General features: G+C 33.7%; 5 protein-coding genes across 7 annotated transcripts; 2 read left to right on the forward strand and 3 right to left on the reverse strand.

Annotated features, from left to right (window-relative positions):
• Positions 1–13,968: 13,968 nt before the first annotated feature.
• Positions 13,969–15,153, reverse strand: LOC141482066 (uncharacterized). Its single transcript, XM_074174619.1, has 2 exons — positions 14,511–15,153; positions 13,969–14,412 (listed from the first exon to the last, which is right to left on the reverse strand). The coding sequence occupies exons 1-2, from the start codon at positions 15,024–15,026 to the stop codon at positions 14,326–14,328; spliced, it is 603 nt and encodes a 200-aa protein (XP_074030720.1). The 5' UTR covers positions 15,027–15,153; the 3' UTR covers positions 13,969–14,325.
• A 918-nt stretch (positions 15,154–16,071) lies between these two features.
• Positions 16,072–18,987, reverse strand: LOC141482098 (uncharacterized). The gene is made up of 4 exons (XM_074174695.1): positions 18,610–18,987; positions 18,474–18,556; positions 17,855–18,404; positions 16,072–17,824 (listed from the first exon to the last, which is right to left on the reverse strand). Exons 3-4 carry the CDS (start codon positions 18,231–18,233, stop codon positions 16,323–16,325), a joined length of 1,881 nt encoding a protein of 626 aa, XP_074030796.1. The 5' UTR covers positions 18,234–18,404; positions 18,474–18,556; positions 18,610–18,987; the 3' UTR covers positions 16,072–16,322.
• A 319-nt stretch (positions 18,988–19,306) lies between these two features.
• Positions 19,307–32,969, forward strand: LOC111511932 (uncharacterized). Of its 2 annotated transcripts, XM_023168008.2 has the most exons (5): positions 19,377–19,512; positions 21,822–22,025; positions 29,065–29,894; positions 32,215–32,451; positions 32,737–32,969. In XM_023168008.2, exons 2-5 carry the CDS (start codon positions 21,897–21,899, stop codon positions 32,945–32,947), a joined length of 1,407 nt encoding a protein of 468 aa, XP_023023776.1. In that variant the 5' UTR covers positions 19,377–19,512; positions 21,822–21,896; the 3' UTR covers positions 32,948–32,969. The 2 variants fall into 2 exon arrangements, with proteins under 2 accessions (XP_023023777.1, XP_023023776.1); XM_023168009.2 differs by lacking the exon at positions 21,822–22,025 and having other exon boundaries at positions 19,307–19,512.
• On the forward strand, positions 19,773–20,970 carry LOC111511933 (mitochondrial import inner membrane translocase subunit TIM50-C). The gene has a single exon (XM_023168010.2). It carries the CDS (start codon positions 19,872–19,874, stop codon positions 20,904–20,906), a length of 1,035 nt encoding a protein of 344 aa, XP_023023778.1. The 5' UTR covers positions 19,773–19,871; the 3' UTR covers positions 20,907–20,970.
• mus301 (mutagen-sensitive 301) lies at positions 32,903–82,633 on the reverse strand. 2 transcript variants are annotated; one of them, XM_074174617.1, is made up of 17 exons: positions 82,281–82,633; positions 77,221–78,228; positions 76,937–77,115; positions 76,609–76,882; positions 76,342–76,547; positions 59,223–59,368; positions 59,050–59,174; positions 51,803–52,009; positions 45,397–45,520; positions 45,082–45,316; positions 44,904–45,030; positions 44,697–44,854; positions 44,534–44,629; positions 44,384–44,482; positions 34,780–34,968; positions 34,592–34,726; positions 32,903–33,095 (listed from the first exon to the last, which is right to left on the reverse strand). In XM_074174617.1, exons 1-17 carry the CDS (start codon positions 82,393–82,395, stop codon positions 32,991–32,993), a joined length of 3,528 nt encoding a protein of 1,175 aa, XP_074030718.1. In that variant the 5' UTR covers positions 82,396–82,633; the 3' UTR covers positions 32,903–32,990. The 2 variants fall into 2 exon arrangements, with proteins under 2 accessions (XP_074030718.1, XP_074030719.1); XM_074174618.1 differs by having other exon boundaries at positions 51,806–52,009; positions 82,281–82,627.
• Between the last annotated feature and the right edge of the window lie 45,618 nt (positions 82,634–128,251).

Here is a 128,251-nt window from a genome sequence, read left to right on the forward strand (position 1 = left end):
TTCTATCTCGATTTTTGGTCAAAAAACCAGAATTACAATCGAATTTAGTATTTTTTTGGTTATTCAATCGAAAATTTCAATTTTGTCTCAGAAATAGATTTTTGTCGTTTTTATCTCGTTTTTCCTCGTCAAAAAACCCAGAATTACAATCGAATTAGTATTTTTGGTTATCAATCGAAAATTCAATTTTGTCACTAGAAATGGATTTTTGTCGTTTCTATCTCGTTTTTTGGTCAAAAACCCAGAATCACAATCGATTTAGTATTTTTTCGATTCAATCAAAAAAATTTCAATTTTGTCTTTAGAAAAAGACTTTTGTCGTTTTTAACTCGATTTTATCGACAATAAACCCAGAATTACATTCTAGCAATCGAATTTAGTATTATTTCGGTTTTGAATCAAAATTTCAATTTTGTCACTAGAAACAGAGTTTTGTCGTTTCTAACTCGATTTCTCCGGTAAAAAACCCAGAATTACAATCTAGCAATCGAGATTAGTATATTTCGGTTATGAATTAAAAATTTTAATTTTGTCCGCTAGAAATAGATTTTTGTCGTTTCTATCTCGTTTTTTCGTCAAAAAACCCAGATTTCAATCGAATTTAGTATTTTTGTGGTTATCAATCGAAAATTTCAATTTTGTCTTTAGAAATATATTTTTGTCGTTTCTATCTCGTTTTATCGTCAAAAAATCCAGAATTACAATCGAATTTAGTATTTTTTCGATTATCAATCAAAAATTTCGAATTTTGTCACTAGAAATGGATTTTTGTCGTTTCTATCTCTTTTTTGGTCAAAACCCAGAACCATCGAATTTAGTATTTTTTCGATTATCAATCAAAAATTTCAATTTTGTCACTAGAAATGGATTTTTGTCGTTTCTATCTCGTTTTTTGGTCAAAAAACCCAGAATCGCAATCGAATTTAGTATTTTTTTCGATTATCAATCAAAAATTTCATTTTGTCTTCAGAAATAGACTTTTGTCGTTTCTAACTCGATTTTTCGACAATAAACCCCAGAATTATTCTATTCTAGCAATTGATTTCAGTATTTTTTTATATCTCGTTTTTTTCGTCAAAAAACCCAATTACAATCGAATTTAGTATTTTTTTGGTTATCAATCGAAATTTCAATTTTGTCTTTAGAATAGATTTTTTGTTTCTATCTTATTTTTTCGTCAAAAAACTCAGAATTACAATCGAATTCAGTATTATTTCGGTTATCAATCGAAAATTTAAATTTTGTCAATAGAAATAGATTTTTTGTCGTTTCTATCTCGTTTTTTTCGTCATAAACCCAGAATTACATTTAGGAATCTAATTCAGTATTATTTCGGTTTTGAATCAAAAATTTGAATTCTGTCACTAGAAATAGATTTTTTTTGTTTATATCTCGTTTTTTCGTCAAAAAACCCAGAATTACAATCGAATTTAGTATTTTTTCGATTATCAATCAAAATTTCAATTTTGTCACTGGAAATGGATTTTTGTCGTTTCTATCTCGTTTTTTGGTCAAAAAACCCAGAATTACAATCGAATTCAGTATTTTTCGATTATCAATCAATAATTTCAATTTTGTCACTGAAATGGATTTTTGTCGTTTCTACCTTCGTTTTTGGTCAAAAAACCCAGATTTACATTCGAATTTAGTATTTTTTGTTTTCATGAAACTTTCAATTTTGTCTTTGGAAATAGACTTTTGTCGTTTCTATCTCGTTTTTTCGTCAAAAACCCAGAATTTCATTGTCACTAGAAATGGATTTTTGTCTTTTTCTATCTAGTTTTTTGGTCAAAAACCCAGAATTACGATCGAATTTAGTATTTTTTCGATTATCCAATCAAAATTTCAATTTTGTCTTTAGAAAGACTTTTGTCGTTTTTAACTCGATTTTATCGACAATAAACCCAGAATTACATTCTAGCAATCGAATTTAGTATTATTTAGTTTTTGAATCAAAATTTCAATTTTGTCACTAGAAACAGAGTTTTGTCGTTTCTAACTCGATTTTTCCGGTAAAAAACCAGAATTACACTCTAGCAATCGAGTTTAGTATATTTTCGGTTATGAATTAGAAATTTCAATTTTGCCGCTAGAAATAATTTTTGTCGTTTCTATCTCGTTTTTCGTCAAAAAACCCAGAATTTCAATCGAATTCAGTATTTTTGTGGTTATCAATCGAAAATTTCAATTTTGTCTTTAGAAATATATTTTTGTCGTTTCTATCTCGTTTTTCGTCAAAAAATCCAGAATTACAATCGAATCTAGTATTTTTTCGATTATCAATCAAAAATTTCAATTTGTCACTAGAATGGATTTTTGTCGTTTCTATCTCGTTTTTCGGTCAAAAAACCAGAATTACAATCGAATTTAGTATATTTTTGGTTATCAATCGAATTTCAATTTTGTCACTGGAAATGAATTTTTGTCGTTTCTACTTGTTTTTTGTCACAAAACCCAGAATTACAATCAAATTTGGTGTTTTTTTGGTATCAATCAAAAATTTCAATTTTGTCTTTGGAAATAGATTTTTGTCGTTTCTATCTCGTTTTTTGGTCAAAAAACCCAGAATTACAATCGAATTTAGTATTTTTTTCGATTATCAATCAAAAATTTCAATTTGTCACTAGAAATGGATTTTTGTCGTTTCTATCTCGTTTTTTGGTCAAAAAACCCAGAATCACAATCGAATTTAGTATTTTCTCGATTATCAATCAAAAATTTCAATTTTGTCACTAGAAATGGATTTTTGTCGTTTCCATCTCGTTTTTTGGTCAAAAAACCCAGAATCACAATCGAATTTAGTATTTTTTCGATTATCAATCAAAAATTTCAATTTTGTCTTCAGAAATAGACTTTTGTCGTTTCTAACTCGTTTTTTCGTCAATAAACCCAGATTACATTAGCAATCGAATTTAGTATAATTTCGGTTTGAATCATAAAAAAAATTTTGTCACTAGAAATAGATTTTTTTTGTTTCTATCTCGTTTTTTCGTCAAAAACCCAGAATTACAATCGAATTTAGTATTTTTTCGGTTATCAATCAAAAATTTAAATTTTGTCACTAGAAACAGAGTTTTTGTCGTTTCTATCTCGATTTTTTCGTAAAAAACCCAGATTACACTCTAGCAATCGAATTTAGTATATTTTCGATCATGAATCGAAATTTCAATTTTTGCCACTAGAAATAGATGTTTGTCGTTTCTATCTCGTTTTTTCGTCAAGAAAACCAGAATTTCAATCGAATTTAGTATTTTTTTGCTTATCAATCGAACATTTCAATTTTGTCTTAGAAATAGATTTTTGTCGTTTCTCTATTTCGTATTTTCGTCAAAAAACCCAGAATTACAATCGAATTCAGTATTTTTTCGATTATCAATCAAATTTCAATTTTGTCACTAGAATGGATTTTTTCGTTTCTATCTCGTTTTTTCGGTCAAAAAACCCAGAATTACAATCGAATTCAGTATTTTTTGGTCATCAATCGAAATTTCAATTTTGTCTTTAGAAATATTTTTTGTCGTTTCTATCTCGTTTTTTTCGTCAAAAAACCCAGAATTTCAATCGAATTTATATTTTTTTGGTTATCAATCGAAAATTTCAATTTGGTCTTTGGAAATAGATTTTTGTCGTTTCTATCTCGATTTTTGGTCAAAAACCCAGAATTACAATCGAATTTAGTATTTTTTTGGTTATCATCGAAATTTCAATTTTGTCTTCAGAAATAGATTTTTGTCGTTTTATCTCGTTTTCTCGTCAAAAACCCAGAATTACAATCGAATTAGTATTTTTTGGTTATCAATCGAAAATTTCAATTTTGTCACTAGAAATGGATTTTTGTCGTTTCTATCTCGTTTTTTGGTCAAAAACCCAGAATCACAATCGAATTTAGTATTTTTTCGATTATCAATCAAAAATTTCAATTTTGTCTTTAGAAAAAGACTTTTGTCGTTTTTTAACTCGATTTATCGACAATAAACCCAGAATTACATTCTAGCAATCGATTTAGTATTATTTCGGTTTTGAATCAAAATTTCAATTTTGTCACTAGAAACAGAGTTTTGTCGTTTCTAACTCGATTTTTCGGTAAAAAACCCAGAATTACACTCTAGCAATCGAGATTAGTATATTTTCGGTTATGATTAAAAAATTTTAATTTTGCCGCTAGAAATTAGATTTTTGTCGTTTCTATCTCGTTTTTTCGTCAAAAAAACCCAGAATTTCAATGAATTCAGTATTTTTGTGGTTATCAATCGAAAATTTCAATTTTGTCTTTAGAAATATATTTTTGTCGTTTCTATCTCGTTTTTTCGTCAAAAAATCCAGAATTACAATCGAATCCAGTATTTTTTCGGTTATCAATCAAAAATTTCGATTTTGTCACTAGAAATGGATTTTTGTCGTTTCTATCTCGTTTTTTGGTCAAAACCCAAAATAACCATCGAATTTAGTATTTTTTCGATTATCAATCAAAAATTTCAATTTTGTCACTAGAAATGGATTTTTGTCGTTTATCTCGTTTTTTTTTGGTCAAAAACCAGAATCGCAATCGAATTTAGTATTTTTTCGATTATCAATCAAAATTTCATTTTGTCTTCAGAAATAGACTTTTGTCGTTTCTAACTCGATTTTTTCGACAATAAACCCAGAATTACATTCTAGCAATTGATTTCAGTATTTTTTTTATATCTCGTTTTTTCGTCAAAAAACCCAGAATTACAATCGAATTTAGTATTTTTTTGGTTATCAATCGAAAATTTCAATTTTGTCTTAGAAATAGATTTTTTTTGTTTCTATCTTATTTTTTCGTCAAAAAACTCAGAATTACAATCGAATTCAGTATTATTTTCGGTTATCAATCGAAAATTTAAATTTTGTCAATAGAAATAGTTTTTTGTCGTTTCTATCTCGTTTTTTTCGTCAAAACCCAGAATTACATTCTAGGAATCTAATTCAGTATTATTTCGGTTTTGAATCAAAATTTGAATTCTGTCACTAGAAATAGATTTTTTTTGTTTATATCTCGTTTTTTTCGTCAAAAAACCAGAATTACAATCGAATTTAGTATTTTTTCGATTATCAATCAATAATTTCAATTTTGTCACTGAAATGGATTTTTGTCGTTTTCTATCTCGTTTTTTGGTCAAAAAACCCAGAATTACAATCGAATTCAGTATTTTTTCGATTATCAATCAATAATTTCAATTTTGTCACTGGAAATGGATTTTTGTCGTTTCTACTCGTTTTTTGGTCAAAAAACCCAGATTTACATTCGAATTAGTATTTTTTGGTTTCAATGAAAACTTTCAATTTTGTCTTTGGAATAGACTTTTGTCGTTTCTATCTCGTTTTTTTCGTCAAAAAACCCAGAATTTCAATTTGTCACTAGAAATGGATTTTTGTCGTTTCTATCTCTAGTTTTTGGTCAAAAAACCCAGAATTACGATCGAATTTAGTATTTTTTCGATTACAATCAAAATTTCAATTTTGTCTTAGAAAAAGACTTTTGTCGTTTTTAACTCGATTTTATCGACAATAAACCCAGAATTACATTCAAATCGAATTTAGTATTATTTAGGTTTTGAATCAAAATTTCAATTTTGTCACTAGAAACAGAGTTTTGTCGTTTCTAACTCGATTTCTCCGGTAAAAAACCCAGAATTACTCTAGCAATCGAGTTTAGTATATTTTCGGTTATGAATTAGAAATTTCAATTTTGCCGCTAGAAATAGATTTTTGTCGTTTCTATCTCGTTTTTTCGTCAAAAACCCAGAATTTCAATCGAATTCAGTATTTTTGTGGTTATCAATCGAAAATTTCAATTTGTCTTTAGAAATATATTTTTGTCGTTTCTATCTCGTTTTTCGTCAAAAATCCAGAATTACAATCGAATCTAGTATTTTTTTCGATTATCAATCAAAAATTTCAATTCTGTCACTAGAAATGGATTTTTGTCGTTTCTATCTCGTTTTTCGTCAAAAAATCCAGAATTACAATCGAATTTAGTATTTTTTGGTTATCAATCGAAAATTTCAATTTTGTCACTGGAATGAATTTTTGTCGTTTCTACTTGGTTTTTTGGTCACAAAACCCAGAATTACAATCAAATTTGTGTTTTTTGGTTATCAATCAAAAATTTCAATTTTGTCTTTGGAAATAGATTTTTGTCGTTTCCATCTCGTTTTTTGGTCAAAAACCAGAATCACAATCGAATTTAGTATTTTTTCGATTATCAATCAAAAATTTCAATTTTGTCACTAGAAATGGATTTTTGTCGTTTCTATCTTGTTTTTGGTCAAAAAACCCAGAATCACAATCGAATTTAGTATTTTCTCGATTATCAATCAAAAATTCAATTTTGTCCTAGAAATGGATTTTTGTCGTTTCCATCTCGTTTTTTGGTCAAAAAACCCAGAATCACAATCGAATTTAGTATTTTTTCGATTATCAATCAAAAATTTCAATTTTGTCTTCAGAAATAGACTTTTGTCGTTTCTAACTCGATTTTTTCGGCAATAAACCCAGATTACATTCTAGCAATCGAATTTAGTATAATTTCGGTTTTGAATCATAAAATAAATTTTGTCACTAGAAATAGATTTTTTTTGTTTCTATCTCGTTTTTTCGTCAAAAAACCCAGAATACACTCTAGCAATCGAAATTGGTATATTTTCGAATATAAATTAGAAATTTCAATTTTGCTACTATTAATAGATTTTTGTCGTTTCTATCTCGTTTTTTCGTCAAAAAACCCAGAATTTCAATCGAATTTAGTATTTTTTTGGTTATCAATCGAAAATTTCATTTTTGTCTTTAGAAATAGATTTTTTCGTTTCTATCTCGTATTTTCGTCAAAAAATCCAGAATTACAATCGAATTCAGTATTTTTTCGATTATCAATCAAAAATTCCAATTTCGTCTTCAGAAATAGACTTTTGTCGTTTCTAATTCGATTTTTTCCGACAATAAAACCCAGAATTCATTCTAATCAATCGAATTTAGTATTATTTCGGTTATGAATCAAAAATTTCAATTATGTCACAGATTTGCCACAGATTTTTTTTAAACAGATATAGATTTTTATCGTTTCTATCTCGTTTTTCGTCAAAAAAAACCAGAATTTCAATCGATTTTAGTATTTTTTTGGGTATAATCGAAATTTCAATTTTGTCTTTAGAAATAGATTTTTGTCGTTTCTATCTCGTATTTTCGTCAAAAACCCAGAATTACAATCGAATTTAGTATTTTTTCGATTATCGATCAAAAATTTCATTTTGTCACTAGAATGGATTTTTGCGTTTCTTTCTCGTTTTTCGGTCAAAAAACCAGAATTACAATCGAATTTAGTATTTTTTTGGTTATCAATCGAAAATTTCAATTTTGTCTTTAGAAATAGATTTTTGTGGTTTCTATCTCGTTTTTTTTTCAAAAAACCCAGAAATACAATCGAAATTAGTATTTTTTCGATTATCAATCAAAAATTTCAATTTGTCACTGGAAATGAATTTTTGTCGTTTCTACTTGGTTTTTTAGTCACAAAACCCAGAATTACAATCGAATTTAGTATTTTTTTGGTTATCAATCGAAAATTTCAATTTTGTCTTCAGAATTGATTTTTGTCGTTTCTATCTCGTTTTTTCGTCAAAAAACCCAGATTACAATCGATTTTAGTATTTTTTCGGTTATCAATAAATTTTAAATTTGTCACTTGAAACAGAGTTTTGTCGTTTCTATCTCGATTTTTTCGGTAAAAAACCCAGAATTACACTCTAGCAATCGAATTTAGTATATTTTCGGTTATGAATTAGAAATTTCAATTTTGCCACTAGAAATAGATTTTTGTCGTTTCTATCTCGTTTTATTGTCAAAATCCCAGAATTACGATCGAATTTAGTATTTTTTTTGGTTATCAATCGAAAATTTCAATTTTGTCTCTAGAAAAGGATTTTTGTCGTTTCTATCTCGTTTTTTTGGTCAAAAACCCAGAATTACAATCGAATTAATATTTTTTCGGTTGTCAATCAAAATTTCAATTTTGTTTTCAGAAATAGATTTTTGTCGTTTCTATCTCGTTTTATGGCCAAAAAACCCAGAATTTCAATCGAATTTAGTGATTTTTTGGTTATCAATCCAAAATTTCAATTTTGTCACTGGAAATGGATTTTTGTCGTTTCTATCTCGTTTTTTTGGTCAAAAAACCCAGAATTACAATCGAATTCAGTATTTTTTCGATTATCAATCAAAAATTTAATTTTGTCTTTAGAATTACACTTTTGTCGTTTTCAACTCGATTTTATCGGCAATAAACCCAGAATTACATTCTAGCAATCGAATTTAGTATCATTTCGGTTTTGAATCAAAAATTTCAATTATGTCACTAGAAATGGATTTTTGTGTTTCTATCTCGTTTTTTCGGTCGAAAAACCCAGAAATACAATCGAATTTAGTATTTTTTCGGTTATCAATAAAATTTAAATTTTGTCACTAGAAACAGAGTTTTGTCGTTTCTATCTCGATTTTTTCGATAAAAAACCCAGAATTACACTCTAGCAATCGAATTTAGTATATTTTCGGTTATGAATTAGGAATTTCAATTTTGCCACTAGAAATAAATTTTTGTCGTTTCTATCTCGTTTTTTCGTCAAAAAACCCAGAATTTCAATCGAATTTAGTATATTTTTGGTTATCAATCAAAATTTAATTTTGTCTTCAGAAATAGATTTTTGTCATTTCTATCTCGTTTTTGGTCAAAAATCCAGAATTACGATCGAATTTAGTATTTTTTTGGTTATCAATCGAAAATTTCAATTTTGTCACTGGAAATGGATTTTTGTCGTTTCTATCTCGTTTTTTGGTCAAAAAACCCAGAATTACAATCGAATTTAATATTTTTTTCGGTTGTCAATCAAAAATTTCAATTTTGTTTTCAGAAATAGATTTTTGTCGTTTTTATCTCGTTTTATGGTCAAAAAACCCAGAATTACAATCGAATTCAGTATTTTTTCGATTATCAATCAAAAATTTAAATTTTGTCTTTAGAATTACACTTTTGTCGTTTTCAACTCGATTTATCGGCAATAAACCCAGAATTACATTCTAGCAATCGAATTTAGTATCATTTCGGTTTTGAATCAAAAATTTCAATTATGTCACTAGGTATAGATTTTTATCGTTTCTATCTCGTTTTTTCGTCAAAAACACAGAATTACAATCGAATTTAGTATTTTTTCGTTTATCAATCAAAAATTTCAATTTTGTCAATAGAAATAGAGTTTTGTCGTTTCTAACTCGATTTTCTCGGTAAAAAACCCAGAATTACATTCTAGCAATCTAATTTATATTGATTCGGTTTTTAATCAAAATTTTAAATTTTGTCACTAGAAATAGATTTTTTTTGTTTCTATCTCGTTTTTTCGTCAAAAATCCCAGAATTTCAATCGAATCCAGTATTTTTTTGGTTATCAATCGAAAATTTCAATTTTGTCTTTAGAAATAGATTTTTGTCGTTTCTATCTCGTTTTTTCGTCAAAAAACCCAGAATTTCAATCGAATTCAGTATTTATTTGGTTATCAATCGAAAATTTGAATTTTGTCTTTAGAAATGGATTTTTGTCGTTTCTATCTCATTTTTTGGTCAAAAAACCAGAATTACAATCGAATTTAGTATTTTTTCGATTATCAATCAAAAATTTCAATTTTGTCTTCAGAAATAGACTTTAGTCGTTTTCAACTCGATTTTATCGGCAATAAACCCAGAATTACATTCTAGCAATCTGATTTAATATTATATCGGTTTTGAATCAAAAATTCAAATTTTGTCACTAGAAATAGATTTTTTTTTTGTTTCTATCTCGTTTTTTCGTCAAAAAACCCAGAATTACAATCGAATTTAGTATTTTTTCGGTAATCAATCAAAAATTTCAATTTTGTCTTCAGAAATAGACTTTTGTCGTTTTTAACTCGATTTCATCGGAAAAAACCCAGAATTACATTCTAGCAATTGAATTTAGTATTTTTTCGGTTTTGAATCAAAAATTTGAATTCTGTCACTAGAAATAGATTTTTTTGTTTATATCTCGTTTTTTCGTCAAAAAACCCAGAATTACAATCGAATTTAGTATTTTTTTGGTTATCAATCGAAAATTTCAATTTTGTCTTTAGAAATAGATTTTTTTTGTTTCTATCTTATTTTTTCGTCAAAAAACTCAGAATTACAATCGAATTCAGTATTATTTCGGTTATCAATCGAAAATTTAAATTTTGTCAATAGAAATAGAGTTTTGTCGTTTCTATCTCGTTTTTTTCGTCATAAAACCAGAATTACATTCTAGGAATCTAATTCAGTATTATTTCGGTTTTGAATCAAAAATTTGAATTCTGTCACTAGAAATAGATTTTTTTTGTTTTATATCTCGTTTTTTCGTCAAAAAAACCAGAATTACAATCGAATTTAGTATTTTTTCGGTTATCAATCAAAAATTTAATTTTATCACTGAAAACAGAGTTTTGTCGTTTCTAACTCGATTTTTTCGGTAAAAAACCCAGAATTACACACTAGCGTTCGAATTTAGTATATTTTCGGTTATGAATTAGAGATTTCAATTTTGTCACTAGAAATAAATTTTTGTCGTTTCTATCTCGTTTTTTCGTCAAAAACCCCAGAATTACAATCGAATTAAGTATTTTTTCGTTTATCAATCAAACATTTCAATTTTGTCACTAGAAATGGATTTTTGTCGTTTCTATCTCGTTTTTTGGTCAAAAAACCCAGAATTACAATCGAATTTAGTATTTTTTCGTTTATCAATCAAAAATTTCAATTTCGTCTTCAGAATAGACTTTGTCGATTCTAACTCGATTTTTCAGACAATAAACCCAGAATTACATTCTAGCAATCGAATTTAGTATTATTTCGGTTATGATCAAAAATTTCAATTATGTCACTAGATATAGATTTTTATCGTTTCTATCTCGTTTTTTCGTCAAAAGACACAGAATTACAATCGAATTAATATTTTTTCGTTTATCAATCAAAAATTTCAATTTTGTCAAAAGAATAGAGTTTTGTCGTTTCTAACTCGATTTTTTCGGTAAAAAACCCAGAATTACATTCTAGCAATCTAATTTAGTATTGATTCGGTTTTTAATCAAAAATTTAAATTTTGTTACCAGAAATATATTTTTTTTTTGTTTCTATCTCGTTTTTTCGTCAAAAAACCCAGAATTACAATCGAATATAGTATTTTTTCGGTTATGAATTAGAAATTTCAATTTTGCCACTAGAAATAGATTTTTGTCGTTTCTATCTCGTTTTTTCGTCAAAAAACCCAGAATTTCAATCGAATTTAGTATTTTTTTTTGGTTATCAATCGATAATTTCAATTTTTTCACTAGAAATGGATTTTTGTCGTTTTTCTCTCGTTTTTCGGTCAAAAAACCCAAAATTACACTTAGCAATCGAATTTAGTATATTTTCGATTATGAATTAGAAATTTCAATTTTGCCACTAGAAATAGATTTTTGTCGTTTTTATCTCGTTTTTTCGTCAAAAAACCCAGAATTTCAATCGAATTTAGTAGTTTTTTGGTTATCAATCGAAAGTTTCAATTTTGTCTTTAAAAATAGATTTTGTCGTTTCTATCTCGTATTTTTGTCAAAAAACCCAGAATTACAATCGAATTCAGTATTTTTTCGATAATCAATCAAAAATTTCAATTTTGTCACTAGAAATGGATTTTTTTCGTTTCTATCTCGTTTTTTGGTCACAAAACTCAGAATTACAATCGAATCTAGTATTTTTTTGGTTATCAATCAAAAATTCCAATTTTATCACAAGAAATAGATTTTTCTATTTCTATCTCGTTTTTTCGTCAAAAAACTCAGATTACAATCGAATTTAGTATTTTTTCGGGTATCAATCAAAAATTTCAATTTTGTCTTTAGAAATATACTTTTGTCGTTTCTAACTCGATTTTTTCGACAATAAACCCAGAATTACATTCTAGCAATCGAATTTAGTATAATTTCGGTTATGAATCAAAAATTTCAATTTTGTCACTAGAAATAGATTTTTGTCATTTTCATCTCGTTTTCTGGTCAAAAATCCCAGAATTGAAATCGAATTTAGTATTTTTTCGTTTATCAATCAAAAATTTCAATTTTGTCACTAGAAACAGAGTTTTGTCGTTTCTAACTCGATTTTTTTGGTAAAAAACACAGAATCACACTCTAGCAATCGAATTTAGTATTTTTTTCGGTTATCAATCAAAAATTTCTATTTTGTCACTAGAAATGGATTTTTGTCGTTTCTATCTCGTTTTTTGGTCAAAAAACCCAGAATTACAATCGAATTTAGTATTTTTTCGGTTATCAATCAAAATTTCAATTTTGTCACTATAAATGGATTTTTGTCGTTTCTATCTCGTTTTTGGTCAAAAAACCCAGAATTACAATCGAATTCAGTATTTTTTCGATTATCAATCGAAAATTTCAATTTTGTCTTTAGAAATAGATTTTTGTCGTTTCTATCTCGTGTTTTCGTCAAAAAACCCTGAATTTCAATCGAATTTAGTATTTTTTGGTTATCAATCGAAAATTTCAATTTTGTCACTAGACATTTATAGTGATTTTTTTCGTTTTTATCTCGTTTTTTGGTCAAAAAACCCAGAATTACAATCGAATTTAGTATTTTTTTCGTTTATAAATCAAAAATTTCAATTCGTCTTCAGAAATAGACTTTTGTCGTTTCTAACTCGATTTTTCCGACAATAAACCCAGAATTACATTCTAGCAATCCAATTTAGTATTATTTCGGTTTTGAATCAATAATTTCAATTTTGTCACTAGATATAGATTTTTATCGTTTCTATCTCGTTTTTTCGTCAAAAAACCCAGAATTACTATCGAATTTAGTAATTTCCTGGTTATCAATCGAAAATTTCAATTTTGTCTTTAGAAATAGATTTTTGTCGTTTCTATCTCGTTTTTTTGTCAAAAACCCAGAATTACAATCGAATTTAGTATTTTTTCGATTATCAATCAAAAATTTCAATTTTGTCTTTAGAAATAGACTTTTGTCGTTTTAAACTCGATTTTATCGTCAATAAACCCAGAATTACATCCTAGCAATCTAATTTAATATTATATCGGTTTTGAATCAAAAATTAAAATTTTGTCACTAGAAATAGATTTTTTTTTGTTTCTATCTCGTTTTTTCGTCAAAAACCCAGAATTACAATGGAATTTAGTATTTTCTCGGTTATCAATCAAAAATTTCAGTTTTGTCTTCAGAAATAGACTTTTGTCGTTTTTAACTCGATTTCATCGGAAATAAACCCAGAATTACATTCTAGCAATCGAATTTAGTATTATTTCAGTTTTGAATCAAAAATTTGAATTGTCACTAGAAATAGATTTTTTTTGTTTATATCTCGTTTTTTCGTCAAAAAACCCAGAATTACAATCGAATTTAGTGTTTTTTTTGGTTATCAATCGAAAATTTCAATTTTGTTTTTAGAAATAGATTTTTTTTGTTTCTATCTCATTTTTTCGTCAAAAAACTCAGAATTACAATCGAATTTAGTATTATTTCGGTTATCAATCAAAAATTTAAATTTTGTCAATTTTATAATTGAGTATGAAAAATATGTTTATAAGACAGTGTAAGTACATTCAGAAGAAAAAAATGTGTAACCTGCAGAAAAAAAAACTTAAACTAAACCAAAAAAAAAAGAGTGTACCTACATACATATCTTTACACAAGCATACAGGTGTCCCATAACTTCAGGCTCAAACTTAATCATTTAGTTGTGGTGTAAGGTGTAAATGCAGTGGTTAATCTTGAACCTATAATTTTTTCACACCACAAAAAAACAATCCTAACAAAAAACATAAATTTTAAATTGTAATAATTTTTGAAAAAAAATCTTATTTATCATCATGTGTAAGCAATGATTTTTTGTAACTAATTTCAAACTGCAAAAGTTCCAGTTTTAATTGCTTTTTTTTTTGTATCTAATCTTAAATTTTCTTCTTGCAATTTTAACATCCTTAATTTATACTGCTGCTCTTCCTTTGCATAATTCTGTGATTCTACAATTTGTTCTAATTGCTTTTCAACTAATGCTAGCCTCTTATCTAGTAAGATATTGTACTTTTCAGCTATATCTGAAGATGTCAGAGCTCTTATACCTCGTATTGGTCGCCTTCGATTGAATGGTTTTGCCTTTGGGGTGCTGCTATTCTTAGTCGATACTGAGGTTGATAAGGATGTCTGAACTTTTTCAGTTTCTTTTGACTGGCAAGAGGGAGATACCATCAATTTTTGGTTCACTGGTTTTTGTAATATACCAGGCGGGCTTTTCTATATGTCTTTGCTGCCCTGTTTTCCTCTTCTTTATTCAATTCTTCTAGACCCTAAAAATCCAAATAAAGATAAGATCCTGTTTAGTAGTAATAAAGGCTCGAATAAAGGACATAAGCAAGTACTATGATAAAAAAATCTAGAAACTCACATTATTCTCAGAATCAGTTTCTTCAATTAAAGAACCAGTAGCAGGATCAAACTCGTAGATTTGGGTATCACATTCTGTTTTTCGCTTTTTTTCTGAAGGTTCCAATATTCCTGAATTGTCAGAGTCAAATTCTGAATAAAATCCTGATACAGTATGTTCATTAAGCATGCTGATTAAAATAGTGTCTGCTGCATCCAACTTCGGATCAGGTGGTGGTGGTCCACCTCCTGTTATATATGTACTTTTCTTAAATTCAGCAAACTTCTTACGTAATTCTTTTTTTTTAATCGCATACAACCGTTTAAGTTGTTCACTACTTCTGTAGCATATGATGGAAGCCTGGCTATTAAATTCATTTTCAATTTTTGTCCATATCTTATTTTTATCATCAATTGATGTTCTGTTTGTTTGTTTGTCTTCAAGTACTTTTTGGTACTTTTTACAAATATTCATTAAGCATACCTTTTCGCCAGTAGAAAAATTAGGAATACGATTCCTTTCATTTCCTCTTTCCATATTTACAATACAAATGACAGTATTTTTAATAAATTGATGGATGTAGCCGTACTACGTGGTAGGAGATCATAATGAAAAGAGAAATGAAAATTTCTATGTTTTTTACCACTTTTATTTGTAACTAACGTTACTGCAGTTTCGTCCTATATGGACATTCTCAAACTTATACAATAAACTCTTTTATTGTATTAGTTTGAGAATGTCCATATAGGACGAAACTGCAGTAACGTTAGTTACAAATAAAAGTGGTAAAAAACAAAAATTTTCATTTCTCTTTTCATTACGACAGTATTTTTAATAACTATGTTGTTGAACAATACAAAAAACGAGGTTATAATTTCACTTTACTTCCTTTTGACACTAGCTTTCAGTGTTACCAATGTCAAATATAAAAATTATCCCACTAGTATCATGAAATTATCCGCAATTCTCCCCTTAGTAGAATGACATTATCCGCAAATATCCCCTTCAACTTTTCCCAAATAAAACGCGCCAATTTCGAAAATTGTGCCTATCTATAGGTTCTTTTGATTGCTTCAAGGTGTAGTGTGGTAACCTGAGGTGTTCTGTGGTGAGGTGTAGTGTAATTCACACCAGATTTTGAATCAACTGCAGATTAGTGCAGATACAACAAAGGATGGCTCATGGTATATTGGACAAATTTAGCGATCATTTGACGTCACCACTGTAACCTGTCACCAGGCCTGTCTATACTTTTTGACAGCGGTTTTTCTTCCTGTTGGTGAAATTTTTTGTCGTGCCTGTATTTGGTGAATAATTTGACTTTCCGTTCAATGCTTTTCTAGTGCCATCATAGAAAAATGGACCATCCTTTCTAGTGCATAATCGTTGAATCCAATCAGCATACGAATACCACAATCGAGTGTAATTTACACCACGTGTAGGAAAGTGCTACACTTAGTACACTTCGATGCAATCGAAAGAACCGTATATTCATGTAAATAAAAGTGTACGAAATACGTAAATAAAAACTTCTTTATAAGTTTCAACTTGAAATAAATCTTTTAATATCATTTTGGTTTTAGCAAACAAAAACATAATTCTTAACTAAGAAATAAAAACAAAAATTCAGCCAGTCTTAAACTCAAAATAGATACATTTTAACGCAGATAGTAACAAATTTACTTACAACAGGACAAAACAAAAACTTTTTTGTCAATCTTCAACTTAAAATATGTAATAGTTAATATTATAAACTTTACGGACAAAATGTAACATAAAAATAAGAGAAATATAAAATAGGTATTGCAGTTAATATAATCACAAAAAATGTTTTCATTTTTTCCGCCATATTTTGGCATTAAGCATATCCTTATCAGGTACAAAATTAACACAGCCTCCGCTAGTTTCGATGCCTTCCTTTGATGCAAGAATAGCTTTCAAATTAGACGTATTCAAAAGATTTCTCTTGTCAGTTTTAATATTGAATAAATCACTAAAAATTCTTTCAACCGATCCATTGGAAAATGGCAGTATGAGTAACATGGACATAACTTTTTTTAAATTCGGAAAGATCGGCATATCAGCACTGTTTTTTAAATTGAAAATTGTTTTCCAATACTGATCAGCACTACTAACAGACAAATTTAATGCTTGATAATCTAAAAGAGCATGCTGTCTCCATTCATTATCAAGAGTTTGAATATCTACATATTCATTTAAAAAAAGAAATCTATCTAACACATGCTTTAAAGATTTGGTACTGAACGATTGGGCATTCAAAGGCTTCACTACTGTAAGAATATCATAAATTAGATCATCAAAACGAAAGCGCTCCTTTATGTTAGAAACCAGTTCAATGTAAAATTCTAATTTAGTTGTCAAACATTTTTCTAAATCTTTCTCCTTCACATCAGGGTTCTGTTTCATGGTTTCTAAACTTTGACTTGCTTGAATTCCTAAATAAATACTATTTAAAGGTACAAAATTTCTTGAATTTCTATGATTCATAGTGAAAATATTTTGTTTTTTGAAGGAAGATATTTCCATATAATTACTACACAAAGTTTTCAATAATTTTTCTGTTTCTGGTTTCACTTTGTGAAGAAGGGGCTTCTCAGATTGGAATAATAAATTAAAACTAGTCAACAGATCCAAACTGTAGGACATGAATTCTAAGTAAAGCTTGGTAAATTCATTGTCCATCGTAGTCAACATGTTTTCAGTAGTGATAGAAGGGTCTTCAAAGACTGTTTCTCTTAGATAGGCTTTCAAAGGTTCATACTGTTCGAGAACACGATCGACGCATGCCTTCAACGATAACCAACGTGTCACCGCTGGAGAAAGAATCTTATGAATTTCTGTTCGAAAAAATATTTGAAATTCTTTGAATTTTTGCTGCCTTGTTGAACTCCTATTGAAATGACTGCCCAAGTTGCGAAGAAGATCTTCTACAGATCGCGGTAATTTCAAGCAAGGTTTTGAAGCAGCCAGGTGCACCATATGACAGGAACATTTCACACACACAATATTAGGATTCACATCTTTTATCAATGAGAAAACTGAGTGGTATTGTCCTACCATTACATTAGGAGTATCAGATGCAAAACCCACTAAATTTGAAAATGGAATATTTTTTGATTGAAGTGTTAGTATTAAAGAAGTGAATATATCATCTGCCGTACTTCCTTCCATTTCAGTGATATCAAAAAATCTATTTACTATTCTATATTTTTCTTCATCAAAATATATAACAGAATATGCACACTGCTTTTTGGCAGATATATCAGTTGTTTTATCTAATATTAGTGAAAAAAAACAGCCAGGTTCCTGTAGCTTCTTGTATAAGTTATTTTAAAAAATATTACCACATTCGTAAACTACAGCTGTTGCCTTTGTTCTTTTAATGGACAAATGTCTAGCAATTTGTGAATCTGGAAATATATTGGTAAGTAGAGGAGACAATATGTCCATTAAAAGAAAAGGCAAATTGTTTGTAGTTAAAAGCCCACACAGCTTTATTTCTGCATTTCTAATATTTGTTTCCAAGGAATTATTTTTGAAAATGTCAGTGAGCTTTGTGTTGTTACTCACTTGTTTCAAGTTCATTTTATGTTTTTCACTGAATGCATGTTTTTTCAAAATACTCTTATGTGCCAAAATGTCACATTTACACACTTTGCAAAAAGCCATTTCATGTCCATTTGGATCTGCACTTGATTTAGATTTAGACAGCCAAGTTTTCATTTCGGGTAATTCCAGCCAGTTGGTACAAAACTTATATTTTCACAATTTCGAAGATGTAAATGTATCCTTTCGGGTTCGCTTCAACACCTTTCGTGTCGGTCGTTGGGTTGAACTTTGTTCTGAATCGGAGTCGTAAGATGATGATGCAGATGATGTGTTCTTGTTCTTAGTCTAAAACATTTCATACGTTTAAAACTTTTTATAGCCTTTACCTTCTTACATTCATCTCTTGTCTATTACCATCACCATCAGGATCTTCTTGAGAAGTGATTGTTTGTATTTGGTCTAGATCATTATATTTCTTCGAATCAGACTGAAATATGCTAAAACAAAAAGGCTGGATATTTTTAAAATTAATTTGCAAAGTAAAATCTACCTTATGCAGCCACCTATCCATTATATTTTGACTTCAATCAAACACAGTTTCAGTGATATTCACCTATAACGAGCTCCTTTGAAACAATTCAATCTATAAGGAACTAGGAGTTCGATTTTATTAATATCACAAAATTCACAATAAATTAACTTACTTCAATTTATTTAAAAGCAGACAACATATTTTCCCGCCATTCCGGTATTTATTTTACAGATCGACAGTTGACAGTTGAACTAGTTGGAGTGAGATGAGTTAGGTTAGATCACAAAACAGTCAAAACACAGAACATTTAGTAATTTTCACGGTGCTCCTCGGCGCGCTAGACAAATTTTAAAGAGCGCATGCGCGCATGTGAAGTTGCTCTGAATGCGTACAGGATTAGTTCCGCGACTGCGAAAATGTCCGAAAATTATCCGCAAAATTTCAGGATCCCCAAGTACTCGAAATTATCCGCAAATCGGACAATTATCCCCTCATTGGCAACACTGCTAGCTTTGCTATAATATGCAATGTTGCCAAAATGTTAATCCGGATTACCTAAACCATCCGCGGTGCATTAGTATTTAATCTAAAAGACGTAATTTAGATTAACTAATCGCGATTAAATTTAAATACGGTGCATACGAGCATAAGCGTGTTAGTGAACGGTGCATATAGGCGCATTTAACTAAGTAATGTGGCTCTCAAGCACCGAAAAAACAACAGAAGAAGAAATAAAATGTAATTTTGTAAGGTTATGTTATGTTATTTTCTTAATAACATATTAAAGTTATAAGTGTGTATTGCAATTATCAAACTCTGCAATTATCAAAATCAAAAGTCCCAAACAAAATGTCGTTCAAAGGAGCAGAATGGGACTCCGACGCATTAGGAAATGTATGCAATGAATTATTTGAAAAAAAGGTAAATACAAGTTTTTTAATTCACCGTTGAGCCAACCGATTATTCCGATGGATTCATCTGTTGGTCCAATCGAAAGGTTAGCGCGTTTGTACAGCTTGAAGCATTTCATTGTACATTTTCTGTAAATTTAACTCTAACTCTCCTCAGTTTTCTATGAATATAGTAGTTTTTAAGAAGTGATTCAAATACTTTTAATTTTTATGGAACAAAAGACAGTGTAGACATATAACTGACAAGCAGAATCGAATAACTACAATATCAGTCAATTGAAAAGTCACTGATCATATCATCCATTTGATATTTTTCAGTATTTTCCCATAAATTCATGTTAAATATTTTTATCCTATATGTAGATCGACATGTTGACGACACGGATTTTAATTAATAGAAATTTGAAGAGATCATTCTTTGAAAGTGGAATAATTCGTTTTACCCCAGTTACAAATGTTTTCGTTCCCAGATTGTTTTCGAATTCTGTGAAAAAAAACCAAAGTATTGATGATGTGGAGAAGAATTTTTTCTCCAAATACTTGATTATAGAAAATGAAACTATCTTTTCAAGAAAATCTTCAAAAGTTGTAAAGTACTCATTCACATTCCTGGGATTTTCGTTAATTTTACTGGGGACTTATGTGATATTTGAAGTATGCAAACCTGAAGTAATTGAATCAGAAATTCCATTATGGCAACAATATTTACTGGGAGTTTGGAAACAGGTGCAAAGCTTCACACTCTTTATTCAGGAACCATCTAGAGAAAAGCTGTTACCAGATCCTGTTCCCTATCCTTACTATCAACCACCTTATACATTGGTTTTGGAGTTCACTGATGTTTTAGCACACCCAGATTGGACTTACAGTACAGGGTGGAGATTTCAAAAGCGCCCAGGATTAGATTATATGCTGGAAAACCTTGTTGGACTATACGAAATTGTCGTATTCACTGCTGAACCTGGCATTACCATTTTTCCTGTCATTGAAGCCATAGATCCTAAAAATTTAATTTCTTACAAACTGGTTAGAGATTCAACTCATTTTGTAGATGGTCATCACGTAAAAAATCTGGACAAGCTTAACAGGGACTTGAAAAAAGTCATTGTAGTTGATTGGAATTCTCAATCTTTGAAGTTTCACCCTGATAATCATTTGAATATACCAAGGTGGAAGGGAGAAAATGAAGATTTAGCTTTATTAGATCTTACTGCTTTTCTGAAAACAATAGCGACTACAGAAATAGAAGATGTTCGAGATGTTTTGAAATATTATAAAAATTTTGAGAATCCTCTTAGAGAATTCAGGAATAAACAGAAGGAGTATTTAGAGCAGAAAAATAAATTGGATCAAGTGCCCTCAGAAGGACCATCGATCAAAAGAGTTTTTAGTTATATAATGTAGGTGAAATTATATAGTCATGCAATATATGTATCATTACAATAAAAAAACTTCATATTTCAAGAAATATTACTGGGATTTGAATTACAAAGTTTACTCTATCAGTACACAATAAACGTTTTAATGAATATTTCTTGTTTGGGGTCACTTCTATGTCCAATAAAATTCTAGTTTGTTTCATTTAAAAATTTGTATTTTAAAATATCTTGGATATACTTTATGTCGAAATTCAACGTCATATTTACTCATTGTTTTTGTCTCTTGTCTTATAGTAAATTTAAACTTTTTGTATAAGGAATAAGATAAGTTCTTAGACTTTAGGTTGAGTTCTTAGACTTTATATATATTCAACCTAGAAAAAGTAAGCATGAGCAGTATTTACCAAGAGGATGATCAAGTTAATTCAGTGAAATAATATTTCTATATGCTATTTGGATTAATTTGAACCATTTCTTTGCTAAATGAGTACTGAAAACTTAATTATTGGAAATATTAACACAATGACAAGAAGAAAAATGAGTTGTGAGAAATGAAACTATATGTTTGTTTTTACCACTTTTATTTGTAACTAATGTTACGGCAGTTTCGTCCTATAAGGATATTTTCAAACAATTACAGTAAACCATTGTAATTGGACGAAACTATATTAACAAATAAAAGTGGTAAAAAACAGAAAGTTTTATTTCTCATTTTGTGTGTAGAAATGATTGATTCATTGATTTGACAATTTTTTCTCAGAAAACCTACGATTTTCTTCAACAATTTGTTGTCAATATTGGTTGTTGAAATGTTTTGTTTCGAGAAAAACAAGAAATATTGCAAGAAAATTGTGGAATATGAATGAAAAAAGTATGTATGGAAGTCGTGTGTAGAGGAAGATAAAATGTACAATCCTCATCTCTGGTATCTTTCTCATAGAAAATCCCAACAAGCTGAATACAATTAGGCTGGTCCTTGATGCTGCAGGAAAATCAAGAAGTATGAGCTTGAATAATGCTCTACTGTCTGGTTCAGATTTGTTGCAGTCATTGGTTGCAATTTTATGGGAATTTTTACAAAGGCGATTCGGTTTCTGTAGAAATTTACGAGAGATGTTCCATTGAGAAGGAATACAAGAGTGAGGTAGATATACTCAACTTTTTATTTGGCGAAATTTGAAAAGTGACACACCTCCTAATATTTATCCTAATATACAGGTAAAATCTGTATATACCGAATAGGTTTCATAGTGTTTTTTTAGTTACTCACGAATAACTCTACTCTGATGCATATATATTAAACTTTTAACAACGAATTGTCATCAAAAGTAACCAAATACCTTAGCATAAGGCTGGTTTCAAATTTTAGATTGCTCGTGTTAGAAATTGAGTAAGCTATATTTTGTAATCACCTTGACACATAATTGCCATAGAAGCTATCTGATCAACATCTATTATACTCTAATACACAGTAGGATCAGTTGTATCATTTTTGGAAGAGCCACCGAATCACAACATGTTTTCATTATGCAAAAAAGATTATGCTGTTGAAATACTTTTAAAGAAAATGAAATCATGACTTGTGTAGCCATACCTATACTTCCATTTTAATGAACACAATCATAATACTAGAAAAAAGAACATTATTTAAAATTATATGACTAAAGCCCATCACAATAAATTACCATTTAATTCTGGAAACTACCTCTATATTATGCTACCAGAGCAACTGAAAAAAAATGCACTGTCCAGATATTCAAACATTCATTAAAATTATACTTAACTTTACGGCAGGCGTGGTCATAAACTCAACAAAACCGGGTGCGTTGTATCAAAATGATCACGCGCTTGTTGGACTCTTAATACTTTCTAAATAACTATAATACATTTTAATTTTAGGTATATTATTTACGTATATATATATATATTTCGTAAGTGCATTCTACCTTCACAAAATATTTAAAACAACATTTTTCTAACTTGAAACAAAATTAAAATATTTTAAATAAACCAACTATATATAACACTTTACTGTAATATAAAAAATAAAAAACTTCTAAATCATTACACCATCTTCTTATCTATGATATCTTGTGGTATTTCTGTCAATGTTCGACTGCAAACATTGCAAACGCTTTCTATGTGCATGAGATAAATGGGGTTTTTGCATTTATATTTTTTTAATCGCCTTCGTCCTATGCAAATATGACATCTTTTGCGTTTTCCTACATTTTCATTTTCTTTTTTTTGTTGTTCCTGCTCTACTGGCGTAATACTTTTCAGGCGTTGTTGCAGGCTGGTATGAATCCCTGATGTCTGTAAACTTCGTTGAGCCATATGAGGTGAATCTAATGCGTGTGATAAAGCTTTCAAAAATTTTCTTCTTCGGATAAATTCTTGACCATACATCTTGTAAGTGAGAAATATAATACGTGAATGATGAAATGTAAACAATAGTAGTTTAAATCGATAACACTTACCAAAATATTTCTTATTAGTCAATGGGCTATGCTTGAAGACTGGCAGTAAACAAATCTAAAGCAATTGGAACTTCCGATTTTCAATTGTGGAATATCATTGACTTTAGGTCGATGATGGTCACTATCTTGCACTGATGAGTGGCTAATAAGCCCGAAACCGGTCTGCAAGTTTGCCCGTTCCATAATTGAAGGTCGACTCTTTCAGTTGTATTGCCAATTGCATATGCAGGACATTTTCTGTGAAGATTCCTGCACTGACGCCTGTCTGATATAATCCAACGCCCTTCGTGGTATTAGCCAGGGGAGTAGTTGTTTTCTGATAGGCGTCAGTCCATTAAACTTACTGTGTAGGTATATAGAGACTGGCTTGAACGTTTGAAATTCCAATTGCTTTAGATTTACTTACCAAAATAATTGACAAAGTAACAAATTTGCAAAATTTATTTTGTAACGGGTATAGGCGTGGTGTATCAATCTGAATAATATTCATATATTTTCCTCGTACCAAAGATTATTTAGAACTAACTGGTCTCATTGCGTAGTTGGGTGGGAGGTAGGAAGCTACAAGTGACGGTAACTGCCGACTGTTTACGAGTCGAAAGTACCAGCACAAAACATTGGCGTTGTATCAATCTGATTGGCCGGCCCGACGGAAGGTTAACTGAAAGTTGCTTTTGTTCACTGAGCAAATATTTAAACTTGAATACTGGTTCTTCATTAAAATTTTGGTTGTTTTTTTCAATAGTTCATAAATTATGACTACAAAAAAGATTGATCAAATTATATTTATATGTGCAATACACAGAAAAATATCCATTTCATCAGATAATACTTTTGTGGCTTGGGTGTAATGATATTCTAGATTATCCAGAAAAAAAAATTATTGTCTTATTCCAATAACACTTTTAATGTATGTATTACATTTTACAGATTATTACATTGCATAATTTCAACTCAAAGCTTTGTTTGTCTTCAGCAGCAAAAATAATCAACAGTTGTTTTCAACATGTTTGTGGAGAGTGAAACCTGTACGATGAGTTTTTTTTATTTCTGGAGTATGGAAAAAAAATTCTGATTACAGTTGACTTGCGATAGTCCGACACTACGGGACCGCAGGGGTGTCAGATTACCAAACATTGGCTCTATTTGAATATTACTGGAGTTTTTTCCTAACATCAAACCGTTATTTTCAACTCCTCGACACGTGTTTCAATCACCAAGTGATCATCTTCGTAAGATCAAACTAATCATACTTACAAAGCTATCCTTATTTATACCATAGATACCTGTTCTAGGTACCTGCCTCTTAAATTAATTTCACAATATTGCCTTATCTACTAGTCTTCAATTAATTTTACAATGTGTTCTTATGTAATAGTTAGGTGAATGTAATAATTAAAATATTAAAGGATATATAAAATTAATTTTACTATTTCATAAGGACACATTGTAAAATTAATTTAAGACTAGTAGATACGTCAATATTGTGAAATTAATTTTATATAGCTTATAATATTTCAATTATTAGATTTACCTGACTATTACATATGGACACATTGTTAAATTAATTTAAGACAGTGAAGAGACAGGTACCTAGAACAGGTATCTACGGTATAAATAAGGATAGCTTTGTAAGCTATCCATTGAGAAGGAATACAAGAGTGAGGTAGATATACTCAACTTTTTATTTGGCGAAATTTGAAAAGTGACACACCTCCTAATATTTATCCTAATATACAGGTAAAATCTGTATATACCGAATAGGTTTCATAGTGTTTTTTTAGTTACTCACGAATAACTCTACTCTGATGCATATATATTAAACTTTTAACAACGAATTGTCATCAAAAGTAACCAAATACCTTAGCATAAGGCTGGTTTCAAATTTTAGATTGCTCGTGTTAGAAATTGAGTAAGCTATATTTTGTAATCACCTTGACACATAATTGCCATAGAAGCTATCTGATCAACATCTATTATACTCTAATACACAGTAGGATCAGTTGTATCATTTTTGGAAGAGCCACCGAATCACAACATGTTTTCATTATGCAAAAAAGATTATGCTGTTGAAATACTTTTAAAGAAAATGAAATCATGACTTGTGTAGCCATACCTATACTTCCATTTTAATGAACACAATCATAATACTAGAAAAAAGAACATTATTTAAAATTATATGACTAAAGCCCATCACAATAAATTACCATTTAATTCTGGAAACTACCTCTATATTATGCTACCAGAGCAACTGAAAAAAAATGCACTGTCCAGATATTCAAATATTCATTAAAATTATACTTAACTTTACGGCAGGCGTGGTCATAAACTCAACAAAACCGGGTGCGTTGTATCAAAATGATCACGCGCTTGTTGGACTCTTAATACTTTCTAAATAACTATAATACATTTTAATTTTAGGTATATTATTTACGTATATATATATATATATTTCGTAAGTGCATTCTACCTTCACAAAATATTTAAAACAACATTTTTCTAACTTGAAACAAAATTAAAATATTTTAAATAAACCAACTATATATAACACTTTACTGTAATATAAAAAATAAAAAACTTCTAAATCATTACACCATCTTCTTATCTATGATATCTTGTGGTATTTCTGTCAATGTTCGACTGCAAACATTGCAAACGCTTTCTATGTGCATGAGATAAATGGGGTTTTTGCATTTATATTTTTTTAATCGCCTTCGTCCTATGCAAATATGACATCTTTTGCGTTTTCCTACATTTTCATTTTCTTTTTTTTGTTGTTCCTGCTCTACTGGCGTAATACTTTTCAGGCGTTGTTGCAGGCTGGTATGAATCCCTGATGTCTGTAAACTTCGTTGAGCCATATGAGGTGAATCTAATGCGTGTGATAAAGCTTTCAAAAATTTTCTTCTTCGGATAAATTCTTGACCATACATCTTGTAAGTGAGAAATATAATACGTGAATGATGAAATGTAAACAATAGTAGTTTAAATCGATAACACTTACCAAAATATTTCTTATTAGTCAATGGGCTATGCTTGAAGACTGGCAGTAAACAAATCTAAAGCAATTGGAACTTCCGATTTTCAATTGTGGAATATCATTGACTTTAGGTCGATGATGGTCACTATCTTGCACTGATGAGTGGCTAATAAGCCCGAAACCGGTCTGCAAGTTTGCCCGTTCCATAATTGAAGGTCGACTTTTTCAGTTGTATTGCCAATTGCATATGCAGGACATTTTCTGTGAAGATTCCTGCACTGACGCCTGTCTGATATAATCCAACGCCCTTCGTGGTATTAGCCAGGGGAGTAGTTGTTTTCTGATAGGCGTCAGTCCATTAAACCTACTGTGTAGGTATATAGAGAGTGGCTTGAACGTTTGAAGTTCCAATTGCTTTAGATTTGTTTACTGCCAGTCTTCAAGCATAGCCCATTGACTAATAAGAAAGTTTTTATTCCTTATTTAGAGAAATCGGGCAAATTACGGATGTGCAGTTGGTTAGTACCTCGTCCACTAGATGGAGTGACATTTTTGATGTTCGCTCCAACTTCGGAAGAGGAATGAAATACTATGAAAGAATTCCGATTTTCAATTGTGGAATATCATTGACTTTAGGTCGATGATGGTCACTATCTTGCACTGATGAGTGGCTAATAAGCCCGAAACCGGTCTGCAAGTTTGCCCGTTCCATAATTGAAGGTCGACTCTTTCAGTTGTATTGCCAATTGCATATGCAGGACATTTTCTGTGAAGATTCCTGCACTGACGCCTGTCTGATATAATCCAACGCCCTTCGTGGTATTAGCCAGGGGAGTAGTTGTTTTCTGATAGGCGTCAGTCCATTAAACTTACTGTGTAGGTATATAGAGACTGGCTTGAACGTTTGAAATTCCAATTGCTTTAGATTTACTTACCAAAATAATTGACAAAGTAACAAATTTGCAAAATTTATTTTGTAACGGGTATAGGCGTGGTGTATCAATCTGAATAATATTCATATATTTTCCTCGTACCAAAGATTATTTAGAACTAACTGGTCTCATTGCGTAGTTGGGTGGGAGGTAGGAAGCTACAAGTGACGGTAACTGCCGACTGTTTACGAGTCGAAAGTACCAGCACAAAACATTGGCGTTGTATCAATCTGATTGGCCGGCCCGACGGAAGGTTAACTGAAAGTTGCTTTTGTTCACTGAGCAAATATTTAAACTTGAATACTGGTTCTTCATTAAAATTTTGGTTGTTTTTTTCAATAGTTCATAAATTATGACTACAAAAAAGATTGATCAAATTATATTTATATGTGCAATACACAGAAAAATATCCATTTCATCAGATAATACTTTTGTGGCTTGGGTGTAATGATATTCTAGATTATCCAGAAAAAAAAATTATTGTCTTATTCCAATAACACTTTTAATGTATGTATTACATTTTACAGATTATTACATTGCATAATTTCAACTCAAAGCTTTGTTTGTCTTCAGCAGCAAAAATAATCAACAGTTGTTTTCAACATGTTTGTGGAGAGTGAAACCTGTACGATGAGTTTTTTTTATTTCTGGAGTATGGAAAAAAAATTCTGATTACAGTTGACTTGCGATAGTCCGACACTACGGGACCGCAGGGGTGTCAGATTACCAAACATTGGCTCTATTTGAATATTACTGGAGTTTTTTCCTAACATCAAACCGTTATTTTCAACTCCTCGACACGTGTTTCAATCACCAAGTGATCATCTTCGTAAGATCAAACTAATCATACTTACAAAGCTATCCTTATTTATACCATAGATACCTGTTCTAGGTACCTGCCTCTTAAATTAATTTCACAATATTGCCTTATCTACTAGTCTTCAATTAATTTTACAATGTGTTCTTATGTAATAGTTAGGTGAATGTAATAATTAAAATATTAAAGGATATATAAAATTAATTTTACTATTTCATAAGGACACATTGTAAAATTAATTTAAGACTAGTAGATACGGCAATATTGTGAAATTAATTTTATATAGCTTATAATATTTCAATTATTAGATTTACCTGACTATTACATATGGACACATTGTTAAATTAATTTAAGACAGTGAAGAGACAGGTACCTAGAACAGGTATCTACGGTATAAATAAGGATAGCTTTGTAAGTATGATTAGTTTGATCTTTCTCTTGAAGATGATCACTTGGTGATCGAAACACATATCTAGGTGTTAAAAATAACGGTTGGGTGTAGGAAAAAAACTCCAATAATATTCATTACTACACCAAAGGTTTCAAACAGTGCATCACAAGTACATTGGCTCTATTTAATTGAATTTGCAGTGTAGTTAACGATGAATTTTTATGTAATATTTGACTAGAAAAGATTCAAAATATGTAATGAAGTCAGGCTTTAGTTTTTACAAAAGAAGAGAAATTTATTTAATATTAAAATCACAACACAACATGAATCGGTTTTACAGGTTAAGGTAAGACAAACTAGACTAGACCGATGACCCATTCGGCGCAGCGTCGGACTACAGAGCGTGTCGGACTGTTAAAATGTCGGACTATCGCGAGTCAACTGTACTATTACTGATAATGTTAATAAATGCTATCAGTGAATATGTTCAACATGTTATCCTCTGATTTTTATATATAAAGAAAAATATCATAGTTTATTGATTCATTCACAATCGTTGAGGGTTGGTTTTTTGTTTTTTAAGGATCTAATCAAGAATCTTAAAAGCAGCATAAAGGAGCAAAACGAACTCAAAAGATCCATTTCACGATTGAGTAAAAAACATAGAAATTCTTTGGAAAAAAACTCAAAATCAAATAATACTAAACCAAATGAAAAATCAAAAATGTTGGAAATCACCAAAAGTAAGAAGAAACGTTTAAAGATAATAAGAAAGAAACAAGAGCGCCAAAGTATAAATATAGTTAAAACTAAAGATTGTGAAGGTGAAAAAAATAATAGGAATGAAGTTCAAGTGGAAATATCAGGCGATAAAGGAGAAAAGAAGAAACATAATAATAAAACAATCTTGAATTCCGGACCTATGAAAAATGAACATTCAAAGGCAAAGAAAAAATATAGGAATTTGAAAAAAAGGTTAGAAACTACAATGCAACATGGAACTTTTATAAATCAAGTAAACATAACTGATGAAGAAGTATTGATAAAAAATGATAGTAACAAAAAACCAATAGTGGCACTCAGCAAATCTTCAAAAAAAATTTTGAATTTTGATCATCAAACCAAGGCAGTAAATAAAAAAAAAAAGTTTTTTGAAAAACTCAAACAGACACTCGCAAAACCAATGGACAAAAAACCTCAGCTCACATTGAGGCAGAAGATGTTAGATAAATTGAAAGCTGCAAGGTTTCGTTTTCTTAATGAACAAATATATACTACGAATAGCAAAGAAGCTCAAAAGATATTTCAAAGTGATCCAGATGCTTTCCAGGCTTATCATGAGGGGTATAGAAAACAGGTTAAAAGGTGGCCCATGAATCCACTTGATGTAATCATCAAAAGTATTAAAACAATGTAAGTACGTATTAGAGAAAAAATGTAAGATATAGATAGATAGATATATTTCCAGTATATAAAACCATCTTTATGAAACTTATCGGACTACTCGACATATGAATGAAAAATATAAACAACATAAAAATAAAAGCATATCATCAATATTCAGGTACTACTCAATTTATAAAAAGGAACTATACACAATTTTAGAAAACAATATTATGAAAAATCTCAAAATCTCATTCATCTATTGAATGAAATGAATTTTTAAATAAAAAATCAAACAATATTGATTTGAATAATTTCAACGTCTCAATTCCACCTATTAACGAACTGTGTGATTATATCATATTATATCTTGATACATATATAAATTCTGTTAAGTCCTAAATAAAAAAATGGCATCGGATACTATTAGCATTGCGTGTGCATTAATCGTGTATCATAAAACCTCTCTCTCAAGAGTTATCAAATATATATTCAAACATGATAGAGTTAGAATTCCTAACCAAACAAATATTTTTCTACATTTCTCCCTCTCTTACGAGGTTTGGCATACATCTCAAAATTGTTTTCTGTAACAAGAATACTTTTTGTGTGAGCAGAATTACCCCAAAAAATGAGACCAAAGCTCAGTGTTGAATAAACAAGACCATAATAAGCCAGCTTAAAAAATTGTAGCGACACTTTACTTGTAATTGTCTCTTGACAAAGTAAACACTGCTCAGTTTGGATACAATATGATCTGTATAACATTCCATGTCAACTTCTGGTCAATATATATTCCAAGAAATTTGATTCACTTTGTTGATTGTGACTATTCTGGTTATTTCTTTCGGTCTTGACAAGTTCTTCATAGTTTAACTTAATACGAGGAGGAATTGGCGATGACACCAAGCCACCATCTATGAGATAGACAGATGTCCAACAATGCATTTGTGATTCAACCTGGACCACTGATGGGTCGAAATAGCGCTGTCAGGTGTTGGATCACGAATGCCTTGTTTTTGGGCTCTGGTTTCAACTAGTTGCCTTACAGTGAAAGACAGAGGAGGAATATTGTTTAGCGGTCGATGTGGAAACTTGACTGCTACGTACCACTTTAGGGAACCTTGTTTATCTTTGATATTTGTGGATTTAGCCTTGTCAAGCTTATCCTTTAAGGACAGTCGAGTCTAACAATGCATTCGAAGTTGAGATCTATGGTGGGTTGAAATAGCGCTGCCGGGTATTGGATCACGAATGATTCATTTTTTGGTTTCGTGTTTGGTATTCACCTTTGTGTATATGTGGGACCAGATAATGCTATTATCTTTACTACTACTATTATTATCATTATCATCACTGGTGACACCTTCCTTATATGCAGGCGCGGTGTAGACACTAAAAAATTTACATTTTCTTCTAATGAAATAATTTTTTTGAGTATAAGGGAATGCACTTAAAAGTACAAAATTATTGTAAGATATATAAATAACAAAAAGGGTTATTTTTCAAATGAAAATAAATTAATTATAAATTTCCTATGTTTTACAGGTGTACACTTTTTTATTATTATCCTAGTTGTGGAGAAAATTATAGATAATTTACACTGATAAATTGTTTTTTCATGTGTGGTCATTGATAAAATATGTTGTATATGTTCTACGTATATAGTCAATTTGAATCAATTACAGTTTCCCCGATGGAATAATACTCATCGTTTATAATTTATCTAAGGCTTGACGCAGAAATGAATGTCTGATCTGCTTCTTATTGCTTTGATATACTTCATTGTGTTTGTCAGTGTTTATTTTCAATTGTATATTTTTACAATTTCCAAGCATTTCAGACAATTATCTAAGATTTCCCTTCACTTAAGAAAATTAGATACAAGTTTTTATCTAACCATGTGAAATTTTCATAGCTTTCAATATTCATAAACCATAAATAATCTCAATATACAAAAGTTGAGATATGATTATTCAAGGCTATTCAAATTCAAGATTTTGCAAGGGGAATCTCTTTAAAAGAGAAAGTCAGTTGAATGGTGGCAAAGTTGCCTATTTTTGTGTACTCTTGAATGATAGCCCTTCTGGTTTCCGACGTATATGAAAAAAAAAAAAAAGAAAATTTTATTTAGTTGTTTAGGTATCTACAAATAACATACACGGCTGTTTTTTGTAGCAAATTGATATTCATTACCATTTTACTATTAATACAAATGGTCTTATGAAAAATATCTATAACTATTCATTATAACATTATCATACAGACACTGCTACACTTTTTTCCTCTCAGAGGAATTGAGTATCTTCAGAAGTATATATTTTATCTTATATTTTTTTTCAATTTGCAGGCCAAAATCTTATGTCATAGCCGATTTTGGTTGTGGAGATGCAAAATTGTCCAAGACAGTAAAGCAAAAAGTATTCTCCTTTGATCTGGTGGCAACAGACGAAACTGTAGTTGCTTGTGATATCTCCAGAGTTCCATTAGAAAACAGTTCTGTAGATATAGTTGTGTTCTGTTTGTCACTCATGGGAACAAATCTGAATGAATATATATTAGAAGCCAACAGGGTCTTGAAAACTGGGTGAGTGGTAAACTATACTGTAGTTCATGTTACCAAGATGATTTTTGCATCAGGTATTTTTAATTGGTGATTGACTTAAAACTAACAGACATTTGTAAAGTGGCTTTGTTTCTAAGTACAATGATAATTATTAAGAGAAACGTATAGTTAGGCATCACGAGTTGTACCAGAAACATACCCACTTTAAAAATTGTTGTCAGCTTTACATCAACCGCTGATGATACCAAATGTCAATCCATTAACGTCTATTATCTATGTATTTTGAAAAAAATTACTCTTTTTCAGAGGAACGTTGAAAATAGCTGAAGTTGAGAGCAGATTTGAGAACATTGAAGAGTTCATCAAGTGGGTACAACACTATGGTTTCAAAAATACTTGGAAGGATTTATCACATGATTTGTTTTATTTTATGGATTTTAGAAAGGATAACAATGTAAAGAATAGAAAGAAGTTACCTACTTTAAGTTTACTTCCTTGTTTATACAAAAAACGGTAATTAAACATTTTTACAAAGTAAATTTCACTTGATTACATACTAATTATCTCATGACTGTTTGATTGAAAAATTGGTTAGGGTTTTCAACTCCATCTAAAACGTCTTCAGCTTCTTCTCGCAAGTTCTCCACTCTTTCAAGCAACAGCATCTGAAATAAAGTGTTTCTTTAGTGACCACCTCAGCTAATACAATTCTTCATTAATTTTGTATTTCAAAGGGACCATTACAACAAGATGGTCGAGCCAAACTCAAGGAAATCAAAAAAAAAGTAAAAATTACAATTTGAATTGAAATTTCTCCGAAATATTGTTTGCCATTTTAACAGAAATTCCCTCGAAATGTCTCAATGTTGGTTTATGTCAAACCGGTAAACATTGTATTTGCAAACTTTCGATCATATGTTGATTTTCGTAAGACGTCTGCAGATTGACCCAAAAAGTTCCAAACAATCATGTTCGTACTGAAATGATCATAGTGATAATCTGAATTTTTAATACATTGGGTGTTATCCCTATTGAAAATTGGGATGGCTTGGGCTGATGAAAATGCATATCTTTTTAATCAATTAATTGTTACAAACAGGAAAAGATTTGAAGATAAAAGTCCATTCATCCAAAATGATGCTATTTTGAGGCCACATTATACAAATAAAAACAATTATTTTGATTAATTATAAAAAAGCTTATATATTATGTGCTTACGACTGTCATACAAAAGCCGTTCGTTTTGAGATGTTATATATACGTCAATTTTCATGTGTCAAATATTAAATTATACCTATTGCATCCAAACAAGTCTTATATGAGACCATCTCTTGTGAACTGATAAAAATAAGTATTTTTTCAATTTACAAATTTTGTTTCTATAGAAATTATGAAAACTGTACATTTATTAGAATATCAAAGTTTATGTTTTAAATATTACTATCAATAAAATCCCCTTTGAAAACTTGTTTTGACATGTTTAAAAAAATTATCAATAGTAACAACGTCATATATCCCTTGGAGAGGTAAAAAAATATGGAATCGAATAACTTATTCATATACTGGGTGTTCTATTTAAAAAAATATAACTTTGGTAGGCCAAGCTCAGCTGAATAACCCAGTGAGCGAGAAAATAATTTTAAAAGATAGTATTTATCGATATGACTGTCAAAAAAAATGGGCAGTTCGAAAAATTGTTTCCTCTGACAGCAATGGACCGAGGGAATCTTGTTGACTCACCCTGTATATTTCCAGTATGATTATGTCACTAAGACCTGTTTAAAATATTTTTTCTGTTAACCAGCTTGTTTATGGTAATTACATCTGTTCTGTTCTGTTTTTCCGTTAATCAGCTGTCGCCCCCATACGAACGACAACTCTCAGAAGTTGAGAAACTTGTGCGAGCTAAGGACTAACGAGGTCTTACCTTTTAACGTGTGATTCCTAACACGGTTGCAGAATCATTCCAGCTTCAACCAGATAAATTCTCTCGGGAAAATTATCTGGTCGAGGCGGGATCGAACCCACGGCCTTCCGATCGTGAGTCGGGCGCACTACCACCGCGGCCAATTCCATAACTATTTGTTATGATTAGATTGCCTGACGGGTTATTATTTACCATAGCTATTACCAGCAGAAATGATATGTGAACGTCTCTTACCTTTGAAGCAGCAACTATTTGATTAGCAGTTCGTCTTGACATAAACTCAATACTCTCCATCAGTTCGTTAGCATTGGCTTTTGCAATACTCTGTAAGGTTTTATATCCAGCATTGTACAATTGCTTTGCTCGACTCTGAAAACATTAAAAAATAAATCTTTTTCTAAAAATTTTTTCTTGTGACTGACCTGTTTGACAGCTGGTAATTCCATTAGAGGCAATAACTCTTTAACACAACAATGAGACAATCTTTGACTCATTCCTTTCAATAAATGGGAATATGCCCAGAATTCTTCCAATTGTTCACAAAAATTAACCACATTGGAGGCAAACGTTGCTGATGAAGTCATTAAATTCTGTACAATGCCTCTGTTTATCTGTGGGGATAATGTTAATACAATATATTTTATATTATTAAAATCAAACTTAAGATATTTATTTGAATGATAGGAATCACACATAAAAGGTAGAATAATCAAATTATATATAATTATTCTATAAGATATATTCCAAATTTAACTCCTAAATTACTTAATGTATTTCGTGACATAAAAAGTATTAGAATTTCTACCAAAAATTATAAAACAATTTCATCCCTCTATTTTAAAATCAGAACCCCTCTTAGCAACAAAGAAAAACTTAATATTATATACAGTATTCCATGTTCTTCTTGTAATTCAATTTACATGGTGACACCAGTCGTAATCTATTTGGAAGAATCACCTCACATAAAAGTGACTCAACGAACGTTTCCGTTGGGTATCTGCCACACGTATCTACAAAGACGTAGGTCTGCATGAGAGGAAAGCGGTAACCTTAAGCATGTCATATATATATATACATATACAGTGTCACACATAAAGTCCGCATCAAATGGTATTTTTTCTTCATCTCTTCAAGCAACTTTTGATATCTCCATTAGGTTGTGCTTTAAAAATGATGCCAAATGACATGCATATGACCGATCAAGTGATTTTTTTTCCCTGTCCAATTTGACATTTATTCCAAAAAATGTTCAGAAAAGCAGTTATTGCTCGAAATTTCGAAAATCGGTAAAGAGAAAAGATGATTGTTTTTTCATTTTTTACCCATAAACCAATTTTTAGCTCTCTAGTACAAATTTAGTTTTTTTGCAGTTTTTCGAAAATTTGACATTTGCCGATTTCTCAAATTTAGCCAAACCTCAACAATGTTAGTGCTTTATGCCTAACTTATCTTTCCAACGCATTTTTATTACCAATTGCAATTCTAAATACAACTTATTTCGCAAAAATTTAAAACACCAGAAAAAATTATGCCAAAAATGATGCAAAGTTGATACAGTTTTTAAAAACAGATGAATATTTCACTTTATTTCTACTTTTTGTGAAATAGCTTGATACATAAGCATAATTAAAAAACAATATCAATGAAAAGTCAATAATTTATTCATTACTGCACTTTTCAAACAGTGAAACTTTGATTTACTAATTACGAAAAATTATTTTGCCCCCTAATATGTTTTACTGTAAAAATGGGGTGTTCCATCGCGAGTGGCGGACAGTGTATATCACTTTGGCAAACCCCATTCAGGTGGTAGGTGCATTTTGAGCATTTCCATCAGTCCTGAGAGTTTCATCGTTCTACCTCGAATATTACGGAAGATACGGGGTTCAAGTGACTTTCACTTAGAAACCTGACTTCTACAAACGATACGTCGGCGATTGTAATTAGTGTATCATTATCAACAAATTAAAATTCTCACATCATGCTTTCAACTCCTTCCATGTTCTTTTGCAATAATTTACAATTGAAAAAGAAAGTAACTATAAATTTTCTGAATATTACTTTGAAGTGATCTGAACACAGAGAAATTGAGACTGATTAGATCGGATTTCATAAAAATAAACCAAAAAACCTTCATGTGATCAGAACACTATTAAAGGCAAATAACTTTTCATCACATTTCTATGAAACATTTATAAATAAAACGTTCACACCAACTTTACAACACAAATGATAAAAAAAAAAAAAGGAAAACTTAAACTTTACTATATACCAAACCATATGCTTCAGTTCTCTCAGATAATATTCAGAGAATTTTAGATAAACACAAAATTAAAGTATAATAATAATAATAATCTATATTTTGCTTTTTGACATGATTAAACTGAACTGAAGTAGGAAAAGATATTTCTACATGAGTATGTACAGGTTATCCTAGCAATGAGTCGCAGAATCTTTTTTGTACCGAGAAAACATCTTGTGCTACTGTGGATCCGCCCCAAAAGATGATCCCATATCGTATTCTTGAAGACACATGAGCATGATATATCATGAGTAATTGTTCACATGTACTTCTCTGAGCTGTCGAAACACAAAACAAAGAGAATTCAACTTTCTAATCAGATTATTACAGTGAGATTTCCAGTTTACATAATCATCAATTGTGATGCCTAAAAATGTTGCTTTGTCAGTGCAACTTAATTTTTTATTGCCAACACTAAGTGTTATATTAGAAATATTTTTCTGAACGTGATGATACCTCATAATGTGTGTTTTCTTAGTATTAAAGAAAAGTGAATTTGCGCTACATCATGAAGTTATGGTACTCAATAATCGCTCAAATTCCCCAGCAATAATATCATCTGCTTTAGTCGAGATCAGTATGGATGTATCATCCGCGTAAATAACAAAGTGTGTATCTTTAGCTAAGTGTCAATTTCGTTGATATAAAAAAGGAACAGAATGGGCCCAAGTACTGAGCTTTGGGGAACTCCCATATTTATATCAAGACTGTTTGCTTCAGCCTTTCTAGACTGTTCGTCATTATTCTTAATACTGACGTATTGTTAACGATTACTCACAAAAGACATTATCCAATCAAGAGCAACACCTCGGATGCCATAAGAATATAGTTTAGAAAATAATAATAATGATAATAATTTTATTATTCTCAAGAAACACACAGTTTTTAGAGGATAAGATTCGTCAATATAGTTTCTAAAAAATGCTTATGATAAATTAGAGTTACAAAAAAATACAAGTTAACAAGATAAAATTCCAATCATATAAAAATTGACTAAAATGTAAAGCCATGAGCTTTACAATTTATAAATCACATATCTAACATATTACATATATTCAAAGTTGAGTAACCACTCAAGGGAGGTGACCACAAAAGTGTCTCTTTCTTCTTGAATAACTTCGAAAAATTGATCAATTTCATATAAAGGATGTTTGGTTAATATTTTATTCAATAAGTTTTTGAATCTTCTGAATGGCAAGTTACGAAATTAGACAGATATTTCTTGTATCATGTTGGTGTATATCCTTGTGAGCAACTTTATTCATCAAGTTTTGTTGAACAAGAAGCAGATTTTCATAGACAATAACTGAGTATAGGGTCATTATTTTAAATTTTGCAAATATTGGTCGACACTTTTATCATAATTGGCAGAGATTATGCTTCTTACTGCAGATTTTTCATGACAAATATTCTATTAAGATGTACCTTTGATGCATTATTCCAATTGATTATGCCATACCTAAGGACTGAATGAAAAAGTGAATGATATGTTGGAAGTGCCGCATTTTGATATACTATTTTTTTAATTCTTCTGATAGCAAAAACTGTCTTGCAAAGTTTGCTACACATGCTATTTATATAGTCTATCCATTTCAGGTTGGAATATATTTGTAGTCCCAAAAATTTGGTAGAATTTTTGTTATCTCGATTTAAGCAAATTGTTTCAAAAGTTAGAGTTTCTGTTTTTTGTTCATTGAGAATCAAGTCATTTGGTGTGAACCATGATTGAGCTTTCTCTAATATGTCAGTATGGATCATATGAGGATCATCTATCTTACCTATTTTTTTGCTCAAGGTTGCATCATCTGCATACAATATAGTTTCTATGTCTGACAAGTTCATCACGTGAGGCAGGTCATTGATATAGACTAGAAACAGAAGTGGCCCCAGTATTGGCCCTCGTGGCACTCCTCTTAATAAAATATCATGCTGAACGCAGTCAAACGCCCTGTTGAAATCACAAAAGATTCCAACAGGGCATTCCCCGGCCTCCAAAAAATGAATAACCTTTTTTTAAATTGCTAAGGTGGCACTGTTAGTCGACTTCATTTGGCAAAATCCATGTTGATTTACAGAGATCAGAGCATTACTCTCAGTAAATTCCATCAATCGTTCCATAAAAGCATACTCAAACATTTTTGAAAAGCTAGAAGGTACGGTAACGGGTCTGTAATTTTCCATTAATAGTTTATTTGATTTTTTATGGATTGGTACGACTTTGCCAAGTTTCAGATTGCTTGGAAAACACCCTGTCAGTAGGGTATAAATCAAATATGAACAAACACCAGGTTATGAACAATGAACAGCATAATGGACCAAGCTGCTTTATTTTCTATTTCCAAATATTTTTTAGAAAATGCCCATCACTTTGATTTACAAAATATTGAAGCTTCTTCATCTGATTATCAGCAAAGAATAACAAATAGCTCTTAATCAATGTGACATTTTGATTTACAAAATAATGAAGCTTCTTCATCTGATTATCAGCAAAGAATAACAGAAGGCTCTTAATCAATGTGACATTTTGTTCATTTTGAATTTGCAAATTGACGTAGTCTAACCACTCTCATTCAACCTTGATAAAAAGATTTACATCTTAGTTTTTGAAACTCTATTATTTTATAGTTTTTCATTTTATTTTTATCTCACTGTACGATAACGTGATTTTAAGAATGTGTTGTGTATTACATATATATTTATATATTTGGGACACCCGTGATATCATTAGTGTAAATTATTATCCAGTTGTCAAATAGATGTCAATTAAAAAGATCACAAAGAGAAGTCACATATTCATTATAAAGTGTTATTAATACATACATCAAATCAAATACTACTCATTCACAACAGTTTTGGCGACGAGGTGAATTAGAAAGATTATAAAAATCAAAAATAATCGAAAATAAAAACATTCAAAATGGACGGCCAACAGTTCAAAGAATTTATGGAATTTCAAACTGCAATGATATCTACTCTCTTTTCTCAATTACAAAGTTCACAGAGTCAGACAAACCGTGAATCATCAAGCAAGGGAGAAATTGTGATGAATACAGCACTTTTAGCTAACTTCGAAAATTTTGACAGCAAGAAAGAATCGTTTTCAAATTACAAAAGCAGGTTCCAGAATTACCTTCAAATGAAGCAGATCAATACAAATAAGCCTTATTGTGCTCAATTACTACTAAATTCTATTGGAGCTCAAAATTTCAACATGATCACAGCTTTGGCTGCTCCTAAAACTCCTGATCAGTTGACATATGATGAATTGATAAAGTTATTGGAAGAACATCTTGCACCAAAGAAGAACGTTTTAGTTGCTCAACATCACTTTTTGTCAATCTATCAAAATGAACAACAATCAATTCCAGAATTTGTAAGTACACTTAAGAGTAATATAAGTGACTGTGAATTCACATGCGAGTGCAAGAAATCAGTTGCAGAAATCTTCCTGACAGCTCAATTCATTCGTGGCTTATACGATAATAGCATTCGTGAACAATTACTTCAGTCTGATAGTAAAACTTTCAAAAACATTTTTACGAGAGCAATTGCGCTCGAATCTTCGAAAATTGATGCTCGCAAAATTGCCCAGAAAACAATTTCAACGTCATCTTCAACAGTTGATATCAATAAAGTCAACTGTTCACACCAACATGTTCATAAAATGCACAGAAATCATTCACGTTCATATATCCCTTCAAGAAATAGAAAATCGAGGTACAATAGGCCACTCAGTCGCAAATATAACCTTGAATCACTAGGACTGCAGAATGTTTGTCTTAGGTGTGGGAAATCCAATCATATCACAAAAGATTGTCACACTGAACAAACCTCGCTTAAATGTACCTTATGCAACAGGACTGGTCACGTTTCTAAGGTCTGCATTACTTCATTAGTTGCAAATAAGACAAAATCTGAATCGGCTAATCAAATTCAAAACGACGATTTATATGAAATCGCACGACAATATGGTGTACAACATATTGTTGATATTCATCAAAATCATAATAGTTCTGACACTGATATGAATCGTTATCACGCCCACGTCAAAATAGAAGGAAAACCAATCAAATTCGAAGTAGATTCGGGATCAGCTTATACGTTTCTTCAACGTCAACAATTACAAGATTTGAATCTGAATATTCCCCTTGAACCAGCAACCATCGGATTCCGCTCATATACTCAAGATGTTTTCATACCCGATGGGAAGATTGTAGTTAACGTTTCTTATGGTAACATCAAAATAAAAGAAGATGTTTATATTGTGCCAGATAATTACGCTGCTATTCTTGGTAGAGTTTGGATCCGACGCCTCAAGATAGATTTGAATCAACTAAGTCAACAAAACACTTCAGTACCCTTTGAAAGATTCAACCTGTGGAGTGTAGAAGAACTAAGCGCCAAATATCCAAATGTTTTCGAAGAGAAAATTGGATGTGTTCCAGGTTTCAATGTTGTTCTCAAGTTACGTGAAGGGGTACAGCCATGTTTTCATCGTGAACGTGAAATTCCCTACGCACTCAGCACATTGGTTGAAAAAGAGTTGGATGCACTTGAAAATGCAGGAATCATAACGAAAATATCGATATCTGACTGGGGATCACCATTAGTCGTAATACCAAAGGCAGATGGAGGCGTACGTTTGGCTGTCGATTACAAAGTCGGAGTCAATGAGCGACTTATGAATTCACATTATCCAATTCGGAAAATCGAAGACATTTTGAATAGTCTACGTAATTCTCGATTCTTCTGTAGGCTCGATTTATACAAAGCCTATCTTCATATCAAGGTTGATGAAAAATCGAGTGAAATTCAAACAATTTCTACGCACAGAGGTACATACAGGATGAATCGATTATCTTTTGGAATAAAAACAGCCCCATCAGAATTCAACCGTATCATGGATCAGATTTTACGAGAAGTACCTAAGACCGAATTTTATTTTGATGACATAGAGGTTCATGGAAATAGTAGAGAAGAATGTGCAACAAATCTCAATGCATGTTTTGATCAATTACAGAAATATGACTTGCATCTCAATATACGCAAATGCAAATTTTTCGAAGATCAAATTGAGTTTTTGGGACATGTTATTAAATTCAATTCAATATCAAAATCACCCGAAAAAGTTGCTGCAATCATAAATATGGCGAAGCCGACGTCAGTGGAAGAACTCGGAAGATTCTTAGGTATGGTTACATATCATGCAAGATTCATTCCTAACAATTCAAGTAAAACTGCTCCTCTTCGTCATCTGCTGAAAAACAATGTCAGATTCAGGTGGACAGAAGAATGTGAAGCAGCTTTCATCAAACTCAAACAAGAAATTGCCAGTGACCAAGTTCTTATGCCTTTCAATCCATCGTTACCAGTGCAACTTGCATGCGACGCAAGTCCTAATGGTGTTGCTGGAATATTGTCACACGTTGTGGATGGTAATGAACGGCCTATCGCATTTGCTTCAAGGTCTTTGACTTCTGCAGAACAAGGTTACTCTCAACTCGATAGAGAAGCCTTGGCCATCATTTTTTCTGTGGATCGATTTTACCAATATTTGTTTGCACGCCCATTCACACTCATTACGGATAATCAACCGCTTGTAAGAATTTTTCATCAGAACGCAAAGATTCCCAAGATGACTTCAGCTCGACTTCAAAGATACGCTACATTTTTGTCTGGATTCAACTACACATTATCCTTCAGGAAAGGAAAAGATAATTCAAATGTAGATTGCCTTTCAAGGGCGCCAATTTCAGCAAAACTTCAAATGGATTCAGTAATCAATAACGAAGTTCATCATTTATGTAATTCTAACATTTCACAAATAACTACATCAGAACTGTCTTATGAAACACTGAAAAAGGAAACACTTAAGGACGAAACACTGTCAGCACTTTTGAAAGATCTAAAACAGGATTCAAATTGCAGAGCAGAATTCACTGTAGACTGTGATGTGTTATTCAAAGGCCAGCGTGTTGTTATACCTACATCTTTACAAGCAGCAGTTTTGAAAGAGCTTCATCATACTCACATTGGAATGACTAAAATGAAACAATTAGCCAGACGTTACGTTTACTGGAAATCTATTGATAAAGACATTGATCGCATGGTAAGAAGTTGCCCATCCTGTGTATCTGTTCAGCCAAACCCTTCAAGAGCACCATTGCACCCTTGGATGGAACTAGAAAATAATTGGCAGCGAATACATATCGACTATGCAGGACCGTTTCAGAATCATCATTTTCTTGTTGTTATCGACGCAAAATCCAAATGGGCTGAGGTTGTTCCGTGTACATCAGCTCCAACTTCTTCATCTTCAATAGAGATACTCCAAGATATATTTGCTCGTAATGGATTTCCCGATGTTATGGTTTCCGATAATGCAACTATATTCACAAGTGAAAATTTTAAAAAGTTTTGCCAATCAGCAGGTATTTTTCAAAAATTCATCGCACCAGGACACCCAGCTACAAATGGATTAGCGGAACGTAACGTTCAAACTCTTAAACACAGACTTGCTGCTATGGCTAACGAACCTTTTTCTATGCGACAGAAAGTTCGTGAGATACTTTTTCGTTATCGAGCAACACCATTGTCTAATGGGAAGACACCATCAGAGCTTTTTCTTAATCGACAGATTCGTATCACGCTGGATGCTTTGAAACCCGTTCATCATGAAAAATCAGCACCATCAAATAAAAAGGCACGACAATTCAGCGTGGGAGAGAGAGTTCAAACAAGGTATTACACAAATAATAAACAGTTATGGAAGACAGGAGAAATTATCAAGAAATTTGGGCTTCTTCACTATCAAGTGAAACTCGATGATGGAAATATTTTGAAGAGACATATTGATCAGATAAGATCGACCAACTTGTCCAAAAGTAAATCCGTCTTTTCCGCACCTGAAGTAGAAGTTACTTATGAAGATCAATCAAAACAGCCTAATATAACTGATTTGGTGACGATTCCAGTGCGAGAGGAACAAGCCAATCAACCGGATAATATTCAAAATGAGGTGTTTGAACCAGATCAAATTGAAGTACCTGATGATCAAATACCTCATCCACCAACCAACATAACAGAGTTGAGAAGATCAGGCCGCCCTGTTAAACTTCCATCGCGCTTCAACGATTACATAGTTGAAAAAAAATAATTCAATAAGCGTGGGAGATTGTTGTGTATTACATATATTTATATATTTGGGACACCCGTGATATCATTAGTGTAAATTATTATCCAGTTGTCAAATAGATGTCAATTAAAAAGATCACAAAGAGAAGTCACATATTCATTATAAAGTGTTATTAGTACATACATCAAATCAAATACTACTCATTCACAACAGAATGTTATTCCTACTGATTGACTGACTGTGATAGCATATTATCACTGAAAATGTTAAATATAATTTATTGTCAGTGAAGTTACTGTTTAAAAATGTGTTTTTCAGAAAAGACGAAACGTTCGGCGTTATTATATGACTAAAAATGAATATACATATATCATATCTAATTTTATTTCGATATAGACCTAATCTGCGGAGAACAACTACCAATTAAATAGAAGATCAGAAAAACATGGTTAAGTGACCGGCTCCCGAGTTCGGATTCCCTTTCAACCAAATATTTTCATGCGAGAATTTATCTAGTTGAACGTGGAATTAATTCAGCTATGTTACATGGTTAACAGGACTGCACTTCGACGAAAAAGTTAAAACTAACCTGATATTTTTCAGAAACTTTGAACACAGGCATTTCGTTCCACAAATCATAGATCATTAAGGTAACATAAAATCTGTTAATAACCCTTTCCGGTACATTCTGAAAAAAGCAACATCACTCATTTGAAATTTTCTTTTACTTTTATTTTACCTTTATTGGATTGTTTGATAACATTTTGACAGCCACTGATTCGGTTAGTCCAAGAGTTTTAGCTACTTTCAATTCATTGGGTTTCAGATGTGTGAACTAAAATGCATTTATAAGAACATAAATAAAATAGCGTGAACTTTTAGGTAAATCGGTTTCATCATACCATTTCATAATATACTTGCATATTGGGTCTGATCTGTTCTGCAGTTTCATAGGGAGTAACCAAATAAAGTAAATGCAAATGACCTTGTAAAACTAGACAAGACTGAGCTTGATGGAGATCTTCATAAAGTAGATGAGCCCTGGAAAGTTCTAAACCACCTAAAAATATAGGAATTGATCATTACTTTTTTTGTTAGTGTGATGGTACCTTTAATTGCTGCACAACCCAACTCACTAACAATTAGTTTGGTATCATTTGTGAGTACTACAGTTTTTTTTTGTTTTGTAGGAGTTCTTGTGACAACTTCCCCAACAGTCGTGTCCACAACGGAAGTCTGAAACAATTCCAATTGGTATTTTTCAGTACTTTATAAAAATAAACTCACATCCATTTTTACAGATATATCACAAATGGTGTTAGAAGACTCTGTTTTTTGAATTCCACATGATTCCTTTAAAGCACCCAGCTTAAATAAATTTTTAATGACTTTATCAGTCAATATTTTAATGTTCACTTCTAACTTGTTTGACTGAACAGCTAATAATGTGTGTTGTGTCACTTTTTGTAACTGTATTCTTGTATTTGCAATACCCAAACTTATACAACTCAATAATAAATGCCTGAAATTTTCAATTAAACCAATATTAGAAAACCAAAGATGGTTAATTAGGTATGGTGTAACAGAATTCTTGAAAGTTACCTCAATCCTTTGCCATCGAAAAGATGCATGTTTGAATGGGCTCTATTCATAGGTGACATTAGAAACTCCTTTACTTTTGGTAAATCTTGAGGTTGGACGATAAGTATGCTATCCCCTGCTTCATCTATAATAAAACATGTTGATCAATTTGGCTGACACACTACTTTACATTTACTAATGAGGGAACATAAATTTTATTTAAAAATTGAAAGGAACTAGCCAATACTTGAGGAAAATCCACATCAAAACTAACTGATAAGGTTCATTTTCACTATTTATAATAAATCCACTATTCCAATTTCCTGTACATTTATCCAATCGCTAAGATAATCTAACAGCAGAGGCCGAAGAACTAGAATTCTAACTGGAACCACAAATGTGCGGTTGGCTTCTGCTGTTGACTCCGTGCGTATGTTTTGTTTCCTGCTTTTGGCAAACAAGTGTTGCCCATCTTCACAATTGGCTGCACCGCACTAATGAGGCCAATAGCCAGAAACACGTGTCCGCGCCCCCCTTTTTAGAGTGTTGTGTTCACGAATTGTTTCATTCTTAATTTATATATATATATATATATATATATATATATATATATATATATATATATATATATATATATATATATCTTGTTTGATCAAACAAAAAATACAGAACAAGGATCAAGCTACCCCAACAGACAAAACAACACAACGATAGACAGCATTTACGTACATAGGACACCAAACCAAAAAACTAACAAACATCTTCAAACCACTGAACATCAACATCACATACAAGCCGAACACGAAGATAACACAAAAAATAAACAAGTATGAAAAAGAAGAAGACAAAAACCAAAACGGGATATACAGTATACAATGCTCGGACTGCAACAAATTCTATATTGGCGAAACCAAGAAAAAACTGATCCAAAGGTACAATGAGCACAAAAAGGCATACATAAATCCAACAGTATATAAATCAAACCTTGCAACACACGCCATACAAAACAAACATAATTTCCCCCCACCAGAGAACATAAAACTAATAAAACAAATCAACAAGGGAAACCGCATGGACATTTGGGAAAACATGAACATCCATAAATTCAACAGTCATAAATCACTTATCAAGGAACAAGTACAAATCAAAACACAACAAGATCTCACATTCAATATATTAAACAAAACCATACACATTCCTAGAGAAGATCTAACACGAAGAAGAGTACCTGTTGCTGAACAAATACAGGCAAATTTACCTAATGTACCTGAAATACCTGAGTTAAGACGCTCTGATCGTATAAAGAGACAGACAACAGGATGACCAGTTCAGTTTGAGGAGTGCCAGATGATGACAGTACTACCAACTGTCGAAAGCGCTCGCAGATAATTAACAGAAGATATAAAGCTTCAAATCCTTTTTGTAGAATTTAATATTGTTAATATTGAAATACTCAAAATAAAGAAAAATTAGTTGCATCAATCAATTTATATATATATATATATATATATATATATATATATATATATATATATATATATATATATATATATATATATATATATATATATATATATGTATGTATGTATGTATATATGACATACAGTAGAATGGAATAACGGGGTCTCTCAGTCAAAAAATCAAAAATCAAAAACTCTGCTTTACTTTGCCAAGCTTTCGCTTCTAGTGGGAAGCTTCTTCAGGGCCTATAATTTATTGAGTTGTGGGTTTTTTTGCCAATAAATAAAATTACAAATCATACTTACAGTATTGAACATATAAATTAATTGAACATATAAATCGACGAAAAAAGTTAAACAAAAAAAAACTCCATTAATGTTTAATTTTTTTCGTCAATTTATATGTTCAATTAATTGTTTTTTACTCATTTTTACTGTAAGTTTTTGATTTTTTGACTGAGAGACCCCGTTATTCCATTCTACTGTACATTTCTCCAGTCGCTAAGATTCTCAACTATATATACACATACATATATATATATATATATATATATATATATATATATATATATATATATATATATATATATATATATATATATATATATATATATATATGTATATATATACGAATATGAAAGTTATTGAGTGTCTTGATATAGAAACAGAAGTTAATATCGGACATAGCCAAAAGCCCAAAACACGTGTCTATGGTTTGCCACTTTCTTGAGTGCTATGTCCGATATATGTGCTATATATATATATATATATATATATATATAGCACATATATATATATATATATATATATATATATATATATATATATATATATATATATATGATGACACATTAAACTCATTAGACATTTCTGGTGAACCAGACCGGATCACTTTGAAAATTCAATGGAGAGCATATTCAGATATTCTATACCCAACTAAAACATTTTCGACATTGCGGAGTTGCCACTTCCATCAGACAGTATAGCAACTTTTATTTTTCAAATGGAACACCCTGTATATAATATAATTTTTCGAATCTACAATTACCCGACAACTTTTCTTGATATTGCCTATTCCTATCTGTTACCGTTTTCAGAATATGAATTAATTTCAATTTTTTTCTTCGAAAATCATGACCTTCAAAAATGCTGATACCTTTGAGTTAAGGAATATTATGGTACCGAAATTTGATTTGGAGTTAGGTGATACTTGGGACTTCTCACACTTCAGCATAATCTCTGTTACATTAATACAGTTTTTTAGTTTGCTTGAAAAAAAGACTGAAAGTTGATTATTTCAAACTGAACACCCTGTGTATTATTACAAATTCAGGAAGTTGTTCAAATTTGCTTTCTTTCTATGTATATTATGCGTATACTAGTTAAGTTTCAGACTTATGAGCATTTATTCGTGAAATAGCCCATTCAGAATGGTATTCCCATTCGGTATTTTGTAAGCAGGCCATGTTTACTATTTGACAGAAACGTTGTGACATTCTCCTAATGATATTGACATTTTCGTCACCTCAGAAGTTTCAAATGCCTTCAAAACGATGAAACAAAACCATTCAAACGGAATTCTTATGAAATTGTTTATTATTTTTGGACAGTGTGATAAAATTATCGGCAAGACGTATAGAGAATTCAACGAAAGGTATCCGAATCTACCGAAAATGAACCTCAAGAAATTTATACGAATTCAGAACAATTTCAATGCATTCGGATCAACTTTAAAACGATCAAGAAACTTGCCTTGACCTGTAACTTCTGAAGACAAACAGATTTAATGTCTTAGCATATTTTCATGCATTTCTTGAGTCATCGATAAGAAGTGATGAAGAAGATTTGGGTATAAAATATTCATCGGTTCAGAGATTCTTGCGAAGACATAAAATGTATGATTATGAATTCACCAAAATTCAAGTAATTGAGCCTCAACAGAGAGCTGAATTTTGTGAAATGTTGACACGCATTCAAGAAGATCCATTTTTTTTAAATAAAATTATTTGTACTAATGTATGGTACATCAAATTAAAATTTTATATAACAATTACCTGACTCACATTTGGGGACTACTGGCATTATTGTTAAACCCATGAAGACATTAACCATTATATTACATTATATAGAATCTTCATCAACAAATAAACGTCAATTAAACGTTTTTTCACATACTATTTGAATTCTCTCAATATTTCTCTAACATGAATTGACAATTTATTAAATAATTTGATACCCACATAAAAGGGATTTGATTCGGATCAGTCTGTGAATTGGTATTTTCAGTGAAGTTGAATTTCTTGTATTACCTATACTTGTTTTTGTTCAATGGAGCAAATAATTGTTTATCTGATTTTACAAAGATCAACCGCTGGTAGATATAAATACAAGGCAAAGTAAAATTTTTCAGATTTCAAATAGTTATTTACAGCTTGTGCATCTACTTACTCTCTGAATATTTTTGACAGTTCTCTTTTGTACAATAAACACCCTTTGCGCTTCACTACATATAAATACAGTTTCTTCCATCATGTGGTAACATTGCTATATTTTAAACCTAACAGATATGGGAACGATTAAATGTGGAAAAAAGTTAACTATCATGGGTAACAGTACAATGACCAGAAAAAATTCATAGACTTTCTCCCTTCTCGAGTTATACAGGGAAAACTAAAAATACTGTTTTTTTACAAACAGAATTTCAGAAAAAATGAAAAGTTTTGTTGTACTTGAAATGTACTTAAAAAAAATCTGTTTAAAATCTGTTTTTCCGTTAACCAGCTGTCGCACCCCTACGAACGACAACCATCAGAAGTCGAAACTTGTGCGAGCTAAGGATTAACGAAGTCTTACCTTTTAACGTGTGACTCCTAACACGGGTTGAACGATAGCAAGTGAAAATCGATCGTTCAGACTGGGGCTTGAACCACCGACCAACACGGCAGTCAATTCGAGTGAGGGAACAAAACACCTACGTCAAACCGCCTGGCTACTATAACGATGTAACCATAAATCTTTGATCAAACGTTTCATATCAACACGACCACCATCAACTTAAATTCCCAAATACGGACATGTCACTTTTATTACAAATATTGATGGATGAAGCTATAAAATCACAATTCAGTGGTATATTTCACTTGATATTTTTATAATATTTCATTTAATATAATTAGCATCATCAGTGACAACAATTTTTAATCACGGTCCTGTCTTCATTTCATTTGTGAATTGTATTTATTTATTCTAAACGTATTAAACTATAGGCATACCTCAGAGAATACCCAAAAATATTGATAACAGGATACCCCAACACAACGAACATTCATATTTTTCCTTTTTGGAAATGTATGTATTACAGAAATATTTGTTTCAAGGTTGACTTCTCCTGAATCAATTTTTATACGGATTATTTTTATAATTTTCAATCTTGGAAGTAACAAACATATCAGTTTTTGATCAAAATATTATCGATGTGTAATTTGGTACAATTAAATAGCTTCCGTCTTCATTTACCATTTTTCAACAGACTTTGCAGACTTTGCTTGGTTTATATGACAGAAAAAATAAATGAGCTGTCAGTATCTGTAAAGAACTGTTAGATGTAAAAAAAAAATTCTAATCGACATTGTTTTTCAAGAAAAACTGCTTACGAACTAGGGATTTCTGTAAAATTTTACAGAAATATTTAAAGAAAGAACAAATACAAATGCTACAGGATATGGACGTTTCATTACCTTATTGAAAGGGATTAGGGAAGGAAAGTACAATTCTTGAAGTGGTTAAGACGTAGAAATTGGGAAGTTGGAAATATTTGAAGGAGAATAATATGGATGGACGAATCAAAATTCACCAACAGAAACATCCACTATAGGTGAAATATAGGTGAACATTTATATAGAGAAACTAATTTCCAGGAAAGGTTCGGAATGAATTTTTGGTTGGGAATTTTGGGAACAAACATACTAAGTCCTTCCAGTCACAATGAGCATTTCAATGGTGAAATGTATCTACATTTTTTATCCGATGAGTTTGATGGATACTTAGATGAATTACCACTGAACATCACAATTACCGTGAAATACAATATTTTCAACAAGACGGTGCCCCTCCCCATAATACAGCAATAGTAAAGGAACATTAAGATGCAATATTCCCAACAAAATGGATTGGAAACAATGGACCAATCGTAAATCTATCAGATTAGCATTGGTTGAAAACAGCATAGAATCTACAACTGGCTGGATCTATGTCATGCTTGTAAACAATAGGAAATATTTTCAAAGTGAAGCCATTAGATTGAGGGTCACCAGGGGCCGCCCTTAGGGCGGGGTACTATCCGCTTTCTTTGTTCGATCATTCCTGATAGATAGTCTGCTAGATATGTCCTCGACAGAAGAGATCAGAAAACTTATGCAGATGTCTGTAACTGTGATAGTTTCCTTCACCAAGAAGAGGAATCTGAATAATTTTACTCCACTTTCCTTCAATGATGATGGTAGTCTATTTTCAGCGGTGAAATATCTAGGTATTATTGATAAAAAAACTTACCTAGAATGCACACTTGGAGATTTTACACAAAGTATTTGTGGAAAATTTTGGGGCTAGAGGCCCAAACAAAACCTTTGAATATGTGTGATGATTGTTGGAACAATACTTGCTCATGAAGTCATTGCCTGGTGGTCGAAAGCAAATGGCTCAGTAGATCAAACTGGAAGAATATTTGAAGCACACATAAGAAAACAGAAACAGTTTCCAAAACACTCACTCTTACAATTCTCACAGAGAGATATGATTTCAACCCCTTCATTTCCAGAAGAAGAAGAATCGTGTCGCGATTTTGTAAACCTTTCATAGTGAAAATCTCACAGTAAACTCTATTGGTAAGTCCCATTCAATCATTTTTTCAGAATGAAATTAAACATTCTGATTGAGCAAAATGTACAAAAGTATTCACACTAACTAACAACCTAAGCCAGCTCTTCCAGCTCTACCGACCATCTGCTTGTAACGTGACAGATTGATAAATTCTCTTCCAATGTATGGAGATCGTAAGATAACTCTTCTAGCAGGTAAATTCACACCAGCTGCTAAAGTTGAGGTGCAACATATCACATAAATTATGCCTGCTCGAAATCCTTCTTCAATAATTCTTCTTTCATCATTAGTCAGACCTGAAAGCAGTGACATTTTATTATACTAAAATCAACATTTAGTAAAGTTGAGATTTTCACAATATATTGAACGAAAGTCTTTTTTGTGGAAAAAAATCAGTTTTCATAGAATTTTTTGGGGTAGAATATATATAAATCGGTTTAATTCGTGAGGTTGCAGTCAATAGCTGGGCTGTTACAAAGAAAACTCTTTGTTATATGTCAAGCTTTCGGTATATTTCACACCTTCGTCAGGACAATAACGTGAGAATAAAATATAAAATGGTTCAAAAACAGATAGAAAAACATTAAATAATGACAGTTGATAAAATAAAATAAAAAGGAATACTTTGTCCAACGGTTTCAAAATACCAACGAGAAGGTATTGCTTTTTTATCAAAATTTTTATCAACTGTCATTATTTAATGTTTTTCTATCTGTTTTTGAACCATTTTATATTTTATTCTCACGTTATTGTCCTGCATTATCGTGCATTAGGTGGAAGTTTTCACCAACAGCACCAGCAAACGGACGGACGATAGGTAGAAGAATGGTTTCGAGGTACTGTCGAGCTGTGAGGGAGCGATTTGGAAAAACGAGATCGGTTCTGCCGCCGATCATGATTCCGCCCCATAGCATTACTGTACCACCTCTGAATGTGTGGACTTCCTGGACGTGTCTCAAACATTCATTATTTCCAGGTCGTCTCCACAGTCTTATTCGACGAGAATCTGGATGAAATCCAAATCTGGATTCGTCTGTAAACAAAACTGTGGCCCAATCATTTGCATCCCAGTTTTGATGTTCTTGACACCACTCTAATCTTCTACCGCGATTGCCTCTCGACAAAGATGGACATCTAAGTGGCTTTCTGTTGTGGAGATCTGCTTCATGCAGTCGATTTCTGACAGTATCACGTGTTGCGTCTGCTGCAACACGTTAACCAACTCAGGTGCTGTGATTGTCGGTTGTCTTCTTGCGGTTGAGACCAAAAATCGGTCTTGAACTGCAGTTGTAGCGCGTCCTCGCTCTGGATGTTGTTCGGCTGGACTGCCAGTTTCACGGAAACGCCGCCACAATCGACTGATAACACTTTGGGAGACCCCCAAACGAAGAGCTACATCATTTTGTCGCATGCCACCTGGAAGAAGCCCTACAGCTCTATTAACCTCAGCCAATGGTAAGTGATGGCGTTCCATGTTAAAGCACAATATTTCCAGTTTAATTGCTGAGCAAGAACTGCATAGAATGTACGAACTCGACACTTTCGATTATTCATTTTAGCCAAAAACCTACAGTTTGTAAAAAACTTGATAAAAAGATTAGTTACCGTTTTTGCAGGCTTTGTTCAACCCATATAAATCTACAGGGTGGTCGAGTGTACCAATTTAATCGAAATTAAATGACCTCATGCATTTATTTTTATGATATTTAGTATATTATAAAAATATCCCTAGACTATATATATATATATATATATATATATATATTCGTCGGTGCAATGCCACACCCACGAATGTGCAAAATTTTCATTTTTCACCTAAGTATACCACTAATAATATCCCAGTCATTACTTTACTCTGCCACGACCACGAATGCGATTGAACGTTGAAAGATGGTGGGGAGAAGATGTGCTTTTGCACGAAAGTCAGACTGCATTGTAAAGCGTGTATCGAGAATGTACCAATTCGCGTTTGTGGCAGTGAAGAGATTAAGTTGACCTGCGACGTGCAAATGCATGAAAAAAAACGTTTTTTACGTTTTCTGGAAAATGTTACATAAAAAAAACAAGGTATCACACTTTAGCCGTCGATTTGGCAACTTGTTTGACTGAAATAAAATAATTATCGTTCAATATTTTTTTCAGTATTTAAAAGGCCCGATTGGTTTTACTAATGTAGTTTCTTCCTATTAGATCTGAAAGAAAATTGATGACGAATGCGACACCAAACAAAAAAATGGACCAAGAACATCAAACATTTCTGCTTCTGTACCCTATAACGAAGGAATACTTTGTCCAACGGTTTCAAAATACCAACTAGAAGGTATTGCTTTTTTATCATAAAATTTTACATTACTGATAAATATAACAAAGAATTTGTTTTAGCACTATCTTTAGTAGAGATTTCGGGCACCTCCTGTAGGGAACCGACATTCGATAGCGAACTAGCTTCAAACAAGAGTAACTTTTCATCAGATAACTATAATTCCATAGAGGACTCATATTCTAGCAGTTCTTCCTGCTCTTCTTGTTCGAGCTCTACCGATACAACATCAGAATCAGAGGATTCAAGTGAAATGACAGAAAATAAATTAAGTAAGTTAACATACAATTATTCTAAAGCTATTTTTCTTTTCTCAAGGTGAGGGCCCTAAGAGGAAGGAGAAAAACATAAACACTCGGAAGAAAAACACAAGGAAACAAAAAAGATAAAAAGGAGAGTCTTGTGTTTGTTCTAGAAATAAAGAGAGACCAGCACGTCCCAAGTTACCTTCCCCGTGTTCTGGTAAAGCACACCACAAATGTGACACTTTTATCGACGAGGAAAACCGACACAAAATTTACAATAAATTTCGTCAAATGATTTCGGTAGATGATCAGCGATTTTTTTGAATAATCATATTATTAAACAAAAGAAAAAGAGAATGACTAGAAACATTGAAAATTCAAGAAGAACGTTCACCATAAGTCACTCGTTTACCGTTAATGGGGAAAAAAGACAAGTATGACGGGGCTTTTTTATGGCTACCCTCAATGTAACAGATGCATTTATGCGCGGATCTGTAGCAAAGCTTTCTTCTAGTGGCATAGTTGAAAAAGAAAATCGTGGAAAACATGTCCCACACGACAAATTGAAAGACGATAATGAACTGCTGATTCGTAAGAACATTTTTACATTTCCAGCCGTGGAGTTCCATTATTGTAGGGCCTTTAGTACCAAAAGGTACCTGGATTATCGACTAAACATCTCTATTATGCACAAATTGTACAAATCAAAGTGCGCAGAATTAAATGTCCGTTCAGTTTCTTTAGAGAAGTATTGACGAGTGTTTAGAAGCTACAACTTGGGGTTCCATAAACCCAAAAAGGACCAGTGTAAAAAGTGCTCAAAATATAAGATTATGCCAGAAGAGGAAAAAATGCAGGAACAGGCTCATCACGAACACATGCTACGGAAATGATTAGCTCGTGAGGCTCGAGATGAAAACAAAGAAATGGCAAAGAGTCATTCCGAGGTACAATCATTTAACTTTGACCTCGAAGCAGTGCTTACGACTTCAAAGAGTCCAACAGGGCAAATATTTTACTTACGAAAATTGGCTATTTACAACTTGACTATCTACAATTTAGGGAATCAGGATGGAATTTGTTACCTTTGGGATGAAACCCAAGGAAAAAGGGAAGATATCCTCGTGTATTTACAATTACACTATTAATCAACCAAACATTACTGAGGTTCGAATGATGTTGGACGGGTGCGGCCGGCAACAAAAAAATTCTCATTTTGCTAGCATGTGCTTGAAACTCCTTACAGATGACACTAATTTAAAAACTATTGATTACAAGTTTTTTGAATCGGGACATACCGAGATGGAGTGTGATTCACTCTACTCCAAAATTGAACAGAAATCAAAATATGTTCCTGTTTTGATTTCTGTTCAATTTTGGGGTTTGTTAAGGAGGTTGCGTTAATGGCCATGGTTCGATTGCACACGGCTGCTGTAAACCTAGAAGTAGGAATGGGTCGATTGATGCTGGGCCTATGGCGGGAAGCGCTTACTGCGCAACCTCTGCTGCAGGCAACAAGTGATGCAATTGAACCCAGGTTTGTGTTTAATAAACCCTACAAAATACAAATTAAGCAGAACATAGAGTCAGATGCTACAAATGCAATACGGATTTATACAGATGGCTCAAAAACCAAAGAAGGCTCAGGATGTGGAGTGTACTCCAGGTCACTAAGCCTAAGGATTAAGTGGGGAATGGGAAGAAATACCAGCGTGGTCCAAACAGAACTGGCTGGTATCTCAATCGCCACAAAAGAAATAACCAAGAAAAGAATTTCTGGCAAAAACATAACGATCTGCACTGATAGCAGACAAGCACTATTAGCCTTGAACAGACACCGTGTTACTTCAGGGCTAGCACTAGAGTGCCACCAAGATTTAGATAATAACATTATTCTGAGGTGGGTTAAAGGGCACGACAGGAGTAAAGGTAATCGCATTGCCGACTCTTTAGCCAAGGAAGCGGCTGGACTAAGAATTTTAGGACCAAGTGGCACCCACGGCCTGATGACTTCGACAATTGCGGAACTAGTCAAATGTTACACCCATGCTCAATCTCTAAAGAGATGGGATGAAATCAAAGGATGTAATCTTGCCAGGATCACTTTGGGCGACCCTGGGAAGCTGGCGCCGAAGAAATATCTGGCGATGACCAGGAAAAATCTACGCCTTACAGTAGGATTTCTGACTGGCCATTGTCAGAAATCCTACTGTAAGGGCTACATAATATGGGGCTAGTGGACACACCTCTATGCAGGATGTGTGAACAGGAAGATGAGAGTGTTAGGCATGTCCTGTGCGAGTGCCCGGAGTTATCGTCAATAACAGAGTGTGTGTTCGGCGAGTCTTGGCCTACACCTGCCGATATAAAGGAGATGTCTCCCAGCGACCTGTCCACCTTCCTGGAAAGGACAGGATGGACGAGGACCTAGGAGGACAACTCCTCGGGAGGATGTACAATGGGTCACATGTGGCCTAAGTGCGTGGGCTTACACTCACCCTCGCTACTCTACAGATACAGATGTTCCTGTTTATTCACCCGAAGGTTGGACTTAGATAATAAGGAGTGCTCGAACACACCCGCGTACTTTTTAAGTCAGATTCATGATGTTTGATGATATCTTTGATTTCAAGTCCTTTGGAATACAAAACTATAAATTAAACCTAATTCCCTGCCAACAAGTTTGCTGGTTACAATACATCAAAACCGAAACCGTGGTGACAATATGCTATAAGAAGAATTTTGGAGATGAACTTCAACAAATAAAGTCGTAGACGACACAAAAACGTTGACTTGAAGAAAGCTTATGATATCCACAAATCCAGTGGCGTAGTCAGATTTTTATTACAAAACGCTTGCACCACAAATCTCTCACATTACCATATTTTCAGGAGTTATAACTGTAGAACGCATTGAGCTGTTGACTTCGGATTTTCACTGTACAAATTCACTGGTGTTCTACTTAGTGATGACAGTGTTGTCAGATCTCAAATATGTCTATAATCTGAATAAAAATTACAAACAAATACTTTGTTTCCAAAATTGAAGTTGTAACTTCGTTGTTAACAAATATTTTTTAATGAAAATTTGACAGTTTTGATTTATAACGACTACGAATCCAGTGGTGTAGTCAAATTTGAAAACAAAAATTGCCTAATAAACTTTTGCCGTTTTTGACAAACAAAAAAAACCATAGAGTGCCTTGGAAATGAAACTAAAATTGTGAAAGTTAGTGTCAAGAAACAGTTTTTCATGCTTAATATTTCAATAAAAAAAAAATTGAGATTGATTGAAAAATGCACATTCTACAGGGGTGGTTCCATTTTAAATGGGTCACACTGTATATATATATATCTGTTTTTCCACCGGTATACAGCTGTTTCAGCCTATTGGGCATCGTCAGTACCGGGCAGGCGGTCCTCGATTGAAGACAAAATGAGAAAAACCAAAAAGTACTTGATAGAAATAGCTGCGTAAACGCCAGCGAAACATAAGTGGAACCACCTATTGGTGTGACACCCAAGTCAACTTGCCAAGTTTTTATGTCAGTGTTGATGGTTTGACCAATCAACCGACAACTGCGGTGGCAGAAATTTGGGAAGCTAACCTGAAATGTCATCGGAAAACGAATCCACATGTTTCTAGAAATGATATGAAATCGAGAAAGGTTAATGCAGTCAAGCTGCTGGAAAATAATTCCATGAAAATCAAAAGATGAATAGATTAGTACTTTTTGATCATTCCCATATTGATTTCAGTTTAAGAGCCACCGGTATACAGCTGTTTCAGCCTATTGGGCATCGTCAGTACCGGACAGGCGGTCCTCGATCGAAGACAAAATGAGAAAAACCAAAAAAGTACTTGATAAAAATAGCTGCCTAAACGCAAGCGAAACATGAGTGGAACCACCTATTGGTGGTTGACCTAAAAACTTGGCAAGTTGACTTGGGTGTCACACCAATGGGTGGTTCCACTTATGTTTCGCTTGCGTTTACGCAGCTATTTTTATCAAGTACTTTTTTGGTTTTTCTCATTTTGTCCTCAATCGAGGACCGCCTGCCCGGTACTGACGATGCCCAATAGGCTGAAACAGCTGTATACCGGTGGCTCTTAAATTGAAATCAATATGGGAATGATCAAAAAGTACTAATCTATTCATCTTTTGATTTTCATGGAATTATTTTCCAGCAGCTTGACTACATTAACCTTTCTCGATTTTATGTATATATATATATATATATATATATATATATATATATATATATATATATATATATATATATATATATATATATATACAAAAAACATTGTCAATCACATTCAATCAAAAATTTTATGGAAGTGTCAATTGCAAAGTGTGAAAAATATTTAATATCTTGGCAATTAAAGGATTGCAGAAAAAATATTTTGAAATGTTTGGCTTTTCCCCTATATCTCCGGAACCAAAAGGCTAGGGTCGATATTTCGATATCTACTCTTACTATTTACGAGATACGAAACCATTTACGAGATACATAGACTCGAATTTAAATAACCCCATTAAAATTTGAGTGCATTTTCTCAATACGAAGAGTCAAGAATATTTTCCCTGATATCTGCAAAAGGCTCCACCGAAGTTAGCAAGTATACATACATTTTTAATTTTATATAAATTAGTTCAACTGGCGGATCTGAAGTCTTGAACAATTATGTTACTATGAACACATTTCATTTGAATCAAAAAATAAAATTTATAAAATTACATTCCTTTTCTGTTGAAAAAAATATTCACCTGAATGATGATAAGCAATTCCATATTGCACAGAGAGTTCCAAAATATTACACAATTCACCACATTCATCTTTAAGTGCATGAAGCAATTGTTCCTTTTCAGATTTTTTATAGTTTTTTAATGAACTGAAAAAATAATGTTTATTCATGATAAAATAATTAGAAACAACTTACGGCTTACAAAGTTTACACAATAAACTCGCAACATTTTCACAATTTTTTTTAGTGGCACAAAATACCAAACAGGAACTGTTGGGGATCACATCTGTAACAAGACCTCCTATCATGTCAGGGTCCATTTTTAATATCGACTTAGAATACTGAAATAAAATTTAAATAGATATAAATCTCGGATACTATGAGAGATAGGAAGATGGTTCAATTGGGGGAAAAGTTGCGCATTTACCTGACTAACAATATGCCGTTGAGAAAGTTCTGAAATTCCGAGTATATCCGGAGTTATCCGGAAAAAACAGAATATTCGGAAAATGGATTTTATTTTTTTCTGGCTTTATTTTTCGAAGGATTCGAAAATAAATTGGATTTCCATATTGTCACTTTTTCCCTATTCATACATAATGGTATTCTCGGATTTACTGTCCGACGTTTCATCTTCCAGCCACCATCATCAACTTTATTTTCAATATGTGTGATTGATGACTTGTTTACTTTATAGTAATTCATGATCACTTAAATGATATGAATAGAAACACTTTTGTCTAAATACCACTGGAAAATTTTATTTATACACCGGTTTCGGGTTTGATCCCATTATCAAGTATAAAACTGAAATCTGAATTTTGAAACATCGATTTTATAGAATTTTCAGGTATGCTGCAAGGACAGGTATTTGAGAGACAGGATGCCAACTTAAAATATCATCCAGAAAATTCTAGTTGTTTAACAACCCCTAGAATTTTTTCACCTAATTTCAATTTCAGGTCATTTGACTTAACTTTATCATTGATAAATATGAAAAAATCATCCACATAAATTGAAATAATAGTTCTTGGATTATTTTTCATCTTGGTGTATAAACAGGGTTCCAAATTTGATCTCTTGTAGCCTTATACTTAGCCTTTTACTTATAGAGCCATGTACTTATAGAGAAGATGATCAACTTTGTCATTCCAAGGTCGTGATGATTATTTAAGGCCATAAATAGCATTTTTGAGACTTAAAACCATATTTTCACAATCTTGCATTTCCAGACCTTCAGGTATCATCATAAATATTGTTTCTTTTAAATCTCCATTAAGAAAAGCTGTTACAACCTCAATATGAAAAATGTTCAAATCTAATTTGACTGAAAGATCAAATAATAGTCTTAGGGTGAAGCCTTTGGCTACAAGCCTGGCTCGATATCTCACACCACAAGCACTATCACTTGTGCTTAAAAACCCACTCACATTTCACAATTGGAAAACCTTCTGGAATATCAGCTAACTCCCAAGCTGCATTATTCTGAAATGACTGTAGCTCCTCCTGCATAGCTTGCATCCAACATCCTCGATTAGGCCTGGACATAGCTTCTTCAACAGAAACTGGATCATCATCACCTCCCAGACATAAGTAACTAACAAAATCATCAAATGTTTTTGGCTTTGACACCCTTTGGGATTTCCTAGTTAGATTTTCAGAGATCATTTCATCAAGAATAAAGTCACTGTCTGATGTACTTTCACCTGTCTGTTTAGTAACACTTGAAGTTCCTGAAGTTTCACTGAAGTACTGATCATCATCCTCACAATCTCCCACTGGATCTGAGATTCTGAATTTTCATGATTAATGGCCATTCTGAAGTCATTGTGCTTTTCATTATGATGACGTCTCGGCTTATCACAACATCTTTTATTTCTGGGTCATAGAGTCTATACCCTTTGACATTTTCGCTGAAACCAACCAAAAAAGTCTTTTACGACTTCCTGTCCCATTTACTGCGCTTTTCTTTGGATATATGAATCATTACTTCGCTCCCGAAAATGCGTAGATGACTGAAATCTGGTTTGTTGTTGCTCCAAATTTCAACAGGAGTTTTTTCTAGACCTGTAACTAGTGAACGGTTTCTGAGATGAACCGCAGTATTTACTGCTTCAGCCCAGAATTGTTCATCAAATTTCGCATCGAAAAGCAGGCACCTGGCTTTTTCCACCACAGATCGGTTGAGCCGTTCAGCAGTGCCATTCTGCTGAGGTTAATAAGCATTGGTTTTTTGATGTATTATACCTTTATTACTCAAAAAATCCTCAAATTGTTTGCTACAAAATTCTCCTCCACCATCAGTGTGAAAAATCTTAATTTTTCTATTCTTCTGTTCTTCTACAAAATTCTTGAATTGTCGAAAATTTTCGAAGGTTTCATCTTTTGCCTTTTCAAAATAGACGAAACTCATTTTGCTGAAATCATCTTGAAGTATAAATAAATATCTCGATCCTCCTAAAGATGTTACCTCCATTGGACCACAGAGGTCTGTATGTATAATTTCTAAGCAATTTGAGGCTTTATTACGTTTTTGATTGAAAGGCAGTCTGCATTGCTTTTCTTCGCAGCACACTTCACACATGATATTTTTATTGAAGTTTTCTGTGCATTCCATGCCACTGACTATGCCATTTTTCATCAATTTCAAATCATTATAGTTCAAATGGCCAAACCTGCGATGCCAAACATCATTGGTGACCTGGTTTGCTGCCAGTAAAGAACATTATGAAGGTGGTTTGAAATTCAGCTGATACATATTCTCAACTAGATCAGCTGTAGCAATGAGTGTACTTGCTCTGTTATAAATCTTACGACCACTCGCATCAAAAACTACATCATTTCCATTTTTGATGAGTTGTGACACAGATAACAGATTTGTTGTCAAACCATGAACATATTTGATATTATTGATGGTTATATCATTATTACTTCCAGCCACTGAAGTAGTTATTTCCACATCACCAGCACCCTCAACTGACATTGTATTTTTGTTGGCCACAACTATTTCTGTCAATTATTGGTCTTTGTGTATATTTTTAAGCCAATCTTTCCTAGCTGTGAGATGTGTGCTACACCTAGAATAATCAATAAATAAATCTGTAGTTTTGAAACTTCTGCTTAAAAATACCGCAGTAAAAGCATTGTTGGCAGCTTTTGGTTTACTTTTGTCAGCACGAGTTTTAGCACCATCTGGACATTTATTCATAAAGTGACCATTCTGCTTGCACTTATAACAAGTGACATTACTTACGTCTATCCGATCTTTGGTAGTGGAACTGCTGTTGCCATCTGTCGGTTTCCATCGCGACTTTCTGATGTTGGGTTTTACAGCGAACGCTCCACCTTTATTACCTTCGCCATCTAGGTTAATATCGAGCAATTTCGATTTGATTTCATCTGTCTTTATGTCGATTCCTGAATGTTCGATGGCAAGAATTATAGGCATGAATTTTTCTGGAAGTCCTGCTAACAGAAGAGAACCGACCCAAGTCTCGTCGATCATGAAGCCTGTACGATTCAACTTCTGAGCAGTTTCAATAACTTGGCTAACATATGACTCCATTGAATTCCAATTTTCAAATCTTAACGATATTAGCGTTCGAAGTAGTCCTATCTTTCTTGACAATCCATTGTCTTCATAAAGCTTCCTCAGCGTGTCCCAAACCTGTTGGTCAGTTGTTGCTTCTTTGACGTGCAAAAACAAGGAGAGGGATCCGACGTGAGGAACAGCTTGGCTTTGGGTTTTGCCACTTGTGTGGTATCTGTTTCGGATCCGTCAAGATATTTTGACATTCCTTCCAAAATGAATACGTTCTCAATGGCGAAAACCAGTCTTGGTACCGAACCAGGGCCGTCGCCATGGGGGGATGGGGGACCCCCCCCCTTCTTTTTCGACTTGGGAAAAAGTTGGGAGAAAGTTGGGAAATTTCGGGCCGTGAAGATTGAAAAAAATAATAGTAAAAAAATGAATGACAATTAAAAAAATAAAAATGAGAGAAAAGAAAGGAAGAGGTAATAAGAAAAGGGAAAGAACCAGGAGAAGGTCCGGATTTCCCAACATGCATAACTTGGAGATTCCATACTTTCAAATTATGAGTTGTTTGAAAACTTCAAAAAAGTTTAGTTTCTCCCAAGTAACAGAACAGTAACAGTCTACAAATTTTTAAGTGACAATTTTACGAAATTTCCAACTTTTCGCTGTTTTTTCGACTTGGAAAAGTTGGTAAATTTCGGGCCGTGAAGATAGAAAAAATAATAGTAGAGAACAATAAGCACAATATTATTTAAGTGTTGTTTCCTTTCATTTGTATTGAATATTCCTGTACATGGTGGAGATGGTGGAAGACCAAGGACCTTGGTCCAAAGTAGAATAATTCCTATTATTATTTTTATAACTACCAAAATTTATTTTTGTTTGTGCACAACCTATCGGGCATAAGCATTAAGCCAATCTTTGGATAGCTAAGTAAGGAAATCAATATATTACAGTAGTAACTAATCCCTCGGTTTTCATTTTTTCGAAAGTTGGGAAATTTTGCTGATGGGATCGGGAAAATTTGGATTCCTCCCCCCCCCCCCCGGTTTTTCTTTTAGCTACGGCCCTGAACCGATCTTTCGGCAGATTCCGACAAACTCAATACTGAATAACACAGTTGCCAAGATTAATTTTTACAGCTTAGCAGTTGACATTATTGCCAAGAGCACCATGGAGATAATTTTTGATCTTTAAACAACAACAATCTGCCCACTTTCAAGCGACGACTATGGGCCTGAGACTCTGGCAAGGACGGATCCAGAGGGGGGGGGGCATCGCCCCCCCGAGACATCGCTCGTTCTACACCGAACGACCCAACATACCCTAAAAATTAATTAATTTGTGTATGTTGAGTTTCGTAGACAGGTAAACAGGTATAAAACCGTATGCGTAAAGCCACACCCTCATCCCTCCTCCACCGACACCAACCTATTTAGTGTTGAAATAGAATCATTAGTGGTTAGTGGACTTTTAGTATTGATTGAGTTCGGAGTGACCAATTTACATTTTTTTTAATATTTTGAATGCAGATGTTTTGGATTTTTCTCATTGAATTGCATCTATAGTATTGGATTTTGAATTCGCCTTCGCTTCCGTTATACTGATTCATCTTTTTTTGTGGATTGTGAATTACCTAGTTTTTTGGGATGAAACGAAACAAACAAACTAATTTGATGGACATCATCACTAAACGCAGTAAACCGAATGATTCTTTATCCACTTTGTGTAAGTAAAACAATAAACAATTAAGTAGTGCACTTTCTATTTGACATACAACGAGCGAGTTGGAACCCTGAATTTGGTAAGCGGGTACATATCAAAATAGGCATACAAATAGCATGTGCGTAGGGTTTGCTGATGCAGTTATTTTTATATAGTTTGCCTTTCTTTTGCAGATGAGAACGTGGACAGTATTTCGCCTGGTGATCTAAAAAAAGCAGAGGACGAGCTACGACTGCAACAGCCTTCTCTCTCGAAGAAGAAGATGCAGTAACATGTCCGGATAATGCCATCTATATATATATTTGAATGATGCAACTAATTTTCCTTTATTTTCAGTATTTTAATATTAAATTTCACAAAAAGGATTTGAAGCTTTATATCTTCTATTAATTATCTGCGAGCGCTTTCGACAGCTGGTCGTACTGTCATCTTCTAGGCACTCCTCAAACTGAACTTGTCATCCTGTCGTCTGCCTCTTTATATGGTCCGAACGTCTCAGGTACTTTAGGTAAATTTGCCTGTATTTGTACTGCATCAGGTACTATTCTTTGTGTTAGATCTTCTCTAGGAATGTGTATGGTTTTGTTTAATATATTGAATGTGAGGTCTTGTAGTGTTTTGATTTGTACTTCTTCCTCGATAAGTGATTGATGACTTATAAATTTATGGATGTTCAAGTTTTCCCAAATGTCCATGCGGTTTCTCTTGTTGACTTGTTTTATGAGTTTTATGTTCTCTGATGGGGAGAAATTATGTTTGTTTTGTATGGCGTGTGTAGCGAAGTTTGATTTATATACTATTGGATTTATGTATGCCTTTTTGTGCTCATTGTACCTTTGGATCAGTTTTTTCTTGGTTTGGCCGATATAGAATTTGTTACAGTCCGAGCATTGTATACTGTATATCCCGTTTTGGTCTTTGTCTTCTTCTTTTTCATAGTTGTTTATTTTTTGTGTTATCTTCGTGTTTGGCTTGTATGTGATGTTGATGTTCAGTGGTTTAAAGACGTTTGCTAGTTTTTTGGTTTGGTGTCCTACGTACGTAAATGCTGTCCATCGTTGTGTTGATTTGTCTGTTGGGGTGGAGCAAGGATCAAGCCACCCCAACAGACAAAACAACACAACGTATCGATAATTTTTATCGACCGTCCATAATCGATGTATGTGTCAGTAGCCTGATTCTCTACTATGACAACATCAACTTATTGGCAGAACGTAATTCTTAATGAAAGATGAGAATTGAAACTTTCTATGTTTTTATACATAGTTACAAATAAAAGTGGTATACAAGAAAAAATGTTAGAATTGTGACGTTACTGACTCTAGGAAAAAACTGAAAAATTCATCATTCATCATTCGCAATTTGTTTACACTTTGCCACCTAAAATTTCGTTCATTAACAACTACCGGTGATAATGTGCAAAAACTTTTATACAACTTAGACCACCCTTAACTTTGAAATTTCAAGTACTGGCCCGTATTTTCGTGAAGTACGAAAAATCACTCACTAGCAGCGCTAGTACTTCGGTAGGGACAAACACTGCCTAATCCTCATATAAAAATATGGTAAAGTACAATTGAAAAAGAATGTTTTTAACAGAAGAAAATGTTCCTGGAGCAAAACTGTAAAGGATAACAATATTGTAACATTAAAACGTTGGTTTGCATGCCGCAATTTAAAAGTATCTGGAAAAAAAGTTAATTAATAGACAGGTTAGTATACAGACTCTAGTAAACGAGTAAATTCAAACTGTAATAAAAGAAATTTAAAATAATTATGAATTTCAGATATGAATCAAATATAGATGGTAATGAAATAAATTTAATTAAATATGAATATAATTTAATGAACGATTGAGGTTATATCTCATTTCAATCAATGGTAATTAACTATGAAAAATTTACTATTCATTTCATGTTTAGAGCATACATATGAATATTTATTCATTTTTTTCACTGTTAAATCCACTCTCCTCAAGCATGTATCCATTTCTTACATCTAACCTCATTATTATGAGGTTTTATAAATGGTATAAAAAAACGTTTTCTTCCGGATATCGATTATCCGACGTACAATTCGCAAAACAGCAATGCTTTGTTGGCATTATACTAGCACAAAATAATGTTTATATCAGATTTATATTTTTATATAATAAATTAATATTACGTAAATAACACTGTTTTACATGTGAACAGTTTATTGTTTGTCCCTACTACTAGTGCTGCCTCTCGTGACACGTTTGCTGTACTATTCTCAGGAAAAAGGATCATTGGAATTTTTGACATACGGGTTGTTATGTGGAGATGGCGGCTGACACGGAGTTGATTTTTACGTAGAAACGTGTCCTGTCAACCCAAGTTGATGATTTTCACGATTCTTTCAAGTCTCAATACCAAATGACTTATTCAGAGTGGCTCGTTTTTAATTGAAAGTAGTGTAGGGGAAGGTGAGATAATACGATCCCTGTAGGTCAAATGATCCCCCGCCGTAAATCAGAGACAACTAGTGTCATATATCGAAATGCACATGAAATGTTTCCCGCGCCCCTGCCAGTTGCCTCTTCAAGTGTCATGGCGGTGCGAGCGCTTTGCGCGATTTATTTGAAAAATAATAGAAAAGTGTGACTACGATCTAAGGTAAGTATGTTTTTGGACTTTCATTACTTTTTACATGTTCGTGTTTATTGAAATCTTGTTTTATATCCGGGTATTAATAGCAGTCAGCTAATATTTAAGCAATGTTCGATCACCGCACGTGGTATTTGAAGGTTATGTTTTGATCGATATGTTGGAATTTGGTGTTTGGGGCGAAATGATCCCTTTCTGTGTGCTTTAAATGATCTCTTTTTGTGTGTTTTAAATGGTCCCTGGAATCATTTTACCCCATTAGTATTTGTTATTTTTACAGATCATGCCGAGAATTTATATACGGAAAACAAATCGCCAAAATTGGCCTGAAGAGAAAATGCAAAAGGCATTAGATGCCTTCAGAGATGGCATGCCTAACAAAACCGCAAGTAGAGAGTTTGAGGTACATGTGATGGCATTAAAAAGAAGAGCCAAAGGCAAAAATAAAGTAGCTGTAGGCTCCGTTAAAAAGATAGGTAGCAAACAAACAGTGTTTAACCAAGAACAAGAACTTGTCGACTATATTAAGGACATGGAGTCTAGACTGTACGGGCTGACTGCACAGGATGTTTTAACCTTAGCTTACCAACTGGCAGAAAGAAATAATTTACCGCATCCATTTTCTGATGCAAAAGGAAAAGCTGGACTTGAATGGCTTCGTGGATTTAGACGTAGACATCCGGACATTACGATGCGTGCCCCAGAATCAACGTCTTCTGCTCGAGCGCGAGCTTTTAATAAGCCTGTGGTAGATACATTTTTTTCGACTTTGAAAAACGTGCAAGAAAAACATTATTTTCCACCCCATCGGACATTTAATGTTGACGAGACGAGTTTATGCAGTCCCAACAAAAAACTAGAGTGTTTGCACAAACAGGCCGTAAACAGGTGGCGCGAGTGACTTCAGCTGAGAGAGGTGAAACAACGACTGCAGTGATGTGTACCCTCAGCTTCTGGAACTTTTGTTCCTTCAATGTTAATCTTTCGCAGAGTCCGAATGAAAATAGAATTGATGGATGGATGACAGAATTGATGGACGTCGGAGTCATGTATCCGCTAAGCGTTTATCATAACCAAGCGTTGGAGAAGTGGATGAATAACAATCCTGGGAGAGTAGGGACCGTGTTCCAAATAACAAAAATTTTTACAGAGGCCTATCTAAAAGCAGCAGTTCCACTGAATAGTATGAATGGATTCAACAAAACAGGAATATATCCGTTCAACCCTGACATTTTCACTAATGTGGACTTCATTGCAGCTGAAACGACTGAAATGGATGTTGACAATGACACGGTAGAACCTCCCATTCCGATCCTTGAGACATCCAATGCTCCATTAGCAGAAACCGTGCAAATGGATGTCCAAGAATCCCTTCATTTAACACCTCAGCTGTCTCCCCTTCAAATTTCGACTCCAATGGTGACTCAAACATCTACACAAGCTCCACAGTCATCGCGGCAAGCACCGTCCCTCACAAAAAATATCTCAACGTCTTAATTTTCCAGAAGATTACCTCCAGCTTTGGCTGCTAGTCTTCCATCCACATCTTTTGGTGTTATTACATCCCGAGAAGTACGACTAACACCAAAGATAGTTGGAAAAAGAGCGAGTGCAAGACGAATAAGAGTAGACACATCAGTATTGACCAGCACACCATACAAAAAATACCTTGAAGAGGAAGCCAAAAAGAAAACAGATATAGAAGAAAAAAAAGCCTTTAATAAAGCGAATAAAATAAAAACTACGGTGACCAACAAACAGAACGATAAAGGATAAGGAGGCGGGAAAGGAAAAGGAAAGGGAAAAGGCAAAAAAAAGCAAAACAGATTAGATTCTTCTGAAGAGGAGAGTGATACCGAATGCTTCTTCTGTACTGAAAGCTATTCCAAAGACAGTAAAGGCGAAGAGTGGATTAGGTGCGTTGTGTGTCTTAAATGGGGACATGAGGCTTGTGCGGGAGTAGATACTGACGATGAAGGCGACTTTACTTGCGATATTTGTAATCAATTTGAAAGTGTGAAAAAAATTAAGACTATAGGTCTTTTTTTATTTCTTTCCTGATAAGAACATTATTATTTTTTGAACGAAGAGTTGATTTTTCTGTTGCATTTAGATATTGATAAGAACCTTTGATAGGGATGAGTATTATTTTTGTTTTTTTTTTGATTTAGAAGAAGAGTTTATTTGATTGCCTATTGCTTGACTAGGTATGTTGTTAATTTTGCAAACCTTTCAAAAGTTTGTTGCAATGTTTTATTGTTTAGTTTTGTTGATTGAGTAGTAGATAATTACAAAAAAAAGATCTCTAATAACACTAAAAGACTGCAAAAGTTTTGTGTAACTTATTTAAATTGTTATGAACAATACATGATTAAAATAAACAGCTGAGTTTTTTATTTCATTATTGTTTATTAACTTTTGGTATAAAATGATCCCTGGGATTATTTTACCCCTACCCCAGGGATCATTTTATACATAGGTGTGTATAAAATGATCCTTTACTAAACTTTAACAAAAACCTCTAATACAAGAAAACTACCTACATATACTAAAAAATAAGTATGCAGTTACAAAGTTAAGTTCAACAATAGAATTCTTGCGATTTTGCTTTCAACTTTAGCCACACTTACGTTTTTCCTTTAAGTGGATCATTATAACTCACCTTCCCCTATCTATCTAAATCAATCATACTTCAATATCACTTTAGAGCGACTTCACTTGTTTAACTGGTTTCGTTTTCTTGATATTGCTGTCAATTATCAACTCAAGAAATTTGTTACATGGCATGTTCTTAATCATATTCGAATTCGAAGCTAAGAGAATATTATCAAGAAAACAACGGAGAAACTTTGGTTTTTGAGACATTAAAAGTTAATACATTTACATTACACCAATCTGAGATTTTGGAGATATCTGAGAAGATGGCATTATGGAATTATGGAGATCATTTATGTTGGTTTTGTGCCATAATATTATAGTGTCGTCGACAAATAAAGTAAATTTACCCTCTATATCAATGTTAGTCAAGTCGTTGATATAGAGCAGAAATACAGTAGGGCCGAGTACTGAGACTTGTGGTACTCCGTTGAATATATCAGAAAAACATCAGATACTGTTGAGTTGAATATTTAACCCTTTGACTTCTACTCGATAGATAAACATCGAACCATTTATGAGTAATACCCTCAATACCTTAGATGAAGTTTCCTAAGCAGAATCTCGTGATTTACAGTCAAATTCTTTAGAGTAATCGCAAAAAATGCTGTTGTGATCTCTCGTCTAATAATGTACCTATACACATCAAATAAAAATGTAAATATGGCATCACGAGTATTTTTGTTTGACTGAAATCAAAATTGTTTGGAGCTTATTATATTACCGAAGTTCAAATGTTTGGCTGGTTATGGCCGAGTTGGGGGGTTGGGTATTTCATTTTCAAGCTAAAACGGTTCCAACAGTTCTTACAAAACCTCATCTATATTGAAATATTCATATAAATACAAAGGTTCATGAAGATAACATATCTATTCTCAAAAAACTTCATGGAAGAAGCATACATTATATACAATAAAAGAAACTTAGCCTCACTAACAATTTCAAGAAAATATATCGATTGATGTTCAAATAGACAAAGAACAACAAAATATATACAAACTAAAGATATCCAATATGATAAGGTTCGAATGTTAAAAGAAAGGTCTATTTCTCATATAACCAAGGAAGTGAAAAGCTTACAAAATTCTTCTCCTAGGAGATCTTTTTTATGAATAAGAATAACTGTAGCTCTCACAGTTCTAAAATTTCCATCTGTAATCAGAATATCCGATTTCTAAGTAATAGATCAGATTTAATTTGCGACGAAGACTAACGGCGTGAATTTCTTTTCTTTCTGAACCTTGGCTAAATAAATGAGTATTAACTTGATATTTTGAGGTTAAATAATTTTTTCCTCTGGACAAGTTGTTGTCAAAAAATATTAACTTATGATAGTGTAGCTTTGTATAAATATGATAAGAGTGTTTTAACTCATGAAGTTTTAGACTTATATCACATTTTGTATTTAATATGATTTTGAATGGTGTGATATATTGATAAATTAAAATAATTTTGATCTGTCTATAATCTGTGAATAACCTATTGAATTTATGTGAGGATGGTGTCAATGTTATTATTGGGTGTTGGTCTCTTATTCAAAAAATTTCCATTAGAGTGGGAGTTTAGACACATCACGTATCTCCTAGGTATCCTCAGACCAACTGATAAGTAGAACGCTCGATGCAGCCAGTTGAAAAACAATTAAAAAAAAAAGAATTATTTATCTGGCACACCTAGACTTGCGTAATACAACAATACATGATCAAGTGTTACCAGAAAATAATTTATTGAGTAGGACTCTGAGAGACATTCTGCCTAGACGAACAAATCAATTTGTTCCTTCAACTAATAAGGTTGTGATGGCTCCTCTTCCTTGTGAGTGGGCTTTCGGTATACAGATGATTCCCACTTGGTGTCGGTCCTTTTCATTAAGAATGGCAATTCATTGTGAAGATGATGGAAGGTATCACACTGTCAATGTGCTTCAGAAAAGTGTCTAGTTCTGTATTTCCATGGTTCCATATTATCAAGGTGTCGGCTATAACTGGTAATAGTAGTAAACCCATTGGCAGTCTCTCATCTTGCTTAAAGAATTCCTCCTTCAGTTGGAATTAGCAATTCCGTACACAGCATCCTAGTAATTCCATGATTACTTCTATAAGTAAGTTCGTCCTATTTTCCAGGTCCTCGTCTTCGGTTAGCTTCCTCTGTATGACATGAAATGCTTTTTAGACAGGAACATTGGTTTAAAGACTTTCCACGCCGAAATTGATCAATTAATCTTGCTCTGCGATTTCGATTGCCCCTAGTAATTCGACAAAATGCCTTGAATTCTTCACAAAATATGGAAGTTTTTTCTTGTAGTGGTTGTATTGTAGGAAGTAAAAATCTGGTCAGTTTTTGTGTAGCTGAATCGCTAGAGCCAATGATCAGTCTGAGCGGAACACCTTTCTTCTGAATTTTGGGTAGTCCATACAAGTGAGGTGGCTTAGTGTGGTGCGGTGTTAGCGATGATGTCTCCTTTTCCGAAAAATAGACTTGGTGTTTTTTCAAAGTCTGATACAGCCCTTAAAAAATCTTTCAATTGATGCAGTATGGTCCCATGCAATCTTCGTTTATTGTCTGTTCTGAAGAACATATTTGATCTTCTGTTCCTAGAGATCAGTATCCATCACAACAGTAGAGTTTCCCTTATCTACAGGTAGGATCTCGATGGTGTTATCTCTACGTAGGCCGTTCAGAGATCTTCGTTCTTCATCGCTGTTAGATGTTGGAACTGGTTCTCGATCCGCTGTTTTCTGCGTTTCCATATAAATTCTTCTGCCTCGGTCTGATCAATAAAGGAATCGGTGGTTTCCACTGCAGTAATTATATCCAAAGTCGGCCCAAATGTGGGCGCAATGGCGAAGTTTAGACCTTTAGTCAACAAGGATTCCTCTATGTCCGTGAGCAGGCGGAAACTCATAGTGGTGACGTTGGCAGCTTCGTAGTTGTCTTGTTTTCGATTTGCATTTGGGCATTGTTTCCTCGCCAACTTTCCCCACTTTCTGTTGTAGGTATTCTGTCTTGGCGGATCTTCAGGCACGTGCTTTCTGTCTTGGCGGATCTTCATGCACATACTTTCTGTCTTGGCGGATCTTCAAGCACATGCTTTCAATCTTGGCAAAGATTGGTCCATAATCCTCTTCCAAGGTCTCTTTTCTTATTTCTTCAAATCGTTCTGTGGCATCCTGCATAAGAGTTGGCCTCTTCCAACGGTGGTAATTAATTTGAGACCTTATGTGCTCGGCTGGCGCGTTCCAATATGCGTTTGACTCTCTTTCCTGGGACTGTCGATTTCAGCAGAAAACCTTTGGAGATGATGTTGTCTCTCGCTCTCCACAAGAAACTGAGATGAGTTTCTATCTTGGTAAGCTTGACCATAATCTTTTCATATCCTCGGAATAAGTCGCTGCTACCGGGTCCGTACCGGGTGTTCAATGTTTGTTTGAAGGCGGTTGATAATGTTTCATGATAAATTTTATTAGTTCGGACTTTCATTGTCAAATATGATATATGATTTGAAATCCCTCAAAGAACAAAAAAATTGAAAATCAAAATGAATAGCTGAAAACAACAATTATATTGAGCAAAAAAAACCTTAAATGAAATTACAATAAAATAAAAAAATTAAAGAATTCAAATAATATTATAAAATATTAGACAATGGAAGTCCGAGTTAATGAAACTCACCATGAAACATGAGCTGGCCAAATACCTGACAATCCTACTGCAACCATTTATATGAAATATATAGTTATTTATTAAGGACTCGGGACGTAGTCTCTTTATACACGATGTCCGATCAAGGACACGATACGGCTATTTAGCGAAGTATTCCCAGCAGATATAACCGCACTCTTCGCTCATTGTTTATCATTAACTTTATTTCCACTGGAAATTTTTAAACAACGGGCTTCAGAGCAAGCGGTCGTGAATCAAGTGAAACTATATTGTGGGATGCGTTATGTTAACGATTTTCTATTACATCTAAACTCTATCGACACAAAAATACAATTCATAATGAAAAAATTAATTCAAGGGGCTCTAGCCTCTTTGGATGTTTTAGTGAACAGACGTGAAGATGGTACATTGGGCCAGATAGTCGACAGGAAACCAACACAGACAGGTACCAGAAGAAAAAATCTAACCGCCTGCCAAAACAAAAAAGAGTGGTGATGTGACGCCAAATTCAGTATCAATCAAAATTTCAACCCCAATACAAAAAAATAACTGCAAGTCCAAAGAAGTCTCGAAATATGAACCATCCCAATGTATCAAAGGTTGTTGAACCATCTAAATTCGCGACCTAGTCCACAAATGTAACACAATGTTTCTAAGTATGTATAATTAGTAAAGTATTAAACTTTGAAAACTAGTATAAATCAAAAATATGTTCAAGTTCGAATAAATTTCAGAGTGCCAAAATCTTTTAAAGTATCGACAATTATTGTTAGTGTCAAAATTCGAGAAAATAATACAAATCGAAAAATATTTTTAAGTCCTAAGAAATTTCGAAGTGCCGAAATATTTCAAAGTATCCACAATTGTTAAAGTGTCAAACTTCGGGAAAATAATACAAGTCGAAAAATATTACTAAAGTCTGAAGAAATTTCAAAGTGCCAAAATATTTCAAAGTATCGACAAATGTTAGATAGAGTATCAAAATTCGGGAAAATAATTTGATTTTGATAGGGTCTGGCTCATTCTACCCTTGAAGGCGACAGGGCATCGGCATGGGCCGTCCTAGCTTTATAACAGTGGAGCAGGCGGGGTTCATATGAAAGTTCTTAATTATTAGGGCGCCACAAGGTTTACCTTACCCTCCAGTGCCTTCTCATAATAATCCACTCGCGAAACCTAGAAATAGTGGAACACAATGATAGAAATTCAACGGGTGGGTATGTCTAGTGAAATCAAAATATATACATACAAGCCACCAACACTGTTTATTTTCAACCATATAGCACGACAATCCTGCTTACGTAACGTTAGTCGGTAACTATGGTAATGAGTCAGCAATCAGGAACATTCAGGGTGGAATAAATGACAAATGCGATGAAGTTACCATGGAGGTTACCATGGTATGTCCATATCACGTTTACGGGATCCACTCTTTTAAAACAAACATTAAATTGCGTGGTTATGGCGAGACTTCAATAGAATAGTGTCCGACAGCCTCCAAAAAAAAAGACCCTAACTTATATATAGTAAGGATAAGTAAATAAACTATTGAAGTAGTTCAAGGAATGAGTCCCTTATATGACAATTCTTTAAATTTACAACTTCTAAATACTTTTAAACGGAACAATGACCCACTGGGGGTCTCAAAACGCGAAAATGTCCAAAAGAATAAATATTCTTCTGTTATGGTCAAAGTCGGTTCAGTTGAAAATAATGATTGAATACCAGGAGTAAACATCAGTAATGGTACTTGCTGGAAAAAAAGGCGGTTGGCATTCCCTGTGGATTCTATCTCTGCTTCAATGGACGGCTCCTGTGTTGAGGGCTGAAATGACTTTACTGGGCCACAAAGTACATGTTTTGTGCCCTGCACTAGAACCCTTCGAAAAGGGCAGAATGTTTTCTCACGGCTTTGGCAACAAATAAGTCCGCTGAGGTGAATCAAATGGTCAATACGATTGATTATCCAAGTCTTTAACAAATGAGTGATAATGATGCTAAGAATACCCAAAATGGTGGAAAATAGACACACATGATATGCAAAATGTTTAACCAATGATTGTCGTCACTAAAACTATACGACTCAAATGCCGACAACTTGCCCAAAATTATACAGGCGGAGTGAAATCCTGGAATCCAAATCCAGAAGGTATAATACAAAATTAACCTCAGCACTTCAACACCTGTTGCATACCAAAACCACGTTTTCCGTCGAGAGAGGCCAAACTTTTATGTTTTCACTCTCGAAATGCGCGCCCACCACCTTATTAATTCAACCTGAGGAACTGCCCACGCCATCCAGCAGTGACTAGATTACTCACCTATTTAACAAAAACAGTATGCTAGCAACGTAGCCCTTAATTCAGGCAGAAACTAAAGAGTTCTACACTAGGCTAATATACGGTCATGAAGACAATTGCAGATTGTAAATATAAAATGGGTGATTCGTCTTGATGCGAAAAATTAACGTTACAGTAATTAAAACGTTGGTTGAGAGAACAAGACGTATTTGTGAACCTGAGAGTCTTCTGGAGGATCTCAATTGCCTGAAAAATGCCTTAAAAGAGAGTGGCAACAGCAAAGTAACCCCAGCTGGGCTGATCAAGGAAAAAGCTTTCCTTCCCTATGTTGAAAATATTACAGAGCGGACTGGGATAATTTTAGAGAAGCAAGACGTGAAACCAATATTTAGGGCAACATAAGCTATCAGACAAAGTAGTTGTTTCCTGACAGTATTTCGTAAATTTCAACACATAGGAAAGCTGGGAGAGATGAATGTTTCGTGTTTTAATTCGAATATTTATTTTCTTCAGTCTCCCCAATGATCTTAGAATGATTGGATTTCTACTTATCTTCAATATCTAAGGTAGGTAATGAATAAAGAAATAATACAGAGAAGAGAGAGTTAGCTTTTGTAAATTTCAAGAAAAATATTTTCTCTGAACTGAATTTTCGACATCATCAAATACAATTTATTATTACCATTACTTATTTTATACTTCATTGATATAGTCTTGCAGACCATAGGTACTAGTTATCAAGTCGAGTAAAGTGATTATTCTCAAGGAAATTTATCATTGCAAAAGAATTATAATACGAGAATAAATACCTTGTAATTTATTTTTTTGTTGTCAATCAGCAATTCTTCCTCTTTGGAGTAATTCCAATTTATTTTTGCTATTTCATTGTCAACTTTAACATATTCTGTCAATTCAACTGGTCTAAAATTTTTGGTATAAACATCAGCATCTAGGAATTTGCAGATGTCTGGCAGGTTACCTATTGTAGCACTCATTCCTATTATCTGAGTATTTGCTGAAAAATAATATGCTATGATTTACTCACTGAGTTACATACTGGATAAAAAAATAGTTGCCTTTTATATAAATGATTTTGGTTAGAGTAGCCTCCAATGTAGCACCTCTTCCTTCTTCTCCAATAAGATGAAGTTCATCAACAACTATAAGTCCTATTTCACTCATTCGGCCTGTTTCAATGAGACTATTTACAATACCTAATGCTTTTTCTATTGTGGCAACATAAACACAATTTTTTCTTCTTCTTTTCCTTGGTGGATATATACCTTTACTTGATGCATATTCCTCTACAAGAAAATCCAAAGCTACTCCAAAGGGAGATAAAGCCCACACCTGATAAACAAATATTTTCAAAAATTATAGTTCATGTCATAAAACTGAATATACCTTTTCTTGCACGATTGACACATATGGTAAAATCAATAAAGCATTACGTTTGTAACACATTACTTCACGAAACATAAGTATTTCTGCCACCAGTGTTTTGCCGCCACTAGTAGGAAGAGCATATATCAAATTCTTTTTATTTTCTATGGCAGGTAATTTTAAACATTCTTCTTGCCAATCTGAAACAAATAATAATATTTCAAATTCGCATGAATTGAACAATTATCATAAAATGAATATTTAACTTTGAAATTAATTTTAGAAATTCTTGAATTGTTACTTACCATACAAATTATCTATTCCTTTGTATTGCTTGATCAGATCTTTGACTTTAGCAGGCATACCATAAAATGGTCCTAAATTATGAAATTCTGCTTTTTCAGAAAATGTCAAATTCAAAGTGGAATCAAAGGCTTTCCTAGGGTGTGTTTTAGAAGCATTATTGATCAAAGCTTTTCTGATGACACTACTAAAGCTCAAATTGAAGTTACTCCCAGTTAAACCAGATTCTTCAGGCCACTGCATAGCTGTTTCAGTATTTTCATGATTACTGTCTTGATGCTCTTTCAAGTCATCGCTGAAGATAATATCTAAGATTTTGTCAGGAACACTTTGCTCAGCATTTTCAATGCCCATTGCATAAATGGAATGTTCTATTTGTTCAAAAAGATTATCAACTTCTTGTCTATACTGTGTTGTTATTTCTTCATTTTCAAATAGAACAGATCTCTCACCGATTTCTTTATCAATGCTGGTTTCTTTAACACACTCTTTGAATTTTAGCCTCTCTCTGAAAGATAGTAGCAATGGTAATTTTGAAGTTTCATCAGACGTTACTGAATTACAATTGGTGGTTTTTGACTCGATTGTGCTTTCAATTTCATCAATAGCTTGAGTGCTTATGAACTGTGTAGAATCCATTAAATTATTTTCTTCATTTTCTTGAAATGCACAGCATTTTTCTTTCTGCAACAGTTGCATACAGATTCCACTTTTTGGTGAGAAAGAGTTATGTAAATAATTTGCAAAAGCATCAAACTCAGGTATATCTGCATTATTATTTCTACATACCGTTTTTGACACGTTCACACAATCTAGGGTATTTTGTAAAATTCCATTGTGTTGTTTGTTTTGGGCGAAGGATGCATCATCCGTTTTCAAACGTTTTTCCTGAGATACAGGAGTGGATTCAATGTGTCGTTTATTTTTTGATAATAAATCATGGTTTGGTGACAAACCAGTGGTATCAACAGTTTCGAATGAAGATAGAGAATCGATGCCACTAGATTTACCTAAAAGCAGATTTCAAATTAAATTAAATTATATTTTGTCTGTTGTGCATATTTGTATGTGCTCGCACTATTTAATTCACAGACGTCGATATATTGAATCATTCTTACATGACACACCTTAGAAAGAATAACATTAATAAATTAAACAGTAGTGTGAGTAAATGAAATTATCTTGAACTGTAAAAATGAAAGATCAAATATTCTAGAAAGGTCACTTAGTGCAACATGTATTTGACTGAGAAACTGAATTTTATATAGGTAGATACATGAAGTACTTTTATTTTAATACACGAGTAACAACTGATTATACATTTTTAGTGGCTACGCTATTCTTGCTAGTGTTAGGAGCAACCGCACTGTATATCGATAGTCCAGTTATGCTTAATGGGGATGATTCACGGAAGCAGCTGTTTATCGGGAAATATTCATTATTAAGTAGACTAGAGTAGGATATATACGTTTGTTGTGGCAATACATTATTTTGGGGAATATACTATTTGTTCAGAGTAAAGTGTCTTAATGTATTAGTGATAGGTACCTAACACTAGAGTGTGATGTATATTTCAAATCAAAAGGTCATTTGGAAATTGTGAATTATGAGTATAAGGTTTGTGAAAGTGGCAATGAGACAGAGGCTGTTAAAATATGAATCCTATTTATTCGATATTTTGATAAAAGCACACAGAATTATTGCAATGCTCATATCAATCCACTTTCAGAGAGTAGGGGTTAAACTCCATAGGAACCTTTTTATAATATAGCAGAAAGTAATGTTTCCATCCATCCATGGAAGAAATTGACAATAAGAATAGATGGAAATATGTTCCATGACCATGTACATTAGTATGTCATTTAACAACATTTTTTCGAAAATTTCAACAGTCCTGAGAAGTATACAAGTGAGCCAATCTGGGGAATCAAATTTATTATATCAACTGTTGAAGAAAGCAAAACAGCTGCTCTGTATTTTTGAAATGTTCATTTAGAGTTGTTGATAATACAATAAACTGTCGGTCTAGTTTTTAATTTACCAATTTGTTTATTTGTAATTAAACTCAGTAAATTTCAATAGTTTATGGGCCCAGGGCGTTTTTAACTGATAAGAAAGTTAAAGAGAGAGAAAATGGATTTCAGACCACATGTTGACAAACTTTAGAGTTCTTCACTTTTAACAGTTATGGCAAGTCATATAATGGATGTCGAGAAAATAGTATGCAAATACAGACAACTGTTGACACATACTTATAATAAAAAATAAATACAAATTCAAAAATGTAAATAAAAACATTCATAGAAATTAAATAATTGGCTTAGCTGATAAACTCATATCATAAAAACACTAGTTTTGTAGTTCTAGTTTTGTAGTTAGTACATTGTAAAGATCAAAATTCAGCGAGTTTCTATAGCAGTCGATATATCTATATCTCAGCTGATCTTGTATTGTAGTTATGAGTTTCTGAGTTATCCGTAACAATTTAATATATTTTAATGCTAATATGAATATACGAATTGAGCAGTGGTATAATACTAAGTTGAATGAATTGCTCACCACAATAGTTCCTATAACCAAGATTTGCCAAGATCCAAATGACCTTTTATTGATATCTGAATTAGATAGGTTTCCCCAAAGTGAAATACCATACGAAAGGGTAGAACGAAATAAGGAGAAATATGATATTCTTAGGATATCAGCATTTGTCATGAATATTACTGGAGTTTTTTCCCAACACCAAATCGTTATTTTTAATACCTCGACACGTGTTTCGATCACCAAGTGATCATCTTCAAAGAGTCAGTTTTAATCTTCCCCTCGCTGCCCCTCCCAGCAAATCAGGAATAGCAGACCATGTTTGGACCCATCAACACAACATCGAGTGGTCCCAAGCTGAGATCTGACACAGGGAACATTGGTTTAGGAGAAAATTCAAGAAAGCCGCATACATGTTGTCCAACAACGTATTCGGCCAAGCCAGCGTAGAAATACGCAACATATGGAAACCCATCATCAAGCGAAAAATGGCCAACTCCCGCCAGTCATCTCCCACGGAATCAGTGAAGCGGAAAATGGAAATCGGGGATAAGTGGAAGTACTCGAACGACCTATAAATAGTCATCTCTCGGAGGAATCAGTCCAATCATCCCCCGAAGAAGATTGTAGATACTAATAATCGAAACGTCGTGAACTAACGTGGCTTGGAATCTCTCAACTTTTTATTTTCTTTTTCATTTCTTTATTTTTATTTATTTTTTGTTCAATTGTTCTATTTTTCTTGTATTTTATTTCACTATTATTTCATTTCAGGTTTTTTTGCTTAATATAATTGTTATTTTCAGCTATTCATTTTCAATTCTCCTTTTTTAGTTGTTTCAGGGATTTCAAATCATTTTTATATAGTAGACAATGGAAGTCCGAACTAGTGACATTTATAAAATTTCTGTGTGTAACAATTTGTGAGAAACTGACATGGAGAACTCACATCAAATATCTGGAAGGAAAATTGAGTAGCATCAATTTTATTATCAGACAACTGAAGGGCATTGTATCTACAGAGGTTCTCAGAATGTCATAGTATGGTCTAGTGTCGTTGACACTCACATATGGCTTGATCTTCTGGGGTAATTCAACACATATTGATAAAGTATTCATTGATCAGAAGAAAATCATAAGATGCATGATGGGAGTTCGAAGTAATGTATCTTGTAAAGCTTATTTCAAATCATTGTCAATTCTAACTTCACCATATATCATATATATATATATATATATATATATATATATATATATATATATATATATATATATATATATATATATAGAAACAGAAGTTAATATCGGACATAGCACTCATGAAAGTGGCAAACCATAGACATGAGTGCTATGTCCGATATTAACTTCTGTTTCTATATCAAGACACTCAATAACTTTCATATTTGTGTATATATATATATATATATATATATATATATATATATATATATATATATATATATATATATATATATATATATAATATATATATATGATGTGTTGTTTTTCCGGGTGTTCATCTGTTGTGTACTATTCGATAGTCGACGTTTCGCCATCATCTCAGATGGCATTATCAAGACGAGTTACTGCTTCGCTTCGAGAGGTGTAACTGTTAGTATATAGTTTGTTGGCAGGACAATTTATGTGAAAAAATTAGAAATTATGCAAAAGTGTAAAAAGGTATATACTGGAACAAAGTTTGGAAAAAAAACATTAAAAAAGTGACAGGCCAGATACATTTTTATTGATGCTATGATAATGCTAATGCCTAGTGCTAACAAAATTATAAAATACCTGTGTGCTTTCAACTTGTTTAACAAAATATTTTCTTGTCAATAATGTGCTGTTTGTTATCAACTTTTCCACTAGTTAAGGCAATCATTTGGAAATAAAACGAGAAAGTGTACTTTATACTATGTCTACTTGAGTTAGCTTTTTTTTACAGTCCTTGAATGGCCAATAGCCGTCTTACAAATCCTTTGAAATCATAAAATATAAGCCAGTAATCGAAAGCTTTGGATTGGTCACAAAACATAGCACCCGCAGATTTTCTTTCAGATTGATGAACGGGTTTTAGGAATACAAATAAAGCATCCTGTTCACCTTCTGAGGATTGAAACCCAAACTGGCACAACTTCATTATATTGTTTTTTTCGAAAAAGGCTATATCTTGTGTTCACCGGTTTTTCTACAACTTTGAACAAGGCGGTTAACAAGGCAATCAGCCTAAAATTGCTTGAGTTTGTCAAGATTGCCTCCTTTGTGCAGAGGAATGACCAAGGCAATCTTCAATAATGATGAAAATAAATTTCTAGAAAATGAGAAGTCTATTACCACCACCAACACTTTGATATACTTACCTAGAGAAATATGTAATGTGTTAGTGTAGTTTAATTTTTGGTATGAGACATTTTTTAAACAATATTGAAACATTTTGAGGACTTTCTAAGTAAAATTCTATTCACGATAAACCTTAGTTTTTCCAATTTTAAATGAATGTCAAGGAAAATTGCAAAAGTATTACCTATATGCTTGGAGTAGTTATTTGTAGGTTTGTCAAAAGTATTATCCGTTTTTACATCATAATCTTCAAATGCTATGGAGTTCAAAACTGTATTGTCCAGATCAAGAGAGTCCATATTCAGTAATACTAGTCTCTTATTGTGTTACACTGTGTAAAATTCGAACATTATTTACTTATTAAAACCATATAATAGCCGAGCGAAACATAAATTCAAATCATCACCAGCGTTGTGATTTCTCTATCTCTCTCTCTCTCTCTCTAATTTATATGGCCGTATTTGGCCAGGCTCCTCCTGTCCATAGTGAACAGAAGCTTCGTCTTGGGGTGCAGTGGTCTTTTTCAAGGCAATGCTGCCACCCTGTTTTTTCATTCACTTCTTTTTTTACTGGTCGTCTCCTTTTCGGGAGGCCTGTTTTTATAAAACTGACAACCTCGTCGTCGAATCCAGCATGGTTACTAGCGTAGGGGACCGCCAGTCCTCTCATCTTTCACTTCAATATTAATTTGATAAATAACTTTATTTTTAGTTTACATCGCCGTATTATTTTTATGCATCTTGATACTAATGAAGTTAATAGTGATATAAATTTAAAAAGTTACTAGTGATCAACTGAGGATCGCCTGTAGTTTGTTACCTAAGGATAATTCTGGGTCTCTAAAGTGTTGTCTATTGACATACCTTATCATCGTCAGAATCGAAAGTTTCATCATTTGGGCAGTTATTCTTGAGTTTCGGGGAGTAGAAATTTCAACAGAAAATTAATAAAAGGAAATGGTTTTGCAATAGATAGACAGATATATTTATTTGACAACTTTACACTTGAATGTTTGTTGCAAGTCAGTTAAAATAAACATAGAAAAAAAAACTCTAGTCACAAGTTAAAAATATTGAATCATAAATTGTGAATAAAATGAAAGATAATTTTGAAAATTACAATAATCAGTCTAAAATTTTTGAAAGTGTCAAAAAACAAATATTATGTATAAACATGAGCTTCACATATCAGATGAAATAAAATCAAATCTAAATCGGCATAATTGAAGTACTTAAATAATCCTGAGTACTATAAAACAGTTTTCCAGCAGAATAGTTCTGACTCTGTTTTTGAAGGAGCTTTGTTTGAGCACTTTGAACGAATTAGGAAGATGATTGTAGAGATTGATATTCAATGAATTTTTAATAGACCTTGTGAGTTTGTATCGGTAAATTTTCGTTATGTGGACACCCGGCGATTTTGAAAAAATTTTTGACTGTATTTACGTATTTTGATGCGTAGATTACGAATCCGAAAGAAAAAAGCGGCGCTCTCCCTTATTCAAAAAGTTACGGCCCTTCAAAGTTCAGAAAAGGGCAACTTTTCAGCCTTCTTTTTCACTAAATAAACTATTTAAAAACACAAGCATTTATTCACTAGGTCACCTTCACACCTTATTCCTCCTTCTTTAACACTTTTCACTTCAATAATCAACATTTTTCTTATAAAAAACTTAATTTAAAAACGAATGCTTTCCCTGGTGACATTAGGTTAGTTACTAGTGACATTTCAGAAAAAGGCGGTTAGTATTTGCCGTCGCTTACTATTTCAAATTCGTAATACACCACCAAAAACCAATTTACGATCTAAAGAGTGAAGGTAAAAAACATTTGAATTACTTCAGGAATATGGACTGCATCAGTCGTACCAACCATATCATTAACCTTAAAAACGTAAAATACAGTGATATGTAACCAAAAAGCAGCTCCGTACATTTTTTGACATTTTTATAAAAAAAATGTTGATTATTGAAGTGAAAAGTGTTAAAAGGACGAATAAGGTGTAAGGGTGACCTAGTGAATAAATGCATGTGTTTTTAAATAGTTTATTTAGTGAAAAAGAAGGCTGAAAAGTTGCCCTTTTCTGAACTTTGAAGGGTCGTAACTTTTTAAATAAGGGAGAGCGCCGCTTTTTTCTCTCGGATTTGTAATCTACGCATCAAAATACGTAAATACAGTCAAACATTTTTTCAAAATCGCCGGTTGTCCACATAACGAAAATTTACCGACAATAAATACTCTATTTAGCTGTCGAAAAGCAAATATACTCTTACACAGCTTCTTACTCAGTTCAGTATGCATGTGTGCATACCATGACAGATTCCGGTCAACAGTGAGTCTTAGTAGTTTGGCAGTATCATCGCCATTTTCAGTGGTTTCATTATTTGAGGTCGTAAACAAGTCTTGCTTTCATTTAATTTCAACTGATTTGTTGTGACCCACAGAGACGCCTGTCTCAGAGTATCATCAGTAATTGACAGTAAATCGATTATGTTTTTCTGAGACGTTATTAGAGTTGTGTCATCTGCGAAAAGAACACATTTACCTGGTGACATAAAATGACTGAAGTCATTGAAATATATCAAGAATAGCAATGGTCCCAGAACGGATCCCTGCGGTACACCATTCTCGATAGTTTTATTGTCAGACATATTTCCATTCACACACACAGGTTGGGTTGTGTTACATAAGTACGACTGAAATAAACTGAGTGGTAGCCCCCCCATTGCATATCACATGTTCAACTCTCTCAAGACCCTCGATAACCAGACTCATAGTTTTTCGAATTGCATCTGTTGTTGATCTACCCGCTCTGAATCCGTATTGATCTTCACTAAATAATTTGTTATTAATAAAAAAGTTCATGAACCTTGTTCTTCAAAATAATTTCAAAGATTTTTCCCAAAACGGTAATGATTGATATTGGTCTACAGTTACCAATCAGAAACCTGTCTCCTTCTTTAAAAAGAGGCAATAACTTTGTACATTTAAACATGTCTGGATAAAGGTGATTGACAATGTTTCGTGATGAATTTCACTAGTTCGGACTTCCATTGTCTATAAAATGATTTGAAATCCCTGAAACAAGTAAAAAAGAATAATTAAAAAAGAATAGTTGAAAATAACAATTATATTAAGCAACAATAAACCTGAAATGAAATGATAGTAAAATAACCTACAAGTGAAAATATAATAATTGAATAAATAAAAATTAAAGGAATGCAAAAAAAAAGAAAATAATAAAAATAAAAAAGTGTAGAGATTCCAAGTCACGTTAGTTCACGACGTTTCGATTGTTGGTATCTACAATCGTCTTCGGGTGATGACTGTCATCACCCGAAGACGATTGTAGATACCAACAATCGAAACGTCGTGAACTAACGTGACTTGGAATCTCTACACTTTTTTATTTTTATTATTTTCTTTTTTTTTGCATTCCTTTAATTTTTATTGATTCAATTATTATATTTTCACTTGTAGGTTATTTTACTATCATTTCATTTCAGGTTTATTGTTGCTTAATATAATTGTTATTTTCAACTATTCTTTTTTAATTATTCTTTTTTACTTGTTTCAGGGATTTCAAATCATTTTATAGACAATGGAAGTCCGAACTAGTGAAATGTCTGGATAAAACACCCTTTTTGTATACACGAGTTGAATAAAAATGTCAAAGGATCTATAATTGCTTCAATTATACCCTTGATAATTGCACTGTTCATACTGTAAATATCTAAGCAAGAAGAATTTTTCAAGGATATCGCTGCATCAATTATTTCTAATGGCGTTACAGGTTCAAGAAAGAATGAAGAACATCATGATTTAGCACCATTAAGTAAATCATTCGAAGTGAATTGGACTTCGGGTAGTTCTGAAATAACATTTTCTGCTATATTAATGAAGAATTCATTAAAAATATCCCCGTTTATATCACAAGTTTGGTTTTGTCTAGGGTTTCTATTCAACTCATAATTTATAATTTGCCAAGAACTTTTTTGTTTATTATCAGAGTTTTTAACAAAATCCCTATATGACTCTCTTTTTACATTTTCAATACATACTGTATTCTTATAAACGGTTTCAATTATTAACTAAGACAATTGAATAATTCTCTCACTAATTCTACTAGATGTGAGTGAGATACATTGAAACTTAGGAGTGGAAAAGAAAATCATAAACTGGAAAACATAAATTGTCAAAGTTTTGTGAATTCTATTTATAGTACCTATTCAATTTTAAAAAACTCAACTTTGAACCATTTTAATCATTATGGACGACTATTAATTTATTCGAATGAGAAAAGCAAGATGGATAGAAATACCATGGTGTTTCAACTGATTTGCTTTTGTTTTGTCAAAATATCTCAACGTAAGAAATTAGATTGACCCAACTCTGTACACATGTTGATAGACCGAAAAAATTTAAATCTTTTTATCAAAATATACTATGTACACATCTACATTTCAGGCATTCTCTACCTGGAGGGTAGAATAACAGATGGCTTCTGCTTCTCACAAGCGCGCCCTCACGCCCCGCTGGAAGGAGGCAGTGGGGAACGCCACCTGCGGTTTTAGCTCATTGAGCCGACCTAAAAAACCGACAAAAAAACGATTGAATCGTGTGCCTCCTGTCGACAAGACTCATGAACCCCATCATAATTATTTGATATATTCAAGTTGCTCAAATGAAAATGAACTGTCGTTGTTGTGTTTGGCTGGATACTCCTGAAAAAAGGTCATGAAAAAACCAGGACAGATTGTCTGTGCCAGTTTTTTCATGAACTTACAAATGGTCGTTAACATGCCGCTCATGGAAGATGTCGAGTGATTCATTAATCATCCCTCCATGTCGGCGGGGCTGATTATGATATGCTTTAACTGCCGTGATTGTACTAGTCAACGGACTTTTCGGAAGGAACCACTTGAAGTGCTTGTAAGCAAGCCGTCGAATTAGGTCCGTAATTGGCTTGACTTCCGCTATGTCTCGCAGACGCTCCAATGAGATGTATCGATTTATTTAAAAAAATATGTTTTCCGTTAACCAGCTGTTGCCCGCCTACAGACGACAACTCTCAAAAGTCCGAACTTGTGCGAGCTCAGGACTAACGAGGTCTTACCTTTTGACGTGTGATTACTAACACGCTATTGGTCATGATCAAAGCACCTTATTCTGCATCGTCTCAAGTCTCCTTAATGGAGTCCTCTTGAGGTTGCAGAATACAGGACAAGCGTACAACATAGTTGGTCTGATAACTTGTTTGTATATCAGGAGCTTGCTGTCAATACTTAGTTTGGAATTTCGTACAATTAGATGATAGTTGCGTTTAATTGCCACTTCCGCTATCCGAATTGCCAAACTTTAATGTCCATGAAAATTCAAGCGCTTATCCAGGACAACTCCCAGATACCTCACACTTTTCTGTTCTTCCACGCACTTTCGATTCTAATCATAAGTTTCCTGAAAATCTTCACATCAGTGAATTTATTCGTGAAATAGACAAGTTCAGTTTTTGTCGTATTTAGTCTTATCCTATTCCTCTCTATGTTTTCGCAAACATGGGGAAGTCGTATGAATAAAGAGAATATAGGTGTGGGGATAGACGGATAGCCGTAGAGATAGCTTGGTGAATTCTAATCCTGAATTTTCGGTTGACCATCTAAGAATGTGAGATTCTTATCATGTATAAAGGCATGTGTGCCGTCCATATTTTTGATAGAACAAGAATCGTTTCCAAATATGAACATTGGTGTGCGCTTAGCGCCTTTGTGAATGGAATGCCATAGTACGTTGAATCTCTTTATTTTATGAAGAACCAATAGTGTCGAGGATCCAGTGTTTTTGTCGAATAATTTTACATTGGATAACTGAAGTTTAACACTTGGTGTCGTTTAGCGCCTTCGACTATTCGCCGGCAACTCGGTCAACGATGACTTTAAATTTTTATCGTTTGGATTTGGTGTTAGGCACTTTTCTTTTCCTTTCTTTTTTTTCTCTTCATAACTAGTAACGCTACTATTGCAACTTCTTCAACGTCCATTCTGCACCAATGTACAAAAAACACTCTCAATCGGCTTAGTGGTCCTAGTTGCATAAAATATGTCCTGATCGCCGAGGACCGAGTCGCTGGCGACACGAATTATCTCACCACCTAGGACAATCCCGCTGATCTAGCAGTACCACCACCCTGTTCCAGATGCTGACAAGACAGTTCTTACAGGAGCGCACATCTTTGAAGCTTCGCATCCAGAGTCAGTCAGATTTTATTCATCAAACCAACAACACGTATAATTTCATATATTTCGTATTTCTGTAATTTTTTATTTTCAAGTTTGTAACAATAAAAGTATTTTTTAAAAAAGCAAGTTTAGTGCCGTCGATAGTTAATTGGCGCAGTCGACAGTAGGATTGTCAGAATTACGCGTATCGTACGAGAGATTTTCGTTTCAACGATTAATTGGCAATCGAACCTTTGTGAAAGCAGAGCGGCTCCTAGAACTTCAGGAAACCCAGTCAATCGAAGACCTGCAGAAAACTCCGTACCGAAGCTGTTTTCGAGAAGAGGAACTTCATCGTCCCCTTCTGCAAGGAAGAAACACTTAGTGAAGACAAAATCGCTGAACCAGGGCAGACTCCTTATAGTGGTTAAGAAAGCGATGGCCAAAATCTTGCTTTTATTGTGAGTACTCTGATTTTATGTCGCTTGAAAATATTTTTTAATCATTGTCTTTAGCTGACTCAGACAATTCTATTTCCAACCCAAATCCAAGAACCAATCGAGTTTTTATAAACCCCTTTTCAAATCGAACTAATTTAATTTCTCAATCAATTCCAATCAATAGTAATAATACATCTTATAACCAAAACCCAGAATTGAATATTTAAAACTCTTCAGAAATGGCAAATGTTTTCAAACCCGAATATTTAAATTGCGTTCCCCAATTCGATGGGAACCCAAATGAACTTAATAGATATTTGAGTACTTGTGATAGCTTAATCACTCATTTTTATGATGCCGAAAATCCAAACTCTTTCCAAAATACATATCTATTGAATAGTTTGATTAGTAAACTAACAGGAAATGCTAAATTAGTAGTTAATATTCAAAATGTCACAACTTGGAATATTTTAAAAGACACACTGTATAGGAATTTTGCGGATCAACGCGATGAAGCCTGTTTGAATAGAGACATGGTTATGATGAAACAATACCCGGCTGAAAAACCTCAACAATTTTTTGATCGAATTTTGCAAATTCTCAATCTGATTTGTTGCTATATTGATTCTCATGAAGCAGACGAAAATTCGAAAGTTTTAAAACGCAAATTATATAATTCATTAGCTTTAAAAACGTTTTTATCTGGATTAAAAGAACCTTTAGGAACTACAATTCGTTGTATGAGACCTATTGATTTGAATGAAGCTTTGAAATTCATCATTCAAGAAGAAAATATCAATTATTATCAAAACCAATCAAACAGAGTTTCTGTAAGACAAAATAGTAACCAAATAAGATCAAATTCTAATCAAAATTCAAATCAGTCTCATTTTCCAAGAACTTCTTTTAATGCCAATACAAGAAACGATCAATTCCAAAATCGTCAATCGTTTAATCAAAATAGATATTCAAATAATCAATTCCATCCACAAAACAATTTCCCTTCACAGCCTATAAATATTCAACCAAGAACTAATGTTCCACAACAAAAATTTTTCCGAAATTCCCAAGTTTTCAAACAACCTACTAATAACCAGAACGTTTTCAAGCCCAATCCCAATCGGAATCTTCCCAGTCAAACACCTATGAGTGTTTCAACAAGGCAAACGTTCAACAGAAATCAACCAGGTCCCTCATTTCCTAATAGACCTCAACAAAGAAACTTTATCTCAGAAGAACTTTTCAATACAGAAACGAATGATATCGAATGCTATTCACAAGATTCTGAAATTGAAAATCAGAGCCAGTATGAAAATTTCGAAAATACTGAATGTAATCCTGATGAAAATTTTCAATTGATAAACCAAGACATCAATCAAACGTAGAACCAGTGATAATATCCTTAAATTCAAGTAATTCTAGTGAATTACCCTATATAATTCTACCTGAATATAATTTGAAGTTTTTGGTCGATACAGGTTCGACTAAATCTTTTATTGATCCAAATCTAGCTTATAATCTATACCCCATTAGAATCCAAAATGATCCTTTCATAGTGTCAACCGTATTTCAAAAATCTTGTCACAAACATAGTGCTTTCATTCCCATTTCAAAAGTATTTAATGTTTCTGGAAATCTGAAATTTTATTTATTCAAATTTCACAATACATTTCATGGATTGATAGGTATTGATAACTTGAAACTACTTCAAGCAAATGTTAACTTGAGCAAAGGATTTTTGACAACACCTCATTCACAAATCAAATTGCATTATCATAAAATAAAAAAATGATTTGAACCTCATTACCATTCTTTCCCGAAACGAACAAGTAATTAAGATAAAAACATCTGTACGCGACGGTGAAATTATAATTCCTTATCAAAAGATACACAACTGCGAAATTCCAGAGAGTTTGTCGATCGTGAGAAACAGAGAAGCGCTAACAACTATATTAAATAACAGTACGGATCAGATTACACTAGATTTCTCTGAACCTATGGTCGTTGAAAAATTTGATAGAACATGCATACAAGAATTTAACTTCAACAATTTTGATGAGACGTACAAACGTAAACTGAACTTATCTAATATTAGAACTGACCATTTGAATGTCGAAGAAAAATCAATGATAGAAAAATTATGTTTAGAATTTTCTGATATTTTTTACCATGAGGATGAACCGCTCACTTTTACAAATAAAACTATACATCGTATAAAGACAACTGACGAAATACCCGTTTATACAAAGACATACAGATATCCATTCATTCACAAAAAAGAAGTCCAAACACAAATTCAAAAAATGTTAGATCAAAAAATTATAAGGCCCAGTAGTTCACCTTGATCGTCCCCAATTTGGGTCGTCCCTAAGAAAATGGATGCCTTCGGTAAACAAAAATGGCGAGTTGTTGTAGATTACCGGAAGCTTAATGAGAAAACAATTGATGATAAGTATCCCTTGCCAAATATAACCGATTTACTAGATAAACTAGGTAGATGCCAATATTTTTCGACTTTAGATCTAGCCAGCGGTTTCCACCAAATTGAAATGTGTAAGGAAGACATCGAAAAAACAGCATTCAATACCGAAAATGGGCATTACGAGTTCCTCAGGATGCCATTTGGTCTCAAGAAAGCTCCCGCGACCTTTGAACGAGTGATAGAGAATATCCTTAGAGGTATTCAAAACGAAAAATGCTTAGTTTATTTAGATGACATAATCATCTTTTCCACATCTCTCCAAGAGCATATTGAAAGTCTAAGAGCAGTTTTTCAAAGACTCAAGAGTCAAACTTCAAAATTCAACTCGATAAGTCAGAATTTTTACGAAAAGAAGTGGCTTATCTTGGGCATATTGTTACTCCGAACGGTGTCAAACCAAATCCGGATAAAATAAAACAATAAAGAACTTTCCTATTCCAAAAACAACTAAACAAATTAAAGGATTTTTAGGACTGTTAGGATATTATAGACGATTCATTAATAACTTCGCGAAATTAACGAAACCACTTACCAAATGCTTGAAGAAGGGTGCACAGATCATCCACGACGAAGAATTTCTATCGTGTTTCGAAACTTGTAAAAATTTACTAATTAACGAACCAATCCTTCAGTATCCAGATTTTACTAAACCGTTCAATTTAACAACGGACGCCTCAAACGTGGGTGCGGTCTTGAGCCAAGGACCTATTGGATAAGACCTTCCAGTAGCGTATGTTTCAAGGACTCTAAACGACTCTGAATCAAATTACAGTACAATAGAAAAAGAACTATTGGCTATTGTCTGGGCAACCAAATATTTTCGTCCCTACCTTTTTGCCAGGAAATTCAATATAGTCACGGATCATAAACCACTCCAATGGCTATTTTCAACGAAAGATCAGAGTTCTAAATTGCTAAGATGGCGAATTAAACTTGAAGAATATCAATATAATATAATTTACAAAAAAGGGTCATCCAATACGAATGCTGATGCACTTTCACGCATTGAACTACACACAAAAGAGTCAAAGACTTTTTGGGAAGAACTAGACGAGATAATCGAAGAGTCCGAACGTCTAGCCGGCCCCTCTATTACTTTTGATAACCAAAATAGCGTTAACCCCAACTTAAATACCCCGGACTACCAACCATCTTCGGATATATTAGAAATAGGTAAACCTCTTCAAGATAATATTTCTATGATAGTTAATGCCGACACAGAATCTACTCAAACTCCTGAAAAACATGAACTAAACCCAACTGAAGAAATTGATGACGTTACCGTACTCACTAATACCGAGGAAAATCCAATTGTTGAAATACCCATTTCATAATCCCCAGTAAATTTCGGTCAAAACCAAATTATTTTTCAATCTGTTCTTCATTCACCATCTAAACCAAAAATAACGATCTTATTCGAGAAGAAACAGAGAATGACTGTTCAGCTTTCTTTAAATAACTTTGAAAGAGACGTAATCGATTTTGTAAAAGAATATATCGCACCTAACATACCTTATTATCTTTACTTTGAAAATTCAGATAACTATGAACGATTTTGTGAAGTAAATAGACAAAATTTCAAATGGCCTTCATTAAAATTTAAAAGATGTAAATTCAAACTAATCGATGTCACAGATAAAAAAGAAGCTTTAGAACTGATACAAGCATACCACGAAGGAAAAAGTAATCATAGAGGCATTGACGAGACCGAACAAAAACTCAAAATCCTTTATTATTGGCCCAATATGAAAGATTCTATCCAAACCTTCATTAACGAGTGTGAAATCTGTCAAAGAAGTAAATACGAAAGACATCCTATCAAAACAAAAATGAATATAACCCCGACAGCCACCAAACCATTCGAAATTATCCACATTGACGTTTATACTTTAGAGAAAAATAAATTTCTTACTATTATAGACAGTTTTTCGAAATACGCGCAAGCATATCATTTGCCCTTTTTATCGGCTACCGATATAGCTGACAAACTTTTGATATTTTTTTCACATCATGGCGTACCTATCCAAATTATAGTTGACAACGGATCTGAATTTAAAAATACAGTTATTGAAGAACTTCTCAAACTGCACAAAGTAAATGTACATTTCTGCTCACCCAATCACCCCCAATCAAACGGACAAATTGAAAGACTTCACTCTACTCTCATTGAACACATTAGACTTCTTAATACTAGAGGATTTCTTAAAACACCGCCTCAAACGAAAATGGTTTATGCTATACTTGCATACAATCACTCAATACATTCTGCAACAAAATTAAAACCCATCGATATAGTTAATGGACATATAACCAATGAAAATCCATTCGATATCGACATAGACAATATTCTTCTCAATGATTATACAAATGACCACCGAGAAAAAACTAAATTACTTTACGCGGAAATAAACAGAAAACTAATGAATCGAAAAGAAAAGGTTATTTCAAAATCTAATGAAACGCGCGATAATCCAGAAATGTTCAAACCTAATTCTAAAACGTACGTGAAAAAACACTTGAAACAAAAACACGCTAACAAATTTGAAAAACCAACCACTATCACAAAAGTAGACGAATCTATGAAAACAGTTTCCACAGAAAATCATGAAAAAGTACACATGGACAATTTAAAAAGACCAAGAAAGAAGTGCTATGATTTTAATAAATAGTTCATTTCATTTCTTTTCAGAATACCTTTTGTATTCGGACTTCAGGACAGAATAACATTGAAAAACCTGGAAAACAATCCTGGTATGATACCTTTAAAATTGGGCACTGCCAAAATTCAACAATACTCACACAAACTGATACACTACTATGACCTGAATCCAGTCATAACTGAAATCCAAAAACTGAACGACCAATACGGACAAACTTTAGAAGCACTCAGTATAAACAAAAACAATATTTCCTCAGCTGAAACAGAAAATTACATAAAAATTTTGACTTTGACAAAAGACAAGACTGAATCCAAATTGCAAGAAATAATCACAAATCCCAAACGAATCAAAAGAGGATTGATTAATGGTATTGGTTCGATATTTAAATCAATTATAGGAAACCTCGATGCAGAAGACGGGGAGCGGTACGAAAAACTTATTAGGGAACTTCAAAACAACCAAAAAGTATTGGCTTCTAGTGTTGTGAAACAAAATTCAGTTTCAATCAATTTGATCAATAAATTCAATCAAACTGTTCAACAAATAATTCACAATGAAAAATTTCTTCAAGAAAAAATAGTTCATATTGCTGCCATATTCCAAACAAAAAGTTATGAAGAAAATAGAGCATTTGTTCACGATATACTCAACCAAATGATTGATATGTTTGAAATAGTCAACTCTGCCTTACAGGACATTGAAAATTATATAGCATTCGCGAAACTCAACATTATGCATCCAAGCATAGTGAAACCCACTGACTTATACGCCGAACTTCTTAAATTACACGGAATTATTGCAAAGAATCAATTTCCTATTGATATTACTTTAGAAAACATCTTGAAATTAAAGAAAATCATAAACATCGAATGTTTTATTCTGAATAATAGAATAACCTTTCTTCTTCATATTCCAATCACATATCCATACATTTTCGAATACTGTCACTTATATTCAATCCCTACATATAGTCAAAGTCAGTTCAAGGCACTTATACTCAAAAATTCATTTTTACTGAAGAACTCAGAATATTTCACATTTAAAAGCGACGATTGTGTCAAAGTAGAACCACAATTCTATGTCTGCAAGAAAATGCCGATTAGAGAAATTTCTGGAAATCTCTGTGAGCTGCAACTCCTGAAGATGGAAGACACTTCCACATGTAGACAAATCGATGTTAGGATTACTAAGCCAATAGCTAACCAGCTGGAGGACTCTACCCAATGGATAGCGATATTTCCAAATAAAACGACAATCCATCTACAATGTAATGAACAAGAGGAAGTTCAAAGAATAATTGGATCCTATTTAATTGACATTCCAGTAGGCTGCAGAATCAAAGCGAATCAAATCGAAATAATCAATGAAGAAAATGTAATCAATAGCAATCAAATAATATTGATTCCCGAATTGAACCAAGATCGCAACCCTCCAAGAAGTGTAAATATGAGCTTTCCATTGGACGATGTTGACCTGAAAGAACTCCAAAACCTGAAAAATCAGCTAATTGATAACAATCCTGAAATAACATTCAACCAAGGCGGACTTTACCAATCACCGAGTATATGGACTTTAGTGGTTTACTTAGCGATCGTATCAATGATAGTTTACTTCTTGTACAGGAAAAATGTACTTCGATGTTGCACCAATAAGAAGCCAAGTCAAGAAGAGAACCAATTACAAGTAGTAAATGAAGTAACCGATCTATCCACTGTTCAACTACCCCGCTGTGCATGATAGTTGAATCTTCGGGGGAGGAATTATCTCACCACCTAGGACAATCCCGCTGATCTAGCAGTACCACCACCCTGTTCCAGATGCTGACAAGACAGTTCTCACAGGAGCGCACATCTTTGAAACTTCGCATCCAGAGTCAGTCAGATTTTATTCATCAAACCAACAACACGTATAATTTCATATATTTCGTATTTCTGTAATTTTTCATTTTCAAGTTTGTAACAATAAAAGTATTTTTTAAAAAAGCAAGTTTAGTGCCGCCGATAGTTAATTCACGTTAACAGTGCGTAACGTGTAACGTCTCTCACTTTCCTCAGACTGTCCAAGTTCGTTCGGATTGGGCGGCACTGGCTTCGCTAGTCTGTGTAAGTTAAAGTTCTGTGCTAGTCTGCTGCAGACTAGGCGAGCTGGACAGGTCAGTCGGTTGGAAAGACTGACATTATTTTCTGACGCGACCAATAGTGTTACACTAGTTCATTTATTGGATTGAATAACTCCAACATGAAAATGGATATTATTGAAATTCAAAATTTCATCCGGTCCAATAAGAACCAGTCTGTAGTAGACTTCAATTTTGTCGATTAGTATTTACCAGTTCTGTCAAATATACAATTCTGAATCGTTTACGTAAGTCGTTTAATTTCTGGATGTACCTAAATCGTATAATCAAATGGCGTCGATCGATTTGATCTAAATCGGGCACCTCAAAATTACCCATGTCATAAAGGAATATGTTAACGGAATCATATTCGAATTTCCTAAAGTGTAAGTTGGAGCTCGATAGTTTATCGAGGCTTCACAGTCGCAGAGTAAAGTTAATAATGAAATTATCCATATATAAGGAGAGCACCTATTCCAATAAATGAACAGTTCTGTATATTGCGCAGGTAAAAATCACAATCCAATATTTCCTGTTATTTTTCGAACCTAGTGGACCAGCTAGATCAATTCCCGTGACTTCAAATTCAGAATTTTTCTCGTATCGAACTAAGTGGAATTTGAGTTTCTGCATGACACGAAAATCTATGTTTTTTTTAATGATTTTGTTAACGAGTTCACGTTGGTAAAATAAAATAAGAAATTGGAAACACTCGTCATCAATTATATAAAGTAGGCGCGTTTTAACTCTTAATAAACGGTCTTCATCTCGTAATACTTGAAATGCGGAAATCATCTTTTTGTTACACATTTTCATATAATCCGAAAACTTTCTTGGATATATTTCAGGAGATACAATTTTGCCTTTTCAGCTTCATCGCTTGTCAGTTCTCTTTGAGCTCTATGTTTTTTAGAATTATATACATGTCTAAAAATTCATCCAATCATCCTGATGATATTAGAAAATTTGTAAACAAATTGGAAACATTTGGCTTGCGTCTTTCCATATTCATCTTTTCGTCAGAACATGTAATTTCTGTTCGAGGTCAGTTTTCTGCTGGTTCTTTCAGCCAACATGGTCCCTCCCACCATTTGGACTGACTCAGTAGCAGTGGACTGCATCCCTTAGATGGGAGATCTGCAGAATTAACATCGCCGGGTACATATGATGCCATTCGCTTGCCTGAGTATAAAAATGGATTTCTTCAAACCTATTACCGACAAATGTATTCCATGACAGTTTTGTTTTGATCCATGTCGAGACTACCATTGGCTGCCCGACACTGACACTAATCTGGAAAAATTCTTAACAGAATGGATTAGTATTGCATTTTCTACTAAAACGAGGGGCCGCCATAGGAAAAAAACAGAGATGCTAATACCATCCAGCCCCAGAGCTGGATGGTATTAGCATCTAGCGTAGTCAGGGTGTGGAGATTCCCCAGCAGAATAATGGCAGTGTCTTTAGCATTATTTAGATGAAGAACGTACTGCCTTCTACCTTCGGTAAAATGAGGACGACTCTGGTTTTACGGAGGGGAGCCCCTTGGATCCAAGCAACTGGAGGCCAATAACGGTCGGCTCGGCTCTGCAAAGGCTTATGCACCGACCATTGTCGATTGAAAACGGCTACATCTCTGAACGCAAACTAGCGCGGTTTCACAGATGCTGACGGAACATTCGCTAACTCTATGATTTTAATTACCTATATTAAAGAGAGGCGAGCTACCAGAAAAGGGGTTTTGCGGATTGTATCTAGACATACATAAGAAAGGCGTTTGACACGGTGAACCAAAAATCCGTGATCAGGGCTCTCGGTAGATTGGGCATCGATCCACGAGCGATTAAGTATATCGTTAGTCTTCTGACATGAGAAAAACGCTTGAGGAAGCTATTTTATAGCGAAACACGTATTTCAGCACTTCAACGAGACAGACTACCCAACCCAGTCAATGAGACAGGCTGGACCAGCCGGCTGTCACGTGGTGCGCTTACCTCATCCTATTACTTTTTCCCGCTCGCCACACCGTTGTGACGTCACAGCACACGTCATTCGGGAATTAAAATAAATAGCGGAGAATAGAACGTAGGTCGTTGGTGTGGTCACCGTATAGAAGTGGTAGACTTTGTCCTTAGCCTCGACACCAACGTGAGATATTGGAAGTAATTGTGAATTGTTGAAAATGGTGCGGTTTATCTGATGAAAGGTGTGTGTGTGTGTGTGTGTGTGTGTGTGTGTGTGTGTGTGTGTGTAAGAGTGAGTGGACGGTTTAACATATGAGAGGATGAACATGGTATCGAGGTGATTCGCTTGATTCGTTCCAAAGGCTAGTGAGGCCAACGCAAGCATCACAGGTTTGAAATCGGTTGTAAAATAAATAGTTGTTTATGGGGGCGATGTAGCGTTTGAACCGTTGCCAGTCTTAAAATTGAGCATGAAGGGTTAATAATGAGGATTGATAAAAATTGTATGGTAATGGGATGACGATGACTAGAAGGGGCTAACGTTTCAACGTGCGATCCAGTATGCTAGAAGGGGGCATTAAAAAGCAGTATCTTCGTTAACCTATTTAGCATCATCAGCCCACATAGCAATAGATATTCCAGGTATATTTCATGAATATACATTTAAGGATATTGTATTATGCTATGAATATGCCATGGATTTATATATCTTCAGGAGAATATTCCCTGGAAGTGCTCCTGGCGAACCTTTGATATATTTTAAGAATATTCCTTGGGAATATTCTTGGAATATCTTATAATAGTCTTAGAATATCTAAGGTATATTCTATTAAGAATATTCCAGGAATAGAACCCGAGGAATATTCATAAAATATTCAGGATATTCTTAGTTTATTGTAGGAATATACAATAGAGAAACACCATAGAATATTCTTTAAATATATTTTATGAATATTCTAGGAATATTTGGAATATTCCAAGAATGTGACGAGTAACCGCTATTAGGCATGTATATATTGCATTTTGATACAAGATTCACACAAGTAATAAAACACATAATATTCATAAACAAATATATTTTAAAAACAATTACACTGAAATATTTGACGTTTCAACCAATATTAAAACTAAAAAATCTAATTCAAAATATTTATTCACTGAATAAAATATTCCTGAATACTGTCATATTACAAATATTAGAAATGTATTCAAATTAGGATGTTCCTACTCTCAAACAAATGTATACTAAAAAATATACTAAAATAACAACTCTGTGAATTCATCAGCACTAATTAAAAAATAATAAATATATCATTTCATTGAAAAAGAAAAAGTGTATTACATCAAGAAATAGGTTAGGTTAGGTTTCTCACTTAGAAAAATAAACCCACAAATGAAGTATTTAAAATGAGTGGTATGATGGGTTCTTCAATGAATTTCACTTAAAGTTATTCAAACTTTGCTCACCAGAATAGTTTTCCTTATATTTGTCCAACAATGCATCAGCCAGTGTTTCAATAGTAATACGTGGAACAAAATGTACATTAACGTTCATTATCACTATTTGAAAGTGGCACAATAAAACTGGAATAAAAATCAAATAGATATTTTTCGCATAGGTTACTCATGAACATTTACAACATTTTATGACTTGGAGAACAACATGCATTGTCTTGTAAAAAAGTAATCATTACGTTTTCAGTTCCTTGGCGCACCTGCCTGTACCAGGTACCACTCTGTTTCCTTTTGGGCAAATTGATACTATCTTGAAAACGAATGATAAAAATTATGAAAACAAATGATACAAAAGAATGTGTCATTCACTTACTTTTCTCTATTGAAGATACACAACTGAAATCACTCTAGTTCAAACATGTACTTAGTCAAACCAACAAATCCCACACACCAACTCTCGAACCTAAAATGAGGTATAGTAGGTTAATAACACTTTCTCGAGTATAGGTAGGTACAATCAATGTAATCAGAAACATGCCAATTTGAGTCCAGATTGAGGATGTGCCACGACGATGCGCAATATTTCCCGCCTAATTTACTTATAATTCTGATTGTTTCTGTGGTAGAAACTCATGAAATGTATTTAGTGGAAGCACAAAAAATATTAAGATGAACCAAAATGTCCACATCTGTTTTTGCATATTAGGCGGTTTCTTGTTGATATAAATACAACCATTTCCATTTAGGCAGAATAATTTTCAATTCTATGTTGTGCCGCCTCCTTTGTTATATTTTTATTTTTTTAACTGGTGGGCTTATGTAACCCGATACATTTTCATGGACAGTGAAGTTCTTGCTGATCCACTGCTCCTGCAGGAAGAAGCAGAAGCGTCGTATGCTTTCAACGAGATATTTTTGCAAGTTTAGCAAGATTCTCACTGCTCATGAAAAAGGTAAAAAGTGATGGATTTCAACATTAATTTGTTATTTACTGTTATTGAATGATTTTTCAGAGCAATCTAAAACTCATTTACCAAGAGTTTGGTAGAAACTTGAGTAAACATAAATAAGTGTCTGAAGGAATTTCATTTTCGGAAACTAGATTTTACAATTTCAATTAACTATCAAATGGAAGTTTAGTAAAAAATGATGATAATATTGTCTGCCGCTTAGCGCCCGATCCAGCTATTTCGCCGCTGAGGGAAAAATAATATTTGCCGTCTTTTACTCATGTGTCCATGTGTTATTCCATAGATGGTATAATTTTAACCTATTTTTGCCGCCCCGGGCAATTTCCCGGTTTCCCCCCCCCTCTAGATCGGGCGCTGCTGCCGCTGAAAGAATATTGTTTTGAACCAAAACATCCACTTTCGTTTTTGCAGATTAGATTTTTTTATATTTATACCACCATTTTGATATTTACACCATTTTCATTTAGGAAATTGCTCCCAGCTGGTGGAATAATTATTAATTTTATTGCCTGTCTCATCATTTACCTTACTTGTAATTTTTAAACTGACTTCAACAACTCCAGTGCAATTTGCAGGCATGTCCTTAGAAGAAAATTCAATAGAATTTTTCTGTTTTCGTTTATTATAATACATTCACTCACGATAATATAAAGTTTTGATACTACAAATGCAAAGACATCTTGGTGAACAAAATTTTGAAACGAGATATGCAGAATACGTCAGAATAGTTACTGACTCCCCGTAACTTTTTCAATGTATAATTTCTAGACAAAGTGGTGTCACATCGCATTAGACTTATCTAATATATAAAAATGGATGTTTGTTGGTAAGTGATATACCAAAAAATATTATTATTATTGTAAAGTGTATTTTCATAAGAGAACTTTCAAAACTGTCATCAGTGTTGAAATAGACCTGAATTTCAATAACTAATTTATAATAATAGATCAAAGAAAAAAATACTCTACGTATTATTCAACGAATGTTACGCTCATGAATGTTAACCTAACCGTGCTCAGCTGATGGGCCAATATTCATATATCTTTCTATCTTACGGCAAATTTGATCCTATGTTTAGACAAGAGAAGATCCTATGTCTAAGATCCTATGTGATCGGCACGTTTTTTTTCCGCCTCACAACGCAACGTTGCCATTTATCAATTTTAGTCGCAGAATATAACTGATAACCAGCCCGTGCAAAGCGTATTGTTAAATCATCTGAAAATGGAACTTTTAACGGGTGATGATCAACTGTATTGCCAAAAATGCGCCAAACTGACTATTATAAAAAAACAAGTATAGCTAAGACACCAGTCAACCTAATAATAACACCGACGATCTTCAAACATGACTCAACCTCTGACGAAAGCACTAAACGCTTATGAAGGTTCAATCTAGCAGACCACTATTATAATTTTCATGCAGTCATTGTTCACTGTGGTTCTGGCGTAGAATCTGGCCATTATATTACGCATTGGTCAAAGACGAAATAGACTGGTTTAAGTTTGGCGATAGTCGTGTCACTGAGTGTTCTGGCGATGCCTTGAATTTATAGGAGCATCTGGATATACCCTACATTTTGTTATACGAAAGAGAGGACATTGGCAAATTAAGATCTTCAGATGATGTGGTGCTGCAGGTTTTTCTGGGTTTTCCTGCAGCTGAAAAAGCAAATGCGCCACTGGAATTGATAAAGTCGCCCCGGAGCGCCAATTACTTTTTGTTGTTTCATAATTTCATGATTTGTATTGATTTCTTCTTGTTAACAAGTGAAGTGGCAGAAAATAATTCAAATTTCTTATATTCATTCAATGAACATTGATGCTGTTGAATACATTTCATTAGCATGTTCAATAAATAAAACACGTTGTCCGTAATTCAATGACCATATAGCTGCGTGTGTATGATTTAAAAAGAATATGATGAACGATGTTTTCGTTTCAATGCAATAATATTTCTGAGAATTTAGTGCCTACTATTATGAAATTTTAGTATAGACATTTAGATAGGGTTGCTACTCTCATTACTAATGAATCTATCACTATTGGATATTGTTATTTCGTTATTACGCATCAAAGATCGTCTAGATATAGGGCCGAGAATACCTACCACAGAGAAGCGACATTAACGCCGGATCCTTTGATGTTCGGTGTCCCAACTCCGAACCGAAGATTTTGAGTGATAAACAACCTGGTTCACTGAGAAAAATGACCTCTCAGCGATATACACTAATAAAAATACATACTCTTACGTTCTAGTATAGTACGAGGGCTTACTGTGAAATATAAAATTATAGTATGAAGGGAATTTTACTCCATTCAATTTTTATATTGCTTATTGAACAACTTTCGCAGTAATAATAGAGAATATTCAACTATGTTGCCAATTTATTATTATTTATGATGAATTGGCTCTTAAGAAATGATTTAAATTACTTTATTTTGTAAATTCAATTCATTAGATAGAAAATTAAAATAAAGTTACGATAATAGAATAATGCTTATAAGTAGGAGATTTGAGCCGGTTCTAAGCCTCCCCCCACCACTATGACGTATTAATTGCTTATTTGTTGTTGTTGTTTAGTGAAGTCAAGGCGATGTGACCTTGAAGGGTCTGGTTCATGGATCGTTCAGATTTTTTTTTCATATGAGATTTTGTGTGTGTGTGTGTGTGTGTGTGTGTGAGAATGCACGGTATAGGGTTTCATCATGTGCTTGTCTATGTACAAACATACGTCTGCATACTTCGAAGATCCTCCAAATAATGAATGTTCCATCGGTGAGAGGCCACCAAGTTAGTAGTGGTGTGACGTCACAGCAGCCGCAACCGTTCAACGGTAAGAGAGCAAGATGTTCACTCCACGACGTCTGGCTGAGTAATGCGTATTCATCGGTGTGCCCTCACCTCTCTCGTGGAGAAGGCTGTGACGTAACGCATCGCTCTAGCCTCGCTATCGATGGTGACACGCGGGTGGCCGAGGACTGTGCTAACGTCTGCCCTCTCCGAGAGCACAACGACCACTGCCTGTTCGTATCGGCATCTGTTATCGCATCCAGTTGGGAGGTGGGTTTGGCTGTGACGTCAGGCATCTCTAGTGGGTAGCAACTAGCAATGTGAACCTTTCACGGTTTCATGGTGGGGGTGACTCGCGCTGTTCAACATAAAAGAAATGCCTGGCACACTATGAAATCAGTAGACGAATATATCTGCAGCAGTAAGCAATTCGTAATAGAAGGAAGACGGTGTCTTCATATTTTCATCATGTCCGTTTCAAAAGTAGACTTAAATAAAATCAATAACTTGATTCTACAGGAGGTTGAAATACTAGAGCAAAAGACTTTATCATCATTACCAATTGATGAAGTATATATAATTAAGAATATGTCAACTTATTCTACAAGGTGAGTGAGTAGTGAGTGAGTCGAAGCAGCAACATGTGCTCGGAGAATTCCATTAGTTTTAAGTGTTGCAAGAAAGATTTTATTCATTATATTTGTACAAAGTGCTCCAATATTTTCCATAAGAGTTGTCTTGCTAGAGGAAGAAAAAATATTAAACTGCTAACACAAAATAAAGTAATCTGTTGCAGTGATGGGATGAATATTACAGATTCCGAATTAGAAACTAGCACGTTAGAAAAAACTATTCAGGAGCTAGAGGATGATGCTGAATTGAAAAACAAATTCATCCAAAAACTGAAAGCTGAAAATGAAAAATTTATTCAAGAGGCTTTAAAAATGGAAACAGATCTAAACAACTCGCTTGACTTTCACAAAAAGTTAGTAGCTGACCTCCAATTCGAAATAAATTAGCTCAGCAAAAAATTGAATGAAGAAAAGGTGGCAAAAGAATCTTGTAGCACACAAACATACAAAACTGTGTCTCATAAATCCACATCAACAGAAAAACAAGTAGCAACTAAAACAACTCAAACAAAAACAGAGGATGTCAAACTAGTTTCTCAAGGGCAAAGCCAATCTGATACAAACTGTTCAAACAATGTAATGGATTGTGTAGATAATTTTAAAATTTTGTCAACCATTCCAGAAAACGTTAATTTGCTCACCAGTTCAACAGATGATCTAGGCCTAGGCCAAGCTGATTTGAGCTATCCACACAATGAAATGGGACCTGCGGATAAGATCAATTCCTTGCCATCAAATCCAGAAAAGATGAATTGTCTCTCTAGTCCCCCAGTGAATGCATCAAGTGATCTATCAAATTCTCGTAGCATAAGCTTGGACAACGAAGCGAAAAAGAGTCATTCAATTTCTTCGGTTGAAAAAAGTAAAATACTGATTTTAGGGGATGAGTACTCAAAACATTTTTCTGCATGCCTTAAAACAATGATTGACCTCAATAGATACAGTGTGACAGAAAAATATAATCCTAATGAAGAGTTAGCTGCATACACTTCAAACATATTTCAAGATACCATGCACCTTGGTTCAAATGATTTTCTCATTATTATGTGCAACAGTAAAAATGTTAGTAATAACCGCCAACTAAATCGGGCTCTAAGACAAATACTACCATTGAGCAAGTTCATTAACATTTTAGTAGTTCTAGAACTATATAATGACATTGACCATAAGCTCGGAGAAATAATGAACAATCGAATATATAATTTTACACAGACCAATAAAAATATTTCAGTTCAATATTGGATAGATTTTAAGACTAATGGAAGTAAGGCAACCATCCTCAGTGAAATCGTAAGCTACATAACTTTACATAGAAAATATCTTGCTTTGAAAACTGTGAAAATTACTCCATCGTTACACTTTGTCCAATGTAACCAAGAATCAGACACATCTGATTTAGGTGACAAATCTAAGACGGATTCCGGCTCTATTACATTGGCTAGTTTGCCTTCTGTAGCAGATACTGTTTCTTTTTTAGAGATGCAAAACTTCCAATTCATGACAATCTAGCTAAGTCAATGTCTAATTTCTATCACTATCCTAAAACCTCCAACATACAAGATTTATCTTTCCTATTCTTGAATGTTCAATCTCTGAGAAATAAATGCTCCGAACTTTTTATTTTATTAGATAAATAATTTATCATTTCCCGATATAGTGATACTTGTCGAACATTGGCTAAAAATAGATGAAATAGTTTATATTCCAAACTATACTGTCAAAGTCAAATTCTGTAGAACGTCTTCTTCACATGGAGGAACTATTATTTTAGTAAAAGAGTCAATACAGGATCAAATCAAATTAGTTGCAATAGATAAATTTAATAATTTTCTTGAAGAGAAAGTGAATGAATTTTCGATAACTTACTCTTCTAAAATGAATATTTACATACTGTGTTTTTACAGATCACCTTCTAGTGATCCTTTTCAATTACTTAACGGACTGGAATCTATTCTCTCTGAATTACCTTCAAAAGCAAAAATTATTTTAACTGGAGACATATATATTAATTACACAGAACAAAATTCAAAAGCAACACAGTTCTTAATTAATTTATTGCAAACTTATAACTTGGTAATGCATGTGAAATCTCCTACACGTGTGTCTCAATTTACCGAGTCCACCATAGATTATTTCTGTGCTAATTTAGACTCCGAGCTAGTTTCTTGTGATGTTCTTTCTTCTGGATTGTCAGATCACGAAGTAGTTTATTCTAAGGTGTATCTCAATCTTAATGTGAGAAAATCGAAATTTAAATTAGGACGATTGTATAGTTCTGCTAATTATAACAAGTTCTATAACTTGTGTCTAAGCTCTGAATGGAATCATATAGAATTTTCTGAAGACCCTTTCCTTGAATTTTATAATAAATTACTTTATATATTTCATAAAAGCTTTCCGGTTCAAAAAATCAATTTTAGACACAAAAACAAAAATTGGTTGACAAGAGGTATTAGGGTTTCGGCAAAAAACATGAGGGTATTACATTATTTGAGAAAATTTACATCTGCTCCATTTTTTCTTAATTACTTCCTCCGCTATCGCACCATTTACATAAAAGTAGTTAAACTAGCAAAAAGAAAATATTATAAAAGTAGAATGGATAAAGCTTCGAATAAATCAAAAGAAACTTGGTGTATCATTAATGAACTTACTGGCAAGAGACACAAAAAATTTGTAGACATTCCGTTTTCTCCTACTGAACTTAATTACTTCTATTGCTCTATTGCGGAGGACTTGACGAAAAATATAAAAGCAGCCCGTGACCCCTTAGACTATGTGAATATCGAAGTTACGAATACCTTTATATTATATGATACAAATATTACCGAACTGCATGAAACATTATTTTCCATTAAAAACAAAAATGCCACAGGCTCAGACGAAATCTCTATAAAAATCCTAGAAAATATTCCGATAAGAATACTCGATATATTAGTCAGTCTAATAAATAATTCATTTAGAGAAGGAATCTTTCCAGTTTTTTTGAAGAAGTCGATTGTGTTAGCACTGCCAAAGGGAGAAAACATCAATGGTCCGTCAAGTCTTCGTCCAATTTCTCTAATCTCTGCAATGGCTAAATTGATAGAAAAACTAGTTAAAACAAGACTCCTGTGCTTTCTGAATGGAAACAAAATAATAAGTGATTGCCAGTTTGGTTTCCAAAAGCAAAAAAAACACTTCCGATGCCATATTTTCATTTCTTTACAATGTTTATTCCAACATAAATGACAAAGAAATAGTAGCTGCCGTCTTCTGTGATATAGCCAAAGCATTTGATTGTGTGAATCATAAAATTCTTTTGCGGAAACTCAGTAGATACGGTATAACTGGAATATGTCTTAAATGGTTTGAGTCATACTTAGCAGATCGCACCCAGATGGTCAAAACCACTTCATACTCAAATGAAGGTAAAATTACTTGCGGCGTCCCACAAGGTTCGGTACTGGGCCCACTTTTATTTTTAATTTACATTAATGACCTATCGTCTATAAACATCCAAGGAAAATTCACTTTAATTGCTGATGATACTACAATTTTATGGCATGCTCCTAACAACCATACGTTGTATGAAGTTATTGAGAATGACATCACGATAGTGAAGGACTGGTTTGACTCAAATCTCTTGAGCTTGAATTTATCAAAAACAAAAGTAGTGTCCTATCGTTGCCAGATTCCAGCCGTACATCTAAATAATATTCAAATAGATAACGTACCAGCTTCTAAATTCCTTGGCTTGTTCATTGACAATAGTTTAAAATTCAACAATCATGTAGATACTTTGAAATCGAAGCTCTCCTCTGGATGTTATGCCATACGAGTAATTGCATTTGAGCTCGGATCTGCAGAAGCTAGAATGGTTTATCATTCCCTTTTTGAACCACACCTCCGTTATGGTATTTGCTTTTGGGGTGTGTGTTCTACCACATGCCTTCAATCAGTATTACTAATACAAAAACGTGCAATACGATGCATATGCAAAGCCAAGCCTAGGGACTCTTGTCGACCTCTTTTTGCCTCTAACAAAATCCTAACTGTGGTCTCCCTATTTATATACGAGACAATCTGCCTTGTCTTCAAAAATAGGGTATTGTTTAACAACTTGGATGCGCCAATGTATCAAACCAGGCAAAGATTCAGCTTTAAATTACCTCTGCCTTCTTCGTCGCTAGTTAAAGATTCCATTATTTACAACGGTCTTAAAATGTTCAATCACCTTCCTCAAGCTATAAGAACCATAAATGACCTTAGAGCTCTTAAGAAAGACTTGCTCTCTGGGAGACCTTATTATAGCTTAGCAGAATTCTATGATGATAATTTTAATTGAGAAGACTAACTGTAATATCTACGGTATTTTATTGATTTCATTTCATTCAATTTAGTTTAAATTGATTTATTTACATTTTGTTGACCATGTTCTTATATCCTGAACGTTTGTTGTTATTTACATGTCTCTTTTCAGTTCATGTTATAACCTACTTTTAGTGATTTTACTTTTGTGATTTCATGTATATGTTATTTATATTTCGCACAAGGCTTTGTCAATAAGAATTTATTCTTCAGACAATAAAGTATATTAAAAAAAAAGGTTTGGAAAATCAATTTTATTAACTTTGGAAGATGTGAGCAATGATAAATTATTTAAAACATGGCTACCAAAACGTATTTCGTTGCAATTCAGTGATGACGATATAACTTGTATCAACTCATCGGGTGGTAAATATACGATGGTGTATTTAGGTCAGAGCCCGCAAAGTTTTGCAGGTATGAAAACGCGATCTCTAGTCAAATTCAGTATGATTGAATAATAATAGTAATTATGTATAGTGAATTTCTTTTTGTTTTAATAATATTCATATATTAGATAATTTAGATGATAATTATATGGAAATATAAACATTACTAACTTAGTTGAATACACTCACTTTATAAGTACAAATAGAATGGGAATGTGAGTATTATATCATGGAAACAAGTTGGAGGTTGCTATTTGTTTTTTATTTGATTTCAGTTCCACAATTCAAAGATGTGGATGCAGTATGCAAGTCAAGATTGGGTCGATGTTGTAGATCTCAAATCATCGGTTCAACATTTGTCGTCTAAATTGAAGGTGTTGGGTGATGGAGCTGAACATGCAAGAAATTATGATATGAGTGTATGCTATGATGAAAAACAAATCGAATTATGTCTTCGTGATGCTGAGAACTATCGGAGTGGCGCTGAAGTTTGTAACAAATTTTTGGATAATGAATTGAAATTGTGGCAACTTTGTGAGGTTATGATTGAACTGAACCTGAGAAGATTCCTGTATAGCCTCCAACCATACTTGCCAGAATGGATTATTCATCACTTTGAATTGAATGATGAAAATCGAGAGAAAATTGAAGATGGTCGCGAAAATGATGACTATGAGGAAGAAGTTATTTTAGATAGTCTGTATGTTCCTGTAAATCATAAATAATTTCAAATAAAAAACGTTGTATTAATTTCATGTTTTATTTATTTAAATCCCATTATATATAATAGAAAATGATTACAAAACAATAAATATGATATATATGAATTAGGAAAAATTACAATACATGATATAAGTCAGTTACAAATGAAAGAAAAAAAATCGTAAAACAGTACATGATAGAGTGGAAAAATGAAATAGTATCAATAATTTAAAGAGTGTCAATATCTGCTGTGAACTGAACCATCCAATGCATTGTATGTTAAAACTGTATCATGCAAAATTAATGCATATACTTTAGTGTTGTCTGGAAACTTGGTCTTCCATATCTCAAACTCAATCTTTATATCAATAGTTGATGATTTTGTTGCATTCGGTTGATGGGAGCAATCGATGACGAATAGTGGATTCTCTCTAAATTGTCCAATGTTTATCAAAGGTTCACTCATATCTTCATCATAATAACTCCGTTGGAAACTCTCAAAAGCATAATAAGCAGGAGCATCAAGTTTTTTATCGAAATTCAAATTCCAACGCTCATATGGATGAACTTCAGAATTCAAGTATACTCGAATACTATTGATATCAGCAGTTGGGAATTTTGTAATATCCTGTGTTCTATCCTCAGATGTGGTAGTACTTTGGAATGCGATGATGACAAAACGAGAAGTTTCCAGAGCGTTAGTTGTTTTGATGGCTGAAGAAGTCCCACGTAATGATGGTAGTTCATAGAGGTCCCACATACGATAAGCCAACTTGATTTTGGCATTGAGACCGCTTTTGTTTATTCTACTCAAAAGTTTGAGCTTGTGTTTATCATCTGGTACAATGTGTCTTATTTTCCATTTGATTTTATTTATTTCCAAATCAGCATCAACCTCACCTATATATGAGTTTTTGAATGATCGGGCGATAATCAAAATCAATTCCTGTTTAGCATTCAAGATACTCTTGTTGTAATCTTCAGCAAAACCCATCAAATATTTCAGTGGTAGTTTTCCACTGAAAACATGACTGTTTGTATCCAAGATATCTTGTTTCAATTGTGAAAGTCCCCAGCCAGATGTCAATAATGTGTTAGCATGTGATTGTCCAAATGATATCATGGTTTTCATTGTAGATGTTATCCCAGGTTTTCTAACAACAGCTACTTGTTCACCACTCATTTCGTAACGAATTTCATCAAAGAGAAATGCAATTGCATTATTCGAGAGATAGCATGTTTTCGCTACATCTTTCGGGGAGAATTTACCTTCTATGTAAATGAAGCTCTCGGCAATATCTAGTATAACATCTTGATTATTGATTGCAATTCTAATTTCATCCGAATTCCTGAATAGCGGTGATCCGTAGGGCTTATATGTGTGCTCATGTCAACTTATGAGAGAATGATCGAGCACTGGTTCATCGAATATATTCAACTTTTCACTGTTTGTTTCGAGCACCATTGTTATTTTCTCACTTACAATCCAATCGATTTCAAAAATTCAAGATCACTCACAGACACAGCGTTATGTGCTAACTGTTTAGCATACACTTGTGGAATGAGCTTTTTTTTATGCACACTTTTCTTTTTATGCACACTTTTCTTTTTGATAGTGCAGCTCGTTTTGGTTTGGGATTGTTCAATACGATTTTGTCTATTGTAAATGAAACCCATAACAATAGTTAGTCGATTTTCTTCAATTCCAAAATAATGAAAATCTCTTCTTCACTTCCAAAATCGATAAGGTTATTTTTTTCATCCAAAATACGCACTGTAATGTTTTGAATCAATTGACGACCTTTTGGACTGACAGGCATATATATAATACTGTGTGGTACTTCAGTAAGATTGTATCCAGGTTCGACATCAATATCGAATGAGAAAAGAATGTGGGATTCTTCACCATTTATATATGAACCAGATATTATATTGCAATCTAAGCGGATGAGTCTCACAGTTGTAATGTTTATTGGTAATGGTGATTCATGTATCTGATTTGGTGGAAATATGTCCTGAGCGAATCCCATCATTTCTGCTATAGAATTTGGATGTGTCAGATCAATTTCATATTTGGATCGCATTTCACATTTGAATGTATTATTATTGGCGTTTAGATAGAAAATATCATCTGCAACGATATTAATTGGTTTTTTATCATGAAACAATCTGAACATGATATGTTTCTGTATGACGGCATTGATCTCTTCTATTTCGTAAGCACCACATGGAATTTCAATTGTAAACTTTTGCAGTATCGATGACTTGTCATTACTGATTCTGAAACTCACTAAATTATTAGCTTCAGTTATATTAATGATTGTATTGCATCCATATAATCCCAAAAGTCCTAATCCATAACGGCTGTTCCTATCCAATTCAATTGGTGGAAAAAAATCAGCACTCAAGACACTTGTCCCGACAGCTTGTAGCTCGAACTTTCGTGACATGACTGATGAATATTTTGAAACACATTTCAATTTATTGTTGTACACAGCAACAGCACATTTGATACAATTTACACTTTTTGGAAGGTGTTGTATTGTAATAAGTATCATTTTTATTGATACCGATATTCACATCCTCTATATTACAAATACAACACATAGATTTTCGAGGTATAGGACCATCATTAACATCTGAATCTAAATTTTCATCGGGATGGTGTTCATAACAATATCTATGTTTCATTATATCGATGTCATCTTATAGATGTTTGGGTAACTTTTCCCAAACATATGCAATCTCATGTGCAACACATGCAAGTATCACTTCCTTGGGCATATTTTCAAGCATCACTTTATCCATTTTTTTCAAGGTACCATATTTCGAAAACATTCTAAGTGAAAACCCCATTCCCTTGATAGCCTCCCGATCCAGTTTTGGTGTTGTATCCATTTTTTATTTGAAAAATTATTCAGAGAGAAACTGTAAGCACAAGTGACCACAGAGAACTGTATTAAATTTCTGTTGACGATCATAGTTATATTTGATTTTTACATTCGAACATTTTCGAAAGAATCGAGTCAATTCCAATGGTGGGGGTAGATCTCCAAAACTATAGAAATATGTGACTTCTTTCCCGCATTTTTTATATGCCACCCAATGTGTTCCTGGTCCACTTATTCCATCTAAATTAACAATCGCTGTCTCGTTTTGTCTTGGACCTGAAGAGGGTAATCTGTCACGCATAAAAACACCACGAAAATGTGGAATTTTCATTTTTTGTGCATAATAACTGTTTTGTTTGTGGCTTTGTATGGTTTTAAATATAGTCCTAAACCTTTACGGTATGGTTTGAGGTATATTCCACTTCCACGTTTACCCAATGCTACAGCCTCCATGGTTTTATTGTGGCGATTGGCTTCCATTATAGCCGCTCTGCTGGCTTTTGCCGAATTCACGGCCTTGGTAATACCAGCAGCGGCTCCCGCCAAACTCCCTAGTGCGGATAGTCCGGCAAAAATTGGTATCAGTGGCAAAAGTCCACCGATCTTGGGAACAGGAATTATGCGTGGTGTGCGGATTTTCTTCTTTCCACCGGCAGCTTTGAGGTATTCACGTGCCGCCTGCAATGCCACAGTGACAGCTTTTTTGCATTAAGAGAGTCATAGTTATGACCGCACCGGGGGGCCTGGGGGGCCGGTTAGGCCCCCCAGACGCACCCTGGCGATGGATGCGATCGGGTGTGGAGGGGTGGATTTTCGGGAAATCCTTGCGGGTACCGCCCCTCACCCCACACCAACAGGATTTCGCAGGGCTTCCTCCCGCTCACCGAACCCGGAATTGCTTCCTTACATTACTTAGTGTGGCTAACCAAGAGACAGGACCATCGGCAGCGTTCGACCGAACGTTCGTACAAGTTAACTAAGCTCTTCTTTCGCCAGAGAGTGCTCGTGTCGCACACCTGCCCCCGCCAACCATGCCAAATCAATTGGGAATATGGTCCCGGTCGGGGTCCTAAGCCCGGATACTAGTAGCTCCGTCCAACCGGGGTCCGACACCTCAAGCGTCTGCCTTGGTGCCCTTCATAACTAGACTCGGATACTAGAGCCCGGAAGGACCGCGAGCCCCGACACCTCGAACGCTCGGATCCGTACAGAAGCAGGCGAGGATCACGGAACAGCATAAGCCGTCCAGTGCCTCAGAATGGGGCTGCAATGCACCCATGAATGGATTACCGCAACCCTGTATCCCTTTACCCGCCAGTTGGAGATGAGGCTCACTAGCCTCCAGCCGCGAGCGGACACTCACCTCCCCCCTAGAACTCATGTTAGGAAAGTTCCCTTTCCAAAGTTTGATGAGTAACCGCCGAGGACTCTCACGAGCATCCTATGGGCGCGACATCATATGTCGAAGATGTCGCGCCCATTACCCGTGTAGGTGCGGGATAGGGCGGTTCATCAACAACTTTTGGGTGTACGCCGTGTGGTCTGCACCGCATACCCTTACGTTACCCCGAGGGGCACTCATGTTAGGAAAGTTACCTTTCCAGCGTTGGATAAGTAATCGCCGAGGGCTCTTGAGAGACACCTCTCCCACACATCTAGCTTGAAACCGGCCAACGCCTGTTACCCGCAGGTGCGGGATTGGGTGGTTGACCGATAACTTTACTGGGTGAGTGCCGTGTGGTCTTCACCGGGGGACTGTCAAACACCCATAAGAGAGAGACAGTGATCCCCGCCACTCACCACTATTATCCCAAGCGCTGTATTCAAATTCTTTGTCGGCTAAATGTCTTGCTGCAAGATTGGATGGATGCTTAGAATATTGAATATCGTGTTTTTTGCATTCAATATCTAATTTATTGATTCCAGGATCGTTGCGAGCTAAACGTTGTTTCAATTTTGTACCTGGTCCACAGTATTGATAACCTCCGGGTAGATGTAATTCGAAAGGAAGTTTGTTTATTGAATCATTAACAAAATCACAACCTCTTTTAATTTCACGATCACTTTCAATACGTCCGTATCGTTTGATTCATTGAAATGAATAAGCTAATTAGAGATGGGTTGGTATTTGAGGAACGGTATTTTGGAGCGCGATTTTATGATACCGTACCGTCGAGGTATTCAAGAAAGATGCGCGACGGTATTTTCAATAGACGGTATCTATCGCAGAGTATTGTACCGCATCGTGTCGCGTCGCCTCTTGGCCTCTCAGTTCTCAGTTCAGTTCCTACTACTGTTCCTAGTAGGAACACGATACTTACGTAGAACGTATACTGTACCGTTTCTCTCTGTCATGGTGGGTAAAGTAAGAATGGAACACCATCGCGATATATCATCCGCAAGCTGTTATGGATCTTTTTGGCACATGTATTACCCCCAATTGAGTATTAGGCGGTATTGGTCGATATTCAAAGCAGTCAATTATTGTTTGGTTGAGTTCGATATGAAACATTTTTCGCATTTTATTTGAATGATTTGTCATCAGGTAAATGAGATACATGAAATAAAATTAAAAATTTACTTCATAAAATTAATAAAAAATCAAATATAAACACAAAGATAAAATGAATGAATGAAATCAAACAAAATAAAAATTCTATATGAAATAAAAACCGAAAAGCAAATGTTCTAAAATAAAAATGAACTCACAATAAGGTAAGTACCTACACGAAATTAAATAATAATCCTATCTATACTATTAGATCACAAAAATATCAGTCAAGATTCAAGGATGAGTTTATTTGATGAAATAACTAAATGAGCGTGTAAAATAAATAAACAAATACATACATTTGCGGAGCTATTTGTGGGAAAGAAATTTGAAATTCGAATCGGAGTATAGTTCATTGAAGCCGATATTTCTACAGTGACTATTTTTATTCAAAATGACGCCGTAGGAGTCATTTCCTCCAAATTCAATATGGCCACATAATGTTTTTACAATATTTCAACCATGAAACCACTATATTGAATTTGAAAAAAATGGCTGCTATGTTGTCATTTTGAATAAAAATAGACACTTGTGATATAACATTCAAACAAGAATTTCATATTCTTGAAACAGTACACAAAGTTATATTCTATTCTGTTTTATGACTGTTGTAAACTGTCCAGATGGTAGAGAACCAGAACAGGCCCTGAGATTCAATTTCAAAGCTTCTACAACCTACAACGCAACGGCGATACGCATGACGTTCCATAATGCTTAGTATGGTCGTTCCTTCTCATAAAGTTTCGCTATGGAGTATTCAGTATTTAATCGCGGTATTTTGTCGCGGTATTTTCCAGTCGCGATCGCGACTGGAGCGCTCCAACGAAGGAACGGTATTTCCCATATCTAAAGCTAATAACATTTATATAGTCTCCAACCACGGCACGATGCGCATTGTAAAACAGAAAGAAAAGTTTGCTGTAGATAATCTAGATGAGAAATTTGGGTGTGGATTGAATGGACAAAGGGTATTCAGACATGGTCCACTACTTCCATCATCAGTTCGAGGACTCATTATAGGACCTTCAAATTGTGGAAAGACGAATGCAATGATATCACTATTAACACATCCACAAGGACTGAGATTTAGAAATGTGTATGTCTATTCGAAATCACTCAATCAATCTAAATATCAGTACTTGCGAAATGTTTTGGAACCTATAAATGGATTAGGTTTTTATACATTCAGCAATAATGCAGAGATAGTGGAACCCTCCGACGCTAAGCCTAATTCTGTTTTCATTTTTGATGATGTGATATGTGAAAAGCAGGATATTATTAGATCATATTTCTGTTTGGGACGTCATAAGGATGTTGATTGTTTTTATCTAGCACAGACATATTCACGGATACCCAAACAATTAGTACGTGACAATACCAATTTCATTATGATGTTCAAACAAGATGAGACGAATTTACACCACATTTATTTAGATCATGTTTCACTCGATGTAACATTCAAACAATTCCAATTGATGTGTGTTAAATGCTAAGAGGACCAATATGGATTTCTAGTCATTGATAAGGACAGAAAAATAGATGAAGGTAGATATCGCAAAGGATTCGATAGTTTTATATATCCATGATCTTATTATTCAAACTTATTCGATCACTGAATATTGTAGAGGTCACTTCATCAGTGAATTGAGCTATAATTTAAAAAGAGCATTATGAATACGAAAAATGATTCTGAAAATAAAAATAGTGAAATGAATTTGAAACGTCAACTAGTAGAGACAACAGAAGCTGTCAGGCAGAAATTCAACTCATCATCAATGATCAAGAAATGAATCAAGAATGATAATTTTGAAAATCGTACAACACTTGAGAAATTGTATGAGCCCATAACGAAACCATTGAATGTTTTATCATCAAACGCTACTTCGAAATCATCAATGTTATCGTCAACCCATGGAAATGTTCAATCTACTTCAAATTATCCCATGAGTACTCCAGTAGGAAGAAAACAATCTTTTGGTAGTGTATCATCTGTAAATAGTGACACGAGCACACTTCAAGACGATATGAAAACAATTCTATTCGAAACACCATCATCGTCCCACATCGATTCCTCGGAACATGACTCCTCACCTAATAAGAATGAAAGTCGTGAAGATGTTTTGGCGAAACATTTGAATAATGTAAAATCTAGAAATCCAGCATATGATATATGGAACATTTGGTGTACGTATGGATCCTATTACACAAAAGCTGAAAATGGGAAGTCTAGTGGTACATTTCAAAGATGGAAACATTTCATTTTGGGATGCTAATAAAGTGAAAAAATATGAATGCGCAGGTACTCCAGACTTGTATGATATGATCTTTTTGAAGAATCCGCAAGATGTTGATAATGAAGAAACAAGTATATTCCAAAATATTGAAAATAACGAATGCTCCATATAAACAATATCACCTGAAGAATGGTTTTAAAAACACAAATTCTAAAAAATTTCGTGAAGTTATCAAACCTCTATTAGACTCACGACAATATCCAATAAGAAGTAGAATTGGTGGAGCACTCAAACGAAAGAAAATGGAGAAAACATATAATTCTAAACCTGTGAATTATGTGTACTGGAATTCACCGAAAGAGTTAGTTGCTCGCCTACGACTATTGGTAGCCTCAAAGTCAGCTGGGCATACTGGACATGACAATGAAATAATTTCAATAATTGAAGAATTACGTGAAGAAGGTATAATATATTGATATATCCTCAAGTAATGATCACTATCATATCATCATTCAATGCAGTAACATTATCAACTTTTCCCTTTAATCATTCCGAAATAGAATGACTAATGAAATAAGTGATGTCAAACGACAAGTTGTTAATGAATTACATAGACCTGCAAGACGTAATTTTCATAGGAGAATAAACACCATCAAAGGTTTTGCAGATCTATGGAAAATAGATATAGCTGAACTACAACCTTATGCAAAAAGTAATGAAGGATACCGATATATACTTGTAGTGATTGATTGTTACTCAAAATATTTGTGGACTGTAGCAGTTAAAGATAAAACAGGTAGTACAATAACTAATACAATGAAATATGTACTGAAGGAAGCCAAGTTTTCCCCCAAACATATACAAAGCGATCAAGGGAAAGAATTTTTCAATAGAAGCTTCTCATCTCTCATGCGAGAATATAATATCAATCATTATTCAACATTTAGCACAAAGAAGGCGGCTATAGCAGAAAGAGTGATTCGTACAATAAAGGCATGGCTCTACAAGGAATTTTCGATGAGAGGTCACCACAAATGGCTTGATATTCTTCCAATTATAACTAGTAGATATAACAATAAAGTTCATCGTACAATAGGTATGGCACCCATCAATGTTGATTCAACAACAAAATTGAAATTGAAAGGTATCAATGGAATTGGAGGAAAACAAAGTAAACCCAAATTCCAATTGAATGATATTGTACGTATAAGCAAGTACAAAAATATTTTTGAAAAGTCTTACACTGCGAACTTTACCACGGAGCTCTTCAAGATTGTTAAAGTTAATAAAACCACCCCAACGACCTATAATCTTGAAGATATGAATGAACAACCAATTAGAGGATGTTTTTACGAAGAAGAGTTATTATGAACCGAGAATCCTGACGTATATCTGATTGAGAAGGTGTTGAACAGAAGAAAAAATAAAGTATTTGTATAAAGTGGTTAGGCCTTCCTAGCGAACAAAATTCTTGGAGTGATGAATCAAATATGGTTTAAATGTATCTACTATTGTATTTACGAATAAAGTAATGTTAAAGTTCATTTTTGTTTTCATTTCAATTATAAGTATGTGAATTGAAAAATATTGCAGCGGTAAACGTTGCCCCAGCCATTCGCAACGTTCTGTGTATACCAAACCAAATTAATTGTATACTCCATTCCCGCTTATATTTTTCAACTCACGATATTGAAAACACATTATCATTCCCAAAACTAATCGCCGTGACTTTGAAATGCAGTCTCCAACTCTTTTCGCCAATTATCTCTCACTGATAATGCCGTCTCATAAAGTTGAGTCGACTCCTCAAGCTCAACCTGAGCTTGCATTCTCGAACGTTGATTGAATTGATTATCTTTAACAATTCTTGAACGGAGTTCATCTGCATCCGTACACATTTTAGCTAATTCAACCTTCGCTAATGCAATCTTAGCATCTAATGCTTGAAGAGTTTCCTTATTAGCATTTATAGCCCGCTCACTCTTTTCAAGTTCAGCAATAGCCATCTGCGCCTTTACAAGGCGGCATTTTGCTTTCTTTTTCATTTCTCCAAACCGATGTAGAGGACTGAAAGAAGATAGCGATTCAGCTTTCAAATCACCCTTCATTTCTTCAGGTGAACCTTTTGGCTTCCTCTTCGATCTGTCACTTTTCGTTGTGGGTTTTTTCTCTCGCACAACACTTTTCGATTGTTTTTTTTTCTCTGAAGTCAGTGACAATCGATGAAGATGCATTAGTAACTTTCCTCTTGATTGTTCTAGATTTCTTATCAACACCAAGAGGAAGGGTAGATGAAGGGTGTTTGAGTGGTGATGATTGCGAAACGATTGGATTTTCAATAACAATTTGCTCATTTGGTTCCGGCACATTTGCAAAGTTAACAAAGTCGTTATTATCAAAATCATTTATCGAATCTTGACTCGATAAATGTAATACTGGAATATTTTCAAAATCAGTGTGATCGATATCAACAAGTGGTGAACCATCTTCAGCAATCAACAACAGCATAGAGCTCACGGTAATGATTATTTAGGTCTGAGGAATGATATGTGATAGCAATAGAATGTGAATAGGAAAGGTGATGATGTTACTGATACTTCACCTTTTATAGAAGAAAATAAACTAACGCATGCGCTCTTCTATCAACTAGCCCACTCTTTCATTGACTAGCACATGCGCTTTTGCATGCACTCTTCCATCAACTAGCCCACTCTTTCATTGACTAGCACATGCGCTCTTTCACTAAACTGTTCACGCATGTGACGATCTTTGTCATTCAAGAGGAACACTTTGTTGCATGCATTTCAAAATGTGAGAAAATAACACAAATAGATTCAAAATAATATATTTAATAATAACAGAAGACAATGACGTTAATAAAACAAAAAAAAAATAAAAGTGTTGAAGTGTCTCTGTCGTTGTAGAATGTTCTTTGATTCTTCTCCTCAATATTTATTGATCATGTGTCAGACAGCAACATTGAAGGAAATGAATTCTCCTATTGGGGTAGAGTTGACCAACCTTCTCACACAGATCCCAAGTACTTCTACATGAAGTGCATACATGATTCCAACAATTCGCTGTGTATGTATCACAACGCAAACAACGTAGCAGCGGAGCTGGAATAGCAGCACATGTAGCACAAATATTTCTACAAATACCCATATTATTGGATATTATAGGTTCGGAACACTTCAGGCACTGTAACTGTTGCTGACGATATTCTATTTTTGGCCGCTTCGGTGGATGATATGGAGGCGACAGCTGAATCCGCGACATACAATCATTGCACATACCAGTGCAAGGATTAATTGTTTCCTTAGGTCTACTTATTTGGCAAAAGTAGCACACAATAGCCCCCACTATCATCATTGGGTATTCACACACTTTTGGTTTTTCATCCCACTCTTTTGGAAACGGCATTTTTATATATTCGTTTAGAAATAATAAGAGATGACTTATAGAAACTCTGACTGCTCTCTCACAACAACATTCTCTATTTATACAAATTAACATCATGTGAAAGTATAGTGGGGAAATGTATCCTTCTCTCTCACTTAAAACGAGTCAAGTGGTAGGTAAGAGTCGTACCACTTCCACTTCCTATTCATTCATAAAAGTCGACTTACCATCCTGAAGTTCATTCATTCACTCTACAACTGTGAGCAAACAAGTGTGAGCAAACAACAAGATGAATTCTGGAAAAATAGCTTCTGCATTAAATAACATATCTGCTATTGATGAAAATAATTGGATAGACGAGTCAGATGATGAGGATGTCACCATTCCACTAGAGGAAGTGATAGTTGAAGAAGAGGATATTGGAGTCGATGAAGATGTGATAGATGAAGTTGAAAATGAGGCCAATGAAGATGATGACGTTGTGGAGTTTGAGGGGGTTGTGGATGGAGAAGAAGACGATGAAGGGATTGTATCTGATTCTACTGAAGGTGATGGTGCTTTGAGGATCGGTATGCGAATGCTTAATGTCAGTGAGACATTAGAAGATCCATTGGACTTATATTGTGCAATGGATGTATACGTGTTGATCAGCACAATTGATGGTGGTAACAAGAAACTATGTTGGTGCTGCTTTCGTTTTTATTCACACAGAAATAACAATGGCGGGTGGTATCATCATGTCAACACTCACAACACCGTCTCTATTATGGAAATGGGGCAGAATTGGTGTGATGCCTAACAAACTTCACCCGAGTGTCGACATGCATTATATGTAACAATTCCAAACCTGTGGCACAATAACCGTGGTCAAAAAAAAAACAACAGCCGTTTTCAGGGGTACATAATTCACACAAACAGTAGTAGTAGAATTCACAGATTATGTGACAAATGACTACTTTGACTAAAAAAGTCGAAGTTAGGATTTTGTTAATCATTGAATATCTGTGCATATGATGAGTACTTCTTTGACTGAAAAGTCGAAGTTGGGAATTTGATAGTCATTGAATATCTATGCATAAGATGAGTACTACTTTAAATGAAAGTTGAAGTTTGCATTTTGTCAATCATTGAATGCATATAATGATGAGTACTACAGAGTGGGATGATGGTACTTTTACATGCATTTTGTTTGTTTGAGACTATAATGTTAACATAATGTTAACAATGGTATGAACCTATTTCTGTTTGAAAGTATAATAATAGCTCTGAAAAGAGCTGTTTTTTTTGTTTCAGTCTCCAATTGTAACCCTAAAAAGGGCTGTTTTTTTATTAATCCATGTACTAATATGGACTAACGCTCCTCATCATCAGAAACAATAATGATGGGGTCGTCAACTGAATCATCTGAATCAGATGATATACTAATGATATCGTCCTCATAATCATCTGAATCAGATGATATACTAATCACATCGTCGGCATAATCATCTAGATTGTTGTCGTCAACAGCCATCTCAAACTCTACATCTACTTCCTCCTGCATACCTTGTTCTACTCGTTCTGGGAAATCATCAGGAAGATCATAGATTCGCTGCAGAAATTGAGCGAAGGTTGTACTGAAATGATCGGGCGTTGAATCTATTTCATGTACCTGGACGGGTCCTGTACTAGACATTGTGGAAGAATGATGTAGAACTGGGATTGATACTATATTTATATTGGAAAAAATAAAACGGAGGGGGTAAAGTGTAAATGTAGAACAATTCAGTGTTTGATATTCGGAAACATCAAGAATGACGATCTTCATAAAACTCTGAGCGATTATTATGAGAAATTCTGAGTGATTATTATGAAAAAAAAAGTAATAAGGGCGAGGGAGGAAGACACTGCCCCAGCCTCGCAGTGCCTCGTGTACACCAACCAAAAAGTGTGTATTCCGTGGAAGGAAAGGAAAGGGAAGGAAAGGATGGAAATGATTAGAAATCATCATCTGAATTGAGGACTTCATCATCAATCAGGATGGGGGATGGTGGAGGATTGTCTTCGATGAGGATTGGGGATGGTGGAGGACGTCTATCCTCAGACTCATCGTCAGCGTCATCGCTAGCATCATCGTCGTCATCATCATTATCGTTGTCCTCAGGTACTATGTCATCCCAATCGGGATCCCGCCAATCGTGGGATCCCGATTGGAGGAGTGGGGATAAAGTGGGAATGAATTGCAAAATGACATAGGCTATATTCAATGAAAGAGATAATTGAATGAATAAAATACAATATGAATTATATGAAATTATACTTGTTGATTTCATTATGAAACATATCTTTTTTTTTCATTTTCTTCTCAAGATATCATTTACAAGTGATTTGAGATCACAAAAATTGATGTGAGGTATTTGTCTAGAAGAGCTTGGAATTGAAATAAAAAAAGGAAATATTAATAAGACGAAGTGAAGAAAAATGCTCCAACCATCGCATTGTTCAATGTGTACCAAACCAAAACAATGTACACCCTTTATTTCACTTCTTTTTTCATTTTTCTGAAATTACAAATATAAACTTAAAACTACCATAATTAAATATTCCTAACTAACCTAAAACTAATCTTTCATTTACACTTAATCTACGGAAAAGTCTTGATAAATGCCACTAACTTTTTATACGTCTCTATCGAAGAGGTCTCTGCTCTACACCTTTCCTCCAGAGATGCATACTTCCGATCTAGTTCGGCCATTTTTTTCGCTAATTGTTTCCGTTGGTCAACAATTTCAGACTTTTCGCGGTTCATGTTAACCAACGCGGCCTCACTTGATCGGGAAGCATGTTCTGCTTCCTTACATCTCTGTAGGAAACCGCTCAACATCTCACTGACCTCTCCGATAGGTTGTCGCACTTGTGGCACCAACACTTGGGGAATCGCCGGTGTTGCTGGCAGCGGTGATAGCGGCACCGCCAACGGGGTCGATACAACGCACTCCGGAGAAGGCGCCCTAGGTGTTTCCACTGCTGGTGCTGCTGCGGGCGGCGTGGAGGGCCTTAAACTCTTACGAGTGGTCGACCAACTACCTGCATAAGGATTAGTCTTATTGCAAGTAGCTCGGTACTTCTCAATAGGACCAAGCCTCGCTGCAGGTCGTTGACAAACCTTCTTCACAACTCTGACTTCCTCCTCCTCCTCGAATAAGTCAGGGCTGACTTATTCGAGGAGGGCTGACTGGGGGTGGGGGCGTGCATGCGCGACTATTGGGAGTTCGCGCGCGCGATGTTCTGAAGTCCCTGCATACATACATTCACCATGTTCGTTCAATTGATACGTCATCTGTTGGTTTTGGTTCTATTATTCCTAACCTAACCTAACCTAACGTTTCTCCAGGCCTAACCTAACCTATCCTAACCTAACCTAACGTTTCTCCAGAACTAACCTAACCAACCCTAATCTAACCTAACCTAATTCGCGCGCGGAATGCATTCACCATGCCCGTTCAATTAATACGTCATCTGTTGGTTTTGGTTCTATTATTCTAACATTTGGATTAATGTTCAGTCCTGGATATCTCAGTCCATCTGATGGCCTGACTTTATGTTTTTTCTCCAAAACTTCAACTCTCTGTTCCAGTACATCATATTTTTTCATTGTAGTCGCTGTTATGTTAGACATAGCATCATATTTTTTCATTGTAGACGCTGTTATGTCAGACATTTTTATTTCTACATCACTTGTAAGTTTGTCAAATTTACGAGTGAAAGTTATCCGAGCCTCTGCAATTTTATCATCGAATGCTTGACGGGCATCGCGAGCAACATTTCCTATTGTGGATTGTATTGCAGCTTGTAGAACAAGAAGTATGACCTCTTTTTGTTCCATTAATTTCCCCCTCAAGATATGATACAGTTACACAATCACTCTTGTCAATTGGTTCGCTTGTATTTTTCAATATTTTTGTTTGCATGTCATAATGACCATCTTTTGTTAATTTAAATCCATTCCCGGGAGGACCTCGAATGATATTACCACCCCATTTTCTCTTTCTACCAAACTTATCTATCGTTTTAGACATTGTGCACCCTACGATGATTCTTTCCAAACTGATATTTCTTTCATTTACATTATGCTATATACTTTGCAGTAATTGGTTAGGAGAAATATAAGTGAAACAAATAACATTTTTTTAATCATTTTTATATTCATCAAAGTAACTTGACAAAAGTAATACTTCAATGTAAAAAAATCACAATGAAATAATCACAAATAATGAATGTTCCGGTTTGAAGGAAAAAGCAACAACACTTCGAATGATAATTCAGTTATTCATCTCAACAGCCAACAAATTAATTAGTTGGTCTAAGGCGCTCTCTTGAGAAAAAGAATGAACGATTTCAGACACCCAACGAATGTTGTCATTAGTATCATTTCGATAAAACTCTATATCGCTATGACCCCATGGAAGAGTTCGAGTGGTATTCGGAATGATGAATCTTTTGTCGTCGTGATATGATAATGCGACTTTATTTTTCAATTCAGTGTAAATATCATGCAGTACGCTTCTGAATGAGTTCATCTTCCTGAATATCATACCTCCTTCTTCGATGATTTTTTCATAGTCTTCACATGTCAATTCATTCTTTATAACAGATCGTTTGACGCCTTTGGCCTTTTTCAGTTCACCATCAACAGATTTCACATAATACGCTTTAGCACCTGTACCGTAAAAGCTGATTATTGGATCATTTGGGAATTCATCCTTGTCACTGGGATATTGAATTGGTTTCCCATTGTATAATTAGATGTATCGAACTTATTTATATTATTTTTGATAAATTCATAGAAATTCTCTGTATTCACTTTGAGAATAAGGGAGTCGGTATCAGTGTAGAGTAAGGACGCATCTTCTCCAAACTGTTGTTTGATACATCCATAGAAAAAATCATACATAACTGTTTTGGATAATTCCAGAATGGAAAATCCCAAATACAATGGTTTATCATAATGAACTTTTACTCTAGCCAATTGAATAGCAACAGAATTTTCAGTAAAAATGGAGCATTTTTTAAAATTTGGTCGCGATATGAGACAACTAGCACCTATAGTTCTTTTTATATTTTCCCAATGTGTAATGAGTCTAACATCAATTCAATTGTCTACGTTTTCCATTGTTTTCCCATAGACTGCATTATTCATTAGTTTGTAGAAATTTCTTTCAGATTTGTTATTAGACCGATTACGCATTTCAGTATTCAAATCTATATAGGGCTTCATCCAACATGATTGCTTGAACCTCAATACTCTGTGTGTGTTCATCACTATCAAGCCATGATTGACAGCTTGCTGTAAGTTTCTATAGTGAACAATATATTTTCTTTTATCGTTTAAATTTGGAATTAATTTCGGACCTTTCGATTTTGCATATAGAGGTATCAAACGTTCAACTAAGAATGGAAAATCGGAATGTTTATCGTGAAGTTCTTGGGGATAATGTATATCCACTTCCAATACATATCCATAAGGACTATCACCTTCCACATTCATTATATCAAGATTGAGAATTTCATGAGGTGTTAACCATGAAAATTCACCTGTTGGTAATGATTGTGACGTGCTGTGACCATATAGATTTGTTGCATCCAAATATGAAATGAATGAAGATGGTTCATTTGGATTATAATTCGGTAAAAATTTATTGTTTGCTTTATGTTTCCTTTCACTACATTGACTGATTCCACCACGAATACCTTTTTGAAAGAAGTGAACCATATCAATGTCAGTAATTCCAATTCAATATTGGTATATTTCAACATGGCATCCCATGATAATCCGGGTACAGTGAAGTATTGTCCCGGATCCAATTTATATTTATCAACAGATATATTTCTAAAGTTTTCAAAAATGTCACATTATAGTAACACATCTGACTTTAAATATAAATCGGAGTATTCACCCAAATCCTGACATTCGAACAAATTCCAAACAAGTTAAGCTCTCCCATAATCATTATCTGATATATGTTCACAATTGAGTTTATCATAAAATTGATTTTTGGTTGGAAGTCTTGGATGATTCAGTTTGTCAATGTCATCAACAAAACTATAGGGAAATACACCTTTCTTTCTCATCAAATTGAAATTTTCAATTTGTGGGAAATGTTTGCGCATCTCGATACACTGATCAGATGTTAAATTGGCTCCTAAATTCTCCAAAGAACTAGGCATGAATCTGAAACTATCAATGAATCTCATTTTCAAATAATTCTTCTTCACCCTACCATCTTTATCCGTATAGGAGTGTGTAAAGAGATGTTTTGTGAAAGATATATATTTCTCATTAGTTTGTGGGATGACATCTACTTTATCTTTGTTTTTATACAATTCCTTTATGAATAAGTGACAATCATATCCACTCAGATTGTGAAAAATTATAGGAATGAAATTTGGTAATTTAAAATTCATATTACATGATGAATGAGCAGCAGGAGACCTTTTTTTCCTGTGAGATGACAATGAACCCTCACTTTAACTTCACCATCATTGAACAAATGCCACAATTTGTGGCAGAAGCAAACTGTTCCTATTCCTCAGGAGTTTGTGCATCCATAGGAATAGGAAACCTGAGATGATTTTCATAAATATTTTTCAAATCATCTTCGATTTTGCTAACGAATTTCTAGGCTGCATCCACACCCCTATACGAAACAAATTTTGACAAATCATCATTGTATGAACATTTAATCAAATAAGCAAATGAATAAGGCTCATGTTTGAATGTCTTGATCGAGTACGAGTATTCAGGATTTGGTTTAGTGGTTTGAATCGGCTTGAGTACTGATTCAAAATCGGCATACACCACAAATGGTACCTTATTCATTTGTTTCTCAAAGTTTTCAAAAGTTAGTATATTTTCAGGCACCATTTTCCCATATTTATTGACTTTGAAATTGGTTGATGGTTTTGTAGTACTCAAGTGATTACAATCATTTATCTTATGACGTAATAGTAATTGTTCATTAGAAAAATATAATAAACAGCCATCACAAAAATATTTCTTATGTTCATGAGCCGATAATTGACTTGAAACTAATCTTGAAAGATCTTTGATCCAACAATAATGACTATTACCGAAATCATCTGTGATAAGTAACAAATTGACATGTCTCCTAAGTCTTCTCTGAGAGTAACGTAATGGTCCAATTATCTCATACATTATTTTACCCTTCTCGAATTTACTTTCTAAACCGTACACATTAACTGAAATATCATTCTTGTCTTCAAATTTCACAATATACTTCAAATTTACCGGAAAATTCATACCTGTTACATCTATGACTGTATTGAAATGTGGATATGATGAAACTTCTGACGTTCTATCGATTGCAGGATGTAGTGCTGAAGTGATAGCCCATACAAAACAATGCTGATCTTCATTACGGACATTAACCACGGCCTTCCTACGCTCGATACATTCAGGCAGCTTCACATATGAACGTCCACTGAGCGGGCTGTATTTATTGATGTTCACCTCCAGAAACATGATTTTTTCACAAGTCCAACCTTAAATATAAATCAAAATTACTGATCAATCCAACTAAAACTTGGTAGAAATGCTTACCTGAATCATGTTCCTGGAATTCTGTAGTTTGAGCGATAATCCCATTCCGAAATCCATCAAATAAGGAATTCAAATCAGTAGATTGGTCAACTGTTCTATTCTGAGAGTTAAATGATTTGGTTTCCTTCAGGTCTTGTGTTTGCAGAATATAACTCCCAAATACTTCCATATTCACTTTGATGATTTTGTGAACCCTGATGGCTGATTCCAATAATTCTATAACTTTCTGCCTGATTTCATTAAAGAATTACATGTAATCGGTGGAAACAATGGAACTCTGCACCCTGTATGTAGCAATCCGACGCTTGAAGG

This window comes from Leptinotarsa decemlineata, unplaced genomic scaffold, assembly GCF_025532065.1.
Source record: "Leptinotarsa decemlineata unplaced genomic scaffold, Ldec_3_MD MMD2_tig00000690_RagTag_RagTag, whole genome shotgun sequence".
Lineage (NCBI taxonomy): Eukaryota > Metazoa > Arthropoda > Insecta > Coleoptera > Chrysomelidae > Leptinotarsa > Leptinotarsa decemlineata.

Excerpts from the sequence above, each read along its gene's own strand:
- LOC111511933 (XM_023168010.2), top strand. The coding sequence starts at position 19,872 with ATGTTGACGACACGGATTTTAATTAATAGAAATTTGAAGAGATCATTC.
- LOC141482066 (XM_074174619.1), bottom strand. The coding sequence starts at position 15,026 with ATGGAAAGAGGAAATGAAAGGAATCGTATTCCTAATTTTTCTACTGGC. Across the intron at positions 14,413-14,510 it reads AAACTGATTCTGAGAATAAT|GGTCTAGAAGAATTGAATAA; the intron begins GTGAGTTTCTAG and ends TTGGATTTTTAG.
- LOC141482098 (XM_074174695.1), bottom strand. The coding sequence starts at position 18,233 with ATGAAAACTTGGCTGTCTAAATCTAAATCAAGTGCAGATCCAAATGGA. Across the intron at positions 17,825-17,854 it reads AGCTGTAGTTTACGAATGTG|AGCTACAGGAACCTGGCTGT; the intron begins GTAATATTTTTT and ends ACTTATACAAGA.
- mus301 (XM_074174617.1), bottom strand. The coding sequence starts at position 82,395 with ATGGACTCTCTTGATCTGGACAATACAGTTTTGAACTCCATAGCATTT. Across the intron at positions 77,116-77,220 it reads AGGAATAGATAATTTGTATG|ATTGGCAAGAAGAATGTTTA; the intron begins GTAAGTAACAAT and ends TATTTGTTTCAG. Across the intron at positions 33,096-34,591 it reads AAATAGTTGCTGCTTCAAAG|ATGCTGTTGCTTGAAAGAGT; the intron begins GTAAGAGACGTT and ends ACTTTATTTCAG.
- LOC111511932 (XM_023168008.2), top strand. The coding sequence starts at position 21,897 with ATGCTCTACTGTCTGGTTCAGATTTGTTGCAGTCATTGGTTGCAATTT. Across the intron at positions 29,895-32,214 it reads ATCAAAAGTATTAAAACAAT|GCCAAAATCTTATGTCATAG; the intron begins GTAAGTACGTAT and ends TTCAATTTGCAG. Across the intron at positions 32,452-32,736 it reads AACAGGGTCTTGAAAACTGG|AGGAACGTTGAAAATAGCTG; the intron begins GTGAGTGGTAAA and ends ACTCTTTTTCAG.